Source organism: Xiphias gladius, chromosome 23, assembly GCF_016859285.1.
Source record: "Xiphias gladius isolate SHS-SW01 ecotype Sanya breed wild chromosome 23, ASM1685928v1, whole genome shotgun sequence".
Taxonomy (NCBI): Eukaryota; Metazoa; Chordata; class Actinopteri; order Istiophoriformes; family Xiphiidae; genus Xiphias; species Xiphias gladius.
In genome coordinates, this window is record NC_053422.1 from 11,881,766 (window position 1) to 12,024,671 (window position 142,906).

The following is a 142,906-nucleotide window of genomic DNA, read 5'->3' on the forward strand; positions in this document are numbered from 1 at the left end:
TATTTTTTTTAAAATACTGTATACAGAAAGAACATTGGCAGCAGGTGTGGAGGAGGAACAGCAGACAGTCTCCACGTCTCCGGGAGGCAGGCATGGATTCAGCCGCCATTCAGGCTTGAAACCATAATCCCTTTTCCTCCCTTGTGTCAGGCATAATCAGGCTGATCTGAGGCTCTTATTGGGAAGGGGGTTAGGGGGTGGGTGGGGGCACAATACACTGTGTACTGTGTTCTCATGTGTACACAGGAATGAAGGAGGAGGGTGATAAAAATAATAAGAATTGTCTCCATTGTTTGTGTACTTTCATGTGGGTCTTATGAAAAACAATAAAGTAACAGTTTGCTTTGTTATTAAAGCACCATACTGGTGTTCTTGCACACTTAAGACCATTTACTACAACTTACATGTACTCTATATTATACTGTAATACTATATATTGTTTTATATGATGTTTTGTTTCATTTCATTTTTTCTTATTTATTATATCCAAACATTCTTCTAACAATAATGTTTTTGATGTGGTTGTTGTTGTATTTTTTTTAAAATGTTATTATTGTATTTGCTTGCTGTATGTTTTGTCCCATGGATTTTCTTTAATTGTAAAGGGAACTGGAAACATGCTTCATGGTGATTCTGCACTTTAAATAAAATTGATTGATTGATTGATTGATTGATTGGTTGATTGATTGATTGATCGATCGATTGATGCATCCATTGGTGTCCATTTCTTCACACTGATTTGATACTAACTTGAGAAAGGTCAACCATTGCTGTCAACATCATTTCTACTTTTGCCGTTGTCAGAGTGATGTTGTCATTTCATGGCCATGCAGCTGAGAGTGCCCACGTCTTCTCCGCATCAATATGCAACAATAACTGAACTTTGTCCACTCAAACTTCGATTTTCCCCACGGATCACCGGTCTTAAATGGGTTTCAAGTGCATATAGGTTGCAGAAATGAATGGGAACTAGCGGCTGGCTGTGAGGACAATTTGGAAAACAGCTAATGTCATTTAAATAGGATAAAACACAGAAACACCGGTTGGTTTACTGTATGGGAGGCTGTGCGGAGAAGACAACGCCGAACCGGTGCGAAACTTTCTTTTTCGGTGACTTGCTTTGTGCTCAGTTGAACCAGCCGTATGAGGCTACGCGCAGCAGCAGCCTGGCACAGTAAACGGCAAATGCACATGAAATGCACGGTGTAGCGGAATCGTGGAACCAAAATTTGTATTTCCGAAGCGGAACGCCGGGAGCAGTTCTCTCCAGTGGGACTTCGTTTTGGACAGTCACTTGATCGGGGCCTATATCTGCCACGAATAAATCCGAAAACCCAACGGAAGTCGGCGTAACTATGCGAATATGATTCACGTCTGAAAATAAGCCCAGCGCAGGGCTTTGCATTCGCAGCTGGGAAGCAATGAATTGGTGGATTTATTCTATTTACGCAGGCCATTGTGATCAAAAGGACTCATTATAATAACTGAAAAGATCCTAAGAAAGAAGAGAAGTGCGTGTTTGCGCGTGGCAGAGAGAAGGATGGCGGGGGGGGGGGTGTTTGCATTTATTAGGCTTTAAGGGTGCAGGTATAAAGCAGAGCACAGGGCACACTCAACTCTCATGACACTCTAGTAACTGGGTTACATCGGCCCTCGCAGCGTGTGGAGCTGCTGTGCTGGGGCTGCGCAGGACTCCGTGCTTCCCGCCGCGTGCGTCCGGCTCCTCTCCAGCCCCCTCCGCTCTCCTCTCACTGCTATGGTCGTCCACGTACGCGGTTGCAATTTCAGCACCACAGACAGCTCCCTGCCCGGCTCCGGCCTCAGCACCGACGCCACCCTGCGGGACTCCCCGGCGTCCCAAAACCCCGGCGGGCTGAGCCGGACCGGCCACACGCTGGTGGCAGTATGCCTCGGCTTCATCTTGGTGGCGGGGATCCTCAACAACTTCCTCGCGTTGCTCGTCTTCGCAAAGTTTCGCTCGCTCTGGACGCCCATCAACCTGATCCTGTTGAACATCAGTCTGAGCGACATCCTCGTCTGCGCTTTCGGGACACCCTTCAGTTTTGCTGCGAGTCTGCACGGGAGGTGGCTCATCGGAGAGCACGGCTGCAAGTGGTACGGGTTCGCCAATTCCCTCTTCGGTAAGTGACATATTTGCACATGTGAGAGCAAATGTCGAACTTTTTACTTACTGTTTTGCACCAACTCGTGTCGAAAGAAGGAAGTTTTATGGTACATTCAGAATGCATTCAAAATTTGACTGAAGTAAAAGTGCAACTCTATTATCAGCTAAATATTAGAAGCAAATAATAAAAGTACATAGGCCCCTTTAGAGTGTTATTGTTGGGTCATTATTGTTCTTTACATGTAGACCGCTTGAATAATTCATCATTATTTAAATCTGGTTAATACTTAAAATCTGAATGTGCAATGTAACTAGTAGCCTGATTATACTTGTAAAGTCGATGTACTGGAGTCAAACTTACAATGTTCCTCTCTGAAATGTAGTGCAGTAAAAGTATAAAGTAGCATAATATGAAAATGCTATGACAAGTCTCTCAAAAATTGAACTTAGGTACAGTACTCGAGTAAATGTACTTCACGTAGTAACTTTGCACCACTGGTTAAATAAACCAAAAACAACCATGCTTGACTCAGTTTAAGTGTCACAGATTGTTGGGGGGGGGGCATCAGAGAAGACAGATTCTTCCATTTATTTGAAATGAATATGTATCATCAATACAGTAGATTGGCCATTGAAAAAAAAAAAATTAAATACCATTACGAGGCTACACAGGAAGCCAATGACAGTGACATATAGTACTGTTGCAGTCTGCTCATCTTGTGTCAAAGTGAGGTTGATTCAGGTCCAACATGTCATTTGATGGACTGAATTTGGTTTTGCTCCCTTGTCCTCTTTTTCTGTTGAATCCTGAACACCACCCCCACTATACTCTGCAGCACACACACACACACACACACACACACACACACACACACACGCACATACCGTAGGCCTATAGAGGGCACATACAAACTTTCACCAAGCTTTCAGTTGAAGGCCTTTTGCAGCTAAGTTAGACATGTGCATCCTGTTCTTGTACTTGTCGGACAAAAGAAAAACTTGCATAGTCTAGTCATCCTACTGATGAGTCACACTTAACACACGCATTCATACACTGTTCAATATGACAAGGCACAATGCATTTCAAAGTGCTTTACAGAAGGCATAGAAATACTTTAAAAATAAGACATTAAGCAGACAATAAAGATGTATTTAAAAGACAATAAAAACAGAAACACACTAACACATATATAGACACTCTATTACACAAAAACTCACAAACACACACACACACATACAAATTCACAGACATTATTAAAGGACTTAATGTCTGACTTTTGATTGAATATCTGTAGGAAATGTCATGGCAATCCATCAAATGGTTGTTCAGATATTTCAGCCAGAACAAAGCGTTGGACCGCCTGACACACCGACGTTGCCATCCTTAGAGCCACAGCGGTAGTGAAAAGGGAACAGAAATTACAGTAGTTGATCATCATGAGAGGGTGGATTTTTCTTTGAAGGTCTTGTGGTCTCTAAGATTTCTCTCACAATGAAAGAAGAAAGAAAACCCTTTTCCACACCCACGTCCAGGTGACCCAGGGTCAACTCAGTTGTCTACAGAGCTGGTCTTCAGTGAGGTCCCATCAGTCAGTCATGTATACGCTATAATTACTCGGTACATTTAGTACCTCCCTGTCTAAGATCTGTTCATGATCAACAGCAGAAAGAAGGCACGTGCTTAGATAATATTGTATGATGCTCACACACAGTAGTTTTACAGTGGGTTTTTAGTTTACTTGTAGTAAAAGAAATGACATGACAAGGTCTTTGTTTGTTTTTAAGAAAAAGTATCTACTTTCAGGTTTTTTCGATTTAAAGAATAAAGACCATTAACTTACCAATTAACGATTTTCTTCATTTAATTAATTTATATTTCAGGTTGATGAAAACAAGGGCTCCATAAATTCATTGTTGCTTTCTTTACAGTAATCATTTTGTTAGAATTGGTTTCACACGTTTGAAAAAGTTATAGGCCTAATCGCCATTTAACAGTGAACTTAGTCTTCCCAGTAAGCAGGTTGGGTTAAACGAACTGTCCTGCCACCAGTGGAACCAGTTTGGAGTTGTGGGTGGGAAAATGAGAAGCATTGCTCCAAAGATTAACTAAAAATTGCTCTCCGATTATTATATCTAACCCATTCTATCTGTTTTCTCCTGTCTTGCCTCAAAAGGGATTGTGTCCCTGGTGTCCCTGTCTGTTCTCTCCTATGAGCGCTGCACCACCGTGCTGCGTTGCTCCCAGGTTGACATCTCTGACTACAGGAAGGCCTGGCTCTTTGTCGGAGGCTCCTGGCTCTACTCTCTCCTCTGGACACTGCCTCCCTTCCTGGGTTGGAGCAGCTATGGGCCCGAGGGACCTGGTACCACATGCTCTGTCCAGTGGCACCTCCGCTCACCCACCAGCGTGTCATATGTGTTGTGTCTCTTCATCTTCTGTCTGCTGCTGCCCCTTCTACTAATGGTCTACTCTTATGGCCGAATACTGGTTGCAATCAGGAGGGTGAGTGCCTACTAATCTCTGACACTGCCATTTTCAACACATCAGCTGGTCTAGTGTGTCTGACAAGAGACACATCTACTGAAATCTGTTTTGATTCACAGATTTACTGACAAAGTAAAAAACATACATTTTAGTTTTAGTTTTACAATTTACTTTTTTGCTTAAAGCGTATTTGATTAATTGTTTTTTCTACAGTGTGTTTTATAGGATACACAAAAAAAACAGGGTGAGTAAAACACATATATAGCAAAGTTTAGGTCAAGGGCCATTGCTCTCTTTGGGTTTTTGTATATGAGTATTCATATATATATAAAAAATCTCTGATGCTCACCAGTCCTAGGCCTCCCCCGTTCCGCTTAGTGTACAGTCTCAGGGTGCTGGACTTGTGATGTAACCCTCCATGCATTGTGAGGAGCTTTCTTGTCTTGATATCAGTGGTCTCTATCTCCTTCTTTGGCCAGCTTATTATACCAGCGGGATATCTGATGACTGGCAGGGCGTACGTGTTGATGGCCCGTATCTTGTCCCATTCAGCCGACTTTTGAGGACCTGCCTTACTTTGTGTTGGTATTTGGCTGTGGCTGACTTCCTTGCGGCTTCCTCAAGGTTCCCATTTGCCTGCGGGATCCCAAGGTATTTGTAGCTGTCCTGAACATCTACAATGCTGCCTTCTGGTAGTTCAATCCCCTCCGTTCTGATCATCTTCCCACTCTTCGCTACCATCCGACCACACTTATCTAGTCCGAATGACATTCCGATGTCGTTGCTGTAGATGGCAGATGCTGTCGTTGCCAGTAACTGGTGCTTAGCACCCCTGGCATTACTACCAATTCCTTTCTGGGCCCTGCTCATGTATTGGGCCATGTGCCTATTCATCTTAGCCGCTATGATGCTTGACAGGAGCTTCCATGTTGTACAGAAGCAGGTTATTGGCTGGTAGTTGGATGGGATAGTGCCCTTCTGGGGGTCCTTCATGATCAGGACTGTCCGCCTTTGGGTTAACCACTCTGGGTGCGTCCCATCCATCAGCAGCTGGTTCATTTGTGCTGCCAGGCGTTCATGGAGTGCAGTCAGTTTCTTTAGCCAGTAGGTGCGGATCATGTCTGGGCCTGGTGCTGTCCAGCACCGTGCCCAGCACACAAGAAAATCACTGAAAACAGATGGCAGCTCAGAGCTTGAATCTAAATTCAGATACCTGTGTGTGCTTTTTCACTGAAAATCCACCCTGAAGGGCACCGAGATGCTTTACTTTCTGCTTGAAAGAGATGTTTCCTTTGGAATCCATTGCCTCCCCTGAGGTTCACTTGTCATTCCTTGTCTGCAGCTGGACACATTGTACAGTCACTCACATTACCTTTGACAATGTTTCAGTAACAATTGTCTGACAGTAAACAATACATACATTTACAAAGGTTCAGTATAAAACACATATGGCAAAGATTGCATGCATAGAGCTGTAATTTTCTCAGGATAATGTGCTCAGAGTGCTGCCTTTCACCCTGTCCATCTTTCATCCATCTCAGCTATGAAGCCTTAATAGCTCTGCTAAAGCGGGCTCTGTTGTGACTCTTGAGCTGTCAAGGTGTTCTTGGGGCACAACATCGTAGTTTAGAGGCTGAGTAATGGCTGCTACACTCCCACTAACACTTGGTCATGTATTTTCAAGGTAATTTCAAGGAGCATCAAGCCAGATAATCCTAGAGGCCAGAGCTCTGTGTTTACAATCTTTCAATCAATTTATCCAGCAGGAGAAGGAATGAGGGGTAATGTCTTCAGGGGAGCATGTTGGGTTTCAGAGCCTGGCTGCGTTCTTGAGGGCAATGAACTCCTCTCAGTTTCCAGTGACTCATCCCCACCCAGGTGGGGCTTACATAAACCTGCCAGTCACACAAATAAGTGATAATAAAGGGCTCCCAATTGGTGTTGGGTCCCTCCATGCACTTTGCTCCTACTACTCCCATTAATGAATCACCTAGAAGGTATTTTTAGATTGTGGAAGCAACCCGTTACTAATGGATACCTGACATTATATAAGCACCTATTTTTTTAAACTCTGTGCACCCGAGGGGGAGTCATAGAAGAGCATAGGAGGGCTTTGCAGACTTGATTACTGTACCGTTGAATGGTGTCTCAGCCACACACTAGTCACCCTCAAAAGAGAGCCCTGCCCTAGGCTTTTCTTAGAAACTGAGCAATCAGTGTGTGGATTTGCAAAGGTGACTGAAACTGACACGTCAGAAGGAGAGATGACATTTATATCAAAAGCATCAGTGTGAATCAAGCTTGGATCTTTTTTTTTTTCCTCCGCATGTAAGCATTGCATTTAGATTTTATCCACGATGCTTTCCAAAAAGCTTCTTCTCTGAACTCACACACACTTTTGAGATTTATTCTTACATAATCGTGTCCTGTTGAATTGACAATGGACAGATTTCCTAACAAAAAAATATATATATATTATATAATATATATATATAAAACAAAAGACTCAGTTTGAAAACAAAAACATTTGTTTCCATTTACTTTGTGGAGCACAATTCTGCAGCACTCTTGAGTTAATCTGTCATATTTTATTCTCTGCGTCGAATTAAGATGTTAAGTTCTGCTATCAAAATCAGTTGCTAGTGTTATTTAACTGAGATGCTTCTCATCGTTTCTCTGTGGGTTAACACTCAAAACAGAACTAAAGTTCAGCCATGCAGAAATCAGCGCTGATTGAACATTGTCAGAGGAGTTATTACATGGTAGGACACAGAGCAACAAAGGTTATAACCTAATGCCAGAGAAGGTGAAGTGCAAATGAGTGCGTGAAATATGTGCAGTAATTTGACAGAAAGGGCAGGGCTTTCACTTCTGGAGGGCTTCCTTCACCAGGCAGATGTTGTCATTCATTCTTGAAGCACCGTGATGAGCATCACAGTGGTAATTACACAAGGCAGTAAACACAGGGGTATGAAATCAATACGGAGGAAGTGACAGTCACAGCAGATGAGGCATTGCTTTAACCACTTGGCCTGTTATATATCTGAGCTAATTTTAGCCCACAGCTACAGCACATCAGGAGAAAGCAGCAGGACGGCTCTAATGAAACACGCCAGAGCATGTGTAGCAGCTACACTGCAGCTGGCCAAACTTTAACCGTGTAGCATTTTTTAATGAGTGTTTCTATGGTTACAGTAACATGACCATTACTGAGTCTTACATGATGGACCTGTTCCACTGATCTACTAGATCCAGCAGTCATTCACCAGTCACATTGCAAGTCTTTCCAGTGTTGCAGCTAATTGTTTTCTAATTCAATTTGCAGTGCCTCTTAACCGTAATACTAATTGCACAACAATTGTCAACCATTATTTTGTCTCCGAAACAGTTGTTTCAACAGTACAACAGTACAAAATGAAAAAAAAACTATGTTTTTTTTTACCTTCTCATTAAACAAAATAATTCTGTCTCAAAGAATGTGAAGCCCAAATAGATATTAAAGGTGTACTCCACTGCTTTTACACATAAAGTTCCTCTGCTGGGAAAGATGCCCCATATCTTTCAAACATAATGCCAGACAGGGAAGGTTGCCACTGAGCATTATGGAAAAGAAAGGATCCAGTGTTTTTGGCGCTTGACACAAACAAGGGACAAAAAAATTACAATACATCTTCTTCTGTTGCTTTGATTCTGACCACTTTTTTTTTTTTTTTTTTTAAATCCGTGTCTTCTGAGACCCCAAAAAAGAAAAGCGACACTAAATTGCTGGAGTGCCCCTTTAAATCCACTATGTCTTCAGTTACAAAATAATCTCAACTCAAAGTTCACTTAGTAGCTTTTTCAGAGCATCTCAAATCTCACAGCCTTCATCAGACAAGGCATCTTGCTCAAGTGAGCCATGTGTAAAACTGAGTTGAATGTCTGTTGCCTTTTTTGTGATTATAACCGCTTTCACGTTGTTCTGATGGGTTTTTGTTGGTAGGAAAATTAAACAATCTTAGTGTAGATCAGTGCTCTCAGTGTGTCGCTTTCAGACCATTCATTCAACTCTCTACCGGTGGGGACCCTTGAGGGGCGAGGGAGGAGTGTATCAGCGTGGACTGCTGTGTGCCACGGTGTCTTTTTTGATTGTACCACTGGAAGGAACCCAAGAAAGAAAAAATTTCAGTTTCTACACGTAATGTGGACCTAATGTAATCAGTCACAGGACAAACTAAGATAATGAATGCAACAAAACATGGCAAAGAAAATAAAAAAACAATCAAAAAACAGAAATGCATGTGGTAGAGGCATGAAAGACTTGGTATTTAAATCAGTACGTGGTAAAATTATTGTCAAGACAGGTTTAACCTCTGTACCTCCTCCTCTCCTCCTTTTTCATGTCTCCAGGTGGGTAAGATCAATCTGCTGGCAGCTCAGCGCAGAGAGCAGCACATTTTGGTGATGGTGTTGTCCATGGTGTCCTGCTACATTCTGTGCTGGATGCCCTACGGCATCATGGCCCTGATAGCGACCTTCGGTAGGCTGGGACTGGTCACTCCCATGGCTAGTGTGGTGCCCTCGGTCCTGGCCAAGTTCAGCACTGTCATCAACCCCGTCATCTACATGTTCTGCAACAAACAGGTGAGAAACCTGGGCAAGGGCGGTGGCAACCGATGATGATCGCCACCGCATCTGTCACTAGATAGGAGTACGTTGCGAAAGATCCGTTGGTCGAAGGACAAATGACTGCTCAGCTGTGTCTGACTGTAAAGTGGAGAGGAAGATAGGGTGACATCCACAGAGGACAACTCAGTCATTTTACTCTCAATGTGTCTTAATCACCACTTATCAGGTGCTACATTCAGCGCACTAGATGGCATGCTTCTGTCCGTGGTAGCCACAAGCCGTTTATGGGCCATGACATCCGTTTCTACTGAGCGAAATACATGAGATGATTGTCTTGAGTAACCCGCCGGCTAATTTTTTTTAATGTCTAGGTTGCATACAGCCATTGTTTCAACAGCATTTCTGTGACTGTATTTTAATGTTTAGTTAGGACCTACTTGACATCACTATTATTTATTTATACTCTGTTGAAATAATGTTGAAATAAATGTATCCTAGATATGAAAAATGTTCACTTTTCAACCGAATTAATCGCTGTTTTAACTTAGATGTCTGGATGTATTTTGACCTGCAAATGACTCAAACCACCAAATCAGTGCGTACTCGGGATGATCGTCCTCTATTTTGTGCTTTTACACAGTTTTATAGATGCTTTGTTGCATTGATGAAGTGCAGCGGGGAACCGCAGTCTGTTCAAAGAGAGGAGCAGCCAGCCCCACGGACACAGCTTTCAGGCTTCTTCCCTGGTCATAGACGAGCATCTCTCACCTCTGCACAACCTCCTTTGCAAATCTGCGGCGTGTCCAGAGACGCCGCCCTCTACGGCCGGCACAGTGAATGCCACACACTTGTTGTCCACTACACTCCATGAAAGTTTTTTCGTCTTGTTCGTCTGACAGACTGTGAAAGTTAAAACAAATGTTTTTCAACTAAAAGACACAAATCTGCCTTCTATCTCTCAACACCCTGCCAGTGACTTTACATACGAAGATGAATGTCACTGACAACTCTTCAACATTTGAATGTAAACTCAGCGCCATGCAGTTCAGCCTCTGCTTAAACGCATATTTAATTTGCTCATGTGCTGACCTTCCATATATGCAAATGCCAGTGTACAGTGTATGTTTTGAATGAATGCTCTGGAAATACATAATGGCTGTGTTTGCTGCAGGTTTGACCAAGGTAAGGCTGTCCTCAGTTCTCTTCGAGACTCCGAGCATTTACATGCAGATGCATATGAAAAATTACAGATCAATGAATGTCTTTCATGGTTTACATAAAAATAAAATACACATCTATCAGTTTCTATCCTGTTTCTTTGTCTCTCAATCTTGTTCTTTTTCCAGAATAGACAACAACCACAGCAAACACAAGAACAAATTATTGCAAAATAAAATTGTTTAATACACCACTTAATAGAGAAAAAGAGGTAAATTAACGTACAGAGATCCTGGTTCCCGAATTACATGAATATAACTTCATACTATTAACGAAATGATCACATATTGTCTGGTACCAAGTTCAGATGACAGAGCAGAAAACCTTGAGGGTTTATCAACACTTAATATATTCATTGTATTTATTTATGTACGTATACATACTCTGTATGCATATGCTGTATTCACAGTTGTGAATATTTTGAACCACTAGGGGAAGCTATGAGCCGCTTCAAAAGATGTCTACATGAAACATGCTATCATATGAACTTCTGCAGTCCTCTCCTAGCGGGTGGATTACCACTACCATACGTATGCAGCGAAAATAATTTACATTGTTTTGACAGACTGTATGTGTGCCAGTCGTTTTGCAGTATCAATTTTTTATATTAAAAATTAATATTTTTTACAGGAAAAATTCTACTTAGAGAAATCAATAAACTTTTGTAGGTGAGAGATGCTGTTTTTATATAAATTCATGAATGTATTGTATTGTATAGCCTATCTAATACTTTTACAGTAGGCACTGTACAGCATACATATTGTGTATGTATATATATTATACATAATTAAGAGGTTTAAAGCACAGAAGAATGTGGTTCAAAAGAACCACCGGTACTGTTTTAACTTTAAGTACCAGCGGATTGTTTTGACCAAGTGTTGGTATTTTTTTTTTTTTTTTAATCACTCTTACGATATTTACTCACGCTATTTTTGACCGTGTGTTAAACACAAGAAGCTCATGTTTTACCCTAAAAATATCACAAATTTATTGTTAGTTGTACAAAATATTAGCTATTCAACATTCAAAACTAAAAACTAACAATCAGTAACAAATAGTGGCATGTCATTTTAAAAAAGAGCTGACGCAGATTGTAAGAGTTCATACAATAATTGAATTTGGGTAATAACACTGAGTCAAACAACCCGTTGTCTTGGGTGGTTTTCTAGTCACTGGGTAAAGGTAATTCAGTACTGTGGTGATTTCATCGGCAATGTGGTATTTAAAAATCTCTCTCTCAAGCTACCCAGCTAACTGTCACTTAGGGAGGTAAATCTGGGTTTACATGTGAAAGAATTCTCGCGCAGATGAAAAGCTGCACTGACCTGCTACTTTTCAGAAATGACGATAAAACAGATAATTCTGCAACCTCATAGAAGCTAAACCAACATACAATAACAATGTAGTTGCATCTGCTAAGTTGCCTTATTCCTTATGCTTTTGCAGCACTCTGTTTCACTAATTGAATGAATATGCCACATAAGAAATGTTTCACATTAGCCTAATAAGGCTGTGTGGTATTAGTGGGTCACATTCCAGGCGATTGTGCCACCACAACCAAGCAGAGTCTACATATTCTGCGGTTGTTATCACAGACTGACAACTTTGTCATGTATCTGAATAAACGTCTTTCAGGTTGAACTGAACTGAATTGAATTCAGCAAGCTTTTAGCAGGCTGTACTGATCTGGTATTGGGCCATTGCATACTTTTTTTTAAAGGTGCCCCTTCTGAATTCCTTGTGAAGTAAGTGATTGAATAAGCCAGAGAAATGAGAAATGACTCCTTGGCTACTGTTGGACTGCATGGTCCTGCAGTCAGATTTTCTTTAATCACCGAGCCATCACATTAATGTTTTATTAAGAGAAATGTCTAGTAAATGTGTTATTTCCCGCTTCTAGTATAACTCTTTAAAATAATTTCTATTTGCTGTTGCTGAGGTCATTTGTGTTGGCCAGGTCCTTGTTTCAGAAAATACTCTCAGCATCAAAACTATGTGAAAATACCATTGACCACTCAATACATAGGTCCTTGGGTATGCTCTGTGTAATGTCAACTCCTTTAAATACTTTTTAAAGGAGGTGACGTGGTATTATATGTCATACTACATTATAACACACTATATATGAATTTGTTTTTTCTTTGCTACAAACAGAAGTATTGCCGCAGTGCCATAGAAATTCGGAATAAAACAAGGTCACATGACATTGCGTGGAATTTAGGGGCACATGTCTGACAGAAAGGAAGGGAAAAAAATGAGGTATTTCACATGCATGCAAACAGACACACATGTACTCACCAAAGGTCACATCTCTTTTAGATTTGCACACTGAAGACTTCAGAGCTTCCAGGAAGTAGCAAGAGTAAAACTCAGAAGCTTGAGAGAGCAGTACTTCAGAAGCGCATGGGATGTCACGGACGCCAGGCAGCTCTAGATTTCACCACTCCTCTCTACCATGATCAACACTTACCAGACCAGCCTGGCTCCCCCGCCGGTGCCTCCGCGCCTCAACAGGTCCCAACCAGTCTTCATCCCGGCTCCACTTCCATCACCGGGCCACAGCAAGCCTCTCATCCAATTCTTGGCTGGTGTAGTGGTGCTGCATTTATTGCTGTCTGTCGGAGGATTCATCTATCTGTTCCACATTGAAAAAATGGTAAAAAAAAATTTCTCTTATGGATGAGGATGGTAACTAAGAACAGTTAAGATGTCCTAGTAGTTGGTGGCACTGCTGCATGTAAGCGTCCAGGCCATTACAAGTTAAAATATTTTACTTTGCAACTTCTGTAGAAAGCTATATTGTTCTTAAAAAAAAAAATCTTCAACTACATTTAACCTTCAAAATTAAGTTTTAATTTTCAGTGAAAAACAAACAAACAACCAAAACGTTTAAACAAATCTTTCAGTTTCACTTGCAAATGAACTCAGTTTTATTCTAAAACATGAATCAACTGTATACAATATTGCAGATGGGTTTTTATCACACTAGGGTACTGAAATACATCTTTATAAATTCACACATTTGGAGCACAGGAAATGCTCTTGAGCTAGCAGGTGAGGTGTGATATTAACAGCACAGTGTCTTGTTACAAGAAGAGCTCTTTGTGAACAAACATAGAGATGTTTCATTATGAATATTATACTTATTTAATATGTATCATATGAAAATCTGCATTCAGCTTATTGTACTACCTGTTCCTGATCTGTTTTATTCTATTCTAATCCTACAGGAAAAACCTCCTACAGCTGAAGGTACATTCATCTCATTTATTTCTTCTTAAAAGACATTTTAACATTTAATTATTAATCATTCAATTATTTATTTTATTATGAAGTTGCATGCAAAAATTCAGTCTCAAAATGTCTCTGACCAGATGTTTGTTCTCTTCTCCAGCTGCTTTTATCTCATCAGGAAAACAGGAAACTTTCTACAGAGCCTTGGCAGGAATGGTGGTTGACAGACGAACAGCAAAAAAATCTACATGTAAGAAACTATTAAAATGACAGATTTTGAACTTTGAAAAAATGCAACAATAAGTAGCCAAAAATCTATTTAGAAGTCAAGAGTGAAATTATTTTCAATAATATTGCTTAAAGTTCTCCCTCTGTCCCTCCAGCCGGTTATCTCCAGTGGGACATGAACCACTCGGTTCGTAGGAACATCAATTACTACCACGAGAGTTGGTTGACGATCCTGGAGTCTGGTGACTACTATGTCTACTCCTCAGTGACCTTCTCCAAGGGCGACTCCGCGCGCCCACTGGCCAGCAGAGTCAAGCTGAGGAAGGACGAGAAAGAAGAGGAGAAGGTTGTGATGCAAGCCTACTGCAGCCTGCACAGCTGCCCCGGGAACGCATCTATCCCTCGCATGTGCACAGCTACACAGGGAGAGGTGATCAGTCTGGAGAAAGGAAACCAGCTCAGTGTCTGGGTACAAAACCTTTCACTGGTGGACTACGACGAAGGAGCCACAACCTTTGGGATGTACAAACTGTAGGACTTCTATATGAGCATGTGCATGGACCTAAGCTGAAGAGTGGGAACTCATTAAGTGGAAGGAATTGGATATAAATCTACTGAGAACACTGTTAAATACTCTGGATCCATAATCTTTTTTCGTGGATTTCAGAGACAAAGACCACAATCCTAAACTATAATTTATTACATCACATATAATTGTGTGTTATTTTGTGTTTCTGTGGTATTTTTGTGAATTGATGTTCTGTATTTATTGATGTAAATGAGGTTGTATGGCTGTGAAATGAATTTTTAATATTTAATCTAAAATATTTCTGCTCTTCTCATCAGTTTGTCTTGCATCTGCCCATTGCGGGAGTTAGTTAGAAGCAAAGGAGACACAGACATTAGACCGAGACATCTAGACCAAAGCACCACGTTAGATGTTCTCAGTGTTGGATCGGCTATACCGTGTGTACGTCCAAGTATGGAGCACATCCGCATGAAAATGCAGAATATTTTAAAGGAAAGCTGCACCACCATCTTTTGTAAACCAAAAAAAGTTTTAGTCCTGAAGAGAATCAGTGTTGAGATGCTTAATGAGTCAGAATTACTAACAGCTGATTAGGTGGACTTGTTAAAAATATCCAGGTCATCATTATTAACACAGCCAAGTTTGTTGCAGACCACCAATACTTCTCTGACATACCCAAAATGGTCCTCCATTGGCTACTCAGAAATCAAACTTTTTTCCCTATTTACTAAAGTGCCCAACCCACAGCATTGTTGTGCACTCTATCTTAATCTGTCCCACTATGGTTTTAAATCTCTATTGCACAAGAAACCACACAGCAAAAAAAATTCTCATGATGCTAAGCCACAACAAAACAGGGCCTCTCAAGATATAGGTTGCCACTTGGGAGAGATAACTGCCCTCAGTAATGTCAATCTTTTTTTTAAAAGTGTATAGAGGCATCAAACTGCAGTTTCAGTGTCAACATCTGATTATTTTAAGGACGCCAGTGTTTTTACAAGTCTGACTTCCCTAATTACAAATCACAAACATGGTATTTTACTGCTGACAATTTTTCAAAACAAGCTGCAGACACCCCACTTTTGTAATATATTTTTCATTCTTTCCAGGCAGCCATTAGTCTCTATTCATTTCCATATGGTGTATGAATCATTATTTTTTAATCAAACTTTTGAAACTTGTTTGAGTTTTGTAATCCATCACAATGGACTGAAAGTTTTCAACTCTGTTCTTTATTGTCATGTGCTAGAACAGTTTGATTTGAAATATAGGCAGTACGTCAAAATGATAATATAACTTTGACACAGATGATTACAGACTTAAGATTCAGTGTGATATATTACACAACTCAAGCAAGAATTGAGAGTCTGCCATTTGATTTTTATACTGTATAAAATTGAATTTAGACCAATGGCTGCCTAAAAGGCAGGAAAAATTAATCAAAAACCTGACGCACAACAGCATGGTTCGAAATATTGTTCCCAGTAATGCCATGTATTCCAGATTCATAGTAAATGAAAAACCACCTGTTAAAATGCACATGTACAGTACACTTTATCCCACAGGTGCGAGTTAGAAGAAAGATCAATCTGCTTGGTGACCGATACAAGGTTTTAAAAATCCTGGGTGAGTAATGTTAAAAAACCTCAATCCCCTTCCCAACCCATCAAAAGTAAAATGCAGTGCAGTGCAAGATTAAAGTTAGAAACTCAGACACTACAAAACCTAACAGTGTTTCACATGAGTAGAAGAGCATGGAAAATGTGACTATCTATGGAGGTGTGTAAAGATGCAGGGGCGATGCACTCTCACAGGATGTCATCTATCATAGTCACTCATTCCACCCTGCAAAGGGTTTCTTGCTACTGATTCTGAAAAACCTACAAATTCCTGAACCGCACTTGTGCTGAATGCTGCATGGAAAAGCCTAAAGTGGTGGATTTTCCAGTATGAATGCGGGAACACACCGTTTATGCTCTGTGTCGAAAACACGTTCGAAATCTTTGGAGTTTTCCATTTTGTCCCTTTGTGAAATGGATGTCAAAAGCTAAACTCTACTTTTTATATTAAATTTTTAATAAAAGAATGACCATACCAAACATAAAGTACAGAGTGTCTAGAAAAAAAGCAATACAATACTTGCAAACAACAATAATTGCATAGAACAACCTTTCAAAAACAATACACACAGTGGTCTGGAGACACAATTTCAAATAAACAAGATGAAACCGGAGTTCAGCCCCCTCCCACCAGTAAGTGCTCACTGAGGCTCTTGGGAATTGAAATCTACAGTATGTTGTAATTAATGAAAACAATTTAAAATACAGAAACGGCAACAACGTTAATCTCAACAGCAAAGATATGGTGAGACAGTCGCACATCTGCACAGGCAGCAGAGTCTCTGTAACGCTGCTCGCTAACTGTACTTCCCAATGTGAAAAACGGCTGAAGATCATTCCCAGAACTGTTGCAAGAATTCCCCTTGCTTTAGCGACCTTATGCAAGACAGTGACCTTGCTGCAGATGTACCATTGCTGCCTTGTACCCTAGACAGTGCTCTGACCTTGCTGTAAAGAGGTGCACGAAAAAAAAACAGCACTTCCCAACAGGGATTGTACAGTATTACAACATTATTACAATATGTATCATTTGTAATGAAAAATTGGGACCTGGTTAGCATCTTTAAACAATCATCAATACCTTACAGACTTGACTAAATAAAGGCAAACGGAACATAATGAACAGCTTAACTGCGTGGCCTTTAAACCGCATGGCCTGGCCCTTTCTGGTTGATAAACTGGGTTCATTCATTTGTTATTGCAATTTCTACAAATGTGGACGACTATGCTGGGACTTATTGCATATCGATAGCGTCCACTGGTGCTCTGCAACACAGCAAAAGTAGATAACAGTGTTGACAGTGCACACACTCAACCTCTTGAGGAAATGCACCGCTGTGGGTCCTTGCAAAGAGGCTGCATCTTAAATAGCACACAGAGCCCCGTTTTTTTTTTTTTTTTTTTTTTTCCCTTCCCCCCAGACCCGATATACATCCATTAAGCTTGAGCCATTCTCATAAGAATATTACAACAATCCATCTCTGACACTTTCAATATAAATCCCAGTCTGTCTTTAGTCCCAGTCTGGTCTTAAACTCTCTTAAGTTTGTTGACTCTTTGGGAGGCACTTAAACAATCAAGCTCTATTCTACACCACCAAATAAATCTCTCTCCGTTTATTTCCTCAGTCTGACTCTATCAGCTCTGCAGGAGCCTGCTAGGAGGCTGCAAACAAAAACCTCTGAATTGTCAAGTCGGCCTCACTATTAAAGTCATTTTCCCCTCTTATGTGGTGAAAAATGTCTATTTTCCCTATACGAGGATATTTTTTCTGCCTTTACACATCGGTGTAGTTTAATAAAATTCCAGACCAATGTAAAGGCAGCAAAACTATATCTATAAGGCTAACTCCACAATTAAATGCTTGGGTGAACAATAAATAAGGAATACTTTTTAAAAATCCAAAATAAAGCTGGGCTAAGTAATTAATATGGTAAAATGATAACTGAATATATTTTAGTAAGAAGAGTAGGGTTGACATCACGGTCATTATTTGCATACTCTTGTTTAATAAATGATACATAGATAAGCTTTTTATATTTTATTATGCAGCTGTATCCCTGATAGCTTTGGACTATATATCTGGATATCTTGATTATCAAATTTCTGATGCAGAATTCGTCCTGTAGAAACACTGTACATTCATGCAGTTTTAAATAAACAGTCGTGGGCTGCATTTGGAAACAACTGCATGTAAGACAATGAAGCTAACCTGCTTTGACTTGCTTAAACGCCTACAAAAAAAAACAGCCTTGAAACTTGCGAAGTGAATGTTCAGAATGTTACAAAAATGCCAATCACACATTCTCAGGAAAGCTCAATAAATCTATTTCCCCACCGGCGGTCCTCGGGACAAATAAAATATGAATGACAAAAAACGTCATGATGCGAAGAGAAGAAAATCCGTCCCCTTTGTAACAGAAGTGCATGCGAGAGAACACCTATTGGACTTGATTGCTTCGTACTCCTTTTCTACCGCCAACTGACGCAAAAGGAGCAGCGAAGAACTTGTTGTGTCCTTGTCCAAAATTGTTCTGTTTGCTGGGGAGTGTTCACAGTGCTAGCAGCCGAGAGGAAGTATGTTTGAAGCATCCCATTTGTAATCAGTCTCGATTTAGCTGAGCTGCTTCAGGACGAAGCATATTTGTAGTCTCACCTAATGAGGCTGGATCCGGAAGACAGATAAGATTTCATCATAATTTCAAATCAAGCTCCAACACTTGAAGCGAGGAAACTCCTAGTATCATCGTCAGTGAGGGAGTCCAACGGTGCTGTGTGTGTCTGAAATATAGGGACGCAACGTACTGTAGACAGATACACAAATACACGTGCACACCCGACCCTTCCTGTCCATCTGTAAGCATGCTTACATAAATGCACCCATACACGCACAGCCACACTAGGACGCAGATGATTGCAGGGATGTGCTCAGTGGCCGCCGTCATCCCAAGCGCAATCATTCTTCTGCTTGGCCAGTTTTCGGACCACTCTCTCCAGCTCTTTGCGAGACTTCTGCTCCTCCTCCAGAAACTGCTTCATCCACTTATTCTCCTGTAAAAACATTCGGACAGTGATAGTATTTACCAGACTGCGTGACTGCTCCTTCTTGCAAAAATCTCAAATGTCCAGGCCCTATTTAGCATTTATAAGCAGCAGATAAACATTTTCCACATCTAAAAATAGATAGAGTAACAATATAGTAAAACAACGTTGTAATAATGTAAAATCTGTCTTCATAGGAGAAGTTAAAATTGTTGACCAATACTGTACATAAATAAACACTTAAAATGTCCTTATACTGGGTTACAACTACATTATGGCGTGTTATAGAGTACTGATTAAATGTCAACACAGTGCTTATAAATGCTTAACAGGCGAAAAGAAATTGCAGACCAAGAAATAATGCAGTAATAAATATTTTATTGGTGGCAGTTTAATGTATGTTTGACTTAAAGTTTCCTCAATTTTAGTTAATATAGTTTTGAGGTCTTTTATATTATAGTTTTCAAATAATATACATTTCAATTTTTAGTTTTCCCTTGAAAATCTACCATTGTCGTGGATTTACTGTTATTGTTATTTTTGATGGAGTTTATTGTAAATTATCTTTACTAAGACAAAGCTTGATCAAAAAAGGTTTTTTGTAGTATATGTTTAAAAAAAAAAAAAAAAAGAATATCATGAGATATATTGTTATCAGATTTTATTCCACTTTCATGTATTGATATCTGCCCCCCCCCAAAAAATCCACTATCAGCTGGGCTGTGGTACATTCAACCACGTCCTTAACCCACCAAAACTGTAAACAAGCCCAGTGGGACCCTTAAGAAGTAGGACACAGAACTGTGTTGCTGCCACGACGAAACCTTGTCCACACACTGTGTTATTGAAACGTCTGAGCCCATTTGGTACATCGGTCAAACAAACTCACACCTTTTTCAGTTCATGAACCTCATCCTTTAAAGCATACACCGCATCAACCAGGCTCCTGAAAGAAAAGAACAGAAAATGCAGGTTTGCAACACAACATCAATATTTATTTTTTACTGGCTCATTAAATAAGCTGGTAAAAACATCATTTGGTAACACATTTGTATACGAAGGTTATACTGGCTTCCAAGCCGAGGTCATTATGTGTGAAGATTCATGCTTCAATGGCCTAAATAGGATCAATATCATATTTCTGAATCTAATTGCAGAGAAAAGCAGGATCCAGATACAAATAATGACAAATCCTTTTTTGTCACTATCAGTACAACATGAAAATGAAAGCCGATTTTTCAAAAATAATAATATGCTTACTTTTCCTCAATAACTGTCTGCCCGTTGCTCTTCATCTCCTCCACAATGATCTTCTCTTCCTCTGGCAGGAGCACCTGAGGGATGCACTCTTTCCGCACCGCTGCATATACACGCACAAATGAATGGGAAAGCTTGATTCATGGCTGCATCAGTTGTTGAAGATACGCAATCGGAGAAGGCATTAAGGCAACAATTTGTCCGAAAAACACACACCTGCGGTGGTCTGGTGCAGGCTGGCTCCTGTGCAGTACGCCTCAATCACCCTCAGTATCTGAGCGTCCTCCTCCAGAGCGGCCGTGCCTGACAGAGCCAGAGCTTATCAATGTCACAAGTACACACTTGGGAGGTTCATTCAGCAACAACAGTTGAATAGGTTTTTGTTACAGCGATCAAGCTAATTCCACAGTAGCTGTATACCTGACTTTTACTTCTGCTCAAAGTCCATATTTCAATTTTACTTTCAATATCAAAAACAACAGCAATCTGCCAATGCCATATATTCCCTTACACCTTCATATAACAGTAAGATAAAACTCCTACTTTTCCTCATTTGAACCTCATCATCAGAGGGCTTGCGCTCTTTCTTCCTGTTGCCCGGCAGGAACTTCTTCATGGGCCGCGGGCTCTTGCTGGAGTCCTGGAGGAGTGCGACATTAAATTTAGTCCATCTCTCTTCGGACACTGTCACACACACACACGTGTGAAGCCAAGACTCCAAACCAAACAGAATGCAAGCTCACAGGGACACGCGTCCCTTATAAAACGAACAACATCAAAGAACAAAATACCATCAACAAACAAGGCAGCAAGCACGTGGTGATGACTGTGACCAAACCCCCCCCCCCATGTAAATCCATCTGTGCTAATATGAATCCTGCCAAACAGGGTTATACGAAAAGGCATAAAGAAAAACCAAAGATTTGATGAACATTATTACCAGATTTCTTCAAAGTACTTATCAAAAACCACCACCACTGACTTCAGTGAGGGCTGAAATATTCAAGCTTTACCTGTGGGATCGGTGTTAACAAAGCTAGGAAAGGAAGTCAAGATGTTATACATTATTTTTACACTATCAAACCGCAACAATGTGGTTTTATGAATGAGAGATTTTCTTTTTCTCTGCTGGGTTGATTAAAGGGTCTGAAAACAGGCTCAATGACTGTTTCCTCTCGTTAAAAGCTAAGGTGTGATGAATAATTAACGTACCAAAAATAAATGCTGATGTGCTTATACCAGTGTCAGTGGGTGGTGCTAACTTGTGACGTATTCTCACAATACTTTACATGATGTCATTTGTACCATGCCCTTGGCTGGAACGGAGAAGCTTAGGCAAACACGCAATGGGAAAGCGGGTAGTAAACCCATTCACGGGGCATCCTGAAACTCTGCCGCAGACTCACTCATAAGAATCAGGAGGAATAACTGACTGAATCGTGTCTCTTTAGAACCTGAGGAGGCTCAGGGTTTCATGGTAATGCAGCCGCACAGCGCAGGACGTTCTTTCCTCATTGGGTTGGTGTTCTGGGGACTCACGTTTGTGCCACAGTGGGGGGTGGTGTGGCAACTCAGTGGCACGCTGCAATTTTGGTGCCGAGACTGGCCACGTTTCACACCATCCACCTGCTTGGAATACACCGCTAGTGGATTATGTACAGAGCACACATGTTCTGTGATATTTACAGAACACTTTAAAGCTAAATTCTTGATTTTTATGGCCCCCGGGCAGAAGAAGAAATTCACAAGGTTCTGACAGACGCAAGGAGTTTGGAGTTTTGTTTAAATCCACCCGGCGAACGATGGATGTATGTCATTATGATGTCTGATAAACCAGTACACAATTATGCACGGAAAACATACTGAAGTTCCCGCCAGATTTCCCAGACACATGAAACCAACTGAAAAAAGTGACACTGTCTAACCTATGACAGCATATTTTGGCTGCTGATTATTCAAATGTGACAGATTGTGCAAATACATTCAGGGCTGGATGACAGTAGACTGGAGGGCACTTTGCACTCTGTGCCTCGATTTCCAAAAATAGCACACGTAGTAGAAAATGCTACTTTTTAGCATCAGAAAGGTTTTTTGGTCGAGTGCCACTTTGACTTGCTTCAGGGAATGAGAGACCAAAAAAAAAAAAAAAAAGCAGACACGCAGAGCCACAGGAAACAGGAAACCAACCGATGACAATGAGGGAGGAGAGAAGCAAACAGAGCAATGGCATGCCAGCTCAAAACTCAGGCAAACACACACACACACACACACACACACACACAACCCCCCCCCCCCACCCACATCCTTACCCACACACACACAGATAGAAACAGAGTGTGATCTAACCTTACCTTCATGATATAAGACATCCTCTACAGAAGGCAAGATGGAAAAAGAGAGAAAAACGGGAAATGTGCATGAAAAATACGATGAGAGAAGGATGTGATAGAGAGTTAATGGTGAACATTTTTACACCCCTTACGCCATTCACCTATTTTTTTTTTTTTGCTATGCAGCATAGGGCCATTATTTAATGTTGAAAATAAACATAAAAAATAAATACAGATATGTGGAAAAATGGGGAAATTGGCAGCAAGAAGGTTTTGCATTCAGAGGACTATGCATGCAATCTCTGCAGGGCAGAGAAAAAGATCCAATTGGCTGCAAGCCAGTTTTATTCTCATAGTGGACAAGAGGGAGTTTATGTAGAAGTATATATGTGTATTTGGTGTTAAAGCTAAACTGGATATTCAACACATCACTGTGGGAGTCCATGACAACCGAAAGTTTTAAAGCGCTGACTGAAAACTATGTGAAAGTGTCCCCCTCCCACGTGGACACCACAGTAAGCAGGTCACGCTCGTCGAGCACAAGTGGCTCATAACCAGTGGTTCTCTCGTCGTTCTCCATCGTGCGTCGGACTTGGTGCTCGTGCTGCTGTTTACTACAATAAACGTCCTCGGTCTAGCATGCCATGTCAAGGATCAACCCGCAGCCGTTTCTAATCTATTCTATCAATAATTATATAATAATATTCGCTGCTTCCTTTCACAGTCGCCGTGTACTTTATGTAGCTGGCCCACGCACTATTGAAAGTACTAATACGTGGAAAGGGTTTTCCTGTTGTCATCAAATCAAAATACAAGTTTTTGAGAGCCTTTGTGACCACATTAGAGTTTAAGTTATTGTAAACAAGTCATACGTCGCTAAGGAGTTGTTAATTAAGGTTTGGTTGCCTTGATGAAAAGTAGTCAATATTACTTGAGTTACTTGGGTGTTCGTGTCCAACAGAACAATGGCGGTCTGAATAAAGTAGAGATAGAAAAAGGGACTTCTTCTGGTTTCTGAGTAACAATTTACTGCATGACTGCTTACCGGAGATGCACATCAAGCTTGTGTAGGTTTGTTTGTGCAGTTCTAAATCCTCCTACCTCTTTGTAGCCCAGTGCAGCGGAGGGTTTGAGGGGAGGTGCGGGGCGAAGGCAGCTGAGAGACCAGGGCTTGCTGATCTTTGGTGGTTCCAGGGGGCCACGACTGATGGCGCTGAGGCTGCCCAGGTGGGACAGGTGAGTAGGGGTCCCGACCATGCTCAGTGGCTTTCCTTCTACAGTCTACATGGGACAGTCAAAGGAGAGAAGACCAGCAAGCATGTCACAATTATATTGTATGTCTAGTGAAAGATAAGCGCAATGTTTGTCACCACAGGGTGAGAATTTGCTCAAAAGGTTTTTGATATTTCAGCATGGTGCAACTTTCACTTTTGAAAAAGTTTTGACTTTGCACCATATGTGTGTGTGTGTGTGTGTGTGTGTTTGCCGCGGGGGCAGAGTGTGTGTGTATGTGTCCTAACCTTTGAGATGGTGCCTGCAGGACTGCCTCCTTTGGTATATGGCTGAAGGTGCTCCAGCCACTCCTGCAACTCCTGCGAACTACTGCAGAAGACTGTAATACGATCAATCATGCTTCCTGCAACACACACACACACACACACACACACACACACACACACACACACACTTCCCTCAGTGAAAGATACATACCGCTGATACGGGTCAAAACATACCAAAACCACAAGTAGAACAACCAATGTAGGGACTGCAGGTGTCATTTAGAGTTCTAATGATCATGTCAAGTTCCAGTTTACAAAATCTGCCCAAATTGGTATTTCCTGCTGTGTGACAGTAATACTGACATACCTGAATAAAAACAAACTTTACACTTTTTGGAGATATGTTGTGGTGCAGACTTCAACTTCTTCTAATTTAAAGCTTCGCATTCACTGGATTATCTGAATTAAATGCTTGTGTGTGTAGCAGACTGTTTCTTTGAAAAAAAAAAAAAAAAATAGGGCAATTTTATTGACTGTGTACAGACACTGGCAGGACTATTTTACAGGGAGAAGGGCTAACTTGTCAGCAAGTTGAAATTAAAAATGTTCAGAGCACTGTCATACGAATTAGTCAGCTGAGAGCCACAAATCTAGGAATTTACGAGTTCTCAAGACACAGTCCCACAGCTGTTCACAGCCGATGCGTGATCCAAGATTCAATTCATTATGCCGTGTAACTGCTGTACCCTCAACTAAACTAAGGAAGACCAGTCATATGTTTTCTCCAGAGCTTCAGATGCAAACCTGTGATGTCAAAGGCATAGTGGGCACTGTCTGCATCCTCCGCATGTCTTGTTACTGTGGTGCCTGTCAGCGGGAGTCTTCCCTGAGTGGGACAAACAAAGGGAGAAGAAATCACCCGTACTTAATCAAATGATTTGGAATTACAGTCTGTGGATGGATATAGGGGACATACGTTTGAGCTCACCTGATAAATAAAGCCACTCATCCGGGGACTGGCGGAAAGCATTACCAACACATTAGGGAAAAGCATTAAATAGCGCTCCTCTTTTTCCTGCAAGAGAGGAACAAAAAGAATTAGGTTACAATGTGACCTAGTAGTTTATGCAGACGTGTACTATAACAGTTTAGCTGGTTAAAAAAAAAATGTTTTCTTTGACAGCCATTATTTTCTTTTTGCCAATTGTGGAAAAAAACCCACTGTGCCAGTTTATTTTGCACCCAGTGATGTGAAACCATCATTATAGTTGACACTAGTATATTTTAGCTCAAATTTGCAACTACTGTAGATACCAGTTTGGCAAAACTGTTGCTCTTTATATAGCGCAAATATAAGATCAACTGACAAGAGGTACGAGTTTTGAAACAAATGACTGGTATGGTGGTTGGAAAGTGGTTGAACAGTGATTAAATGATTGCAAATCCAAACGAACATGCTCGGTTTTCTTCCAACCACCAGCTCAAAGTCGTCCCCTACACAGAAACCACACGAAAAAGAGTTGGCTTTTCAGTCTGTGCATGGCCCACGTAGACCTCTGTTTGGATATGTGAGGGGGATATTAAATAAGCAACAAAGGAGGATGGATTTTAGCACACATGGTTCATAGACACAGGGAAGCCTATAGCACATTAATAAGATGATACACACTCCACATTTGCTTTAAATAACGATACACACACTCCTGGGTTAACTCATCGTAGGGAGACTTTGCATTAGTCAAACAAATCTAGAGCACTTCAGCTCAAGGTGCTGTTCATACTTCCTCCGTCTGCTTACCTGCGTCGAACACCACCTGCATTCTCAATGCAGCACAAAATGCAAAATATAATGACCAAATATGAAACACTGCTGGATGTGCAGAGATTAGCTGATGGATGACGAAATTACTTATCTCAATTTTGACTCACGAAAGGGAAAAACGTTAAATTTATTGCATTTTTCTTGAACTAATGAAGATCATTGCAGCGGTCTAAAGCGTGGGCTAAATTTGAAGACAAAATTTCAAAACTTTTTTGACTGTGCAGTTATGACACTTGCATGTCTGTTAGGCTTCACTGAGAAATGCATCTGATCATTTTAATGTTACAAGGAATGACTCCGGTGAAACTATACCAAAGAATTTGGAAAATGAGAAAAAGGAGCACACAGAAATCCCTCTTACAGTCCTCTCTGTGCATACCTAGGCACATTTTGTGCTTAGTAAAGCAGTAAATCCTGTGTCAGGTTTCCTTCAAAGATGACTATCTCTCCTCTTTAAATGAATGGAACCCATGGGACTCTAATCGACACCTTTCATTAAGACAGTCAAATCCTTATAGATAGACGGAAAAAATGATAACTGATGTTAGCTCTGGTCATCCTGGACTGCGTCAAACCTGACACGTCTCTCACCTCACTGGACCCATTTTTCAGGTGGACCTGGGACATGTAGGCTACGTGACCCAGGCTCTTCATGCTGTCTCCCTCCCAGGCCCGCACTGGTTCTGACAAGATCTGGAGCTCCAGGTTCTTGCGCTTCCGCAGTTCCTGGCACTGCGTCTAAAGACGGACACACACACACACACACACACACACACACACACACACACACACACACACACACCAGTCTATTAAGATGACAAAATATTTCATAATTCACCAAAACAGTTAGACACACAGGGCTGCTCAATAGCAAATATATAAATATCTCAATGTCATATCCAATATATGAAGAGTTTCAGTCCAAAGCCCATATTGTAAAAAATGTGACACCTACTCTCACAAAATTGGTGCTTGCTTACTTACAGAAGTAAGTACAATACTTTACTGAAAAATTGTGTTGAAGGACGTGGTTTCTTGCCTTTTAGGAATACTGAGTAATGATTTCTTTCCACTACATGGCTTTGGGAAACTGTACCGTTTACTTCCGCTCTCGACTGTCTACGTCATTTTTTTTTACTTCTTTGTCAGCGGTATAAGGAGTAACCTGCATTATAAAGTAGTATATTCCCAGGTGCTAGGTAGGGGTTCTCCCTCTTCAAGCAGGAAAAATGACAATGCAACATCTGCCACGTTCCATTGCGCATAACGCAGAAAAGGGGCTCTATAGACAGAAAACTGAGGAGAGGTAATCAGGATTGCTTAGCGCCTGCCCACCTGACGACACATTCAAAACACACACACACACACTCAAAATGAGACTGGCAAATTACAATAGTCAGTGTTGTGCTATTTTTTTTTCCCCACTTTCCTGTGCAGCCCTGTAGAAGAAACATGTGAGTCACCTCACTTATTCTTACACAGAACTCTGATCTATACTGGGGAAACTGTGTCTCAGAGTAATGTTCACTCAAGTATAATGCGGTTGCTTGTTTCTAAGCCAACTCTTCTAAAATGGCATTTCAGTTCACGCCTACTGTAGGAACAACTTTATCACCCAACAAGTAGCAGAGAAAAAAAAATCTCAGGCTATCTTGTTAACCTCTCGCCAGAGCTGGGCTTGACTGTGAAGTGCTAATGTTGTGTTACACGGCCACTTGTGATTTGTGAAGGCTCTAATTATCAGTAGAGCTAAAGATAAGACAAAACATCCAGGAGAATATCTTAGAAAAGAAAAGCAGATTTATTTTAGCAACATATCAACCTTTGACACAAAAAAAGGTGTCTGGAATTTTGCGGGGGAAATAAATAAATTAATTAACAAAAACAAGAAATCGAGCTGATACACAATCCAGTAATTAGGAATTGCCATGAGAGGCTTACAGGTGCTTTAACTGAGGCTTGTTCTGCACTGATAGAAAAGAGCAAGCCTAATCCCTGGTAGAGATGAGCAAAGATTAAATACACCGTAGTTTAAGGCTAGGTTGAGCTTGAAGAACCCCCTGGATTCCCAGACTTACCACTAGGCTCCTAAATGCTGCTGTTGCTTTTACAATGTCAGGGTAGTCCGGGTGGGCTTCCTGTGGTGGAAATAAACAACAACTCAAATCAAACACAGCAGTTTAAATCAAGCTGTTGTGCTCTCACTCTTAAAGCAGGAAAAGTGTGCATACTAAATATACTGTGATATAGAGATGAAGGGTTTTTAGCTTTCCATTTATATGCTTTTTAAGATTTTAGTGGTTATTTGGTTATTGGAGGTAAATCAAGTGAACAAAATTTGAATTTGAATTGTTAAAACTTTGTGTACTGCAGTGACAGTATATAGTGTAGTGTGCAGATCGGAATACATTTTCAATTTTATATTTATCCAAGAAAAATATTTTATTATACATGAATTCAGCATATATTTAGACACTTCCTCCTCTACCTCCACATGTCTCTCCAGCTCCTGCAGCAGGGTCGGGTACTTGTCAAGCCTCATGAAGGGCTTACTGAGACTGGAGGTCAGGGTCAGGATCCCTGGAGCACTTGCTCCCTGGCTCTCCATGAACTTGTCTAGTTCATCACTGTTAAATACACACAAACCCACACTTCTTACGCGCAGTTAAGGGTAATGACAGAGTACAAAGCACCCTCACTGTATAGGTCAAGGATCAAGGACACTTTAAAAATGCAGATTTCTGATGACACGACAACTGGATGGTGCCATAAAACCACTGATGCTACCACAAAAAACAATCTGATCATTTCATTGCATTGCCGCTTGGGGTAAATTGAAGATTTATTTCAATATAAAGTTTATCATTTTCAATGCATATGTATTACACATACAGTATGGCTGGGATGTAGTCAATTTTTGGATATGCTATATCCTGCAAGAGAACCATTTATTAAACGTTATCTGAGCAGGTTAAATGGAAAGTGTACCCTAAAACTGAAAAATAATCATTTAAAAAAGGCACACTACAATCATATACTATTATATTCACCATTTATAACACATAGCAGGAAACCTTAACTTGACATGCTGTTTATTCATATATGACCCACCAATGATACACAGAGTTGAGAATAGTAAAAGGATGTAAATGAAAGAAGTTGACTGGACAGAGTATGGACAGAGTTGCAGTTTGGCTTTTACAGCAGATAGGAGGAGTCAAAAAAATTCAATCAGAACCAGTAAAAGCTAAAATACATAACTGCTTCCTGGTATGGCAACATTTTTGCTATATATTGAATTCATTTCCGTGGTACAATATTAACATCATACTTTAGTTGATAGATTTCAGAAAAAAAAAAAAAAAACACTTTCTGAGAAGGTTTGGAAAGTGGGCCTCATATGTAATCAGGGTTTCTATTTATTTGTTGCTGCGGCAAGAAAAACTAATACTGTGACAGCATATGATTCATGTAGTGCATGTGAGCAAAGACCACTGGCAACTGTAATGGTGTTAACAAAGTGTGAAATGCAGCACAAATTAGATCATCAATTTGGTTTCTGCAATTTTGCCCGACAACTGCAACCTGTTCACCTCACTGCATACTTGCCAAAGGGGGTTTGAAAGATCCAGAACTTCAATCATACAGTATCCTGTAGCAGCACTAACTGGTGTCACTGGGTAAATATAAACGTGTCAAAGAAAGGCTCTTTCAACTGAAACGCAAATGTGCTTACTGTGAAAAAGCGCCTTGTTTGCTTCTCAGCGTAACCACAACTCTAAGCATCCTGTCAACAGTCGGCCTCTTCCTGTGTGTAATTCAACTTGATCTGCATCTCCCAATGCATGACCTGACAAGCCACTTCTACATTACTCAAGACTGTATCGTTTAAACTTCACCATGGCCATCTTGCTTATTTCGCAGTGACTGTGATCTATGCAATAAAGATTCACAAGAGCAGGTCCCACTCGATGAGAATGATGGATTTCAATAGTAAGTGGACTGAAGGGAACTTTCTACAAACCGGGACTTGCTGTAGCTACTGCAGACTCAGTTTTGCCTCCTGGTAATTTGCAGATGGAAAGCCTGACATCTAGTGGCTAAAAGCTATACTACAGCTCATCGGCAGAAAACAACATGCAGTAGTCCCAGTAACCACACAGCAATGATCCATGTCAACTTTTCTCAGATATATAAATCCAATTACTGTGAAACGACGGGTAAGTAAGAAAAGTTTGAGGGCATCTGGGTTGTTATACTAATGGTTCGAAACCTTTTTTGCTTTTGACCCCTTAAAGCATTACAGAGTGCATGCCTGAGTTACGAGAAGTTCAGTCAAATAGTGATTTGCTCTTCTCAGACTGTTAATTTGAATAATTTTTAGGTGTCTGAAGAGGTCAAATTAGACAGTATCTCAAAAAAAAAAAGCAAAGATAGGACAAAAGTTGGAGAAATAAAGATAATTTTGCATAGCAGAATGTCTATTCTCATTTCCTACCCAGGAAATCATATCATGACCCATTCAGTTCACCTTGTGACCCCTTGTGGGGATCCCAATCCCCCAGTTGGGAACCACTGGGTCATATTATAGCTTGAAGGACGTTGTTTTCTGCTCTGGAAAAACCTCTTAACTACTACAAAGCTGTAACCTTCGTCAGAGAGTGAGTCTAACACCATGAGGGACATTCAAGTCACTCAAAGCCCATTTTAAAAATGCAGGACTGTGAACTCTGAGAGTTAGGCTAAATTAATCAAAAACTAAAATCTGGCTTAACGCGGTTGTCACGTGACAGAAGGGCTACAGATCTGCAGTGTTCATCCAAGTTTTCCCTTGTGACCTCTGTGATTCAGAAGCAAGACTTCTCTCTCTGCTATGGTATCCTATGGCTGTTTTGTGTGCAGGGGCCTACCTGTGGTCAGTGAGGATGCAGACGGCTGAAGGGTGGCTTGAACAGTAAGCCAGGTACAGAGTCTTGATCTGACACATCAGGTTTAAATAGCAGCCCGCCACTCGCTGCTGGCCCTCCGGGACTCTGCAAAGTCGGAGATACAGAGACAAGGTCAGAGAGGTGGAAGGAGTGTAGAAAGTAAAAAAAACAAAAAGTGATGGAAAAAGAAGGGCGATATGGAAATGACCAATAACTCCAATGACTGAAAAGCTGCCAATATGGAGGATCTCTGTGAGATTTATCCTGCCAAAGACATTTTTACTGACAAGTGGAATACAAGACGTTCTTGCATTTTTGAAACTTTGAAGAATACAGGTCCTTGACACTCGACCGATTTCTCATCAGATCAACAGAACGCCATGAATACAATAATACCATAAGTTTTCTTAAACTGAATTTGAGACAAATTTAAGACATTTCCAGGTCTCAAGCTCAAAGTTATATAGTTTAAGTACTTATTTTAAGGGTTATATTTAGACGGTATAAACTTCATATTCCTACAGGCCATTTTCCAAAGCATACCACACCTTCTTAGATGTACGAACATATTTTCCTTCCCCCAAGACAGACATTTGTTTCCAGTAGTTCTGAATGTCAGAGTTTCCCCATCAGTGAAAGCACCACAAGACATGCAAATTTTTCAAAATCGATGTGAGCACAAATAGTAACTGTGATAAAAATATACTGGTTCGTGCTCCCTGCATAAGACTGCCTATTTGAAACAATGTGTCAATTTTTGCAAGTTGATATTCGTAGCATAAAGAAATGAACAGGAAGAGACGACTAGGAGGAAGGAAGTGATTGCAAAAGTATATTCCAGTATGGTATGCTTTGCACAACACTTGGCAGTAATGTATAGTATGTTTGCAGTGTCGTAAATGAGCTTAAAACATAAATGAAATCTAAAATGGTCTTCTGAAGTCATTCGATTATGTCTTACAGAACAAGCACAGGAGGCTGTACACTGTGGTAAAAAACATGGCTCTTCACTGAGACGGTTGAAACAGAAGATAAACATATGCACAGCGGCTGATCAAACTACATAAAGGTTTGCATGGAGGTCCGTGTCAAGCACCACTTACTTGGTACAGTCCTCCAAAGCCAAACATAGTCCCTGCTGGAAGGTGAGGATCTCCTCCAGGTTTCCACACAAGGTGGCACTGTCACCACTGCTCAGCCTGATATACACATATTAAGCACAATTGGAGACACCAAAGATTCTGCTGCAACACGCACGATGGAAGAAAGTTAAACATGAAAATACAGTGGAAATAGTCAGTGATTACAGTTTCAGTAAATTATTATTGAGAATACTAACGTATTTCTGATCACCTCAATTTCATATATAGTGTAGTAGTAATTAAGAAACTGAAATTCAAGAATTAAGATCGTCCAATTAACCAGCAGTATTTTCCTGGTAATCCACAATGTCCTTTGCCTTAAGTGATGTCTTTTGCCCATTAATGGCTCTGTCACATTTCCGTGTCATTTGCTCTTACTTGTCGCTGGCTTGCAAGGGTCGTAGGTAACAACTCAGCACGGTTTGTAATTCTTTGACAAACTCCCGCTCATGTTCCACAATGTCCTGTACCACCTGCAAAAGCAGCGTAACATTTTCAGGCAAGCCTGGTTAATAATAAGGAAAATCTGGATGATTTTGATCTTTATTAGTCCACAGTACTTCATCGGAGCTTTGGTTATTTTTAGTTCCCTTAAACAACGACAAAACAAAGAGGTAAGGGAATGTGATTCGAAATGGAGCAGTTACTTATTCGTTGAGTTAAAAATGAGAAAGCTGAAGAAAACGTTATTATAGGAAACAGAGACACACTGATCAGAGGGTCATAATGCATTTTTGGTATGCAAAAGTAATAGAAATATAAACTAAAATCCATCACTATCAAGATCTCAGCTCATTTTGCTCTGCTATTTTACAGAGTGACCAAATTACATGATGTCAAATGTACGATTTCCTTGCTACGTTCAACCAAGATAAAAACCACTCATTATTTTTCAATAGCAAGCCAACCTGCATTTAGACCACCGTAGATACTACAACAAATAAAGTTGGAAAGCCTTGTGAATGTCAGCTCTATTTAGATCTGTATGAAAAAACATGTCTCGTTTATTTAAGATAACTGACATGGAGAACAGCACACATTAGAGAAAATCTCAAGAGAATTTTCACTCACCACACTGTAGTAGTTCTTGGTCAGCTGAGTTCCTTTTGGAGACACTGGCTTCTCTGTACAGGATATTAGTAATGATAAGGAAGGATTGGCAAGTTCCTCAGAACTGTTTCATAATAATCAGCAAAATGATAGAAAAACACTTATATTGAATATCCAGGCAATAACAACCATCTTATAGATCAGATCGACATTTTAAATATCCAACTGAATTAAAATATATAATTTTTTCTTATAGGGATCAGAGTTTCAGAAGACTTCTTTGATGACCTACTCAAGTTACACTGCACAGGAGATAAAAATCGTTTTTCAGACTAACAAGACCTCAGCATTTCTCATAATGTCTCATATTCTCTCCTGCACGGGATTTTATTCACAGTTAATTAGAGTTTATAAGAATTGCTGGAACAAGATTAATGTCAAAGATATCATGTAGTCATATAAGTATTTTGCAACAAGACCATTTTTCATCACAGATTTTATGAAAAAAGGGAACAATGTGTCTGCACCATAATACGCTACTACAGCACCACCATTACACTTCTGAAATAAGGTATTAAACGGAAATTACCATGCAAGTTTAGCCAAAGTCATATTTTGTATATTTATTCAAAATGTTTGTTATAAAATCGTTCTGAAACTAATAGCCCCCCCCCCAAAACTCAGGAATTCATGATCCTGACTGAGTGGCCCAACTCACCGCAGGGTTTGACTTCTCGCACGTAGTTACTGGGGAACCAGCCTGTCTTGCCATTGAGCGTGCCCTCCCACCATCCTCCCTCCTCCTGCCGCGTCACGAGAATCACTTCGCCTTTACTGAATGACAGCTCATCCTCGTTGTTCTGTTTGAAGTTGAAGCGGGCCTTCACCATCAGCTGCCCACCTCCACCGTTCTCAGACATCTCCTGTTGGAGCGGTTGTCAGAGACGGTCAGCAACACAAAACACAAGTGTCACAGGGTGTAGTCTCAAAAACATCTGCATTTATGTACATATATAAAGTGCGATGAAAAATATTCCCGAAATCTTGGACTTGCCCATCTGTCTTTTAAATTTGGCTGGGGCTTTGTGTGAAAGGTTTAGTGCCTCTCGATATAATTATATCTTCATTGCATAAGGGAATGAAAAGTGTAGTCATGGGGGGTAAAACATACTAAATGATCTGAGAAATCCAATTTTAAAAAATGTGTAAATTGGGGGGGGGGTCAAATTTGGACGAGCCAATTTCAGGCATGTGAAGTGAGCGTACAACATGTGGATATACATAGAAGAGACCATACCACTGATTTGGATTGTCTGCGCAGAGAGCCTTTGGATTTGGCAGAGGAGAGCGTGTGTGAAGATGTCGACTGACTAGGAGAGGGGGCACCGGACTGCGGACATGACCTCTCAGCAGCACAGTCTATGGACACAAACACAGAGGAAATAGGGACCCTCTGTTATTCCGGTTGCATCGGCGTTTGAACTTCTCCATGAAAACACGCGCGCAAACACACACATCATCAACATCCTCATCACAGTTGACGCAGGTGCACACACTTTGGGGGATGACAGCTTGATGATAATTCATGTGAGTATGGTCTGTTGCTCTGCACAGCCGCAGGACTGTGAGCGTGCACACACACGAGCTACACATTTGCAATGCCAGAGAGAATCATCCAAGTTGACCAAAACTGGCACAGTGCTCCGAAAAAAGATCAAGCGGCTATAAAAAGGAAGGTAACATGCAGTCTATAGGTTATAATTTAAATATATCTCAGTGATCACTCACACAGTCTGTGTTGGTCCAGCAAATACATTCATTCTGACTAATTGACACATATTTAGAAATAATTTCCTCTAACCCTGTTTCTTATCTGAAGTGCTTTCTAGGGGGTGGGTTGTAGAAAAAACAAACAACAAAAATAAACCAAAACAAAATCAAATTTATGTTACAGACACCCAAACCGACTACAGCGTCATCCCTGAACCACTGCAGCAGAGGAGCAGTGATTTATGGACAGTAGCAGCCAGCTGTCCTGCAGTGTGAGTGCAATGCTTGAGATCCACTGATGGAGGTAGCAATTTTGTTGCCAGCACTCACTCGAAGAGTGACACATGGCAGCCGTGCAACCTCTTACAGGCTAACATGCAGAAACACCCTCGCTGAAGACTCCCTCTCAAATGCCGACTGGATGCTAGCCAGGTCTACTGTCGAATCCCAACGCAAATTACAGAATAATACAAAAAATAATGAATGTGCACCATTAGCCTTAGTAACCTCTAATTCAGATTCAATGAGGAGTTCAACTCAGAGGCTACAAAACTGACAAATACTTACAGGGAGTAAAATATGATATGGTAACAGTTCTTATGTGATCTCTTTTTATCGGGACATCATTTGGAATCTATGTAATGTATGTCTAGATGGAAAAATGCTGGAGATTCCATACTGTTTTCCATATGCTAGGAGACATCGGGGTGTATCACACTGAGGCGTAACTGATATGATGAAAATGGCACTGAAGGCAGTGGGATAGTCCACATGCACTGCTGGTGGGACTCATGGATCTCACACACACACACACACACACACACACACACACACACACACACACACACACACACACACACACACACACACACACACACACACACACACACACACACACACACACACACACACACACACACACAATCCTAACAAGCCCTTCTGTCAGCTATGCTCTGGGGTTACCACTGTTATTTCTGTATGCGAGCAGTGTTCAAAGCATTTACCCTAAACAAACATAAAGGCTGAAAACAGACACTCATGGGGCAGAGGGGAAAGCAAGGCATGTAAGACAATCATGAGTAGAAACACAGAGGCCTCTTGTTTGATCTTATCAACTAACTTGTGACTAATCCACTTCAAGTTCACTTCTTAAGATGGCGGAACAGCTGCTAGGCATAGCCAGGCTATAAAAGATTTGCATATCAAGCAGAGCCCGGCATCAGCAGAGTAGTATGGAAACAATTAGTTGAATAAAGGAAAATTAATTTACAACAATTATGATAATTTAATCACTGAAGTAATTTATCAAGCCAAAATGCCAAACGTTTGCTGCTGACAGCTTCTAAATTGAGAGGATTTTGTGCCTTTGTTTGTTTTCCATAATTGTAAATTGAATATCTGGGTTTGTACTGTTAGTCAGACAAAATAAACTATTGTAGGATGTCATCTCTGGTTCTGGCACACTGCAGTGGTCTTTTTTCACAATGCTCTGACAATTACAGATAAATCAATTAATCAGAAACATAATCAGCCGAATAATCAACCATGAAAATAATCATTAGCTGTAGCCCTAATGCTATGCTCCATCTTCACTGTCATTCAGGCACCAGCTAAGACACATATCCCGTTAATCGGTTTACATACAGGAATATCACAAACACATGTTCTCAAACAGCCCAGAACATTATGGATCTATCATAAAGCATGCAGAGTTGGCAGACTGGTCTAAAAACGCTAACCAATAACTGGAGGGAGGGTGGTATCACCTCTTGAGTGTCCCCAAACAAGGACTCTCGAGCAAAGTAATTAGCCCTAAACTGCTGTAGGGATGCTGCACTGCGAAACATTTTATGCAGCATCCTTATTGACAAAATGCACTTGAGAAGGGGGTGTGTGTGTGTGTGTGTGTGTGTGTGTCCGACTTGCATGCACTCACACATATATTCAGTTACATTAGGTATTTTGCATCATACCGGAGCTTAATTTGAATGTACAAAAAGGATATTATTCAGGGTGTATCAGGCTATGGATGCACATGGGTAAATATGGCACCCAGCGTGACACAAACACACACACTGCCATGCCAGCTGCCCTTGGGTAACACACCCAGTCATGAGTTAGAATGGCTGCATGGACAGAGTGAAAAATAAAAACAGGGCACCATCATAGCACATTCATGAGGCAAAACACATCAAGTGGCACTTGAACTGCTAAGACGTAGTTTACATCAAGTGATGGGGGAGTGAAGAACACTTAGGAAGCAATTATTTTTAAATCTACAGACTTTCACTGAATTCAGGTTTTTCTTTTTGAAATTCGATGCATCATTTTCTTTAACGCATCAGGATGCTTTACTGTAAAAACTAATACTACTTCTCTCCACTATTTGAATCTGTACTTTCAGAGAGGACAAAATATTATCAAGCAGTGTCCAGTATAGGGGATTGGACGTACAGAGAAAGACTGCAAAACTCTTACCTTGTGTGGCAAAGTTGACTGCAAGCAAGGTGGTCAGTACTTTGCCAAAATTCTCACCAGTGTACAGCCACTCTGGTTCAAACCCCTGGATGAAAAATGGGACAGAGAAAGTGCTTTAAGATCCACAAAATTAAATACATAAATAAATAAGAAGTACATGTTTAAAAATCACCACCATCTGTTCATACAACCTGGAATCCATCATATGCGGAAGAAGATTAAGTCAAAATTCTAATTTTTTTTCTACTGATTGCACTGATTTGAGCCGTAAAGCTTGCTAAGTGCACACAGACAGACAGACAGACAGAAATACAGACGGCCGGCAGACAGACAATAGAAAACAATAGAAAGTGTCTTTCTATTCTACACACAATGAAACGCACTCATGGATTTGAACTAGCCTATAAGAGGACTGAGATAAAAAAGGGACATGTTGAGCGTGACCCATATTTTGTGACTTAGTGGTCTGTAATAAAACCGACAGTGCCAGACTCATTTGCGATTATGCTCACACACTCACGCTCAGACCGCTTACTTGCTCTGTCTCCGACAGCTATCTTCTTTCCTCCAGAGGATAGGGTTTCACATTTTAAATAAAACATCTTAAATATAGAGTTTGAGTAGAACAGCCTTGGTCATGAGTTGTGTATGACCTCATTAAGAGTTAGAGCAAGTGTGACCATTACATCTTATACGTACGGGTTCAGCTCTGAGGTCTACTTGATAGGGAGAATAGCGAGAATACAATATTAGCTTTATGCATATTGATTTTGCAGCGCTGGTATCAAAAGCAGACAAAATCCATTTGCACTGATAAAACAAAATGGAGGTGTAAATGGGTCTTACATCACGATACTCGATCAGAAATAACTGTTGTCAATACTGAGACCTTGACCGTGGTTAGGGTCAGTAGTTTCAATGAGTCACGTGACGAATATGTGTTCCTCTGAATGACTGCAGTAGCGTATAAAATCAGAGCAAATAGATCATCCCATGCACTTCATAACACAGCAAAAAAAAAAAAAAATCAGAGGCTTGAGCAGTAATTGGCGCTTCCTCTTTCTGCCTCTCAGGGCAGAAGTGAAAGCAGTATGACAGCTCTCTTTGTGCAGTCACAGGACAGGCAGGCACTATTCGCTTTGCCAAAAAAAGAAAGAAAAAGTTCTCTAACCTTGATCACATCACTGACTAAAGGATGGGCAGGGCTCGCCGTGGTGCCACAGACATCCCCCCCTGGCTGATACATTTGACAGTGGCTCGCCAAAAAAACTTCTGCCCAAGAGCTACTGGCTGGCCGCAAAAGGGCTAATTATGGGCCGAGGCAGGGTTCGAGGGATGAAAGCAAAGGGGACCTCCCAGACATAACAAGCCAGCTGGGCAGACCCACAGAACCACTTGACTTTGCAGCCGGCCAGGCTTGCTGACTCAATTAGTTGTTTAAAAAAAACCAAGTGATGTGATGCAAGACCAGAAAAGATTATTTATAAAGCGGGAGGAGAAATTACTGTCCAGTGTGGCAGTCACCAACAGGCGGGTACAGAGACAGAGGAAACTCCCAACATCTGCAAATGATTTGACCCTTTCCGATATTAGGCCATCTTTTTAGCAAGGCAGGCCAGCAGTGTATGGCTAGGGGATTTTTTTTATTTTAATGTGCAGCAAATAACAAACAAACAAAAACAAAACAAAAAATGTCACTGCTTCATGATACAGAAAGCGAATTAGGAAAGGAAGTCAACACTGCTGAAACCCAAGTTGTGCCCATTTGAAAACAGACACACTTGTCATATAGGCCAACAGATCCTCTCCGACCTGGTCAGTGGGAGTGACTGACAGCATGACTGTTAATGTGGCTCCTTCCACATGGACGTGTGAGGAAAACATATGCCAGTCGGGTAAGCAGATCACAACACAAGCAAAGAGTCTGTTTAAGTCTCCTCCGTGCACTGCAGTGGGCTAAGAGGGCTAAGCGAGGAGATAATGATAGGGGGAAAGATCAGCCCACGTCAAAACATCGCAGGTTTGGACATGAAACTTGACAGACACATTGAGGCAACTTACCTCCACTTTCAAGGACGTGCATCCTCGTAAAAACTCCCTGACGTTGGCGATGCAGTCGGCTTCGGTTCTCGGATCCTGGCAATACTGAGCACACACAGGCACGAAATAAATATATGAGCGAAAACCTCGGTTCAGCAGCCGAGATAGACATCTGACACGAGCACGTATCTCACGCTCGGGGCCGACGCCGCCGTCGTTTTCAGGTACACAATAAAAGCGCATGGAGTAGCGCCGCTGCGGCGATCCGACTGTGGTAGCCTACAGTTAACAAAACAACTGTGGATTCTCCCCTTCGTGCACGCATAACCATTAACGCCACAGAAATGTCAAAGCAACCGGATTTAAACAAAACATCCGCTCCGTTTTTCAACTTTCAAAATAAAACCCTGCCGCGCTCCAACGCCCGAAAACGAGCGTGAAGGAGGCGTTTGGCTTTTTTGCGCTGCTTGTAATTAAACCCAAGACTGTTCTTTCAAGAGCAACGAATGACGTTCAAAAGAGACAGAACAAACTAGGAAGAAAAGTAAACCGTACAAGACAGAAGTTCCCACTTCCGGTTTTATTCTAGCTGATCCCAATTACATTGACGCCGCATTTTGAAAGAGGACGTCGCACCGAGAAGAGCCGAGCCTTTCGGAGGGGGAAGTGACGAACTGCCTTTGCAACTGTTATTTATCATTATCAACTTTTGTCACCTGAATAACGAAACATGTGAGATTAAAGTTGGTTACGTTTATCACGTCGAAAGACAAAACAAAACACAAAGTTGCTTAAAAACAGGGACTGCGGTGAAATCCCCGGCTCCAGGCTCCGCAGCACGGCCTGTGATCACTGTCTCGTGCACTCCTGCTGCCGAAATTGTCCTGTTTTGGTGGGTGCTCGCACCGACTCGCTCGTGTCAAGAATGCGGAACATCCCCCCCCCCCCCTCCTCTCGCTTCACGGGAAACCGCGTCCGCGAATCTCTCGCCTGAAAACTCCGCCGAATGCAGCTGCGCTTTTCCGAACGAGGCGAAGACACGAGAACCGAACGGCTCGACTATACTGTGAGCCACGAAGAAAAAAAAAAAAAAAAAATGAAAGGCCCGCTGCAGGGAGAAGTTCCCGTCCGTATCACTTTCGGCAGGCAGACCCCGCTTCCTTCCAACGAGAGCCCGCGATCGTTCGGCGCTTGTTGACTTAACTTAAATCGACAACTCACCTTGGGCGTGAAGCCAGGTACGAGCCGCTCGGCGAGCTTGCACAGGACGACCCCATCCTTCAGCGAGGTTTTCAGAAACTCCTCCGGGTCCGCTATATTCTTCTTAGGCGAGCTGAGCACTCCTAGCGATATTAACCACGTTACAGTCTGCTCCTCTGGATTCATAGCTCCACAAAAATGATCATTGCCTAAGCACACATTGCTAAAGTGGCGGCCTGTTCCGTATCAATATGCAACTCACATCCGCACTTTTGCTACAAGTTTAAAAAAAAAAAAAGAGGCGGTGGGGGAAGGACGACGCCGTTTGCACAGGCAAAAATGTTGATCACCCCTACTGGCAAATAGGGACCTCAACAATAGGCAGGAGTCTTTTTTTCCCCCCCTCTGCGTAGTAGCACATGCTGGCAGAGGGAATTTTCTCTCCTGTTATATTACAAGCTAAAATGCAGCGAGGGTCAGGAAACACCACCAGGGTCAGGATTTCTGATGTGCCTCACCATATCTCTCAAGAGAAAAATACACCACCTACTCTAGGAGTATCTCAGGATGTGTGATCAGTGGGGCTGACACACAGTCTGCAGACATCCGATACAACATTAGTATTGAAATCCATAGAATCTACAGTATGGTTTAAAAATTCTCGTGCAAAATGGGTCATGCTCAAGTTTTCTGAAACAGCTATACAAGCTATATGACTATTGCAATGTCCACTCTTAAGTGATGTATGTTGACCGAATATTTGCAGGAAGAAATCATACCATTGCCTCAACAGATCTAAGAATTCACTAAGCTAAAAGCTGATCGTGGTAAATGCTTATCACCATTAAAAAATTCTCAATAATCACAATGGAGGTTACAAACAAACTCTTACAAAACATCAACCAGGTACCACAGACACCTGAGCCCCATTTAAAAAAAAAAATAACTACGGTAATATCTAAAATACCTTTGTGGAGAATTGCGCTCTTTGCATTATTCTTTCACGACAAGACAAAAGTGAGTGAACAAAGCTATTTTTAAAGTCTTTATTGAAAACGCCATAAACTGTCAATTTGAGCAAATCCTCAGGCTGTGCTCTTCTGAATTTCAACACGTTGTTCCACTTGTTCCAGGACTCAACCAGCAATCTCAGCAGAAGCCTGGGCCAGCATCTACAATACAGCAAACATTAAAAACTGATTACTTATCAAGTTTAATTTTTGCAGGAATAAATATCCATTATACCACAACCACAGCCGTCACTTATAACATTCTGTATGCAAGAAAAACCCATTTATTTTACAAATAACTTATTGTACATATGTGTAACCTTTCATTAATACACTTGTGTTTTTCAAAGTGGACAGATAGTTAGATTATGATTAGTCTGGTTGGCATACCTGCATTGGTGCACTGTGGCTTCATTGGTCCAACAACTTCAGGGCTCAACTCAGGTATGTCGCAAGGGCAGTTGCCTTGGAGGGATGTTCATCCTGCAATGAGAACATAATATTAACATGTTGCACTTGCCTTAATCGTGTATTCATAAAATATCTGAAAATGATATTGTAGTCCTTGGTCCGACTGCGAATTCGTTTCAGTGATCGTTTCCAGTTTGGCAGTTAGGACGATGGTGTTCTTCCAGAGGTCTCCATTGTTGGAATTGGCATGCTTGTGGAAAATGTTTTGATACTGAGAAAATGGCTCTTAATTTAAGAATGGCTTCTAATTTTTACCAAGAAAAACGTACAAATAACTAATAACTCAAAATGCTGCCAATCATTTTACTGAGGTTGGATGATTGATTAGGCAAAAAAAGGGCATTGTTTTGATGGCTCAGTTGGCAAAATGGCTGTTAAAGCTTTCACTGCTGAAAAGGGACGAAATGTCTTGGGATGTTGCTGCACTTTTGACAATTTTAGCCGATGAAAACGGACTACAATGAAAAAGGCTCATTCAGGCGACCTCCTTTTTTCTTTCTTTCCCTGAGGCAAAAGTTGTCTTGAATATCACCCTTTTGAGTGGAGGTTGCAATACAGGACAATGAGAAACTCATTTACAGATGAGAAACAAAGAGGTTTGCTTTGCTTACCAGCTGGTGACTATCGGTCGAGTTGCATTTGGTTGTTGTTGCCTTTGGTTTTGGCGTTGCATGCCATCGAATGGCTCTAGGGTGATGGGTCCATTTCCAAGGAAACTACATTGGAACATTTTGACAGTAACATTGGCCTAACCCTTAAACAGTAGCGTCCAGTTGGAGGTACATGTGTGTCAAGAACTCAACTCAAGTCACTCAGCTATTTATATAGAACGAGCAGTGACTAAACCTAGGCTTTACAGAGAACTTTGTAAAGGAGATCATATGTTGTTACTTCACATTCATGTCACTGTCTCTGATCTTGTTTTGACAATCGATGAGCAGTGGTCAAGGTACAACTAAAAGCTTTATTAGAGTAGGAAAGCCAGACTTATAGGGCATTGCAGATTCCAACAGCACTGAATGTACAAAAACTAACACTCACTTAGTAACTGTACTGTTACATGAGCAAGAGAAATACTTTAAAAAAGAAAAAAACTTTGACACATAAAAAAAACTGGGTAAGTCAAGATACAGTTCAAAGCTAAGCTTCATAGATTCTACAGATTTAGACATGGATAGTTTGTCTTGTTGTCATATTTCTTCCACAACACGTGTTTACCGTGCACGGAGACTAACGTTTGCTTTAATGTGATTTCCAAGTCCAGTTCAGTATCTGCTGCGAGCCATTCCTCTATCGGCTCGATTGCCACCACGGCCACCACGTGGCCCTCCACGACTTGAGCTGCTGTACGAATCACGAGGAGGGTAGCCTCTCTCGACAGGGGGAGCTGGGCCCCTCTCCTGCCTGCCCATTCGCTCACCACGGCTAGGTGGATATGGGTCACTCCGACTGCTGGGGTAACTGTCACGACTGCCATAGCCATCCCGGGAACTGCTGCCATAGTCATCATAACGACTGCTTCCACTGCTCCCACCATAGGATGGTGGGGGGCCCCGTGAAGGAGGGGCGCTGCGAGAGTTACCTGCAGGGTCAATGGGTCAGGTAATTGGCAAGGTTTAATTTATACATTTTCTTGCACTGTCAAGTGCTCATGTTTTGCCAATAGAATTAATTCTTTGACAAATAAATTTAATGGTAGACATGTTTAAATGTCCCATCATGTTATCCATCTTAAATGTAACATGGATATTTAGTTGATATGGGCAGTAATAATCCAAGCAGAGGGAATAAATGGGCAGTGTACCCATTTCAGCATGCCATTGATTTGAGAAGCCATTTTCCTTTTAGAGCTCCAAGAGTTAGAACTGCAGGTTAAGGACGAGGTTTTCAGAGTTGTCTTGATGGTTTTGTGAACGTTACTCCTTGAGGGAGTGCTTTGCTAGGCAACACATACTGAGTGATCAACAGATGTTTCCAAGGAGTTTTTCGGGTTCCTTATGGTTGCAAACCCTCTGGTGCACAATAAATGTTCTGCGTTATTTCTGCATGAAATTGCCACAAACACTGATTCTTTTGATGGTATGAGGGACTGTGATATGAAGACACAGCTTCAGAAGAGAATTGTTTTTAAGTTGAGATGCCAATGGTTATATACTTTTAATAGCATGAAAATATGTAACTTGAATTGCAGGTCAGGAATGCAGCAAAGTGAAAGGAAAAAAGTTTTTCGAGAGGCTGCCTGCAATGCCATTTCCTCTGGGGAGGGGAAAAACTGCAGCGTCTTGTGACTGGAGATTGCGGTAGTCATTGCTATGATTTGGTTGGTTATTTGTGCAGCTCTTCTTTGTGCCGCAATTTTTGTCTTTTGTAATTACACTCATGGAGTCATATCTTACCATAACCATCATACGAATCTCGGTAGGAGCCACCACTTGGACGGTCCATATAGCTTCTTGGTTCCCGGCCTCCCCCATAACCATCACGATCACTACATAATAGGAACAAGTGTTATTTGATGATCAGGTATGATATGATCTAATTTTTTAATCTTTTGTATCAACTCTTACACGTACCTGTATCCTCTTGACATTGACCCATAGTCATCTCGGGAACTGGAATTGGAATATTCTCTGTATGAGTAATCTCTGGGAGGAGGTCCATAGTCCCTTGAATCTCTGGAATTATAATCCCGACTGGAGTAGCTGTGAAAGATAGCACAATTACCTGCAAAGCTGTCACTATGATGTTAAATATTTCACTTGGTAGCTGACAGAGTTAAAATTGTTATCAAAATTATATCAGTTTCAGTAGACTGATATTTTTTTTGTGCCTAACATATTACAGTTAGTGTAGTTTTTTTTTTTTAAATTATACTAAAGTAATTTACAAAACTGAAAAGGGGTTATGCTGTACAGATTTCAAAAACAAACATTTTAAAATGCTTCTGTTTAATCTCAACAAATGCAAAAAAAATTTTTTTATATAGTTTCACCCCACTGTATAATGTAACTAAATAAGAAATGTCTACCTGTCTTTTGAGTTGTAATGGTCATCTCGTGGTGATGGATAATCATCTCTCCTGGACATCATGGAGTCTCTGCGAGGAGGAGGCGGACCATAGGGATCCCTGTCCCTTGACATGGGTGCTAGAACACACAAACCAATTACAAACTCATTAATCACCAAATTACCCTGAGATACAAGCAGCCCGCCTAGGTATTTGCCGGAGAGCTAGATGATTCTCAAGTTTTGAGACAAATCAAATCTTTTCCAATCCACGTCCAAGCAAGGAACCAGTGGGTATCCAGCCAGTACAATTACACAACTCTGGGTTTATATAAGTACCAACAGAAGTTCCTCACACTTACGTCTGCTCATGGGACCAGATGGGGCAGACCTCTTGGGTGGGGGGCCTCCATTGCGTACTGGTGGTCCTCTCTTCATCGGAGGGGGGCCTCTGGATGACATCCCTTTAAAGAAGGGTTCTACAATCCCTGAATTATCATAGTAGTCTTTTCACAGACAAGAAATGCAAATATTAAAACACTAGCCTCAAAAGAAGTATTACAAAAATTACATTCAATGGGATTCGTTTACTATACACACATTCTACAATTCTGTATACTTAAATGACCAAATAAATGAATGAATAGAAAAACTAAAAATGTACCTCTGGATGGTGGGCCCCTCATTCCACCAGGACCTCCCCTGGAACCACGGGGTCCTCTCGGTGGACCACGACTGCGGGAGTGCATGGGTGGAGGTCCTCGCCTGCCACCACTCTCAAACTGAGGCTTTGTAGCTTGCTCCACTTTGATGGGCTTGCCATCAAGAGACTGTGGTAGAAGAATTACAATTTTGACCACAACTTCAAGTAGTTTCTTAGAGATTATTGATGATTAAAAGAAATAGTTACCTTTCCATTCATCTCACGTGCTGCATCCTTTGCATCAGCTGGACTTTCAAAAGTAACAAAAGCAAATCCTCTTGATTTGTTTGTTTCACGGTCCTTCATCAAAAGAACTGAAATAAAGAAATAAGGAGTGAGTAGAGAGCTTGTAGTTTGTAACTAGCCTGATTAAATCATCATCTGACAATAGTACAATAACCTTTTTTTCAACAGTTTAAGTTGTACAAAGGCATGTTCTTAATACTACCCCCATTTCACTAACTGACTATGAGACTCCTTGTTTTCTGTTTTAACCATTGTGTTCGTGCAAAGGTTTTCTTATTTCCTCCTAAAGAATACATTTTATTTTACAGTAAACAATGGCCTTTGCAATATGAGTACTTAAGAATAGGCTTCATGTTAAATAATATGAAAATGGGGACTTGAGTTAAATGAAAAATTATGTGATTATGCACCAGAGTCTGTTGTAGTAACAGACTACATATAGAAAAGTTTAATAGACTGCTAAACTTTTAATCCAACTTTGCACAAATTTGTAAAGTAAATACCAATGAATTCGCAGATTTCTAAAAATTAATGCCGAAAATGGGCCTAAATTAAATTCACAATTACAGCCAAATTAGGCCACAGACATTTGGTGTATATTAACAGCGTGGATCAGCAAAAGCTGAACAATTACAAAAAAAAACTGAAACAGTGTAGCATTTTTAACATTCAATATTTTATCCGGGGTTAACTACGGCTAGTTCGAGACTAAAATGCCCACAGTGGCTCCATTCACACCTTCGACAATCCTGCCATATTTGCTGAAGTACTGCTCCAGGGCCTTCTCGGTGGTCTCCGTGTTCAATCCACCGATGAAGAGCTTCCCTGGTCGGTCTGCCTCTGCCATGCTGCAAAATCCCCTACCTGCAACAAAAAAGGGTCGTATAATTTGAGTGCTGGGCACAAGCATGCAATGTTGTAATTGTCCTCGGCATCCATGCATTTCTCTCGTTATTACCTTGCTGCTGGCGAAAGTCTCGGGCTGTTGAATGCGCAAAATGGCGATAAACGTGCCAGTGGCTGTAGTTAGTTACTAGGCTAACGCTAGCTAGCGAGTATTCCAGCTACTAACGAAAGGGTTGAGCTTTACAAATGCCAACACGCTACTTTTAAAACATAAAAAAAAGACTACTACAATGTAACTTATCTTAACCATAAAGGCAAGCAGCTGGCGGCTACCTAACGCCGACGCTTTGGGTAAGCTAATATGAACTGCACTTTCTCTCCTTCCCCTCTTCTCCTTCTTCCGTCCTGTTTCCGGTAGACCAGACGCTCCACAGCATAACACTGCCACCTACAGTCCAAAACCGCGAATGTAGGTTATTTGATACTCTACAATTTTGAACTGTAGCATGAACAAATTTAAAACGATCCCCTCCAGACGCCTTATGAGACATGTAAAAATACTCAGCTTTAAATGACTATTTATGATTGATGTGTTTTTTTCCACAATAAGTTCAATTACCTGGTAAGATTAGTAAAGTTATGTGTACTCCCCCCTTCACGGAAAACTCCAGAAACCATGAATATGCAAATGTAGGCCGGCTTCCTTTTAAAAGTTTAACTGCTGGACACAAAATGTCTCCTACTTCACTAAAAAGTCCTTTATCGGTGTACGTGCGCTGGAGGTTTCAAGTTTCAGCATCACACTCCAAAACTAATTGTGATGTTGCAAACTCATGCTTGCAAGTGCAAGTCTTGAACAAAAATTTAAGGTGAGCGCCAAGAATATTTTCCCCTTCAGCGAATGAATATGAGCTCAAACTCTGCACATCCTGCACATCATTTTGCACAACAATATCCAAGTGAAGTAACTATAAGCAAAACACGTTTTTGAGCGGAACTTAAACTATATGTTTGTCATGTCAAGTGATTTTTAAAGAAATGAAAATACCCAGTTCTTCAATATTTTTGAAAACTATTGAGCGCACCAACACTCAGCAGTTTGTTGTAGACCAAAAAGAAACAATAACACAAAATCCACAGAAGACTTTATTAGATTTAGTTAATCTGTTATTCAGAACACGGTTCCTTAATCCCATTTAGGTTGGTTCACTGTGGTTTCTCTCAGCCTGACCCATTCAGCCTGGTGTAGGCTATGCGTTGTTTCTTGTTACAGATTCTTAAACCCTCATTCAGCATCATATCCAATGACAGATCATTTGAGCATACCTAAATTTCCCATCTTTTGTGGAAGGCACAGTATCGGGCAATTGTGAGAGTGTACCCAATGGGTGGATAGGCTTTTAATCAGTTTGGTGAATGTAGCATTTTCTATAAGAAAACATGTGGGTAGATACATTTTGCATTATCAATACTGAAGCATTAACATGTAAGTAGCATTTTAAAGTTGCTAGTCAAGGTGGAGTTTATATTAACTACTTTATATACTGTTGGGTGGTTTAACCTGCATTGACAATGCATTATATTTCTGTTCTCAGCATCATGTAGAGGAGTCAAAAGCACGATATTTTCCGCTAAATTGTAATGAAGCCGAATTATATACTGAAGATTTAAATGGAGCCAGGCCGATATTAATTTATTGCAGATATACCCGTGTATGTTGGCAAACAAGCAACACAAGACTGCAGCACAGAAATGCCAAACTGGTTGTAAGGTGTTAAGAAACTGTCTCTCCATCAATAGTTTGTCTACCATAGAGCACATGAGAAGTTCATTTTTAGAATGTATGAAATCTTGCTCAGAATGCATCTTAGTCACAAATCCTTGTATCAACATTGTTATGTTATATGTTTATGTTAAAAAATGGGTATCTGTCACTACATTGTTAGAGGATTTTTTTTCGAATTCCCATATATCGATACCAGGTCATAAAAATAAATAAATAAAAATAAAAATCCAGTATCGGTCTGGAACTGTAAACCACTGCTGAGGAAGTAGTTCCTTCTCCTGCTTTTTGAGATTAGGTGCAATGCTGCTCTCCACAGGGCAGATACCAGCATTACATAAGTATAATAACTTTTTTTTATGTTATTTATTGACGTTTGATGTTTCAATCACCAGTTCTCTGATTCCACCGTTCTTTCTTTTACCCTGCCCTTTTCGAGGAACTGGGCTTGTAATAACATGGTTCACAAACAGGTTATGTAGGTGCTCAAGTAGTTTTCCAAGGACGCACCGGTGCTACTTGTTCTTGAATTTTATGTCCACATTCATAACACAAGGTCTGTTTGCAGCATACAGTTGCCGCAAAAGTTTGGGCAAATTAGCCTACGTATTTTGTTGATTTTTAAAGTGAAAAGAAATAAATACAACCCTTGCAGCAAACAGACATTAAAATGGGGGTATCTTCAGATGATGCAATTACTTTTTATTTCAGTAACTTAATAAATAAATAAAAAACTGTGGCATGTGCAAAAGTTTAAATCAGTGCTTAGCTGGCTGCAAAAAAACGTTTGTGATATCTTTTCTAAGGAGGTTTACTGACTTAGTTGGGATTGTATTTACTCCTTTTCACTTCAGAAAAGGAGTAAAGTCTTTGCGGACAGCTGCAGACGTGCCCGGTCTGGTTTTTCTAGCCTGTTCAGCCGCCTTTTACAACGGTCTCTAATGCTAGCCAGTATTATTTGATAGTAGTTCTTACCCCCCTCATTTATTATTTTGCCTCTTTCATAAACTATAATTTCATTAAGTTTTTTTTTTTTTTAACTCATATGCAACGTAAAGCAAAAGTAATTGTTATTATAAAGAAAACAATGGTGTTTATTGAGGTACTGATAGGCAGCGTCAGTATTACTTCCGTGATGTCAAGAACGTCAGACTAAAACATAACGTCCGGTTTTTTAACTTTCAAAGTAAAACCATTGCCGATGTACATGTTCCTCAGTTTGAAAATGTAATCGTTTATGATCATGTATATGTATTACTTTTTTGAACAAAAATACCCTAAGAAAAGATTTGTGCATTCATAGCATCAGCTATACATGTATAAATCCGATATACTACACTGATTACTTAGTATGCATGTTTATTTCGAAGGTGAAACTTTTACATTCCGGTGCTAGTCTTGTGGTTAAGACAGAGCTGGACGTCACCGATGCTGGCAGGTCAGCTCAGCTCAACTGCTGCGTCCCGAGTATTAAGACTTAGCCAACCGTGAAAAGCTAGCAAACATTCCCGTCCCTTAAAAGAAAGAACAGTCTCCATAAGACATAAGTATACCAGATCTTCGAAGAAGCGTGTCGGCGATAAAATGAAGAGGCGGATACATTTAGGTTTTGTGCTGGTTTATTCGCTGGTGTGGTGTTTCTTTTCGTGCTCGGCGTTTTATCTTCCGGGTTTAGCCCCAGTGAGTTTTTGTGAAGCTGGCAAAGGTGGTGAAGATTGTCAGGTATGGTGAATTCATAAAACTCATAATTCTTATTTTACGTATTGGATTTTGTGCTGACGTTGGATTGATCGGATTATTTTGAATTTGTTATCGTCCTAAGTCTTGCTAGCAAACCAGCGCTCTCCGTAGGCCCCGGCTATTACCTGGAACCGGAGCACTGACATAATATTCTGAAGCACCGTTTTCTTAATTTATTAGCACTGGCTGTCATTGCTAAGGGAACATTTCTGTGTATATGTATGTATGTATGTATGTATGTATGTATGTATGTATATATATATATATATATATAATACAATTAAATGCTTTCTAATGTGTCAGGTTTTTCACCAACCTAGCATGAGACCGTTAGCACATTAATACCCATTCAAATAATGTTAGCTTTTGACCTGTTAACTTCTCAGCACTCATAGCACAGGTTTTGGCTGGTTCTACCCCACCGACTGGGCTTTTGAGACAACTATGGACTGACAGACGAACTGTTTTTTTGCATCTTCACAGACAGTGATTAAGTTGTTTGTCAATCGCTTGGACTCAGTGGAGTCAGTCCTACCTTATGAGTATGACGTGTAAGTATTATTCTGTTTCTATTTGATGCCATCTGTGTAATGTCTTGATATATATTTTCCAGCTCATTATTATCTACTCATTCTGTGTGTCAATCTGTGAATTTTTCAAAGCTTCGACTTTTGCAAAGATGCCAAAGAAATTAGGCCTTCTGAGAATCTTGGACAGGTGCTCTTTGGTGAACGAATTGAGTCTTCACCATACAAGGTGCGTGTTACCAGTAAATCTAAGCCTGCATGGCGGTTATGATGTTGCTTATTTTAAATTCCACATCAGCTCTATTTGTCTCATGTACTCTCTTGATGCAGCACGACTCTCATCTGCCTTTTACAGTTCAACTTTAAAGAAGATGTTAAATGCAAGGCGGTGTGCACAAAAAACTACAAGAAAGGCACCCAGGAGGATGCAACCAAATTGGATTTTCTCAAGATGGGAATGCAGCTGAACTACCAGCATCACTGGTTAGTAAAAGATATATTGCACTGTAGTTCTTTACTTGTGAGTTACAGTATTCGTAGTGTGGACGTTTTGTTTGAAAGATGGATGACAGCAGTAAAGAAAAATTGTCAGTAAACATGAACACAGACAGAACACAGAGGTCAATAAGCTTGTTGAGGTTAACCAATTATTTCTACAGGATCATTGACAACATGCCGGTGACATGGTGCTATGATGTGGAAGATAGTCAGAAGTACTGCAACCCGGGCTTCCCCATTGGCTGCCTCGTTACATTAGAAGGCAGACCTAAAGATGCTTGTGTCATCAATGTGAGTTGTGAATTCTGTCTTTGAATTTGTACTCCACTTAACATGTTAAGTTTTATGTAAGTGGTCATCTGCATGTAAATGGGTTCTGATTCTGATATACCGGGTTACCTAGGATCCTCACATTTGTCAGCATGTAGGAGTCATATGTTGTTTTTTTTTTGTTTTTGTTTTGTTTTGTTTTTTTCAAATAAAAGTAGTCTTTAATTTACAATCAACTGTCATTTAAAGTCGCAAACAGTATTTGATGATCATTTAGCAAAGTTATAAACATGACCATGAATATGACATCATCAGTATTGATCAGATCAGGCCATACATTTACAGAAAAGTAAAATTGACATAAGTATTATAAGGGTTAAGTCAGAAATCATTTTAAAAAGTTCTTGTATATCCTATTATAGAAGATATGCAAAAATACACAGATGATTGTTTACAAATCTTACCTTGAGGAATCTGAGTACCTGATATTGAGTAATTTTTTTTTTCCCCAGTCTGAGTTCAACAAGAAGAACACATTTTACGTTTTTAACCATGTGGACATCAAGATCACTTACCACAGTGGAGAATCAGAAGGATGGAGAGGCGCCCGGCTGGTCGCTGCCACTCTGGAGCCAAAGAGGTAAATATTGGTTGGAAGTAGATACAATAGATATGATTTCGCCGTCTTTTGATTTCTGTCTATTCTACCTCAACTGCAACTGCTGCAACTGAACTGACAACTCACCATTCAAAACTAATACCAGTTTCATTAATAATTTGCCCTGAAGAATTTTTTGTGTTTTGTGCACAACAGTATCAAACATGCAGATGAGAAAAACCCAAGCTGTGAAGGAGGCACCCCGATGGAGGTCCATGGGCCATTTGATAATGATGTGTCGATAGTTTACACCTACTCTGTCACATTTGAGGTAGGCCCCTATAAATAATATGACTAATTGTATAATATAAGTAATTATATGTAACTAATAAATAACAGTTTCTGTGGAACAAGGAGAATGAGATCATTCTGTGTGCAATTTTTTTACCAACACATTTACTTGCTATAACAGGAAAACAATTCAATCAAGTGGGCCTCTAGGTGGGACTACATTCTGGTCTCCATGCCTCACACCAACATCCAGTGGTTTAGGTATGAGGACATTTTTTATATGGTGCACCATAGAAACCCCCTCTCCCTAAAACTCTGTGGTTTTTTTTTTATGCATGTGAGCTGATGTTATAGTATGTCTTCTGTGTGTTTTCCAGCATCATGAACTCCTTGGTCATTGTCCTTTTCCTGTCTGGAATGGTTGCCATGATCATGCTGAGAACCCTGCACAAGGACATAGCCAGATACAACCAGGTGGACCAGGTAAAAGTGTTCTTGAGCGCTCTCTCAGTTGGAGCTGAACCAGATGTGTATATGAGGCACAAGCGTGACGACTTCTTGAAGATGCATTTGCTCGGGAAAAAAAAACAAAAACAATTATACTCTTAAGATTATAGATTGAATCTCGTTAGCTCTCGTCTTAGTTGTGTATTGAAGGAAACAATTTTGTTACCACACAAATGACTATTTAAAGTAGCTGGTATCATTTTGGTGATAACCTAATATTCCCAACAAACAGCTTTCCAGGAACTTTGAAGTGCAGCCTTGTCTTTAGTTAGATGACTATTGATCTATCTATCTATCGATCTATAGATCTATCGATCTATCTATCGATCGGATACCACAATGGATAATGAAATTATTCGATTGTAGCTCAAACTTGGAAGTATTTGAGGCTTAGTTTTTCACTTGCCACTAACCAAATGTGTACTGCTCAACTTAATCACATTTATATGGCTATTGCTTTTCTGCAGTGTGCAATATCACTTAGCACACTAGGTGCACAGTATTCTCTCACACACACACACACACACATATACACATATAGATATATATATATATATATATAGATATATATATACATATTGTTACCTTTCACAGGCAGACTTGATAAGGCTTCCATCGACCAAGGAAAAATCCTCGCTGCCCTATGTAAGCTTATCGAAACCCGTTTTGAACAAAACTTTGTGGTTATTTAATCAGGTGTTTGGGTGTGTGATTGTAGCAAACATGCACATCAGAACAAAATGTAAAATGTGGTGTGGATATTCTTAAAACATGCAAGTTTCAAGAAAGAGGCTTATACTTATGAGATGACTGAGGAGTTTTTCACACCAAATTTTACAACTTTTGGTAAACCAAGTTTTCTCAGTCTTCCCCTCATTTTTTGCTTTGCTAGCAGGTGTCAGACTGTGAGGTAGTATTCACTGCTTGGTGGCCGGTTAACCATTAACTTTTAACATTTGCAAATGTTAAGTAATTCTTCCTAACTGTTGCTGTATCAATGTCTGCCTTCCTTCTCAGGAGGATGCACAGGAAGAGTCCGGGTGGAAGCAGGTGCATGGGGATGTGTTCCGTCCCCCCAGGAAAGGCATGTTGTTGTCTGTGTTCCTTGGACAGGGCACCCAGATCTTCATCATGACCTTCATCACACTCTGTAAGGACTATTTTACATCAGGCTGTAGTGTAATACAGGTAGTAGTTATACACATTGAATTAGATATTCATCCTATGAACTGCTGTAATTAGTTTCACTCTTCCTTTGTGGTTATCACGTAGAATATATGAAGGATTGGAAACTGTCACATTTTCTTAGCGCACACAATAGAAGAACAGCAAACACACTTCAGCAATTTGTAAATTGTAGCAGTCAGTATTACAATAACGAGTGGCCTTGTTATTGTAAACAAAAGACTGATATTGAATATATATCAGTCAGTTTTGAATATTGAACATTAAAACAGAGTGTATGTTAAAACTAATTTGAAATAGACCTGAAACTCACAACATAATGGAAGTAAAAGCTCAGCTCAATTCGTAAAACAAACCTTGTTAAAGTCCCTTAACAGAGCTTTATTTTGCCACTGTGGCCTGAGAGGCAGTAGAATAATTAAAGTCAAAATATTTCCACCTTCAGAACGAGGTTGGGGGTCCTTTTGTGTGAACTTTTAAAATATGCCGACTTACATTATCAGCCATGTAAAAAGGCATATGCTTTTTCAAGTCAATTTAATATTTTTGAATATTAGGTTTAACAGTTTGAAATTAGCAGATAGTAGTACTGACGGATTAAAAGGAGTTGCATTAAAAGCTGTCTTTGCATTGATATTTCAGTACTTAACTTACAATACTGCTGGTGTGTCTGAATGAGTCAACTGATGATTGTTTGTCCACTGTAGTCCTGGCCTGTCTGGGTTTCCTGTCACCAGCAAACAGAGGGGCACTAATGACATGTGCTGTGGTTCTCTGGGTTCTGCTGGGAACACCTGCTGGCTATGTGTCAGCACGTCTTTACAAAAGTAAGAGTCCAGTGAAGACCAGTCTGAACAGTTGACATGTGGTCTTTCTTATCATGATATTCTCATCCATATTTGTCTATATTTTCAGCTTTTGGAGGTGAAAAGTGGAAGACAAATGTGTTGCTGACAGCACTCTTGTGCCCAGGGTAAGCTCACTCGCTAAATTTTCTTGGTTTTTGTTCTTCTGTCTCATTTTTGTACGCCAGTTACGCCCATGAGTGCTGGAGTGACATGTTGCGCCGTATATGCCCTCTCATGTGCCTCGGACACTGCTGTTATCCCTATGACATGTATTATCCTTCACTGTGCCATTGTCCTTTGTCCGTCTCTCTGCCGTAGTATTGTGTTTGCAGACTTCTTCCTGATGAACCTGATCCTTTGGGTGGAGGGTTCCTCAGCAGCAATCCCTTTTGGCACTCTGGTGGCCATTTTGGCCCTGTGGTTTGGAATCTCTGTGCCTCTCACCTTCATTGGTGCCTACTTTGGATTCAAGAAACCTGTGAGTTAGGCCACCTAGTTTATTAATTTGTCTATCTTGAAATTATTGACTGCAGATAAAAAGTAACCGAGATTGACTGAGATTAAATGTAATACCTTCATCTATTTTTCTGTGCCTGTGCAGGCAATTGAGCAACCAGTGCGAACAAACCAGATCCCCCGTCAAATTCCTGAGCAGTCTTTCTTTACAAAACCTATTCCTGGTATAGTAATGGGTGGAATCCTGCCTTTTGGTTGCATCTTCATCCAGCTATTCTTCATCCTCAATAGCATTTGGTAAGAAGACAGGAATGCTGTTCTTCCTGATTGTCAGGAAGTCCTAATTAGAGTGACTGACACTATTTTCAGTTGGGTTTTACTCTTTGCCAAGTCATGGATCAGTTAAATTAATATGGGTTGTTTTTGGTTTTAGGTCTCATCAGATGTACTACATGTTTGGGTTCCTTTTCCTGGTTTTCATTATTCTACTCATTACCTGCTCTGAGGCCACAATTCTGCTCTGCTACTTCCATCTATGTGCTGAGGTACCTGAATATTCAGAGAATTTTGTCTTCTTTTTATCAAAGTAGTTTATATCAATGAATTACATCAATGGAAAAAAAAATGACTGTTAATAGCACATACTGTGTTGTTATAATACAAACACATTGCTGTAAACAAAGAGCAATGGGTAATGTGAGATAATCATATAACATAAAACCCAAATAATTTCAAAAGCATTTTCATCTTGATCATGGTCCTAAATATCTTATCTTCATACCCATATTTTCCAGTCACAGGATAGTGGAACTGTATACAGCAAAATACATTTAAAGCTATCAATACTTTTGCATAGGGTAAAACTGTATCATCATCAGTGAGACTTATAAATGTCTGTTCCCACCTGGTCCAAACTTTATTAGAAATATCCTTAACATGTCATATTTTGTCCTTTGTCCAGGACTACCACTGGTGGTGGCGTTCCTTCCTGACCAGCGGCTTCACAGCAGTCTATCTGTTCATCTATGCTGTGCATTACTTTTTCTCAAAGCTGCAAATAATTGGAGCAGCCAGCACCTTCCTCTACTTTGGATACACTATGATTATGGTCCTTATCTTCTTCCTCTTCACAGGTGAGGTTTTGAGTTAAAGCAGAGATTTCACCGAGACATATCTTGACACATTGCAGTGATACCTGGATTTCATATTGTTATTGGTTGCTTTTATTGGTGAGCTCAGTTTGTATAAGAATCACAAACGATATATGTACATCTATATATGTAATATCCATTTGTTGAACAAATGGTTTTACTGCAATGTTATTTTGTTTTATGAAACTGAAGAAATTCCAATAGCTTCCTGTAAGTCAGAGGCAGAAAGGGGTGTGTAGTTTGTAGGTGTGAATGGTATTGTTTGCTCAGTGTTTGTCACATCAACTGTACTATAAAGATTCAGGATCTCTGTCAGGATCTCCTGTTCATATGGCATAAAACACCAGGAAGAAGTCCACACTATTGTGCAACATTTGTTTGCTTGTCATATAGTCACAGCCAAGCCTTGGCCTTCTTATTTCTATACTGGTACTACAAAAGCACAGTGTCACATGAAGCTAAAGGGCATTTATTTGCAAGGGTCCTATTTGAACTGTCATTTTTAAGTCTGTTTGAAGTTAAATGAAAATCAGAGAGACATTAGGAAACAGACTAGAATGTTCACAGTCCTCATTGGTTGGATCTAGTTTTACAGACTTATTTGGGTCAGGTCTGCTGTCTGCTGTTTAACAAGCAAAGCCAGTATTATCAGGGAGTTCCTTTTTTTTCTTTTTCTTTTTTTTTTTTCTTTTCTCTCTGTGTAGATCAAAAGATACAGGCACCACATTGCCTCATTGCCATGGATGATAATAAGTCTATATGCACTCAGGATTCCTGACCATCGCTGTTCAATTTTTCTGTGCTTGCGCTTAAAATCCAGCTGTAAGACTAAGGTTGTGCAGATATGCGTACCACACACGTTATCACAAAGCTAGGATGAAGAGAACGTTGTTGCGGCTTTCGTCTCCATGTTAAAAGAGACAAAGATTGACATATGTTGACATAGTAACAGGACTCTATGGCCCCGTCCAGCTCTCTTGCACACCCGCTTAGATGAGACTAGGGATGTGTGTGGAAAGAGGATAATACACAGGACTAGATAATTCGGCAAATGCATGCCTAGTCTTTATGTCGCCCAGAAATATAAGGCTCACCATGATGTCAGAAGATGACATACTTTCTGGTGTTATACTGTCATTAGGCCAGATAAAAGTTAGCCTGTAGCCCTGCTTCACTGTTTGACACTATCTTAAAACAGAGCTGTAAGTAGCAAGAGGACGAGATGTCAAAAGATTATCACCAAGAAATAATCCAAGGATTCAAGGAAAAGATTATCAGTTTCCATCCTTGCTTCCAATTTTGATCTAAATAATCCTAATCTCTCTCAACCCCCCTTTTTTTTTTTTTTTTAAAAAAGTTTTTATTTTGTTGTCTGTCTTTTTTACCTCATCCCAACTTTGATCAAAACTTAATTTGGGATTGGGCTGCGTCGCTCCCATTGAGCAGTCAGATAGGACTTTTATACCCAGATGAATTGATCCAGGATTTTGAACAATCTGGCTTCTGAGCATTGGTGGAGCTCAGAAAATATGCTCTATCCCTGACAAAATGAAGTGCTGGTGCTGGGTTTTTGCAGTCTTATGGAGACTGCAGTCCCAACCCTGTCAAAAGTTATTTTTCAAGCTTTTAGTGGATGGAATGTGGTTTTGCTGTGACAGCAAGCTGGCTGTACAGTTTAACACTTCGTTTTTTTGTGTGTGTGTGCGCTGCTCCTGAAGTACATTCAGGACCTTGTGGCCTTTTCATTAATTTTTTGCTTTACTCATAAATGTCCCAGACAGATTCCCAAAGGCAGCTAGTCCTACATGTGGTTGCTTGATTTTTGTGTTGTTTTTTTAATCTTTGCTAATAACATTTATCAAATCATTCCTCTAACCTGTCTTTTTTTCCTCAGGTACAATTGGCTTCTTCGCTTGCTTCTGGTTTGTAAATAAGATCTACAGTGTGGTCAAAGTGGACTAGAGGGCTGAGGGAAAGACTGACTCCTTGCTGTGGCAGCACTGGCCTCCTCAGTGCTGGCTGTGTGATAAAGTGGTCTTAATGGACCTGAACTGAAACCATCACCTATAGAAACGACCTGAAGAGCAGAGCCCGTCCTCTTTTGTGCTTTAAACCTATGTTGCTATTGTTTTCTTTTTTTTTTAAATATATATAATTTTGTGTTCACTGTTGACCAGTAATATTTTGAGTGGCGCCTGGAAAATCAGTGTGGCTTCCAATGATCTAGTTGTCATAGTGAGCAATTTGTGTTGGTGGGTTTAACAAGAAAAGCTGAAATGGTTTTAAGTTTCTAAAGAAAGTAAAAAGTTCTGTAATTTTGCTTTTATATTATGTCTAAATGTTTTGTTTTTCATTCATTACTTATATTGTAATGATGAAAAAATGTGTGTACATATTCTGTACAGAGCGAGCGAGTGAGAGAATGCTACTTATGATTGTCACCATTATGAAACCTTTATGTTCTTTTCTTTGAGGTAAAGATGGGGCTATAAATCCTTAAAATATCAGCTTGTATTGTAGTTCAGAAATTATATAAAACACTCACATTGCTTTGATACATGTCCATTCTCGTATATTTGAAGGTTAAACTTAAGTTTGCATAGCAACAAAGGTTACACTTGGTTAAGAAGCACATCTGTATCATAGAAGAATATGCTACAGCTACAGTATGTTGCACATTAAGGATGATCTCTCAGCGACATGCCTAATTTGTTTGGCCACAGGAGAGATTCTCACCTAGTTAGTAATAACGCAGTCCATGAATTTACTGATTAAGTACACATGCACCGTTGAGATGCACCCTTTTAGATTTTAATGAGCAGTTTGCTGAACTGTAACTACATAAAACACTGCTGCCTTTTGCTTCTAGCAGTGTGGAGTCATCACCCAAGGTGATATCATTTTTACAAATAAATGCAGTTAATTCAAAATGAAGGCCATGTTCTTTTCTTTGAGCCACTAGAATGCACACATGGACATTTTATGCAGTCTTAACCACGTTCCTTACTCTCTATGTCTGGACATAAAGCCATAAGATGTAGTGTTCAGCTGCTACCTATAGTTTAGTTGGCTGAAACCAAAACACAGCAAAATGAGCATACTTGGAGAAGACGGTGTCGTAAGAAGAATGAATATATAATAATTGTACGAATTCTCTGACAGTTAATGATTTAATGCGGACAAATGCAGTTTAGTCTGCTATTCTTGGCCCCATCTTACTCTCCCTCTTCAGTTGCAATTATCCACATATTGTATAGAATGGTCTTTGCATTTGTATGGGGCTGACCCATAGTTACAGTATAAGGACAGGAGCAAGCATTAGCACCTTTTAAAAATTTCCATCTAAATGTTCTTGAATTTTGTAGAACCTAACAAACTTCTTTATTGTGCTGACTCTTAAAGATGTTGAACGTTACCACACATACACAACAATGTCTAATTAAGACCCTTCAGCTTTTGTTTACATCTAATTTCCTTCTTTCTGGCAGGCATTTTAAAAGTGCTGTGATATTTTTTTTAAAACTGAGAATTCAAAAACTTAAATTCTTCTGACACCATTAGATTTAGATATCATTTGTGCATTTATTTAGTCTCACTTTGATTTCCATAATTTCCTTACTCTGGATGTCCGTAGGTTATACAGAATATTGTTTTGCCTGGTGTCAAATGCAAAGACCTGACTCCACAGACTCCATGTAAGTATGTTTTTTTAAAAATCCCACTCGTGTCTAAAGCCAGGCATTGGTTGATGGAGACAAGGAAGAACCCTGAAACATTCACATGCTCACCTATGGTAAACGAAGTCTCTAGCATCGGCTTGGTATGAAGATGCAGAACTTGTTAAACTGAATATAACACTTTTACACATATTACATACAGTATAATTCACTTTTATTAAACAGCAGACAACTTTTGATGCCTAATAATGAAACCAGAAATAATAATGGATTTAATGATCAATTGTGTTACACACTGTACTGTGCCCCTTTGTCCTTTACAGAGAAACAGTCTGACAAATTATTGTACATGTTTGGTTGTCAGTCACTACAATACTGTAGTATGGATTTCTCCAGTAACCTTTTCAATAAACCAAGGCTCAGATCCACGCCGGTCCAGTCAACTAATAATGATGATGATGATAATAATACAGCAATGACCCTGGGTCATTCTGCCCACTTGTTTCTTTTTCTCTTTCCCTAAAGCTCATAACGCTTGACTAAATGACTACACAGGCTTTTCAAATAATGCACATAGGGTTGTGATGCACCTATGACATCCTTGGGCAACACATAATCTACCCAATCGATGAACTGCCTTTCCGTGAGATGAACCGTGGCAGTCATTTAGCACTTACATAAGTACTCATCCTTTTCGTGACTTTAAGCAGACAAGTTTTTACATTAAAAAGACTGTATCAGGAGGTATCTTTACAAATCCACGTGTGCTCAGTGGAACACTTGAAATCTGTTGTGCATCAATCTGTTATATATAATGCAGCCTATGTTAAATTACTGGTGCAAGGAGTCTACTGGAGTTATCTTTTTAGCATACCCTAGTCTCTGCGCACTGTACTTTAAAAAAAAAAAAAAAAATACGGTACTTCCTCAAAGAAAGACTGACATTACAAAGGAAGCAAATACTGAGTCCAAATACACAGTGGCACTCTGAATTAAGAGGCTGAATGTCCACCTCACTTGAACTAAAGGAAGGAAACAAAGAGGCTAAGACAAACCTGTATGTGTGGCCATCCCCTCAGGGAGTCACCAACCCATGTGTTTTGTAACTAACAGGCACAACGAATCACTAAACTATTCATGTACTCAAAAGGTGCTCTGAGATTAAGAAGAGTTACTGCGACAAGGACGTAAACATACATACGTTCATTTGGTCAACGAGATTCGAAAAACAGGGACGGGCACTACAACTTTTTCCACAAGCATACCCTGAGTTCATTAGTTACGGACAAAGCTTGCTGGCGCTTACACAAGGACAGTACATCCCTCTGCACTCCGGGAGGATCACAGAGAATATAACACACAGAAAGTTTAAAGGAGATAGAGTAGTTGCACAGATACTGCAGGTCGATACCTTATCAGAGACATCTATGGCCCATAATTACAGCAAAGTGTTCAGAACACCAACCACTTTGATCCAATGAAACAATTGCTATCTCTACACAGCAAGTCTAGGTTAAAAAAACAAAACAATAGACTTGCAGGCAAAGATGTGAAATACAAACTAAATGTCGTTTCTGGTTTCACTTTAAGTTTAGTCTTTTTTAAAGTTGAAACTTCCCGTTTTATTTAACAGTAGCTAGTACAATAATTGCATACATCTAAAACAGCAATGACAGTTTGTAGAGACAAAACATAATAAGAGCTGCACAAAGTCTGATTTATGTGGCCCATGTGGTAACTCTTAAACCTGCATTTACATATAAAACCCTCAAAAAACAATATGTTTCTCAAGATTTGACCTAGTGAAAATAAATACTCATTATTTAAGATTTCTATCACATATTCATAATGCAACAATGAACGGACCCAGTTTTTTTTCCAGAGAGATGTATCTGACCTCAAGTTAGGTGTTTATTCAGTCTGATGAAAAAATAGTAAAAGATCGTTATGTCGGTGATCAAGTATACCAATATTCCTAATGCCAGCAACTACAGAATGAATAACCCTGTCGTAAAGAAGGCATATAAGCGTATGTGTGAACACACCGTATGAAAGGCTCTTAAGAGCAAGTAGGATCTTGTCTCTTATGTGCTTTGTTTGCTGTGGACTGTGAGCTCCCTCTCAGAGGTGACGCTGGTGGAAGTGGTCTCTTTACGGCTGTCCCTTGACTTCCTCTCAAAGGTGGAAGTGGAGGATGTTGTGCATTCTTCCCAAGTCCGCAGAGGGAGGACTCGACCAGCCAGGCTGGGCAGGTGGGGGTGGGCACCTGAGCGTCCCTCTGTAGTAGTGAAGCAGCTCTCTGCGGCAGAGCTCTGGCTGGGACGGCCCTGTTTGCAGAACAGGCCACAGAGCAGAGCAAGGAATTCCTTCCTCACACTACGGTGCATGTAACCATAAATGTAGGGGTGTAGGCAGCACTGTAAAAAAAAGAGCACAAGGGCAAGGGAGGACAACCAGGGGGGTACAACTGCTGTGGTGCTCATAGATATAGTATTCAGTATGCTGTAAGGCCCCATGCTGACAATGTATGAGGCCATGATCACAAAAACCACACGAGCTGCCTTGCAGTGGTATTGGAAGCGTCTGTGCCTAACTCGAACAGGGTATCCTCTGGCTGAGTAGGGGCCATCAGGTGAACTTGCCGACTGGGCCTGGGGCTGCCGCGGTGGACTGCTAGGTCCCTGAAAGTCCTGTGGGCAGGGCTGGGAGTAGGATTGTGTCTGTATGGGGTGCACGAGAGCGTTCTGCCTCCGAGCTGCTCTGAACACCATCCAGTAGCATCCAAGCATGATGAGCACAGGCAGCCAGAAAGAAAAGGTGGACACCACAGCAGAGTAGGACAGGCTGAAGGACCATACCACTGAGCACACATTGTGGTAGCGGTCAAAGCCAATGACCCCCCAGCCATACAGAGGAGGGGTGCTCTGCAGGAAGCTGAGCACCCAGGTGCAGATGATCAGGTTGGTGCCCAGGTGAGGGGTCATGCGGGTGGGATAGGACAGAGGGTGGATGATGGCCAGGTATCGATCCACAGAGACAACTATAATGGTGTTGACCCCAGCAAATGCAAAAAGGTGCATGAGCACCACCAGGGCCTGGCACAGTCGGGCATCAAGGGGCCACACACCTGGCACGGTGGCTGCAATGGCAAAGGGCATGACCAATATGGTCTGGAATAGGTCTGCCAAGAGGAGGTTGAGGACAAAGCGGTTGGCCACGTGAAGTAGCTGAGGCTTCCTCTGGAACACCAGTAGAACCACCACGTTCCCGAACAAGGACACACACACAATGAGAGATATGAGCACCATCTTCACCACGCAGTTGGCAGTGGAGGACCAGACTGGGTCCTGACTGGAGTCGGCGAAACCAGGCCCCCAGGGAACGCCAGTGAAATTCGTGCCCATACCGGGGGCCTGAGAGCTTTGCATTGTTCGTCCAACACCAAGGACAGGGAGTGCATGTGTGCCTCACATCCAGCGGCGCGCTGACATAGAGTCAGGTCAGTCTAATCTTGATCGGCAGAATGGCAGGAGAGAAGACCAGCTCAGGTTTTGTTTGCTTTTACAGGGTGTCACAACACAAAGCTGCTGCAGCTGATGCTCCTCATTCCGTGGATCCCAGGTGCACAATTCAACGTGCACCTCGCCTAACACGGCATAATCATCCATAACATGTGGACACAGTACAGTGGACTCCTCCAGGAGTGGACGGCAAAGCTGGAGGTGATCAATACCGACTCGCCGCTCGTCGTGATCGGTGATCGATCACACAGAATAGGCCTTATTCTTTTTTTCTGCAGGGGGAGAAGCAGAATTCGTCTGGCGACGGCAAATGCCAGCGCACCGGCCGCCAGCGTCGACCGCCGAGGTCCAGACGGGGGCTACTATCGCCGATCACTGCTCTTAAAAAGATGCACAATGCCGCGAAACGACGGGTGACGTGATCCCCCGCTTGAGGATGCTCTCTCCCCCGTTTCGCTCCCAGCTCAGCCTCCACTCCAGTCAATGGCAGGCGAGCTTTCACGGCTCAGCTAACACGTTCGCTGCGTGTCTTCACCCAGCGGGGGTCTCTCATCCAGACGAGCGTATCTTTCCTGCGCTGCTCTTTTTTCGGATTTCACGGCAGATCAAACATTTATTATGTTTTATCAGCTTTGATTCCTCCTCGGCGGTCTTAGGCTACTTACGGTCGGGTCCTGTCTGCGAGCTGTCAAGAGAAACCCAAGGACACCTGCGCTGAAACCTCCCCAGGAGCTCGTCACCGACACCCCCCCACCCCCACCCCCTCCCATCCGTTTTCGCCTTTTGTTGTAAATGTGCAAGTGCGTTTCACGATCCTGTCTCACACTTTTTGTACATGGTGGAACCATAAGGTAAAAAACCTTGTCCCCGTGTTTCATTGTCTGAAATCTTTCCGTCTTTACTGGAAATTAGAGGAAAGGGGAACAGTAGAGACCATTGATGTGAGGGTTGCACACATACATCATTATAAATCATTCCTTTCAGCAAACCTGTAACCAGAGTCCTATCTATATGGATCAAATTTAGAAATCAGTTCACAAGAATTGTCTTTCATTCAATCTTTTTCTCCCCATAATGAAAAGGCCGATTCTCCATTCAGCCATGGCCTATAGGATCTCAGTCAGGTTCACAAATCTCCTTAGTAACAACAAGTGATTCAGTCCGGGGGCTGTTTATGTGATTCCCACATAATAGGGAGGCTGTGGGCAGAGAACAACATAGGTCTAAGAGCAAGCTCCACTGCAGGCATCTCCGCAGAGCAGCAACCACTAGGTTTGGGATTATGAGGTGTGTCAGTGTTCCAATATCCCCGGCCTGTACAGCGTTTCTGTGGGGAAAGATCTGACTTGTGGCTCAACACCTTGTGGTACCATGAAAGCAAAAACATCAAAATTGGAATACAAACTGGATTGTTTCTAAGCTTTTTCCCCCACGCCGCCCATTCCTCAAACACACCATAAATCACGTATTTTAAACGTTTTCCTGGAAATATCACAGCAGTAACATAGTTGCTTGACAGCACAGTCTCACCGCGAGCTCCAATTAGCAGTTGTTCTGGAACTTTCTATCATACCACATGATCTTCAGCAGCTTGCCAAGATGCCACTGACTTGTGGATGTTCTAATTTCCATTTTTTCCCCCCCAGAGCACTTGAGTGACCTCTCGTCCATGATGGCTTAAAATGAAGAGCTTCAAAATTTGTTCTTGACTTTGGAAACAGCATTTGAGGACACAATCTCACTTAAAGGTCCTTTTAGTGGTTGTGCTGGTGCTTCCAGTCATATCGCTTCGCCTTTGTCGGCAGGTCGTTATTTTCGTTCCGATTTCTTCTTTCGTTCTGCAACGCTTCAGAGCAGGTGTCCCACCTGTTCTTCCTAGGTTTCATACAGACAGAAGAATAAGGACAGAGTCACACTACATACTTCAGTTTTTTACTTCTTTACCTGACCCATAGTGTTTCAGTACAAATCCCAAAGTACCGTAGAATAAAATCTGCACATATTTGATCTGAAACTCCATATTTGCTGTTATACTTGGCTGCAACCCTGTTTGACCTTTACCAGACTTGACATCGTCACAAGAGAGGTATGCAGATTTTTTGGTTATATTCACTTGTAGATTAACAGAAAAAGACCCCAAAAACTTTTAAGAAGCACTCGACATAAAGCAAATAACGTATTCGCCTTTCAAGCAGTTACTTTGAACTTAAAATCTTCATTTCCAGATGAAAAAGGGAAATGAACTGCATGTGTTCCATTATAACAACTCTTTCAGGTCTCATTATTCAACCTCTGACAGGATGAAACTGAAAACAGAGACTGAATCGATAAATAGAACCCCACTGTACCCATCTGAAATTAATTTAAATGCAACTTCTGATGGTTGCACTGACACAAAAGAGCTTGTACATTTAGTGTTTAGGAATATGTGGATAGCTCAGTTTCGATCAAATCATCGCAACCCTGGAGCTGAAGGTTCTTCTGCGAATGATTGTATAATATACACATTTATATAAGGCACCATTTTAATCCTGTAAACAGAAAAAAGTATGTGTCAACATCTCAGCCTCTCTAGAAAAAAAGACTTCATTAAGATGCACAGAAAACAAAAGCAGTACTACATTGCGCAATCCAATTAGTCTGTAGCTTACACGGCCTACTAATCAACGCTTGTAATTAGCCATTTTATTTCAAGTCTTTGCTCTATCTGAGCTATCAAAAAGCCCTTTGATGTGACTCTCCAGCACCCTGTGTTTTAGATTTAGATTGCAAATGAAATGCTAGTGACCGCAAAGGGATGGGGAGATGTTTCTGTGTTCTTATGTTGAATGGACTGTGGTTCAAAGGGAGACCTCCAGGCCTGCTACCCCATGGGATTATTAGACTGGTATTACAGTATGAATGTTCACCGTGGCCTCAGGTGCCCATTTCTCTGCCTCTATAGCGCTGCCATTCAGTTTGTCCCCCATCCAATGTCACTCGCTGACACCTATGGGTCGACAAAAACAAACACACAATGGGCAGGAAGGGCTAGCTCTGCAGGCTCACAAAAAAAAAAGCTATTCTCTCTTTCTCTCCCCATCTATCACTGTTTCTCTCTGTTTTCAATTTAGTTTATCTTTCAGTCAATAGGGGCTTTATTGGCATGGCTGTATATGTACAGTTATGCCAAATTACAGAGGTATGAATAACTCTTTAAGAATCTTGTATTATTACTGTTTTTAATGTGATGAAGAGAAAAAGACAAACAATACAAGTCCCTAATTCATTTAAACAAGAACCTGGCAGCACTGACATAGTTTCCTTTCTCTAACTTGAAAAAAAAAAAATTTGAATTTGTATATTTTGAATTTGTTAAAATGCATCTCCCTGGCTTTTTATAAAGCGGCATCTTTACCTGTGTGTCTGCTCCCTTGATGACCAGAACATATCTTCTCCTTTTTTGATTTTAAAAGAAAATTTTGAAGTCAAAATTGATCACTAGTTATATTTTTTAAAGATCTATTTTAGATCTCTGACGTGATAGAGTCTCATAATGTTTCAGTTCAAGAGACTGACGGATTGAAACAATTTTGATTGAAGCAGAAAGGCTAGCAAACAAGCTGACTGGTACACCTCCCTCACATATTGCCTTATAAAGGTGTTATGGCTGATGAAAAACAACTGCCTATTGTCCACTGCCTAAAACTTGCCTGCTCCTGAGAAAAACATCTTAATCTTTGGCACGCCAGCCGCTCTTCCTCGCTTCACTGACACTTGTCAGTCTCCTGTGAGCTAGCTACCTGCCCAGCACCAAATGCCACTAGGTAGCAAAAGAACTACAAAATAAGCTGACAGATTCACACCCTGACATATTGCCTTAGGAAGGTGTTATCGCTGGTATATTAGCAAACAAATACCTATTGCAAACTGCCCAAAATTGGAAAAGTATCCTTCTCTTCCTCCCTCCACTGACACTCAGACTTCTGTTTGGGAGATGTGTCGTCTGTCAGCTTGTTTGGATGGTTCCTGCCCTCTGCTGGCCGAAATTAGACTCAAGCAGCTTAGAGGGTTTTGTTTAGGACAAGTTGAGCTTGAGGGAAGGAACAGAGAGGAGAGGATTCTTAGTCCCCACCACAACCACTAACTGTCTTCCTTCCTCTGCTTATGTATGCCAGCAATGCAGCTGTTGGGATAAACAGTCAGGAAAACCACTACCATGTATCCAGACAACACCCAGCATTACTGTCGCTTAGTTAACTTTTGGTATTTCATAATTGCACATTTCGTGCAGAGGAGCAAAAACACTTTCATCCTCTATGTGTTTTAACAACTCGGTGTTTACATATTTTTCCTGTGGCAGCCAATCATTTTATCCAAACCATGTTTTACAATCAACTTTACAAACTGGGCCCAAATTTCCAAATTTGTCTATATATATTGACAATCCTTGTATTAAATCAGGTGCGCTCCGAAAGGGAAACAATCAAAAGTCAAAAAAGGGGGGCTTTTTCACTCAAAAGGTTTCTTCTTTTTTTAATTTTTTTTATTTATTAACTTGCATGTCGTAGCACAGATCTCTATATCTCACACACATGCAGACATAAAAGATGTGAATATAATGTAACGTTTGGAGCGAACAAGTGCTTGATATTTGATATTTAGGAGATTACAAGGAAAATGAAGGCCTCGTGACATTAGAGCCATTCCTTGTCGTCAAAGCAATTAAGATTACGACTTAGTTTCTCAGTCAAACTAATTTCAGCAATTATCCCCTCTGATGCAATGAACAGATGCTTGATTAGCAGTAAATCGAATCACTTTGTCGATGGCGCAATCTTGAATGAGGCCTACAGAAAAGGTCAACAAGTTCTATTGAAGTCAATACTGACATAGGGTTCTTTTAACTGATAATGTCACAAAAGATCAGTGTTCACCGCAAGAAACTCTAAAAAAAATATGGTATCAGCAAAGACACAATATCATGTCAGTGCCTACACATAATTATATAATTATGTGTACACATAGTTATATAATTATGTTTAGCCATAAATATATAATTATGTAAATATACTTATTTATAATTAGAATTTGCAATTCCTAATATTTTGTATTGTGGGTTTAGTATGTATACTTTGAATTTTTGTTTACAGAGTATGGCATTTTCAGCAAACCTAAACCTTTAGGGTAAAGTCCCTGTAATACATGCACTTTAATCCAATAATGCTGAGGTAATTTTCAGTGTTGGCAATACTGTCGGGCCAGTTTATCTAAACTGGTTTGCTAATGCACCAGACCATACCATACTACTAAGATTAGTATTTCACTGTAGCTCTCGTGGAAAGAAAATGAGCAGTATTCCTGGATATGATGCAATACAACAACATGCTTAACAGGGACAGTTTAAAGTTAGCACGAAGGTGATCAGAGCCATTACACTGGCGATAGTTTCCCAACAGTGTTACTGAAAATCTTATTTTCAAAAAAGTATCATATACTCTTTTAAAGGTATTTCTAGAAAATATAATATTTTGATTATTTAGGCAAAATGATAAACATCTATTCCGGAGCAAAATTAGTGTTGAAATTTGTCATTCTGAAGCCTGTTTAAGAGGTCATCATATTTTTTAAAATTGTTTTGTCTTTATTTTCTATCTTGCTCCCAACCATAAAAAACAAAAACAAAAACAAAAAACTATACTGGATCAACAAAAACTAGATTATCTCATCAGTGCAGCTCAGGAAATAGTCATTCCTCTGATGCTCTTATTAAGAGCCCAATAGAGGATGAATACAGGTCTGGTTGAATGCAGGAATGTGCTTAATTAACACACTCTTTTCGTACAGAGGGAACATTACACGTTTAATTGTGACTCCTCTAAACATTTGGCTCATACAATGCAAAGTGTCTTTTTGTGTGCACGATGAATGTCAATATGTCCTTTCTCTTGTCAGGAATACAGGAATGGAGGAGCCTCGGCATGAGACACACACAAACTAAAAGATATGCGTACACATGCACACACATATGATAAAACATGGTTGCAGTGGGCAGCTGCAAAGAGAAATCTCTGTAAACAAACAGAGGAGAAACGGATTGAGAGCAACCATCCCGGCACTGCCGTCTCTCTTATTGCACAATAGCAGTTGTCTCCGAGGCCCAAACAGTTTAGAAGTAATTACTAGTGTTTTCCCCAGAAGGTGATTACTTTGCCACACTTGGCAGCCATTGTCACCGGCCGCGCACCACACTCATCAGCCCTACAAAGGGGAGAAGTGCTCGATTGATGATGAGCCCTCTGTGGCTTGGGGGGAATTTAAAAGTACTTGTATGAGGCTCTTTCAGGAGATTAACTTGCAATAAGGGCTACCTGCCATGGACACATTCCCTGTATTCATGGTGCTAGCACAAAGACTTTTTTTAAGAGGGGCACAGCTGCATGAAAGCAAATGGTGAATGGGGATAATAGTCACAAAAGACAACAAACCTCAAGTGTAAAGAAATAAAGTGTTTTTAAGATGGGAGGCTTCCATTCAAGACCAGACTATTCCGTCTTTTGACCATTGAGGATGTGGCCACTCCACCACCCAAGGCCTCACTCTAATTATTTTAGGACAAGACATGTTATGGTGCAAAGTGGCAAAGAGAGAGCACTCCGGACCAAAGTGCACTTTAATTCAATCATTCTATTTGACAGATTCCCCCTTCAAATGAACGTCACACATCAGTAGACCGGCACAGTCGGGAGGCTCCTGGCAAGGCCTTTGGGCCCTTTTGGCTGAGGTAAATAACACAGGAATCACATGCACTTGTAGATGTGAGTAAACGTATAAGGAGATATGAGTAGATGTCTTATTTAATGGTGTATTTTGCAAAAGAATGCAACTGTGTAAGGAGGTTCGGGTTTATTTTTTTATCTGGAAAATGCAGAAATCTTCAAAGGCAGATTAGACCACAGCCACAGGGGCCCAGATCCGATTCCATTCATTAAGCAGAGAGAGAGAGGGAGAGACAGAGAGCGAGACTGCATGTGTCCTAGCTTGCCTAAATGTGAAAATTGCTCATGCCATTATTTCAGATGAGAAAGTGGGAACCGAATGGATTTGCTTTAATATAACAGACATGGGATACCACATACGGAGAGACGAGGGGGGGGGGGCAGACTTCTTTGCTTTTGCTCACACAGTGGAAAGGCCCTGACAGGTGTGCTTTTGTATGCGTATGTCTATGTGAGGGCGAGGCAGATTGTGTGTGTGTGTGTGTGTGTGTGTGTGTGTGTGTGTGTGTGTGTCTGTGTATGTGTGTGTGTGTGTGTGTGTGTGTGTGTGTGTGTGTGTGTGTGTGTGTGTGTGTGTGTGTGTGTGCGGGCACGTGCGTTTGCGAACGTGAAAAAACACAGACACGAGGTGTGTATGTGTGTGTGCATTCTCATGTGTGTATGCGTGTGTGTGTGTGTGTGTGTGTGTGTGTGTGTGTGTGTGTGTGTGTGTGTGTGTGTGTGTGTGTGTGTGTGTGTTAAGCCTCTCCACGTTGTGCTGCCACTCCCTGGTGTCGAGAGAGGTCTTCTCACTTCTTCTTGGTCTGGTCTTCTAGCAGGCCAGGATTCAGTACTGATCTTCACAACACTCAGAGTAACTGATCCTGGGATGCCTGAGATGGAGAGAGAGAGAGAGAAAGTGTGAGCTTGTGCATAGTGAAAAGCCAGAGGTAGCTGATGAAGAAAATAGCATAATTATAGTAAGTTACTCGACCATTTTGGTGGTCTCGCTTGTCTGGATTAGTTCCAAACTATTTGAGAAAGCCGTCAACCCCAGCCTGCATCTCGCATCTCTGGTAAGAAAATTTAAATTGTCTGCTTTTATGTTAGAAATGACTCTGCATTTTATTCAGTTTCACAAACTATAGTATAAAATCAAGTAAGCTATATCTAAAAATGTTTGTCTGATGCCTGCCAGGTCTTGCAGTTAAAAAAATGCCAATATTGCCAAGCGTGCCCGTACGCCAGCTCCTGCCTCCTCCGAAACTTGGGTTTGAGGAAGTATCACTTCTTTAATTTTGACATCAGTGCCATGGTCAATGAGGTGAATGGCATTTAAAGGTCAGAGGTCACCTCACCTAATTTAGTGATCAGGGATCAGAGATCAGGGAGTAATCCCAAAGATGATTCTGGATAACCTCTTTGTTGTAGGCCTTTTGTTAGAAATGTTAGGCATAAGTTAAATGTATACGTTTTTTTCTGTAATTTTTAGGGTACATTGCTCAAGATAAACCACAAAAAAAAAAAAAAGTTTTCTGGATAAAAGTTTTCTGCTTTTATTTTGGCAGCTGTAGACTGACGTAGTTTTACATTTGACCGCTAGATGTCAGGGTTTGACTTGTAACAGTGCACTAACCCCCGCCCCCCACCCTTCACCAGCACCTGAGGGGGAAACTTGTGAGTAGCCTACACATGGTGTGACAGCTTCCCCAGGAAGCTCGGGTGACATTTGCCTCACTTAATGACACAAGCTAATTAATCATTAGCTGTCCCAGAGGTATTGCTGCTAGAGAGGCTTTGTCGTGCCTCTCCCCAGTAGGGGGTCCCAGCCTCAGCATGTTATGTATGCATAACTGCCTCATCCCACGCTACAACGTCTTAATTCTCACCCGTTCAGCTAGTTTGACTGAACTGCACTCGTTCTATTTCAGCCCTTCATCTCGGATAAAGTATAATCTGCAGAGAGATTGAATACCCCAATTTTTCTCAGCCTCTCGCATGTAACATAGTGGACCGTGGAGTCTCTTTCCCTATGTAAGGTAGGGCTCAGTCAGTGTTGTAATTGCCTGCACTACTGAAGAGGAGAGATTTTTATTGATAGTTGATTGGGCTGACAAAATGATGGTGGTTTAGATTTGCTCCACCAATGGTTTTAACTACATCGCTTCATCGGGGCCCAATAGACACTTTTTTCTGAGCTGGTGGCGGTGAAAGTTTGGCTTATCCTTTTCTAAACCCTCTACCGTCAAAAGTTGGAAATGTAAGGGAAGATCACTCTCTAACGCCACGCAAACTGAAATGTTTTATCGTGGCTCCGCTCGAGTGAACTCTAAGGTGGTAGAACATTTTGAATTTGAGTGGATGTGTATTTGATGCAAAGAGGGCCATGTGGGTTATGAGTAATTATCTCTCATGGGGAGAAACCCTCTCTTGCTAGGCTTTGAGTTCAACAAGAATGTGCGAAAAGCCTTTGCGAAATATGAAGGAGATGAAATCTGCCCCCTGTATGTGTTTGTGCCCCTGCAGCATCATTATTGCCCCCCCCTACCGGGTGTCAGGCTGGTTTTGGACAGATCGAGCCTGTTCGTCACGTACTTCGGGCTCCAGGTGATGCACTCAGGCTTCCCCTTCACCCAACAGAGAAGAGTGTGGGGTCGTGCATATGTGCACGGGGCCATTGGGGGCACTCGCTGATGAGGGCTTGGGCTGCAGGGGGGCTTTGAAAAATGTTAGAGGTTTTGGGATGAGACTCAAGGTACCCTTGGGATGCCGTGACCCCTGACACCTGCTTGCTGGCCCTTGTGCTTTGTTCTCTGACCTGAGAATGATGTGTGCATGTGGAGTGATACGCGCCGGTTTGTAGCTAATTCAAAAGTTTCATTTGGACACAGGTTGCAGTGATGAGTCACCAAATGACCGCTGCACACTTCAGCACCGACGCATGCCCACTTTATAGTTGCAATATCACTGTGCCTATGGCGCATGTTGATCAAATATGTTACTCTGTATTAGCGTGTAATGTTTACCTTAATCCACTGCAATCCTTGATAATGACTGCCGTTATAATATGAGGAGAGGTAACATGTTTGCTCCCTTTTATTTGTAATTCATTTTCTCTTTTGATGATTTTTCTGTACATTTCATCTGTGCTGGATTTGCATGCAAACTGTGGCTCCTACATCAGAAACAATTCTTGTAGTCCAATATACCTTGGTTAAAATTATTCCATTTCACGCAAGTACCTACTTATTGATATGCAAAGGAGCACTGGGTGAGGCTTTATCGCCCCTGCTCTGCCAGGTGCCATTTAATATCACTTGGATATACACAAGATCCTTCATTTCAACTCTAATCACAGGCAAGATTTCATTCTGCCAGGAGCAGCCACTGTAATTCTGCAAGTATAGTACAAACACTGGCACTTTTACTGCAGTGAAGATATAAAGTAAACTTGAATTCTGATCCATAGTGGCAAGAAAGAAGTCTATAAAACAAACAGGGGTCCTGGAGTGAGCCAATCCTGCAAAGATGAGAGCCACTGAGGTGCATTTATATGCTCTTATTGTACTCACAGTATGTCACCTTGATGAAACTTTACATGATTCTTTTTCTCTGTGCCATTTGAAATGAAGCCAGCTAAGGATAATCTTGTGCAAGACATTTACAGCCTCTCGTGGATACAGACGCTGTAGTTTGTACATCCCTAGCAGGAAGCCTTTGGAAATGACGCAGGAACAGACAGGAAGAAGTTACTGTTCTCTGGCTATAGAAGTATCTGCTGAACCTTTAAGATGCAAAGCTGGATCTGCTGCCATGTTTGCCTTCCTCTCTGTCTTGGAAAACACCGGGGCGTTTCCCTCCCGTGGGAACCCCATCTGCAGGCCTAAAGTGATGGCACCACCCTTTCCTCCACACCCACCACCGTTCCCTGTCAGTGAACCAAACACACACATGCACACACTGAACACGGAGCTGGCTGTGCAAATGCACCTGACAGAGGCAGCAGCGTTTGTGCCCTGGAACATATTTAACAATGCAAACTCAACACCCATCCCGTCTCAGCAGGAGGCCGCAGGAAACAGATGAGGACTTGTCAAGTTGATCAGGAAAACTACAGCCCACCTACACTTGCCATGCAGTGTGCTCACACTGCCAACCTCTGGGCTTATTAACAATGAATCAACATAATTTTCTGTAGAAAGCAGTGATCAGAGCCTATACTGTAAAGCTAGTAGTAACGGAGTGATAAAGGGGAGGGGAATAACTTGTCATTCAGTGCCGTTTCCACCATTCCTGATTTCCAGTGGCGACAGCCAGTCCGCCTGCATCTATCAAGCTCCGCACATGAAACTACCCTTTCCGAGGCAGCAAGTGGTGGATTTGTACCAGGACCTTCAACATAAGTTATTTGCTCACTTGTTTACCGTGCATCAAAGTGAAGCAAACCTTTCTGCTCACCCCCCATTGCAGTTGAAGCTTCTTAGCCACAGTCCTTTCATGATGTCAGGGGCGGAGCCAGACATTGCATGTGATTCTCTATCTCCAGGAACCCCGGAATTACATCTGGCACAACTCTGCATGAAGTAACGCTTAATAAGCCTTTGTGCATCATGGCTTTGAAGACCCACGGCCTTCTATAAGTTTGCTTTTTGTCCCCCCTCTGTTGTACAGCCCCCGCAATCCCCCCATCCCCCAGCCCGGGACAGAAGACAAAATGTGATGTGTCGTCTCCCTCCCCACACAAAGCCCCAGTGCATTGGACACACCTTGGACAGCACAAAGGATGAAAAGCACGACGAGGCTTGGACACGCAGGACCACGCTGCCAAGCCCGATAAAGACGCTTCAAAAGTCGAGCAGCAAACAGTGGCCTTCTTCTCTTCTGCTCTCCTCTTTTCTTCCCAGGGCCTTGCAGAGAGGAAAAAAAAAAAAAAAAAGAAACAGAAAGAGAAGCTGACTGAGTAAAATTATATTTTTGTCTTCTGTGTTTTTACCCACATGTGTCCTATGAATATGTTGTGTCTAGAGCAAAGCAGACAGTGTAAATGTGTGTGTAAACACCTAGATTAACATTTGGATGTCTGCTTTCGGTATGAGTACAGGATTAACCAAAAACATCCCAGCTTTGAAGCAGGCAGCCCCTAAATAAACTCTGCTGCCCCATCTCCAATCCCCTTGTCTCATCAGCTGTCTGCTCACAGTGGCAAGCCACAGCAAGAGCGAAACCTGCCGTTTAGGCTGGAAATGGATGCCATTTTACTTTTTGCCTAAAATAGGTCACATTTGGCCTGTTTGTGTTTTTACACAAAGTTTGTTTACATTCCAATAATTTTCACACTGTTATTAATTTATGTTATGGACTTGTTTTTACATAGGACGGAATGACCAATTTATTTTTTTTATTATGCTTGTGAATTTAAGACAGCACGAGTTTCAAATGTCGCTGTGCATTACTTTTTCCTCCCTCTTAATTTAAGTCCCCTTGTTAGTACACAAAATTGTCCAGACATCATAAAACATGACTTTTCACCCGTAGCTCCCCTCTCCTTCCTCCTGCCTCTCTCTCTCTTTCTCCCTCTCTCTCTCTCTCTCTCTCTCCCTCATTCCCTCATTGAAACAGATGGCGTTTTATGCTGGGCACAATCAGGGCTATTCAGCGTCAGGCTGGGCAGGCCCTCCCAACCTGCGCTCAGCCCAATCACAACCTAATGAACACATTGGGAGCAGTCTGTTCCAAATTACTCCTAGTTGGAGCCCGGGCCACAGGTAACCCCCCACCCCTTGCCATCACACTCTGCCCCTTCCCCTCCACCTCACCTCCGTTGCAACAGTCTCCTTACCCACCCGCCCGAACAGATATTGGCCCCAGTGCTTAGATCCTTGACTGTGACTCTTAATCAAATCAAGATTCATATCTCTGTGCTGTCAGCATTCCAACGCAGCTCAGAGAGGCTGTGTATGCAGGGACAAGCATATAAGTTACATGTGGGGGGATATGGATTGACAGTTAACGTGTTTCTGTGTTGGAGCTGAATTGGTTGTATTTAACGTATCTCTGGGAACTGTTTTTCTATATGTGTATAGAGATCTATTATTTTACTATTAATCACCCCCCCCCCCTCATGTGTGCACACAGGCACACACACACATGCACATACACACAAATACTGTATGAAGGAACATTCAAGGCCCCTGTAAATGCTGTAGTGTTAACCACATCAGACCTATCTGTGTGCCTTATCAGCACGTTTCCCCTGCTTCAAAGGGCACCATTTATGCATTTGTGTTCAGGTTGTTTGTGCTCTTAGCTTCATGCAAGCTGTGTTCGCGGCGTATAGGTTCTGTACATTCATGTTTTATTCATGTATTGAGGTTGAACAAAAAAAAAAGAGAGAAAATTACCTGTTTCTTTCTTTTCTGAGGCGCAGTATACTTGTACGCTGCCACTAACTGAATATCGCTTTTCCTGTTGGTGTATATGTGGGCAGGGGACAGTTGTATATTGTAAGCAGTTGACACGAGAAGTGTGCTGTAGCCAAGAACCTCTGACATTCTGATACACCCTCCAACATCCCCAGGGACAAAAGAATGAAACCAGGGCGCCTGCCTCATCATGTCCCATCAATTGGTATAGGACCTCAGAAACCGCAGGCCAGCTACCAGCCCCCACGTGGGCGTCCATCACTGGATTTGACAGGAGCGCTGCCCTGCTGGCTGCCCTTCTTCACTGTCCCCCTGGTCAATCTGCACCTCAATTGGCCCTACATTGGTGGCTGATGCCTGCTCCTTCTGCTGCATGTCAAAAAGAGCCAGGAGCCACAGAGGAAGTGCAAATATCCTCTAATGGCCTTGATCCAGATGGATGCGCCCATGACAATAGGCCCCCATGCCTGTGGTTGGGGTTTTTTTGTCAGTGAGAAACACAGAGGCCACCACAATAACACAGCAAAATTATGCATGCAGGCCAAGTACCATTGACATGTTAAAGAGCACCGCCAGTTGCTATGATAATTAAGTTAGCTCATTCCAAGGCAGAAAGCTCTTTTCTCTTAACATGTCTTTAAAGACACTTTGGGCACATAAGGCAGCCTTTAAGACAATGGACATATGAGGAGAAATAATGGATTCAGTGGGTCACCATTTCTCTGCCCATTTACTTAACATAGGGCTATACACCTCTGAGTGAATGCTGCTTGATGGGATTGCCTTTAGGGGGTGTTTTGTGGGTTTTATATTTGTCACTCAAGAGATTGACACATTCTATGAAGTCCATATAGAAGTCTTCAGGATAACATAGATTAAAGGAGAGAGTATGAAATATTCAGATGACTGCTCCACATCATGATAGTGGAAAACTTTGTAGAGGCCTCTGGGCTTGAACAATTGCTCACAAGTGTGATATTACAGAAAGTAATATCACACTTGCCATGAGTGAACACTGACCTGTATAAACAAGCAATAACATCAGTGGCATCCCCTATGCTCACTTTGATTTTAACTGGGATGTTTGGTTACGTCAAGGGGTGTCTGATCTCCCCCCTGCCTCCATAGGGTCTCATCGAGAGTGGCCACTTTGTGTACAGCTGGGGTGTGTTTGGCCAGTAACGTAAAACCAGGAAGCCTTTGAAACTTAACCAAAGCCTCTTCAGGAAGAGGTTGGAAGTTCACTCTTATTTTGAGACACCAAAGCTTTCTCCTTGGACACACTGTGGCAGGTCAGGGACACCAGAAGCCACCCCTCTTCCTGCATCCATGCAGCTGTAGGATGAACTCAAAGGAAGTGAAAGTACCTGTGTCCCAGTTTTTTTTAAATCTTTGGACATGTCTGTGTTTAGATGATATTTGACTAACTTGCATTTCTGCCATTACGTTTCAACCAGTACATCAAGAGTAGGTCATCAGAATTACCTTCAGTGGTCACTATCCTGTTCATTCAAAACAGATACTCATGCTAGAGGTGTGCATGCACTGCCACGTTAATTTTTACATTTACACTAAATGGTGCCAATCTGCCACAGCAGACAGGCGCTGAGTGAAAAGATTTTAAAATGCGACTCTAGCACTTTCAAAGCAGGTCCTTTGTGTTAACAAGATGGTAGTTAATGGTTCTGCTTTTATGGCGGTGGTCACATGTATAATTAAGCTGCTGTTGTATTTGTCATAAAAATCACAGGGGGTGCAGGAAATGTTGCAGCAGCCATTTTTACTTTGAGCAGTGGAAAATTAAAACCGTCAAACCTCACAATGTTGTTTTGACATCATTCCAATGTTTATGGATTTTCCTGTGTGCGGTTGAGGTTTTGGTATTAAAAAACACTTAAGTGCCTCACCTTGTGTTTGTTGCTGGAACAAAGGTTGCAATGTTTGCACAATGCAGATTGTCCCTTCTGGGAGGTCTTGCCTGCGGTGCTACTTGTTGAGAAACATGTTGCATGTCTGCCATTAATGGATGTCTAGCTGTTACCTGCATTGTTCCTTAATCATACATTTGCTGTAACACAGTGTAATATTTGATCCATTTATGGTACAGCCATTCATAACTCCAACATAGTCGGGGATTTGCTTCACTAGCACGTCAGGGGAATAACACCAGGCCGACACTTTGACATAGGAGGGCAATCCCATTGAAACAGGTTTTGCAAAGCCATACTGATAACCTCTTACTCCAGATGTCCCCGCATCTCGAGCAGATGTGTATCCATGCACGCAAGACGCAAGGACATCAGTGAACTCTTAATAGCCTCCCCAGCATTATCAATGTTATGCAGTTTGTGCAAGCAGCCATCATGCAGACTGCACGACCATTTTAAAAATTCACTCTGACAGCGCAGAATTTTTAAGTTATATTTAATTTATTCATTTTGGGACAACCAAAGCAGCATTAGGGATGAATGACTTACAAGGATTACTGAAACTTAAGGTGGTTGCTTGTTGGCAGGATGTCATGCACTACAGACGTAGCTTAGATAAGCCGGATGTATGATTTATCTGCATGGCCCCAGTGATATCTATGGAGATGAGTTGGGGTGTCATGATCCCTGCCATGCTGATGACTCTGTATCTATGCTAATATGGGGATCAGTAGGGTAGAAAGCTCATCTGGCTTGTTCTTTTGCTTTATCTTATCACTCTACTTGCCCTACTCCTTTCTGCACTGCATCACCACATACCTGGCATGCTGCGCACATAAAAGGAGCGCAGCCTCTTCTCACCCTTCCTCCATCTCTCACCTTTACACTTTCTCCTCTATTCCAAATTTCTACATTTCATCTTTTGCTTTCACTGCATCAACTTCTGTGATGCTTTATCAAATTATCACCCACTGCTACCTAATACTATGTGCTAGATCTGGCATTGATATTACAAGAAGAGCTCAATCAGATGTGTCTAGTTTATTTCAGATCTGGTTATCCTGACAAAGTAGAAAAGCTTTAGTTCGCTCCTCTATGAGAGTATCATTAGTACGACTTATCAAACCACAATCAAGTCAAAAGAACATTCAAAAAAGTTGTCATGACTTCTATATTATTTTTTCGTGAAGAATGGGTCCGTCCAGACAGTAAATCCTGTCTGATTTACCTAACCCCCCCCCCCCGCCTCATCCCTCTTAGCCTCTTTGTCTCCATCACGCCCTCCCTCCCTGGCATGATTATTTCTTATCATGTATTTATTTGTTTAATCCACCCCTCCCCCCACAACACTTGGCGGCCCTCTCCCTATGCACGAGCTGCCTGTCTGGCAGCGAAGCCCCCACATCCCCCCACCTCCTCCTACTTGTCCATATCCAGTCCCCATCCCATCCCCACCCAGCTCCAGCCCTGCCACAATGGGCGGATGTTGCTTCCAGAGCCTCGACGCATCAATGGGGGGGGGGGGGGCCCTCCTCACCTCATCCTTACATCTCTCCCACTTGCATGTGACCAGCACTAGCCAGCCTCTATGCACACTATAAATAATGGATGCATTAGCATGCATGAATATCTTTTTAGAAGGGGGGGCGGGAGTGCCGTAATTCATTATTAATCCCCTTCAAGGCAAAATGGGCTGTGGCTCTGGTAGAGCTGGGCCCCTGCTAAACCCTACTTTTGGGACTTCACTTGTCTATGCTGTACTCCTCTTTCTCCCAAAATTGGTGACCATCTCCGCCCACCCAACTAAAGCCAGCCCCCTCTTTATCCGAGCTCCTCCTCCTGCCCCCTCAATCACTGCCAAAACACATCTGGAGGGGTAGGGTAATCTGTAAATTTTTCAGTGGGTTGGGGGGCAAATTTGGATCCGCGGGTGAACATCTCCGAAAACAGCCCAGGAAAACATCAGTTGTTTGATTGGAAAAAAGGTGAACACCATTGGTCTGTCAGCTGGTCTAGTTATACTGCTCTAATATTGCATAGCAGAGGCAAAGGGATGTTCCTTTTTTAAGGTTGGGTAGTCACAGAGCTCCTGACTTTGAAGTTGCAATCAGTGCCATTTGGTTCAAGAGCAGGGCTTGGCTGTAGGATGACGGAAGTTGGGGGGGGGGGGACTAGGAGGGTGGACTGACATTACAAATGCATACAAACCTGGTTTGAGAGCCTTAAGTCTTGTATGTGGGTGGTTTGTAGGGAATTATGTGTTATTTTTAAACCTGGAACACTATGTTGGGTATTGAAGACATTGGATCAAATACACGGGTTAGAGGTTAAGAGCATGTGTTTCAAGGAGATAAATTACCATACAGCAAATAAGCATGTGGGTTTGATTGTGAGTGTGTTTACGCATCGGTGTGTGTCTATGAGCAAGATAGAGAGTGTGTATTTGTGAATGCATCTATGCGATCCGTAGCGCACTCCCCTCTGCACCACACACCCCTCTTCCACCACTAGGTTGCACTGCCTGCCTCGGAGCCTCTCCTCCTGCCTGCCACAGCCCTCTGACTGATCCAACCAATCGTAGGCCTTTACAACAGTGCCACATGAGAGCGTCATCCTATCAAAAAATACTACACCACACACATGCATGTATACTCGTGCGCAGGCTGTGTGCACTCACACAGTCCTACACATACTGGATGTCTGCCTGCCTTACTCACATTTATACAATGTACATAATCCTGTTTGTCTCAATCACCGTGGCATATAAATATAACTAATGTACATAACAAAGTCAAACACAGCTTCATTATCTTTGTGTTTGTACTACAGCATATGTACATTTTTCTTTCATAATATTATTACAGTATATGAAAAAAAGCATTACATTTAAAAAAGTGAATGCCATCCCTAGAAAAAAAAATGGAACAGTTATAGTTCTCCTCTAAGTGTTTGTAAGGATTTTATAGTACAGCTGGTGTTTGCCATGGTTTGTTGAGAAATCTCAGCTGAAAAAAAAAAAACGTCAAATGGAAAAAAAAGCCCCGAAAGCAGGCAGTAAGAGGACCCTGGAGCAAAGATTTTTTTTTGTAAAACATTTTTTTTATGAGGTCAAGAAGGAACTTTCAAGCTAAACAAATACAGATACTTATCCGCTGTTACAATAAGTCATCTGTGACAATATTTCTAATATGAATCAAACAGGGTAATTCACAACCAAAGATTTTTTACTAAAAGCAAAAAATCTTTGAAGGTTAAATAGTAGGAGGTGGGAATTTGAGGGCCCAAACAATTTTTTTAATGACTGAGATTATTAATAGGCAACATGTTTTAAAATACTGTTTTAAAATTTTTGGTTAAAATGTTTTGTAGCTTGAATTTCACCATTTTCGGAAGAAAAGCCCCATTCATTCAGAATTGTATCCTTATCCGTAGAGAGGCCTTTGAAACATGTCACATAACATAGCAAAAAAGGCCAAAACCGGGAAAACATCAGCCTAACCCTACAGGGAGAAAATGTATTTTTGAATAAAAGAAGTCCTTTATCTTTGTAATGTTGTACTGACAGAGGCTGCTGTGTCTCCTGTCAGTGTCCTCTGCATTGCTGTCTATCAGGCAGGACGATGTTGGTGGGACGTGCTTTGTTGACACAGAGAGGACCTGGTTTCTGGAATGTTCTCAGTTGAATGTTTGGATCTTGGGTCTTCGGCTCAAGGCTGGGGGCTACTTGTGAGCTGGAGGCACCACACTGTGCCTCTGAACTTCACTCAACCCCTTAAATTCCTCTTCCTGGGCAGGAAATTGAAATATTGTGCAGTATTGGCACGCTGATGGTCATCTATCACGGGGGCCTGTGAGGGGATGGGGGGTAAGAGGAGACCCTCCGTAGATCAGAGATGGGCTGCTGGGCCTGGGTTCAAAGGTAAAGAGGAGGAACCTGGGTGAGGAAAGAGGATAGCGCTCTCGGCGGGAGTGGAGTCTCAGACCGACTTCCATCTCGCAGATCACCTCAGTGTGCCTACACTGAGGTGAACTCCTCATCGGACAAGAGCAGTCAGTCTACTCCAGTCATCCAGTGGCAGAATATGTGCCCTCATTACGACTCCTCCGAGTAATCTTGAATGTGTGTCAAAGGACAGACAGACGTCTTGAAGCAATGAGGGGCCTGGAGCCTAAACGCAACAATGAGTAGCGAAGTCCAAATAGGCCAGGAGCTCCTTTTAAACAGAATAAGACCCGGGAACCCGGATTTAGCCAAATGAATCTTTCATTTGTCAACAACAACAATTGTCCCAGAACTTTGGCAGAAGCTATAGCCGACAGAGTGCCTCTCACCGGTTGTGGTGCTTAGTGTTTCTCAAAAACCGCCAAAGCGACGATGCCGCCTTCATGGTTGCATAATCGTGGCCGTAAATACGCACGGCGTACCAGGAAATGAAACTAGCCGGCGCATCACAGGGGGGGGGGGGGTAGGATGATGTGGATGTGACTGGTTACATAAAAGTATGCTGCACAACCGGAATGAACGGTTGTCGTTTTTAAGACTAACGTGCTTCCTTGTCTGCATCTGGAAATCGCGCTGCTGCGTGACCTTGTGAACTTGCCTGCCGCGTGACCTCGAGAATCCCCTCCAACGGCTCCCCGAACACCCCTCCGCATCCCTGGGCTCGTTTGCACGGGCTATTACCCAGGCAGGAAGTGACATCAAACGGGTCCAAAACTAAAAATCTGTCGCAGGACGGACTGTCTGGGATGTCCAGGACCGGTGTTTGTAAAGGAGGATGCCTCGCAAAGTGGTGCTCATTGAAGGATGCGGGAGAGCGCCACGCAGGCGAGACAGACAGACGCACTGGAGGCTGAGTGAGTCGCCCTGCCGACTGAGTGCTGTAATGCCGTCACTTTCATTCACGCAAGTTCAGATGTGGTGCCACACTTTGCCCCTGCTCTGAAGCCGGCGACGCAGCGCGAATCGCAGAGGCGACAAGACCCTGTTGTGTAAATCGGCCGGGTGGTGCCGGTGTCGCTCCTATGGGACGGGGGCGAGGAGTGCGGTGCGATGGAAAAGAAAACACCTCTCTATTGACTTGAATGGCAAGTGCAGGAAGGGGGGGGGGGGGGGGGGGATCCGCGCGGGGTTTGTCAGTGCGCTTTTGCGTATCGTGACAATAGGCTGTTCGAAGACTGCTTTGTAACGATACCACCAATAAAAGCAAGCGGATGTGATGAAGTTGACCAAGTTGGATGCGTAAGCTGTTGATCTGTAAGCCTCCTCTCCACGTATGAATGGCGTCTATTTTTATCCGCCCAGTGCCCGTGCGTGCGTGTGTGTGTGTGTGTGTGTGTGTCTGGATGGTGCGCGTGTGCTGTCCTCACCGGCGAGGCTCTGACAAACCCTGCCGTGAGTCCAGACGGAGAGTGCTGCAGTCACGTGGTGTCTACTATTATTCTCCCTCACGCCAGGTACAGCCTACTGCCGGTGTGTGAGGGAGGGTCTTGTTCCTCAGATAAAGATGAGAAATGTGAAGTGCTAGTATAGAAAACTGCGAGTCGAGTGAGTTTGTAAACGCGAACTAAGACGGAATAAAAATACAAAAAACAGGCTATAATAACAGGCCATAGATGCTTTGGTATTTATTTAAGTCTAGTGTTAAAAAAATGAAACATTTTTGTATTTGTCTCATAATATCCCCCTCTGAAAATCCAACTACACTGCAAAAAATAAATGGGTTTTGTTGATGCAACGTACAACAGTCAACTTGCACTACACCGCACTGCACAACCCAAAGCGTGTTACACTGCCTTTAAAGTCTCGATAAAAATAATTCAAGCTCAGATGTGTCATCACAGAAAAGAAGGATGGACAGATGGACATCTTTTGGAAGACGGTGAACACGCAGTCTGCCCGCACCACCTCACCACCTGCCGTCCTGACTGCCAGCACTTAGCCTGACATGACGTCGAGAGGTCATAGTTTTGCCTTACAAGTAATAATTATTTATGATATTACGCAGACAAAGCTTCAGCTATACTTAGTAATCCCTTCCTGTCACATTAATATCACCGCTGCTCCCAGCCAACAGAAAGCTGGCAGATGTTACCCCTTTCTCCTTTGCCTCCACATGTTCAAATAACCAGCTTAAATTTCAATTGCGCTGCTGCCACACTTCACTGACTGCATGTCAGTGCCTACTCCCGTGTGAACGGATAGTGGCAACTAAATATCTGTTTGTGTAGGCTGTGAGTTCACAGCACACTGTTGCTTGAAGTAGTTTCCAAAGGCACTTGTGAAAAAAATTGTGTGTAGCGGGGCCACATACCACTTCTTTGCGCCTGGGCCTCTCGGCTTTTCACACCGGTGGATTGTCCTATTGTAAATGAATCGTAAAGCTAAGTTTGAGGATCTCAGACTGAAAGTCTGGTCAGCTGAGTGAGCGGGTCCTCTGCGTTGTGAAATAATGTATGAGCTATACAGTGGTCCTGCTACTGTATACGTTTGGCCATGTGTGTGCAGCAGCCTATGGGATTACTGGTGTCCATAACTCACACTGCTGTTGCCTGCCTGTCTGGAGTGATAGCTTCATTATTCATGGTTGCGTGTAGACAGCAATGCTTAATCTCTGGGTTGAATGGGGCAGCCTGTGACTCTGGAAGTAAATGATTGTGCTCGGTGAGCCTTACGTGGCCCTTGTTGAGGAATGGAGGGGCATCACAGAGAGGGAGGACTGCTGAGCTGGGCCTCAGGGTGGCAACAGCAGCTAAAGGCCACATCCCGTCGTGGCATTTGAGGCCAGATTGAGGCCAGGAGTAATTAGCTAGACTGAACCAGGGAGCAGGGTCATATATTCCATGTGGTGAAAGAGTCTAGGCAGGGGGTCTAGTGGCGTTCGACAGGTGCAGCGGGAGGAAGGCGTCAGGAGTTTGGGGAATCGAAACCAGAGATGAGGCCAAACGACAGCATCTCTGGCTTCCGGGGTCAGATGCTCTCTTTCACCCCTGGAGGCTCCAAAGCACAGTGAGAGACTCTTCCCGCCCCGACACTGTAGCCTGTGAATGTATGTGCTCATTAGTGCACGTGTGCGTGGCTATCGTTGTGCGTGCTCAGGCATGTGTGGGCGACTGAGCGTGAGTATGAGGCGGTTATTGGTGTGTGACACTGGAGTGAGAAGATCAGAGGGGCATGTTTTGAGTTGTGTTAATGTCCTGTCTTACTTTATCTAGCTCACACTTGCACAAAGAACACTGGGAACACTTTTTGGTTAAACACCCATGTGTCCACTAGTATTACACAACACTCCATGAGGAGCTTTGATCACTCAGCTGTAACAGCAGCAGTAAAATAAAAAAAAAAAAAAAAAAAAAAAAGTCCTGCCATCATGTCTTTTGACATGTTTTTGATGCCAATAGCACTGATTGTGCTGTGTAATTAAGTTGAGTAAAAATCTGAAATATCCTCCACTGTAAAGGGGACGCACACTAGTCGTTGTACTGGCCGTTAGAGAGAGGAAAAGCACTGTTGCCGACCATGTCGAGTTTTTTTTTTCTTGCTTCCTGGCTGTTCTGCTTGAACTCAATAATCCTGGTTACAGCCATTACAAATCCTGCTGTCTTGACTTGAGACCCCAGACAGGAGACAGGCTCTGCAACTTGGTTTCATTTAGCATTCCTCTGGGCTTTACGGGCAGGTGTTTAACATTACTGGCAGGATATTTATTGGCAACTTTAAAGGCAACTTTTTTGCTTACCTCTCAATTAGGCACATACACATACAATGTGTGTACTGTAGATGCAAGCGCACACTCGTACACGCACACAGACCTGCATAAAAACACATACAAGGATGCTCCATGCATGCGTCAATCTAAGATTGACAGTATGGATGCTTGGTGGAGCATATTCTCGCTTCTTTCTCCAATTCTGTCACACACTTCATGCCTTTTGAGGCACAGATCCACATCCCGAGAATCCACCCCTGACCCGTGACCATCTCTAGCTCTCTGTATGCACACCCTTCCCCTCCACCCATTATGCTGGGTCAGTGTATGATGTGGGGGAGAAATAGGGTTGGAGGCACGGTGGGATGTGTGGCCTGTAATTACCGAAGCTTAGCGGGGCTAGTGGCTGTGATGTGCAATTCTCAAATCAAGGTGCAGCCTGAAGACTCAGTCGGCCCTGCCGCTGCCCTCTGCAACTTGATTGCTGGCAGCTGGGTGAGCCATGTCAAGTGGCAGGCTGGGAAATGTGAAATCCCAGATAAAGCACAGAGCCCTAAAAAGCCATGAAGCTCCAGTAATGAGGAAAGTGATAGGGTTTGGGTTTTGGGCATGCTTAGCAGGCAGCAGCAACCAACGGTAACTCTTTCTACCTCTCCCTCTTCTTGGTGTGTCTGTATGTGAGAAAGAGAGGAGAGGTGAAGGTGTTTGTATATTTGACTTTTCTAATCCTGGATTTATAAGGATCCACCAAACTCCAACAATGCAGAACTGGTGGGTAGGTCGGCACAGCTCTGGATATACCCGGCCTAAATCCTCACCCTCAGACATAAATCATAACCCTACAGTACTGCCTATGATGCCTATGATTCTCATGTTTTCCCAGGAACAGTTCCTTTAAAAAATCATGTTGAAACCACTGTAACGTTCCCTGCTCGAGAGCAGCTGAATTATTCCTGATATTAACGGCGGCAGTCCGATTTAGAACGATTCTGGAGCCGTTGTAGCAGTTAAACGCATTCCTAGTTTTGTGGAGGCCATTATTCCTGCTTCTTAATCACCCCCTCAGCTTTTATAACCTTCCCAAGCCTTAGTGTGTTGCCGGGGGGGCGGGGGTTGGGGTGGACCACATGTGGGCAGAGACCAGCAAAAATGGCACTGCCAGGCCCTCCCCTTATCTAAACTAACCACCACTAACAATGCACAGGACATCAGTGCTTACATAATGTGTTCTTAAGTATTTTAAAGGAATAACATTGTTCGGTAATGTTCAATATACATTTTCAAGGATGTTCTTTGTATTCCATTGTCATATGAGTATATATGATTTTATTAAATCCAATGGCTCAGTAATTGCCTCAAACAGACGGGCAGGTCTGCATATGTTGGGGACTATTTTCGGCCTGGATTAATACACATTTAGTGCAGTAACGAGTACTGACAGCAGAAGAATGGTGTATGTGGGACTGAACATTAACTACAGTGCACGTATTCGGCGTAATGAAAAAACATGTTACCCAGCGCAACAGTGTGGCTCACTGATGTGTCTTAAATCATTTTTGCACGACAGTGGAGGTCTATGGGAGCAGAGAAATGGGGATAATAAGCTATACTGTATCCGGACAATATTTGCTATTAGAGTCAAGAGTTGGTTTTAGTCTTTTTATGAGATATGCTGATAATAAAAGAAACAGAATATCATGAGACTTCTCCTTTAAGATTTTTTGATTTTTGTGCCCGAGCAGTGTTATTTTAGCTTGAACTGAACTGTTAAATTTGCCGCAGCGGGCTCCTGTTTTACCGAACAGCTCCCATAGTCGGCCCCTACTGATAAGACCGTAACATATTGGTATGTGAAAGTGAAACAGGAGCTTGGGAATCCCAGACCCAGAGTGGAAGATGGAGACAAGTAGAGCTCACTGTTTCCCTGCTTCCATCCATCATTCTCTTCTTACCTGCTCCCAGGTTTATAGAGCTACAGAGGAGATGGAGAGGTGTGGCTGCACAGATGTATGGATCTGTGTGGATCCTCTGCTTAGCTCTCAGCTCACTGTCCTTTTAACGCAGTTAGCCTTTAACCTCGAGCTTGTTGTTGACAGTATGTGTGAAGTGGCTTGTCTGGCTGATGGTTTAGTTACAGTTAACTGAAACACCTGGGTGCTAAGACGCCAAACAGACCCACTACACTATTATGGGTGACACGCTGTCACGCCAGACTTGATGGCGTAATTTACCCAGGTCACAGCCATGCATACTGTTTAGCTGGGTGGGAATGGGCGGTGCATAGAGAGTCATTGCTTGTTTACCCTGCGCCTGATGGCCCCCTGCCAGCAGCTACAGCAATTATCACCTTGGAGGAATGTGGGACCCACGTGTTAAATTCCCTTTGACCCCCCCTGTTGGCGCAGGCCGGGAGGTGGGCGCTCTCCCCGGGGGGGAGCAGGCAGTCAGTGGGTACAGGGTTGAGTACTGTGTGTTTTTATGTGTGTGTGGTGGTCCGGGGAGATTCTCTAGATCTCCATCTTCAGTCCTGCAACCAACCACTGTGCCTGCAGACCCCCAACACAGTAAACAAGATTTGCATGGTGTGTTTACAATGTAAATTGGTTTCTTAAGGTCTTAATTTCACTTAGAGAAGCACCAAAGGTGGTCTGGGATCATACATGACACACATGTTTTATGTGTGATAGAGGGCTCCTCTGTATCTAACTCCTCAGATTAACTTCACAATGTGAAAAAAAGTGTTTTTTGGTGCACAAGCTTTTAACAACTAGTTTTTGTCTCACTCTTTCATTTAGGATGTCTCAATAAATTAGCCCAACTGCTGGCACACTCAGCGCTTTGAAGACCTCAGCATTTGTGATTTCAATTTATTTGTCTCTCTCAATCTCTTTTTTTAGTGCACAAGTATAAATCACAACTTTACAAGTCAGTGGCTGTAGATGTGCATGTGCCACAGCACATCATAGCCTTTTCCTCAAAGAATCCCTTGTGTGTTTGGGAGAGAGAATATGCAAAAAGAGTGAGAGATTTAGACGTGAGAGATGTATTATGTCTGATGCTCTTCACTTTAGGAAGGAATTAGATGTGATCTTACGACGTTTGGGTGCAGGCATGTACACAGACACACATCTTTTTTTTCCCTCCTTCATCTTCCTGTGCCCCATTTCAAATATCTTCATGAGTGTGAAGAAAGTAGTCGGGAAAAATAGTATCATATGTGCTGTAGGGAGTGAAGATACTATGGAAATCGATTGTATATGGCATCACTATTTCCTGACCATGATTGATGCTCCGAGCTTATGCATTTTTATCTTCTCTTTTACAGGCTCTCCATCCTGGCCGTCTGCAGAATGTGGTGCCGCGTGTTATCCAATGACAGAGGTGAGATACCAAAATCATAAGCTTGTCTGATGCTCTGTCTCCTTTAGATGACAAAGTTGAAGTCATATATTGGCACAGTTTCTAGTGTGATGTATTGCAGAAGGTACGGTGTCTGTGTTGTAATAGCTTCAAAGTCAGTGGGGGAAGAGACAGTCTTCCTAAAATGTCTCGCTGATCTTAACCTCAGTTACCCTGGGACCAGCAACTGTGCTCTGTCCTGAGCAGTTGGCATTAAGCTGCGCGTTGATTAACTCCTACTTGAGGGCAGCCACCCTTGAAATGCGAGGGCCTTTACACGTTGTGACAAACCAAAGTATCCCTGCAGTGTCATCAGATCACCTCGCCACTTCCAATTAGCGGTCATCTCGGACACTATTTCACCTTGCTGGCAGGACAGAGGGGCTGCGGCGGGCCAGATTAGCAGCCTAGCCCTTTCCCAAAGGTCCGCCACTCTCATCATTTATTTATCCACACGCAGGCAGACAAAACAACACACACCCATCCTGTACCAGGGCCAACAGCTGCCAGCAAGAAGAGGGTATAGCAGGGTTAGGGTGGGGTACGGTGGAAAAGGGAGGGACCATCTCAGCCAAAACAAACTCTCACACACAAGGTGCAATCAGCACATCATCTGCACCTTCTTGTCATTGTCAGGAGTTGAACTTCCTCAGTGTTGTCATGGCGACGTAATTTACTCCTGGGTAGTGGCTGCTCTTCTCTGTTTTCAAATTTTTTGTTGTTTGGGGGGGGCGCACTTGACTGTACTCTGATAAGGGATTCTTTGAGGAAAAGGCTATGATGTGCTGAACTTGAGAAAGCCTTCTGATCTCAGTTTGTATGCTAATTATTCCCGCATTGTGAAGCAAGTCTTTGCCTTTGTTTATTTAGAAGGTTTTATGTGGAGCCTTTATCCCTCAGACATTATTGTGTCATTTTTGCGTCATTGCATTACCCTCATTCCGAAGATAATTGCAGTGATTGCGAGGTTGCTTTTTATTTTCCTGTGTTGTGTGTGCTGGGGCAAACATAGCTGAACCTCCTTAACTGTGGCTTCTTTTCTGTTTGATAGCCTGACTGTAAGTAAGCCCACTTCGCTTTGCGGACTTCTCTCTCCCTCAGCACACTCTCTGCTGCAGCACTCATCCACGAGCAACACACTCAGTCGCACGCGCTTTCGCATGACTACACAAATGCACAAACAGGACCTCAGCCTTGACTGGCTCACGCACACAAAACACACTTGCTTACTCACCCAGGAATTATCGCTGTGGTAAAACTAGAGAGGAAGAGTGAGGGAGACGACAAGAGAGAAAGAGGGACTGAGACACAGGAAGCAGAAGGAGGGAAGAGGAGAGCAACTGCCCCGACAGAAGTATTTTATTCCCAAGCGGTTTTTAAGCACTGCCATGTCTGTGACCCATTCATGATGACAAGCCATTGTTGTCTGTAGCTGCTGTAGCAAGGCCAATGTAAGAAAGTCAAGTTGCAGGACTTGCTAAAGTGAAAACATTTGACTTTTTTACATGTAAAGTCTCTTATTAATTGTATTGCAGGTATGCAATGTCACTGTTTTCTACTTTTAGTGGCCGGTTAAAGGCTCTACAACTCAGCATCATGTCCTTTGAAGGATATGAAAATCGTTTTCTGGGGTGTGTTTTTCTGCTGCTCTCGCTTGTTTCTCTCTCTGTCTGTAATTCTGTTCTTCTACTGCTGTGTGTGTGTGTGTGTGTGTGTGTGTGTGTGTGTGTGTGTGTGCGTGCGTGTGTGTGTATTTGTGTGTGTGTGTGTGTGTGTGCGTGTGCTCTCTCTGGTCCGCTGCTTTGGCACAAAAAGGAAGACCAGGCCGCCCCATTCTTTGTTTTGCTTCTTGTCGGAAACTAGCAGCAAATTGTGGCTCAATGAGGCGTTGCTGTTTTGTATGGTCTGATAAAGTGCAAACGAAACCGTCTGGGCTGCACTGGCCTGCTGCAGTGTTTTCCATTGTAGCTCGGCCTATGAATGTAGGTCTGTGTGATGCTTGGTTAGTGTTGAACATTAGGTGATTGGGGGGGGGGGGGTATCTGGGGGTAGGGACCATTCATACAGTTTTAAGATGTCACCCGGTGTTTGGAGCTGCTGTCCGGTGTGTTTAATTGTGATGAGGGATGATTACAGCTCTGCTTAAGCTGGGAGGAGAGCTTTCTGTCATGCTTGCTCTCAAGGGTTTCAAAATCCCAATATTGGAGAGTTCTCAGATAGCGCCGACATGACACACTTGTCAAAGTGATCAGAGCAGGGCATATGCGTGTGGGTGTAATGATGTGCGTGCAGGAAATATCCCAGTTTTTACTTCAGTGCATTCATCCAACACCTGAAGTGTTGAACTACTTATGTTGGAAATGAAAGGAGTGGCTCACAGAATATGCAGTAATTTGATTAAGATTTTGTACTCCAAGAATTTGAGCAAGCCAGGCTGGAAGCAAACAAGCTACACGAACACGATCTTAAGAGTTTAGTTATTTATTTATGATCAATGATTGAAACATTTCCAAGCAGTGAAGTATGGAAATATTTTTAAATAATGTGGACCTTTCAAGCAAAATGTTGTGGATTGGATTACGCAGTAATGCACACTCATACTTAACTATTCTGTTATGATATTTATTTGGTAAAATGTGAATTTCAGCTCTTTTAGAAAAAAAAAGGTACATCATTTTCCTGGAACTGACAACACAGGTGGGTTGCCATATCACAAATATAGAAAATCATGTCAGTTTTAAGGGGGCTGGCGTTTACATACAACATATATTTCAACACCACTGGGATGCACACCGAACAAAATGCTGTGAAGATCCACAGATCAATTCATTGAGTCAAGCAAAACAAACACTTGGCTTGGTAGACAGACAAAGAAGGAGGGTCTTGAGTGTGCCATGGTCCTTGTCTAAAGCGGTTATGGGGCCCACATGGGCATTCTGCTCTCCAGAGGCTGTTGGGGTAATTATCTGTCTGGTTGCACGTGTGGGAGTGTGTGTCAGAGTGAGCGTGTTTCTGTGCTCATGTCTGCTAGTTTCACATGGGATTGTAGCGCTGGATGCTTCCGAGCATCCTGTACTGCGTCCTGGCACTGTGGCCCCCAACAGGATGAAATGCATGTCCACTCAACCCTATATACTTCTTCACGCTTGTTTGATCTATATGTGCCCTCCTGAACACACACAGACATACACACACACACGTCCATCTTTTCCTTACACCCCAGAGTTGAGAGAGGGGATCTGTAGGTCTCAGAGGAGTAGTGTGGCTGGGGGAAGAGGCTGAGGAGCCATCTTTGACATGGAGCATGGGGCCTGACGGCACAAAGCCCCATTCCCTGCTCTTCCATGTGGAAAATGGCAGGAGAGCAAGAGGAGGGGGGGGGGCAAAAAAGTGGAGGAAAGCGTAGGAGGGAGTGACAATTAGTGAGATCTGCTAATCACCAGGGCAACACTCATTTAATTGACATGTGAAATTTGAATTTATCTAACAAGTCGATAGGCGGTACGACAATGGACCAGTCATCTGAGGTCTGCTGGTGGAAGCCAAGGAAGGGAAGCGACAGCTGAGGGCTGAGGCCAAGGTCTTTGTTAGAAGTAGCAGTGTTGTTGGGTGGGAAGGTTGTGCACGAGGAGATTAAAACCCATTATGCCTTTGACCCTTTTGGATAAGTAACTCCACAACTGCCCGTAGACACACACAACGCATGCATAACATAGCGAGGGTTGTTTATGTCTGTTCTCGTGTGCGTTCTTGTTTTTCTTTTCAGCAGAAGGCAGAGTGAGTAAACAACTGCTTTTTATATCACTTGATCATTTGAATGGCCTGGAAGAGAAAAAAAACACAAAAGGAGATGGGAAGGGGAAAAAACTGCAGTCTGTCCATTTCTGCTTCTACAGAAATCAGTAGGCTATTTAAGGTCATCGGAAAGCAGCATCACTGTCATCCAGCTGCTACCGGAAGTAAAAGCACACTCACTCTCACTGCCACCTCAAGAAGGGACTTGGAAAAGATATAAACATTTCGTCACAGCCCATTTATTCAGGACATTATAAAAAAAAACATTGAAGGGGGGCTTCTATGTACTTTAACGGTGAAATTGGGATTGGTTTGCAGAAAAGTGCATACAGCCTGTGACCAGCATATACCAACAAATGACCAAAATACCCATAAAACTATCGATATTCAGATCATCCTCAACTGCACTTTGTGTTTAGCGCTAATATGCATGATAAAATGCTAGAAGAAAAAAAATCTACATGTTAAAATTGTCATTGCGAGTATGTTGCCACGCTGACATGTAAACAAAAGCACTACAGATCAAGGAAAGGTACAGGCCATTAAAAATTTTGTCAGACAGAACTACAGGAAGAATATAATAGTTTTAAGAAAAGAATAGTGCATGTTTGATCAAAATCAGTTTTTGAAAACTACAAAAAAAAAAAAAAAATTGTACTGTCCCTTTAAGCTAGGACCATCCTTCTATTTCAGGATATACTAATTAATAAATCAGTTAGCACATCATTAAAGTGATGTATCTGTCTCTCAATAGATAAATATGATAAGTTAATTGTCTCCAAATCACATTTAACATGTTCAAAAAGTGTAATCAGAGCAATAACTTCTCAAAAAGTAGCATTTTCTCAAAATACATCAACCCCCCCCCATCTTATCACATGTGGTACAGTCCCCCAGGAACACCTCCATAAAAGGTATCCAAATAGGCTGGTGCAGGTTTGGCTCTTCCTGGGTCTAGCACCGCATGGTTAAATGTAGCCTCGAGCACAGGTAAGAAAATAGTACCTCAAATCTGTGTGATAACACACTACAATTATTATATGCAACAAAATTGACTATCACTATTGTCAAAAGGCCTCAAACAGTAGCCATTACCAAACAAAACAGCCACTTTATTGCACGGAAATTGTATTTCATACAACTTCCGTTTTATTTTTTGTTGTTTTGGCCATTATTCCTATCAGTAAATATAACATTGTACCCACCTAGGGTATTGCTGAGATCTTGGAATATGGTGACATTGAAAAAAAGAAGTCAAACGGGGCAAGAAACACAAGCAGATAATCAGACAGGCTTTAAACAACCCTCCAGGTTAGCTAAACTGACGAGGAGAAAATATAGGTGTAGCTGTCCAAATTGTGTAGTGTGTTTACTCTACATGGACACCCATAGTTTTCCTATGCATTTACTGCCATTTTGGGAACTTCAGTTTTACCTCAAAATAAAGTGGTTTAGATAATCTGGATAAATGGTTGGCTTACTTACAACCTGTCTGATCATCTGACCACTTTGCTGGGTTTAAAAATTCCAACCATTATTTTGGTGAGTACAATGTTATAATAACTGATAAATATGGTGACCAAAATTCCAAATATTAGACCAAAGTTGTAGGAAAAAAAATTCCTTTTAGCTGAAACTAATGCCATTTTCTTTTGTCCTAAACCCTGACAGACGCTGATTCTCTTACCTGTGGCCTCCCTGGTTTGGTTGGGCCTTACTGACACCTGCAGTCCTGGATGGCATCAAACCAGCTGCCCATACAACTAGTGAGTCCAATTCACTTCAGAACACTGTAAACAGAGCCCAACATCACGGAGCAATGATCTGAGTTTCCCCCTTTCCCTGTGGATTCCTGTTTAGTAAACCCACCCCGCACTGCTTGTCTGCGCATTCTTTAAAATACCTTTTTGGCTTGGGACATTTGAATGACCTCCACATTACTCAAGCCTACTTTCCAGGTGTTACTTGTTTGTTTTTTTTGATCTATCACTCTGCTAACAGATAGTTCCATTGTCAGGGCTGACTTTGTAGAAGTGGCAGAGAGTCAGAGGGGGCTCAGGATACTTCCAAGTCTTTCAGCCAGAGTGTAATCCTCTTCCTTTATCTCTCTGGCTGATCTGGGCCAAAGCGCTGTGTGTGAGAATGATTCAACGATAGCCTGCTTTTCTGTAGCTCTGTCACGTTTTCTCTTCTTCGCTCACCGCCTCTCTTGTTCTCCAATTCGCACCTGTGTGTCTCTTGCTCTGTCACTCTCTTGCAGAGTGACCTGCGCTCTTTCAGCGTTCACCTACTCTGTTTTGTGTGCGGGCAACAGCGATGGCCGATATGATGCTGCTTCTTTTTATATTAGAAGATCGTCTCTTTCACACACTCAAACACACACACACACACACTCACAGAGAAGCCACCTTGCACTACACACCAGACAGGCAACGTGGGTTATTTCCAAGAATCACAGCTGGATTGGTGTGTGGGAGCCATCATTTGCATGGGAGCCAGGCAAGATGCCAGGCAAGATGCTGATTGGATATATGTATGGAGACTAGCGTGCAGGTTTCTGTGGTTGCCATGTAGCTCTGCCTCCCAGAGCGCCGGCCAATAGCTCCACATATTGGATGCATTACAGATTAGAGCCAGTGCAACTGTGTGCGTCTGTGTGCGAGTTTGTGTGTCTACTCAGCTCATCTGTGCAAGAGCACTTTTATCCACTATGAACAAATCTCCACTGTCTCCATTCACCGATGTGATCACGAAATGCATTTGCCTCTCCCAGACTAATCATTAATTATTAACGGCAGATTTGAGTTGGCATCCCAAATCGATGCAGTAGCTACCGACCATTAGACGGTTAAGACTGCTCTTAAATATGTTTTCATATATTTCATTTAAATTTATTGAAAATTCTGTATAAGGGTAGGCAATTACTACATGATTTATTGCAGAGGTTGTGAGCTCATCTACCTCAAAGCGAGACACCCAAGCACAAATTTTTCCGTGCACTGATGCCTTGAAATCTATCCAAATACTGTCTCTGGTCAATCCGGTCTGAGTGTCCCAAACTCAGAAAATGATAAGAGCTAACCCATGCTTACAGTTCATGTCTTTTTTGTTTTTGACTGCAAGAGTTGTTATGAAGTACTCATTTGATTGACCTATATATCAAGGGAATATTCATACTTTTACCTAAAGTCTCTTCATCACCACTGAATTCTACATCCGTGTGAAACATAAAGCGATTAAAATGGGTCCAGATGATTCCAGTTTGGGGCTTTAAAGGAAAAAGTTTGGTTCTACGCTTGACACTGTGACAAAAAGAAGTCCAAAGGTACAAACAGAAAAATAAAGATGTGGAAATAACTTTGAGCAGCTCAACAAAAATCTGGACAGGAGCAAGTCGGAATTGTTACTAAAAGAATCAAGTTGTGTAGTTTAGTGCAGTCAGCTGTTACCGCTTCTCTCCTGTTCTCACTGCCCATGACCTTTTTAACCTGACAACAGAAGAGGAGAAGCGAGGAACTGAAAGGTGCGAGTGGAAAAGACGAGACGGAAAAGTGAGAATAGTGCACAGAAAGAAAAGGAGACGTGAAGAGTGCTGAAAACAGTAGCTTATACTCCGCTCTGTGACAAAGTCTGGCCTATGAGAGGCCCTGACTCTGTCATTACACTTGTCAACGCCATCCCCTGTAATGGATGCAAGTACAGGGCTAAACCACCAAGCCTTATCATACATGAGACACTCGCATGCAAACAATATGTGACCATACACATAATGCCCATGTGGACACGGGAAAAGAATAACAGACACACATACATATTCACACACATAAGCCATCGCCCCATCAGCACGGCAGCACTTGCCACACAGTAGGAACACGCACACATGCGCAGCGCTGCCTATTGAAAACATGGCAGCACTGTCAACCCCAGACGGCACTACTCTGCCCACCTGTCAAAAAAGATCGGGAGCAAAATTCACCTGGCTGGTATCTCAATCTTCTTCGGCGCTTAGCGTAGCTTAGACCAACCATCTGGCTCAGCAGCTCTGATTCCCTCCCTCTTTACTAACTCTCCCTCTCCCTTAGTCTTTTTAAAGCGTGTCAGCAGTTACCTGGCACAGCAGTCTTAGTAAGGCTGCTAACGTGGCTAAGTGTCCCTGGGCCTCTTAGTTAGTGGGTGCCATATCTCCTTACGTGTGTGTGTGTGTGTGTGTGTGTGTGTGTGTGTGTGTGTGTGTGTGTGTGTGTGTGTGTGTGCTTCACAGATGGCAACAGGAGGGGAGGGAGAGTTGGAGGGGGTGATGGAGAGAGCTGTCTGAGGCTCCAGCAGCTCTCGTGTCTCTCAGGCAAGGCGGTCTGTCCGTGGGCATCTGCACTGGCAGCAGCCTACCCCCCCCCCAATGCTCCCCCGCCTTTTCTGTCCAGCGTCGACACGGCTTGGCAACAGTCCGCCGTGCAGAGCAGTCCCGCAAAGATGGTTCCCCCTGACCTCAGATGTGTCACCAGTGCCAGCGGACTATTAACTTGATAAATGATATTGGTGAATTATACATTATGGTTACACTGGGTGAGGAACAGGCTGTGGGGAGAGTGTGGCTAAAAGTTGCTCAGGGAGGACTGTCTGTGTGCACATCTGCATATGTGTGTGTGTGTGTGTGTACATGGACTTGCTTTTTCTTTGCGTTGTGTCTGGCTGGTTGTCAGAGGATGACAGTCTTTGATTTGGAACAGGTCTCTGGGTTTGTGTTGGCCTGAGAAACTTTGAAGATGATTAGATGAGTTGTTTGTTGTGTGTCCTGGAAGATTTCTTCGTTCTCTCTGCTGCTGGCTTACTGATCACAGCACAGCGAGTGGCAACGTTATATTTAACGACATGGCCCCTCACTATAGGCAGATAGGTCAAGATACTTTTTTCTTCTTACATTTTCTTTGAACTTGTAGTTTTAAGTATCTCTCACATTTTCTTATCCGTTTGCTCTTCTAGTCAGACACAAAAGAACCTGCTTGATGTGGGATTTTCTACAGGAATCTAATGAAATATTTAGTTTCTTTCTTTTTTTTTTTTTTGTAGTTTGAATTCATCAGTTACACAAGAGCACACAGTGCAGTTCTTTGAAATTTTGTGCAAGTTTGACCTCTTTGTCCCCAGGTGGCATCTGCACAAAGAAAAGAAAAGACTTGTCTTGAATCCAGTGCAGAGTTGACCTGCTTCACTCCTTACAAAAAAACAGGAGTTCTCCTTTTTTTTTTTTTTTTGTTTCAGGCGAGAGAGGAGGAGAGGAACTTTTAGTGCTGACGGGATTTTTGCATAGAATAAAATGTGCCATACACCACCTAGCACACACACACACAATAGTTTATGCAGACATTCCCTTTGAGTAATACTGTTCTGATTGGCTTAGACATTGCAGCGGCACAGCATGTATGGGCCGGCACACTTGACACATCTGTTCCTGAAATTCATGGAGGTTTGGGCGCTGGAGGTGTTGGTATGCAATGATTAGCACGAGGCTGTCTTTATCCAAACTGCCGGCTTTCCTACTGGGCTTCCATAGACTGTTTACTAAGGAGTCTGTTGCCATGGTTTTCAGCCATGTTCCAATCGGTCTTTTTTTTTTTTTTTTTTTTTGACCACTTAGCTTTATTTATTCCTTTTAAAAAAAGCCCATGCCTTCTGCATCAACCAACTGTTGTACCCCTCAGAACAATCGTTCTGGATCATGTATACATTGAATTTCATTCATCTGCAGGATAAGGGGCTTAGATGATGATAGAGGCCTGATTGGATGAGCTCTGGAGAAAGAGTCTTCACAAGCTTACACCTTTGGCTCATGGGTGGCCTTGATGAAAGAGATGACTATCATGATAACCTAATAAGTCTATGTTCTATGTGTGTGCAGGGGTTTTAGTTAGAAACACATGCCAGCCATAGTTTTTGATCTCCCTTGAAAATGACATATTCCAAAAAACCTACCTTAGTGACTTAATGACGCCCCTGGGCAAGATACGATAAAAGTGAGATAAGATAAGGCAGGTTTTTTTTGGGTTTTTTTTTTTTAATGACCGAAATTATCTCTACTCTGATCCTGCATGTCCTTTTTCTTCCATTCTTTCATCCTTTCAGTCCCCCCCCCCCTTCTGTGTCTCTCTTCCCATTTTCTCTGCCTTAATAACAAGAAAAAACTCGTAGATCTGCCAGAGCTGAAGCAGCACAGACATGAAGCAGCTCCCGGAGGTCAGTTCACACCTTGAGGGTAGACTGACGCTCACTGTGTTAGTAAGGTCAGGGGCTTGTCTTCCTATAGGCTGTAGGCTGCATCTTTACTGTTTAATAGTCTTGTAAGCTGTTTATTTCGACCCTTTGCACCTCTCTTAACAGGAAGCCGTATCCCTCAATTGGATTACAGCTAATTCAATACTGCACACGTGTAGAGTCAACAGAGGTGTCATACACCCCCGTCTCCTTCCTTTGTCTTGCCACTCCTCCTTCTACTTTGAGTTTTTCTTTTGACTTAAACATCCTGCTTTAGTATTATGAATTTTTAAACATTTAACCCGCTTTCACTTGAATTCTCTCTCCCAAGGAGGCTATATATTCCTCTCTACTTTTTCCTTTCTTTCTGCGAAGACTGAACAATTTGATTTTGGTCTAGTTAAGTGATAAAATGTAAAATGTTGGTGATGGATTGTGGGTTTCAAATGGTAAATGACGTTATGAGAAATTACATAATGTTTCCTGATCTCAACGTGTGGTAGGGGTTTCATGTTAAAGGAATAGCCCAACATTTTCGGAAATATGCTTATTTGCTTGTATTGCTGAGTTAGATGAGAAGATCCTAGCAACCTCACGATGTTCATCGAGAGATATGACAACCTGCAGCACGCACCTTCCAGTAAATCTGTAACTTGTTGTTTTTATTGCTTTAAACAAATGAGATACAAATGTATATTAGTGAGGCTTACAGCAGTTGGTGAGATACTGTGTTGGACTCCATAGCTGATGTACAAATGTGAGAGTGGTATTGATGTTCTCATGTCGCTCTCGACAAGACAGCGCGAAAGCATATTTCCCAAAATGTTGAACTATACCTTCGATCTAATTTTATATGATAGGAATTGTGCCTTTCACAACAGTGGATTTATATTTACACGACAGCCATTCTACACATTTACCTCCCTCTCATATGTGAAAGGATCTATTTTCAATCTTTGGGTCTATCGATTTATTTTATCGACCAAGTTAATCCAGGTATTTATTTATTTTTTATTAACCTCCTCCTGCTCTTCCCGGCCCCTACCTTCCAACCCAGCCTTTCAATGGCCATTTTGAGGTGACACAAGGTGACGTGTGACTGTTTGCGGAGCGTAAAAATAATCACTGGGCAAGTAATGGACACCAAAAGGGAACCATTAGCGACGTGTAAACTCGCGATACCTGCTTGGCGTGTGATGGGGTCTTTGAGGAGGAGAACTCAGAAGAAAAACAAACTTGGAATTTAAATTGCACCATGCAAATGCAATGAATTGAGACATAAAGTTCATTGGTCCCTGAGGCGTGTTTATTTTGGTGACTGTATTCACCTGCTGGATGACAGCAGCTGAAGAAGTTTTTCTTGTGTAAACTGTGGTGCCAGCTGTTGCATTGCACTAACCTACTATTTGACCTGCATTTGGGTCTTTAAAATTTGATAAGTCAAATGCATTATACTTAAATTCAGTTTGTGCCAACAAAGCGTTTTTAATATAGAAGCATCGCCTCTCCACCAACGTTCCTGCAGCTCACTTTCTCTCTTTTGCTTTCCTGTCTCATTATGCAGTCAGTCAGTCAGCCAACTCATTTGTTTACTGTTTTTACTCCTACTTCTGCCATGTTGGAAAAGGAGAAGAGAAAAAAACTGACAGGAGAGAGGTGAAGTGATGGCCTTCAACAATCTGTTTTCCCTGGCAACTGGCAGCTGCCACTCCTCTTTTGCCCTCCTGTGTGATAACACAGTTATTGTGGTTGTTGTTGTTATTGTGGTTTGAATGTTCTAGAAAAAATAACACATTTTTTCCTCAATGGATGGATGGAGGTGAGTGACAGTGGGACCCAGTGATCTCTGAGGGAAACCACAGGAACATCAAGGATGCTGGAAGCTTAGTGTCTAATCATCCTCCCAAACCCCTCCATTGGATTGCCTGAAAACCCTATATACACACACACACACACAGGCACGCGCGCGCATACACGCAGATACACACACACGTGCGCGCATACACGTAGATACACACTCACAGACAAAACCTCTTCAAGACTCAAGAGAGCTGTTTTCTTTAAGTCTCTAAATCTTTTTATTTCCAGTTTTTGGTTCTCTCTGTGTGTGTGTGTGTGTGTGTGTGTGTGTGTGTGTGTGTGTGTGTGTGTGCTTTTTGTGCTTGCATGTGTATTCTTCTATAATCAAAGGCATCTATTTTATGTCACTACTGCCCTACATATCGGTGCTGAGGTAGACCCATCAAGGGGAGCGTCCTAATTAACAATGCTGCAATTCTTGCTGAAACCTCTCTCTCTGGCAATATCTCTTCTACTTCCAGCATCCTCACCTCAAAAGCCTCCATTCAACAGGAAATGTGCAAAACACACACAGGGTTATGTATATTCTTTGCTGCGAGGAAAATATTAAACACTGATCTAGACCAGGAGTCATTTTGCTACAAATAGGACAGTAGGAGGAAGAGAGAAATACAGGCAGGCAGGTTGCCACGAAGGGGAAATACACACAGATGGCCTTGACAGACTGACAGACAGAGGATGAGAAAAAAGTACACTTGCAAAGAGGCAGACACAAAGACACGTACGTAGGAGATGTATGTGCATCCAGATACCTGCACAACAGTGTGAGCACAGCTGTGTGTTGTGATGCATCCAGGATTTTGCCTGTATACGCTGGAGGATTCGACCTGTATGATTGACCACTGTTGGCTTCTTTATTAGAGCTCTGCCAATCACCGTCATCCACTTCTGATATGATACCCTGGTCATGATCTGAATAGTCTGCAATATGTTCTTTGGTTTTCTGTGACTTTTTAAATCATAGCTCTCTGAGTCATTTAGTCAGTTATAGTGAATAAATCCCAAATATTTGCTGGTTCCGGCTTCTCGAATGTGAGAATTTGCTACTTTTCTTTTATGACATTGTAAATTGATTATTTTTTGTGTTTTGGATCAGTTGGTGAGACAAAACCAAGAAATTTGAAGAAGCCACCCCCGGGCTCTGAGAATCTATAATGGGAGTTTTTCCATTATTTATTTATTTATTTTTTTGAAATTTTATCAACTAATCCATTAATCAGTTAATCATACTAATTATCGGTAGATCAATTGATAAAATAGAAAATAGCCCTAATTCCTCATTTAAAATCTATCTAGAACTGTCTCCTAGAAATGTATGCATTACTAATTTGTAACAGCAAATACATTTTGAAAGAAATGTAATGCTGCCCAAATACTTTTTTTTTTTTTTCCCTAATGGACATAGTGAGGAGACATGAACGTGTATGCCAAGTTGCAAAAGGTTCACATTAAATGCATCTACAAAATGTTTAGTGTCGATGTAATGTGTTCTTTTTGCTTGTGAAAAGTAAAGCATGGTTAATATTTTTATTGCTATGTTTAGGAAGTCAATGCACTTGTCTCAGGTTAGTTGATTTAATGCAAAAAAAGTCAACAGTGACTTGAAGTACGGGACAGGACTTGTTTATGTCAATGTAACTTGAGACTGAAACTACAGTTTTTCCCTAACCTTAGCCAAAGTGCTTTTGTTGCTTGAACGTAACTACACACTGGACTGTGTATGTGAATGCTTGTCTCCAGGGACAAGAACGTCAAATGCATTTATTTCACTGAAAAAAAACAAACATTTCCCCACGATAATGTGGGGAAAGCTCTGGAAAATTTCCAGTTTGTGGATCTATACATTTTGTTGAATTCCATACTATTCAATTATAGACTGTCATCTTGCTGTAAAAGCTGCGAAGCCTAAGATTCATTTGTCAGGATTTAAAGTCTTTTTTTTTGCCATAATGATCTAAATGCTGTTCAGGGAGTTCACAAGACCATTAATGAAGGAACCATCTTTAGATTGTTTGCACAAAACATCAACTTCCAGTAGCTTCGGTAGAAAAGCACTGGTTTTAGTTTCATCTGTTTTAACTAACAACACAGACGCAGGTTGGTGGCAGCAGGCGGATCCTGCTTGTGGCGGCTGATGTTCTGTCAGTGTTGGGGGGGGGGGGATGCTGGGCCGGATCCTGCTGGGTCTTTTGTCACCCCTGCTAATTGAGTGATCCTGGTGACCCTGTTGTCGCTGCCTGGTAACGCGTCGACAGGAGCTGGTGCCGCTGCCCTCCACTTAAAGTCATAACTAGACATCTAGCTCTATGATGGGGAGTGGTTGTGGGATGCATTGGTACATTGATGGATGAAATGATGGAAGGATAGATCCTAAACGAAGGCTGGATGTACTGGTTATAGCAAGGTTAAATGCAGTTCAGTGGCTCGGCATTGATGCTGTTACCATTTCTGCTTTGTTTCCTTGCAGGGCTACCAGAGCTAGAATTGATTGAAATCACAGGCGCTTTAAAGCGCATTGAATAAAAGCATCCAGCTACTGGCCTGTGGCTTTATGAAAGTGTGGGCGGAAATAAACAGTTTATTGTTCTTTGAAGAATTTTCCTTTTCTGCAGGTACGCAGGCAAAAGGACTAGGATGAAGGGAAGGAGGCACTGTTAGACAATTTTTAAATTAGTATGCTACGAACACATGAGAGTAACACTTGACAGATGCTCACAGGGTGATATCATGCCCCATCTTATGATTTTTCATTAAGTATGCTTTAACAGCTGCACTCGTACATCTTAGTCAGTGGCGACATTCGTAGCATGCCAAGTCTTCACAATAAATAAATAAATAAATAAATAAAATCACTCATATTTCAATGCATGCCTTTGGAATCTTTTAGTGAACACGTGACACTTTTCAGATAAGTGTTTTTGTGTTAACAAAATGGAAATCTTACTTTCGCTAAGCTAATTATAGCTTGTAGCCCGTTGCTAAGCAACCTAATGACAGGAGACAGCAGGGAGTCAAGAATCTAACCTTTGGCTGGATAGAGCCAAGAGGTGACATTTGGATTTCCTTCATATCACCCTCTATTGATGCACTGCGTCCTGACTGTGGCTGTATAGCTCTTTACAGTTCAAACGGTGTAAAGTGTGCTTTAAAGTAACCGTGTTTTTGTATATAGAAAGGAATAAAAACAGTGTAAAATCCAGTGAGAAAATGGGAGGCTTTCGATCAATGTTGGGGAACTTTAACACAGTGCTGTTACGAAAATGACAGTCCTTATATATGTATCGACGTGCATGAGTCATTCTGCATTCTAGAAATGCGTATTTAGTTATGTAATCACTGGCTTTACATTTCTACTTGTAGGGCATAAAACTTGGTTTGTCAGATGTATACATCACGCTTATTTCTATAATGCCAAATGGAAGAGGACTACTGGGCTGACTTATGGGGCTGACGATCTTTTGTTGTTGTCTTCTGTCACGGTCATATTATTGGATGAAATTCTGGAGCCCTTCCATGCAGTAGTAACCACAGGGCAGGATTCTTTACCCGGATTCTGTGTTACATTAATGCCACAATATTTAGAAACTAACAAGCATCAGTGCACAATATATGTAAATTTATACTCATGAGTGGATTGCTCTCTGGTTTTGGCTTAATAGTATTTTTGATGTCACTATAATATAACACAGATCAGCCAAAGACAAGGTCTGTATGCTCTGAAAATTTCTTTTCGGGTGTCTGATTTTTTTCCTCCTGTCAAGGGGGAGTATTTGGAGGGGGGATCCATGGCTCAGTGCCAAAATAGTTTTGAAGTATCTGTGAAAAGACTCCTCTTAATCCGTTTTATTTGCTCTGCTACCTCCGAACCATTTGTCCACGCACAGCTCCCAAACCCTCCACTCCACCCAGCCATCTCAGGGATTTAGTATGGTAGAGCAGAGGTGCAAGAGCCCACAGACAGTTTAAAAAAAAAAAAAAAAAAAAAAAGCCATCTGGCTGGGGTGGGGTGCAGTGAGGTGGGGGTGTTGGGAGGTTTGGGGCGGAGGAGTCGTGCTGGGCAATCAAAATGACGGACAGCAGTGAGAAGTGTTTTGCGGGCTCCCGCGTACATGCAAAGTAGCCCGACTTGTGAGCTTTCACAGCTCCCTCTGGTCTTCAGGTAAACACTGACCAGCAGAGGTATGCATGGCTTTTCCCCACCTCAGTGTGTGTGTGTGTGTGTGTGTGTTTTTGTTTGTGTATGGTAATAATGTGTTTGTTGGCCTGCTTGTGAGAGGAAAGATTGGACTTTCTTGTCTTTACGTCAATGTCAGTGGCGCATGTATTTGTGTGTTCTACGAGAGCATCTGCCAAGTTTATTTCGGTAGTTTTTCTTCTTTCTTGCCATCGATGGCGTTTGCCAGTAGAAAATGTTTGACCAAAGAAGTCAGGGTTAGCAGGTGAAATAAACAGCATCCATATTTCATGAACCATCAAAAAAAAAAAACCTTCTTGGATTCGACACAGGCTCAGTTCTAAGGACACTGTGAAATGGGTGCACAATTGTTCCTCTTCGCTCTGAGCAAATATTATAATCCTATTCTCTTATGCTTTCCATCTTGCCCTCTCTCCCTAATGTTCACCCCAGTGGCGGCCCCTTTCCCTGAGTGAAAACCCCTCCAAATGTGTGGAGGCTTCATTTTTCACTCTCCCTTTGGGGCTCTGTTGTCAGAGAGCAGCCCTTAGGAAGTCTTTATTTCTGCCAGGCAGGGCCTCTTGCGTTCCTCCACCCTCTCCCTCCATTCTCATGGCTGTCCCCCCCACCTGCTGGGATCCTGATCCCAGCCGGGGCAGGGCTTCAGCGGGGGACAATTACTGCTGCTCCCCAGCTTTGATCATCTGACCACATGGAAGCATAACAGCTGACCACATGTTTCAACAGACAAGAAGAAGAGGTAAAGGGAGAAAAGAGGAAGAGTTAGAATAGGGTGAGAAGAAAAGAAATCCCTTTTTCATTTAAGTTGAGCCCAAAGTTCCATTCCACTTTGGAAGCATTACGGGGAGTTAGCCAGAATGGTCAGATCCATGTTTCAAACAGTTTCCTTTGATGGTGATTATTTATTTGGATCAGGGCAACCATACTTATTACGGACTATGTCTGGCTACAGCCTCCAATAAAGTTCGGTTTCAATTTGCCACTCTGTCCTTTTGTGAGAGAAAAAGAGAGAAGCAATTTGAGGCAGCCCTTGTTTAAAAAAAAAAAAAAAAAAAAAAAAAAGTGAGTGGTAAGTCTGCTGGTGTTGTCGGCCAAATTGTCAGGAGGCCAACTGGGCTCTGCTGTCGTGTTCTGGGCACTGCCTGGCTTTTTCTCAACCTAGGCCTCTGTTTCATTCAGACAGCTTTCTCTACAAAGTCAGAAGCTTTTCATGTGGGCCGACAGGGGTTACCGTGGTAAACTGGCTCAGTCAAAAAAGTCACCATCAAATCCACACCACTGATAATAATAGCATAGGTGAAATAGCTATTTCTATGATATTGAGGGCAACTGTAGCCATAAAGGTGAGAGAACCTACGTTGTTAATCAGCCAAAAATGGATTCAGCTGCATTTAGGATATCAGTTACTGTCCAAAATTAGATCGAATGACTTGTTATTCTGAAAGAATGCAGTTATGCTGAAAGTGTTGTACGTAAATAGGGACATAAACAGAAGGGGAGATATTAGATGGACACAGATTAAGAGCAGTGCTGAACTATTATTTTATTTGAATAAAAGTATTCTTATTTTTTTCCTCTATGGATGTACAAGTCCCCCATGTTGGCGGATCTCTACTCACAGGATCTGGGCCCAAGGGGGTTAGATGGAAAGTGACAAGGCTGAAGGGAGAGGGGAGGGAGCTTGCTTTGCTCTGGTTGTCAGGGATGGCCTCTTGGAGTGTCCCAATTGTGGAGGAGATCACTTTACCACATTAAGGGTGCCTCAAAAGAACCTCTTCAACAGCACTTTGGCCCAGCCTGGAAGAACAGGGCTTGTTTTGACTGGTCTGCCACCTTTTATTGTCACCGCTCTGCCGACCGACAGCTTGCTCCTGCCTCAGCTGTACTGCCACTGTGGCTCTCGAAGAAACGCTCACGCAACATATGTGCGCGCACTTGTGCACAAACACCTGCATGCCCTGAAACTTTTCCCTGTTCCTACCAATGCAAAACATCTGATATAGTATCCCTCAGCAGTGAGAGATCTGTCAGCAACAGTAGATATCTGAGATACTGTGAGTGTACACAAATTGGTAGCTTTTAAGAGTCCGTTAGCGAGCAGTGGTTATGACAAATTGTAGCTGTTAACGAATATCTGCATTTTTAATGAATTGAAAATGGTCGGGGTTAAGTTTTTGATTTGGGATGACTATTTGTAAAAATTTCTTTTCATCAGTTGGTTTATGGAGGGGAAAAAAAAATCCGTAGTATTAAAACTGTTCTGGCAGAGGCTGGAACACACACACACACACACACACACACACACACACACACACACACACACACACACAAAATCAGATATTTCTCAGAAGCGCTCTGTGTATGTCTGAAAGAGAGATTCACTTAATTAAATGACTCTGTATTAAATTGAAAGGACAGTTGGGATGAATGATTTCACTCAATGCTCTGATTAATATAGCATGTCAGAATAAATTGAAGGAAGGGTAGCGACTGCATTTTTTTATTGCCCATCAGTATACCACCATGGATTTGAAGTAGATCCATTTTTCTTTCATGTGAGTTTTCTTGTAATGATAATCTGTTGATGACAGAAACAAGCTTGAAAGATCAGGTATGCATGCTTGAAGACAAATTTGTTTTACGTCTTTCTAATCAAACAGGATATCATGTCTCATTAGCAAATGTTAGCGTGTAATGTTGTTTAATTTCATTAATTAGATGAAATAAAGTGCATTTTATAAGTGGACATGATAGTGTGGTGTTCTGCTTGGTGTATGTTCACATTTCCCCTGTGAAACTAGTGTTAGTTTTTCTCCAAAGACAGGGGGTCACTTTATGATGTGGCCTTGGCCATTTGTGTATCCTGCCTTACTTCATAATCATTTTTATCCGGCAGTTAAAAATAATTAACAAGTCATGCTCTTTTGTCGTCCACCATTTTAGGTCCTCGCTCCAGCAATGAAAGGCCTCTCCATCAACATGGTCACGTAATAGTGTCAGGATGCATTTTAAAGTGCAGTAATTCAGTGGTTTACACGGCCCCATAAAATACCGACATGCCCCGATAATGAGAAGCATGAATGGAAACTTGGAGTTCCCTGTGGCCCCCGTGTGTGTGTTTTTGTGTGTGTGTGTGTGTTTTTGTGTGTGTGTGTGTGTGTAAGTGGAGAGTTGCAGATAGAAGTGAGAAAGGAAACAAGCAAGAAAGAGAGAACAAGAGGAAGAAAGAAATAAAAGCCATGAGAAAAAGTGATTTTTCAAACCACACAGCTGCTCTGTAGTATCTTGCTTCATAGAGGAAAAAGACAGAAGGTGACTCAAGAGCTATACTCCTTAGATAGAGGCATGGGCTCCTAAAATGCACAGTCTGAGGACTGGTATGCAGGTTTCATAGAGGCAGGATTGAGACCGAGGCGTCCCACGGTTTCCTGCTCTCTGAGTGATATCATATGGACAAACAGCAAAGGTCACAGACAGCTCAAGCACATAACTCTTAATCTTTCAGCCTGCTCTGACACTCTTTATGGTGTCTTGACCTACTGACAGGCAGGCTGTGTGTGTGTGTGTGTGTGTGTGTGTGTGTGTGTGTGTGTGTGTGTGTGTGCACTGGTGGGCGCATATATGTACTGTACACGATTAGATGTAACCAAACCTGAATATGCGCAGGCAATGGTTGCAGACGCTGCGTGTGTTCTTAAACACTTGTCTACATGTTTTTCATCACCAGGTGATCAGTGTCAGGCATCTCGCAGGACGCCTCTTAATCTCACAGTCCCAAGGTCTTGCTGTCATGGAATAAATCATGATACAGCGTGGAGGTGGTGGCAGGCAGCGTGAGTCAGAGAAGCAGTCTGCTTGACTTCACACTCGCTGGGGATCTGGTAACTCAGCAGGTAGTCTGAGTACAGATTGAAACTAACTTGCCTTTCTGCGCGCAACACATCCTGAGAGCCCTATTCAAGAGTTTGACTGTTCCTTTATTGTGGAATAAATTGCATGAGTTCTTTTTTTTTATTGAGTACAGATAGGATAGGTTCAGGGTTTCTCAGCTCCCAGTCATTTTCTTACAAGGTGCATGGGTCTCAAAGAGTTGATGTAATTCAGATTTAAACAATTTTAACAATAACATGAGACTGTAACTTAATGATTTAAAAAAAAAAAAAAAGTGATACCTGTTTAAAGGAACCAAGGAGGAGAACTGGGGTCATGGTCATGCCAGTGATTTGTTAGTCTCAGATGGTCACTGGGCATTAATGAGTTAAATCCTGGAATCGGCCTGCGACCTTTCAGTGAGGTTACCACCACAAGGGCTGTTTTTCATCTCCCTTGTGTTTTTGTTAGCACTAACAAGATTGACTTATAGCAGATTTGCACTACTGTGCGCGTCGAAGCCACTAACTAACTAGCAGTTATTCATCTGCCAAGCTAGTACTGGCAGAAATCAGGATGTCTGATTTATATTAACAGCTCAGCAGTCACACCTGTTTGTACAGCTCTGAACGTACGCGATTCAGCCAATCAAAACTATCCGTTCTCTAATATCTTCTATTGCTGAGGTAGTGTGTAAATCAGTATTTCTGTACTGCAGGCAGTTGCTGGGGCCGGTGCCAATGAGTGTGTGAATTACACCCATGCATAAAGCTGTCCTTGTGTCCCGCTGGCCAAGAGCTACAGGGAAGCTGGAAATGATCGTAAATTAAGCAGCACTTGACTGGGGAAATCGGACAAAATCTGGGATTGAAAGGAACATTTGGATTGATTACCACAGGCCATAAGAGAAGTTCCCATAAAGCGAGGAGAGCTGACAGAGGTGGGGCATGGGATGTACGGTATCAGAGTGCTAGACCACATAACAGACTGGTGGAATAGACTGAGGAAAGGTCAGGTTTGGGGATACGTCTGTCATAGTAACAGTAGTCGTCGTAAACGTTTGTCCCAGCTGATGCCTGCCACAGGAGATGAATTATTCACTCACTTGTCAAATCAATAATGACCCGGTCTTTAGTGGCCTACTCTGCCCATGCCCTACTTATTGGTTTTGGGGGGAGAGGATACATCGTTTTGACAAAAGCTCATGTGTAGAAAACACATTTCAGCGCTTTGCATTCATTGTAGTGGACATGTGGCCCCTCGCTGAGGTAAATTGGCTGCTGTTTGTCGTAATTTTAAGGATTGTTTCTGGAAAATTGGAACTTTGAACAGAGTGTTACCCAAAAAAAACAAAAACTAATTGAAGCTGCATTGAAGTGAGCACACATGATTAATATGGCAGTTTTGTTGAAATGGAATGTGTGCAAATGGAGGTGGGGAGGCATTGGGGGGGGGTTGAATTGGATTGGGGGGCTGGCAGGATGGGGGGATGTTGCCATGGCTTTACGGGCATGGGCATGTTTGGATGGCACGGCCCACCCCCTGCCCCTCTGCCTCTGTTCATTTGTCACTCACTGTCTTCCAGCCTGTAATTTTCCATCTACCATAACAGTCTGGGCACATCGCCACCCAGGGAACTTTTAAAATAAATAAAGAATTCATTAAATAATTAGTATCTCCACAACAATCTCTTTTGTTCTGTCAATCTCAGAGTGCTCAAAAGTCACCCTGAGAGACGGCAAGAGAAAGAGGGTGAGCCAGTGAGAGAGGAAGAGAAAAATAGCGGAAAAATCAATTTTAAAAAAATTAAAAGCATTGAAATCTCTGAAATGCTTTTTACTTATCTGCCATTGATTACATCTAATTGTACCTAATTTCTTGAAAAAAGAGTGTGTGTTTACATGCACATATATGTACTTGCATGCATGTATCTGTGTGTGTGTGTGTGTGTGTGTGTGTGTGTGTGTGTGTGTGTGTGTGTGTGTGTGACATTTTCCTAATGGCTGGGTGCATAGATGACAACCACTTGGCGTGGAGACAGACAGATATGAAAGGCTGTCACTCTGAGCAGAGACAGCTATAATGGCCCCATGGGTGTCTGTCTGTGTGTGTATGTATGTGTGTGTGTTTTCATGAAAGGGTGATGATAGGGGCCCATACTTGGGGCCCGGCCATGCTTCCTAATCAAAACCTATCCACACTCTGGGTGCTCATACATCAGTGTGCTTGTGGTGTGGTGTTAACATTGGGAGAGATGGCGCAGAGTCACCTCTCTGTCCCCTCAGAGATTTGAAATTGCTGTACCCCCCCTCTCCTCACCCAACCCTGCTGTATGTGAGGTTAGCAGCCTGAAACATCCTCGTATTTATGAACAGTTTGCACAAGGTCTACACAGAATAATATAAACCTGTTTTAAAAGGGACTTAAGCTCCTGCAGCAACTTAATCACAATGGCTCCTTGAAAGTGGGAGATAACAGGTTGATTCTCATATTATTTGCCACATTAGCAACATGCCATCTGCGAAATAAGAGGTCTGGTCATTTCCACTTTAATATTGGAGACTTCAAAGCAATATGAGAACTTACAGATCTTTGGGTCATCTGTGCCTGTACTGCAGGTGAACTGGTTACAGAATCTGCAATATTACTTAAATTGTCAAGGGGGAGCAGTCACCAAAATCACATGACAAACCCAGACAAACTGCACTAACAAAGACACAAGCTGAGGGTGACCAACAGGTTAGTTTCAACAAACACATCAGATACCGGAGCTTCGATGGTAAATACTGGCTATCTGCAAGCAGATAAATGTGGTCCACCTTTGTGTTTGCAGTTGTTTATCCAAATCCAAAGTTAATCCAAAGATAAATACCCTTTTCGTTAAGCGTTTACATTATTTTCTCTACCCTCTGAAATGTTGGTTGTTTTTTTTGGGTGTACATTTGAATATAAATGTGTGTATCAAACCGAGTGTAATCGTGTACCTTTTTCCGACCTTAAAAATTGCTGCATTTGTCAGACTGTGCATAATGGCCTCTGGTGTGTCAACCCCACACAGACATTACACCTCAAGTGCTTCAGTGCCAAGAACCGTTTAAATGTATTTTTCCAAAATAAATGAAGGAATAAATACAATTTTAGAAAAATCTATTTGAAGATCATTGTTACAAAACTGAAAAATAAAAATACCCTAAAACACCAGAAAATAGTAGCTTTTATGAAATTGTTGGAATGAAAGATTCTGTCCCTGTGCATCCATGAAAGAGACTTTTACAGACTGCATTTTCTGTGTTCTATTTATAATAAATGCTAAACTTCACATCAGTTTGTTTTCTTCTCCCCCAAACAGATATTTAGAGTTTTGGAATTTCGCCCTTCAACACTTTTCGGGCACTTGTCGCTCCTGTCTGTCACTCCTGTCTTTCTATTTGGTCTACGCCACTACGTTGAGTACACATTTCGTTTTTTCTTCTGAAATTAATGGGGAATTAATGATTCCGTTATTCCCCCGCTGTGCTAGTAAAGGGGGGTTTGGGATTCTTTTTTTAATCGCCCAACCTCTAGAAACTGATTGGAGCAGAAAAAATACGCCCAGTCCCCTTCTGCCAGGCCTCACAATGGAGGCGCTGATTTTTTTGATAGGGTTCTATGCTGTCAGGGGGCCAGCTGGAATTAGAAGTGGATTAATAATTTTAAACAAGGCTAAACCGCTTGGACTGTCTGTCTGTCTGCTCTTTCCAATGCTTAGCCAATGGTCCGTCTGCTCCCCAACCACATCAAAACAATCTAAAAACACTATATCTTCCTAATGAAGAGGGTTGGGTTTAGTTTATGGGCTTGAGCGTACATGAAAACATGCTTATTTAGACAGATTTCATGAAGTTCCGAGTCTGAGAATAAGCCAGGATTATCATGAACATTTTGACATCATCAGAACAACATCCTTAAATGAAGCATTGCTTTGCCTTTAATGTAAGTGTGTGTTTAAGAGTAGGTGCTGTGTTTACCCATTAGTTGATCCACTTTTTATTCATTTTCCACTGTTTTTCTTCTTTCATGCCTTTTGATTACGCAAACCTTGGACCGGCTTTTAGCATTTATTGTTCTTTTGCTTTTAGTTAGCAGGTAGCTCCGTGGTACATCCTAACAATAATCTACCTGATCGTTGCATGTCCAGCACCTACTGACGCTGCTCCAACCTGCCTCGTTATTACCTGTATGAAAAAAAAAAATTAGCATTCTCCTCGTGTCAGCAGTGTGTGCTGATGTGGGACAGGCTGTGGACTGTGTTGGTCCAGTGGCTGAAAAGCTAAGACCACCAGAATGGTGACCCCAGTCAGAGGAAAGATTAGGTTTAGCACCAGAGGGAGTGGTAAATGGTGAGTCGCAGGGATTTGGGGGGCTATTTGGAATGATCTAAAAGCAGATGTGTTACCAACCGAATTTGGGTATAGTAAAGCCTGACAAATCAGGCCCTGCCGGTGACATCTCTCACTGAACAGAACCATGTCTCAGTAATCCCCATGTAATTTATGTGTGTGTTGGAGTACAAGTGTGTGTGTGTGTGTGTGTCTGAATGTGTTACAAGGAGAGACAGAGAAGGAAGAGGTTTGAGAGAGTGTGAAAGTGCATGTGGTGCCCTCTCTGTGGTCATGTATGTGGGACTGAGTGTCTTCGGAGGGATGATGGGGCGGAAAGAGCACTCAGTAAATGTAATTTTTCCAACTGGTCCTCCTCTGACGAAGCAGGCTGATGGAGGAGGGTCCTAAAGGGCTCAAATGAGAGCCCGGAGAGACCAGACTGCACCGCACTGCACAATTTGTCTAAATTCATTTACAGTGCTTTATCCAAATGGGACAAATGCACCTACAAAAAACTGAAGCACAGATCAAGACAGGAATAAAGTGGGGGGAAAAAAAAGAAAAATGACTATAACGTACATCTATACTTTTCCCCTTTTAATTCAGTCATTATAAAAATGTTCTCTGAATGTAGCAGGGACATTAGCCCCCTTCTGAGCTATTATCCTGGCTGTCTGGTGTTGTAATTTCACACTCCACTGACTCCGACAAGCAGTAGAGAGTCTGCATGCCCCAGATTTCACCTTATTTAGGTAATACAGAAAAATCATTACCAAGACAAGGTAAATTAAACTGGGTACTGGACTGGCACACTGTTCAGCAGAATATCAAAAGACAACACAGTGAGGGGAGAGCTGGCTATTTTTATTTTATTTTTATTTTTTTTGTCACCACATAAAGTTGACTGTAAAACGCTGGAAATGAAACTGAGTTCTACACAGATTTTATTCCACTTCATAAACCTGTACGTTTTGAGTTATTTCACTACTGAAACGCTGCACTGTCCTCTTCTAAAAATCAGCTCTCTCAAAAAAAACTGCCAAGTAAGTTTTTTTTCACTTATTTATTCATATTCTGTTTTTTTTTTTTTTTTTTTTTTTTTTAAGGTCAAGTTCTTTATCTCGTCTCAAGGTGTGAACTTGGTCGTTGAAGGTTGAGCCAGTTTCCTAATGTCACTTCTTATAATATCACCTTTTACAACAGCTTCCACCACCTTCATATCTAATGCATGAATGACGGCGTATTAAATGTAACTGACAGACAGGAGAGGTTATACATTATTTATACTCCGCAAGAATGAAAACAAACTGCCTGCGTGGTAGCGTTTTTCTCGGTATTAAACTGTATCCTGACCCGCACACAGCTTGGGTTACGGCCCCCCCACCCTTTTGTTTTATTTAGAGGAGAAATCTACCTAAATCACGTTATCTGTATTTGATTCCTTTTGCAGAAGAGAATAAAAGCATCGCGTTTAAAAGGACTGATTGCAGAGGGGGGAAACACTGGAAAAAGAGCACTGCTACGTTATAAGTTTAATGGTGGCTGCATTTTGAAACGCTGACGTTTTTTTCTTTTCTTTTTTGGTCCCGGAAAAAGTCAAGTTAATTTCGTCTTTGCCGACGCAACACGGTAATAATTTCAGCTTCATGAACTTTTATCCAAAAGGTTTTTCTTTTTTTTTTTTCCCCCCACTGTTGCACCGGCACTTCAAGAGATATCCCCATCCATAGAAACTGGCCCTGTTTTTGACTGAACTCGGTCCTTTGACTTTACTGCGCCGTTCAAGGACAAGACAAGTCTGTCGTTGACAATTAGAAGTGCGCACGTTTTTCTTTTACCTGTTACAGTTTATGCAAAGCGGTAAGAGGAAGGTTATTGCTGCTGGGGAGAAAAAAAAACAACAACACAGGCCTTGTAGGTTTCTTTAACCTTTTAAATGTGCTACATCGAACCATTCAATTAACAAGCGTGGAAAATAATAAAAATCAGCAAAAACGTATAAACCCTCTGATGTGATAATAACAATAATAATAATTAATATGCCAATTCTGTCAACTTAAGTTTTAATAGTGGCAAAGCTGTATTTCTAGACTAATCAGTGTGCGTGCGTGTGTATGTGTATGTGTATCTACAAATGTCTGTATGTATAAAGTCTATGTGTTTGTATGTGTATGTATAAATGTCTGTGTGTGTGTATGTATATATAAATATAATAGTGTTTTAATTAACAAATACAGGATAGGCACTGAAAAAAAGGGGGAAATAGCTTATTTAGGAAAATAGAAAAGTTTTTGAAATGACTATTATTGTTGTTAGAGCAACAAGTCAAACCTTCCATTGACTTGGGGCTTTTGCGAGAACTGTGGGGAGAGGTTTTAGGTTTCACCGGCCCGCTGAGCTTCACTCCCTGCATCAGGAGAGAAATATGTCATCGGTCATCATAGCAGAGATTGGATAGGGAGTCTCTGAGATGCAAATGAAAATATTTGGCTCTGTTACTTTTTAACAATCAGGAGATTAGTTACAACCTCAAGAGGGCTCCCGAAGGGAAATGTGCAATATATTAAGGAGAGATCTGCCAATCACATGTACAAACTCTGAAAGCACGTGTTCATCAGTCACGCTGGATGTGTCTTTGCAATATTATTTTAAGTCAAAATTTAAACCCACTGTTTGGTGTCTTTACATAACATACTCGTATAAATTGTAGTCCTATTTAGAACTATATGACGACTAAGAATGGCTCCAAATACAATGCACCATGCAGTTTTGCGATGGTTGTGAGAAACAAAGTCCCTTCTCTTTTGTTACTGGACCTCAGACCAGAATTGAAACAGGAAAAGCAATTATTGGAGAGATTGTCCCACAGGCATTGAAAAGCTATCAGCATGAGGGTTGGGATTGGCTTGGGGGACACCTATGGCCCCATGCATTATCCTGGCATGAGGTCGCTTTGGCAATCGCCTGCCAATTTCCACCAGCACCTGGCTTTCCCACCCCCCCCCCCTCCCTCCCTCCCCCTTCACCAGGCCCTCCTACCTGGTTCCTTTTTCTCCTCCTACACCACCACCTCCTCCCTCTCCAAATTCTGTTCGCCTGCTATTGTCCCAGGATGGTGACCATTGATACAAAGAAAAAGGGAATAAAAAAAATCTCTACTGTCCATTGAGTATGGCAGAAGTTGAAGGTGTGCAATCACACTTTATTGTTTCTCAACATGACAGGACTGATTGTTGATTCTTCTAGGGGAGATAATGCCAGACTCAGGTCTGTTGATGTGGTTGAAGTCAGAACTGTGAAAATGCCCAAAGACCAAAAACCACAGAATAATAGTATGTCTAATGCTGTGAAAATACGAGCCGGTGGTGCATGATTTGGACCAAGGGCACAGTGGGAGAGTCGAATCTAGATTAGTGGAAAAGTGGGAGGAAAATAACTGGTGCTATGTCTAACACTTTTTATTGTGGCTGTTGAAAACCTGTATAACACAGCTGTTGAATATCACTCTCCTTTAGCAGCAGAATCCCTGCCACCCATCCACAAACCTGGTCCTTTTTCTGCAAGGCCCAGTTACCCAAACGCATCTCATTACAGTAAAATCACCCCTGAGCATGGGCTTACAAGAGCACAACAAAGGCCTGGGCATTACGTATGGAAAATTCAGGCTTTATTGTTGTGATGGATTCAGACTCATGTTTTCTGTTATGTGCCATAACTTCCTCCCTTTTCTCCCAGTCATCCTTACAACTGTGCCCGTGGTTATATTGTGCAGATGTTAACAGACGCACAAATATTTCTAAAGTGTGTTCCAAGCCTTGGTTATCCCCTCGAAAGATGCTGCAAATGCACAAAGAGACGCTTCTCGTTTGTTTAAAAAGAAATCCGTCTTTAAAATATTTTTACAATTCTTCAAATGATAGAGGGAATTTAAAAATAAAGGAAATGTAGTCGAGGAACTAGGAAATGTCCCTGGGGGGAAAAAAAATTTAAGATACCTTTTCATGTTTCTTTTCAGTATTAAATTTCGCTCACGTTTGACATTTATTTTCAAGGTCAACGTGACATAGCAGCTTCAGAAGTTAAGTGAGGAACCAGCACTGATGTCCTCTGTAAAGCAAACCTGACATTGTCACATCTATTTATTAAATTTTTTATTTTTTTTTTAAATTTACAATCTGAGGAGTAACTGTTTTGCCAGAGGCATGTCTGCGGCAGTGTTTTGCGCAAGGCAGCACTTGGGAAAGTTTATGATGCGTGGTGAAGAATACTTAGTCTCACAGAAGGTGCCAAAACAACACCATGTTAGTCCGGATGATAACAGGTCCGACCGTCTTTCAGAACTGTTAATCATTTAAGAGAGGTAATGGCTGCAGTGTTCTCGGAGAAGGGTGGATATCGGCAGCCGGTAATGTTGAAGCTGTCTACTTGATTGCATTTGAAATGAGTGTTTAATAATAAGGGAATGGAGGCAGTGGTGTAGAGGTAAATCAAAAGGTGGGCAAAGAATGACAGGAAATATTCACAAAAGGAGCCGGTCTAAAAGTATCTATAGCTGCAATAAAATATTGATTTGTCTTCTGGTCGAGAGACACACTGTTATCATCAGGGTGGCACTTTTTACCATGATGTGCTCCCTAAATTTACATCACAAAGATTTATGTCATTCTACAAAGGTGATTTGAACTCTACCACTAAAAAAAATAAAAAAATAAAAGAGCGGGACAGCCCCCGCACCACCGGCCTGGACGGGGGAGCAAGAGAAACAAACAATGAAGGATAATTACTCCTTAAGTTTCTATTTATTTTTTTTTTCTATGCTTGTGTGATGCCAGCAATCGCGCACGCACGTGCTGCGGCCTGTGGCAGGATCAAGCGGATTGTTATTCATGGTGCTATCCCTGCCTCATGCATATCCATAACGGATTAAAGATTGCGCAAACATTATGCAACCAAGAGCTCGCCTTTTTTTTTTTTTCGCGTTGAGTGGCATTTCTGGGACACAAATCGGAAATGTGCAAGAGATATAGGCCACTTTTCTGTCTCGTTGTGTTTCTGTCTCCTGGTAGTGAAACGTCTTTTAGTTTTGTGAAGGAACAAATACTATAGACGGTGTATTTATTTATTGATGTTCATTCATGCAGTTTATCTACCTATTTCTTTATCTCTCTATCTCCCCATCTCTACCTTTTCTTTATCTATTTTCATCTGTCTCACGGGACATGTCTTTGTGCGCCTGTGCAACGTGGGTATTGATAATAAAACAGCTGTGTGTCCCACGCATTCCCCGATGTTGCAGTAGTAAGTTTGAGCGTCGCTGAAACTCAGCTCAGAGAATTGCGCAAGCGCAAAAAAAAGAAAAAAAAAAGAAAAGATACCATGAATGACGTCTTTAAATAATGGACAGGCACTCCCCAATTCTACTTCATTGTCTCGAGGAAACAGGGGACATTAACGAGCATTGTCCTCTTCATTTTTTTGAAAGGGTGATGAATATGTGAGCGCTGCCGTCCGTCCCCTCGGGGGGGGGGGGGGGCCCGTCCTGTGAGCTGGAGGCTGTCCCGCGACGAAATGGCTCTCAGGTGAAAAGTTTCTTCAAAGTGCTGAGTTACGCCATTCGCGCCATCTGAAACCAATGCAGCTTTTTGTTGACTTTGCTGCTGCTGCTGCTGCTGCTGCTGCTGCTGCTATGGAAGCCAAAGCACACAGTGTGCTGTGGCTTCAATTAAAGGTTTAATTGTAGACGGTGATAATTTAGCGCACGCATTGTTTAACAGTTTAAACCTCAGCATTCCATCCTCTCCAGTGACCTGAAGTTCAGTGATTCATAAAACCAGTCCTCAGTCCTCTGAGGAGGAGGAGGGGGGGGGGCGGCTTCTTGTTGTTTGCACCGGTTTTGAGGGAGGCATCACTACCGCAGCGCTCAGGGCAGGGCAACGGGCCATTAGAGGGATGTCAAATGCTCACTTACCACCTCTCAAACGTGTTGAAAATATATCTGTCAAAAGACAAACGCAAAAGCTCAATTGCCGAACATCTGCTTTGCTGAACGAGCGTTTGCCGGAGCCCTCACTCCGGGGACCTATTAGCGTTGATTCCGGTGCCTGCTCTGATAAGGAATTCATCAAGTTTCTGACACCCCGCCAGATGTTGGTTGAATTAGCGCCGTCTCCTGTTGGACATGCCACTAATGGTTTGTCTTCTAGCCCGTAGCATAGAAGAAATATTATTTGAGAGGTGGCTGTTTTTGTGTGTGTCTTCGGGGCTCTAAAAGATGGCGCGAGGAGGACACCATCAACTATAAATCTAATGGTGAAGACCTCTTGGTTTTTTTGTGTTCAACCTTGGCATTTGGCGGCTCACCGTGGTAACAGAGTGGGGACCAATGCATTTGACTGACTTGGTAATCTGTCTAGACTTTTTTTTTTTAATTCATTTTTTAATCAGGCTTACTTCTGTCCAAGTGCGACCCGCCTGAGCGGAAGTCCTCGGATGACTTCACGTCATTTTTTGCAACGTCTCGGCACTGGCAGGCCGGCCACTTTCACTCATTTCCTCATCGGCAGTATAAATGCCCCGCGGGCCACAGTGCGCGGCGTAATTTGGTATGTAAATGTCTGTTAGGAGTCAATTGAAGAATAATTGAACTCAAAGACAAAAGCCATTGTGTTAATCAGTTTGCATCACAAGAGCCATGAAACACACCGTGGATTAAGGTACTTGGTGAATGCATATTCAACACCCCGCTGGAGGTGAAATAAGCATCGATAATTGGCAGAGCGCATCAACTTCCTCGCAAGTGGAAGCCCCTCGCCAAGCAATTATCAGGTGTATGTTAGCTCTTGTGCAGTTATTTGTTTATCAAGCCGTATTTACCCGTATGATGTTACCAATCCATCTCACTTCAGTCTAATTGTCCCGGTGCGTGCGGCGACGAAGTGTTCCGGCTGCCCGCGCAGGCTTAATGTCTCGATTAAAGGAACGACTGCCCCGCAGGTCTACAGTAACCCAGCTGTGTGTTGGCTTGCTCCGTTGCTATATGTGGCAAGAGGACCGGATTCATTCACGGGGATTCATATTTGGCGGCGTCTTGGCCACTGAAAGCGGTGATTGGGGGGGATCTGAATAACCCTGGTGTGTTTGCAGACGCAAGTTTTGGTCTTGTACCCCCCCCTTTTTTTTTTTTTTTAAATCCAGAACGTCTCAGATTCAGATCAAGGGCCGAGTGCCCATCTGAAGTGCCCTCGAGCAAGACTCTGCACGCTGCAGAGCCCCACTCGCTGTACGGCGTTAACAGTGCTCAAGAAAACCCTCGAATGTAAATAGGCAGTCTTTGCATGTGCAGTTACAACCTTTGCACACTGGGGTACTTTCTTAATTCAGAGATAAAGTCTCCGTACAGGTTGCCGCTATTAATTACTAAATCATTCATGAGTGGTGAATTAGCCACTGTGTTTTTTTTTTTTTTTTGGGAGGGGGGTTGTTTTGGTTTTTTTTTTTTAAGATCCCAGCCTCCGTTGCGTGACAAAGGGCGTTGGGGACCTGCCTGCGTCTGTTTATCCTCTTAGAGCGCGCTCCCCCCGCTTAGCAAGCAAACGCTCTGACGGGGGCGGTGGGAAGGTAAAGGGGCTGGCGGTGACCAAATGCATCCGCTATCAAACTTCAGCGGCAGGCACGAGCTAGGAGAAGCCCCCCCCCCCCCGACACCGGTGCGAACAGACACCCGTAGGAACACACACACACACACACAGAGAGAGAGAGAGAGATGATAGGCTGCTGCACGCCGCCAACAGTCAGCTGACGTCCTCCGGGTCCGCGCACCGCTGCTCGGTATAGCGGTCCATATGATAACTGGGGATGAATGAGCGCCAGCGTCGGCTAACTCAGAGCCAGCTGTAGTCAGCTGCAGAGGGGCATTGTTGGGATGCAGCCGCTAGTCTTCACACAACTGCTTCCACGTGACCATCACTGCTTTCTAATCCATTGAGAATCCACAAAAAAAGGAGCCTTTCATGTTTTCTTTTTTTTTTTTTGCTTGCTTCTGGATTAAATCTCCTGCTCTGGTTTTCTCATATACACGATGACTTGTATTGGGCGTCAGCAATGAAGCACATGCCAGGGGGCAATAACACGGGCTACTCCCGGTGGAGGGTAAAATTCAGGCCCACGTAAAAGTAAGAGAACCTATTTGCAGAATCGCAGTCGACCCGACCGGTTTAAAGCGACCATAATGACCCAAATCCACATCAATCTGATGTAGTGGCGAGGGAGCACAGACGTGATCCGTGTTTAACATGTAAATACGTTTAAAGTTTTTAATTATTTCACGATCATATTGAGCCTCTTCCCTCTCGATGAAGCACCCAGTCGCCGGTCAGAGAGCAGCCCACACTCTCTGTTCGCCACATCCCGGGTGCCTGCGTAAAAATGCAGCCTCCGCTTGTGCCCGCCGTGTTTTTCGGAGGGAGCCGGGTCTCGGTTATTTGACGTCACGGTGTCTGAGAGGAGGAAGTTGAAATGTGCGCCTAGACGGGCGGGGGGGGGGGGTAGGTAGGAGGAGGGTGGGGGGTGGGGACTGGGGGGGTGAAATTAAACGGAATGCAAGGGGTGCGCTTGCGCAAAAGTAAAAAAAAAAAAAAAATAGAATCTGAATCAATATTCCTAAATCTGTTTATAGCTGAAAGATATAGGGGGGGTTGTGGGGGATTTCAAGCACCTTGTGGGGGGTGGATGTAAAAATACTCCTGGTTTATTTCATAGCAGTCTCTCATTTTTAAAATTTCCCTGCATTTGTTTTCTAAAACACCGGATTAATGACGCTGTATGATATTCGAGATTTCAGGCCTCTGCATGAGCTGTTGTTGTGAATCAGGCTGATTTATTTATTTATTTATTTTTTTTCGCCGTTTAAATGCTTATTATGGCGTCCATTGATGTGTGGTAACTCCTTTGGTTGTTTTTATGAAGCGGTTCCTTGTTAACCGGCTAGTGGGAGACGCTGAGGCAGCGCCACTTTTGGCAACGTACCCCCACTCCACTTTCACGGTCACACAGTGTCCTCAGTTGCCCGTCTTCCAGTCTGGACGTTAGGATTATGATTGGTAAGCGCTCGAATAAAAAAAAAAAAAAAAAAAATTAATTAATTTAAAAAACAAAACAAAACTTTGCATATGCTTCTTTTTTAGCCGTGGACCAATGACCCACCTCCCCAGATAAACCGCCTCGGCAACTTTCTGCCAAGAAGCGATTCTCTAAGTTGCTCCCTCCAGTATTCCCCATTCACTTACACACACACACACACACACACACACACACACACACACACACACACACACACACACAGCAAAGATACTAAGATGGCGCCTTAATCAGTGTCAAGTTCAAGTGACTCCTACCAGTCTGACACAAACAGCATGTCAAACACTGTCGGCTGTGTGCATGAAGATGCAGGGAGCAGGACAACATGGTAATAATAATCAACGTCGCAGTCTGAAAGTAGCTTTTCATAATGTCTTTTTTAATTTCAGTCAAAATTTCCGTTCACATATCTTCATAAATAGTTGGTAAAACAAATCAACCAACATACAGTAGCCTAAAAAGTACAAGGGACCTTTGCTGCTGGCAGCTAGATAGGCTAACGCATAGGCCTGCTGTTGTAACATGGTTTGCCTCAATGTGGCACAGTGACACAGTTCATCAGTAAAACATTTTTGCTCTTCAGGAATAACTTGGAGTGTGACCCATTTCTCCCAGAAAGTGTTACATCACATTCTAGCTGTTTATACATCAGATTTTTTTTTTTCCTCTCTCCTCTGACCTCTGGACATGGGGCAGAAAGGTGGTGGGAATAAGAAAAAGTACTTCTTTTAAATTAAGGTATAGAAAATAGCATATAAAACATATATTCCTTAAATTATTTAAATAAACTTATTTCATATATCACTGTCACGAGGTACCGTTTTTTACATTTTATTTTAAAAGTAGTGCTGGTGGTCTGAAATTGTTCTCATATGAGTACAATATACTTTGTGTATGCATAATATTTAATTCTTGAGAATAGGTTACAATGCAATGCTGTAACTCTTTTTTTTTTTTTTTCCTTTTTTTTTTTTTTTAAACCACTGAACATATTCTCCCCCAACCCAAGTAGATCTAGAATTCCTTCCACTAAATTTTGTCAAACACAAAAAATGTCATCTTGACAAGTAATTCACACAAAACAAGCAAATGTGTAATCAAACTGCTCTATATGCAACACCACAACAAATAACACGCTTAGTTTCACAGAAGAATTACATTTAAAACAATGCAAGCTGACAGACAAAAAACTTTTTTTATTTTTGAAGATACTGTGTTGTGACAGTTCCATTGTTGCCGATGCACACATTTAAACATACTTGCACAAAGACGCTGCTGGAACTATAAAGATTGCCATACTGGCGCATATATTTGGGTGCTTGACCCGAATTTGAAATACTCAAAAAATACTGTCACCTTGATTTGGAAATCATGAATTTCGCACACTCCCCTAAGACCTGTGTAGGAGTGCAATAGGCTGATGGGTTTCTTCTTCTTCTTTTTTTTCTTTTTTTTTTTTTTTTTTCTCCGATACCGAGTTTATGCTACGAATTGACGTCTATTTCTGATTCTATAAAAGTAAAACACACAAAAAGAAGTTTAAATTTAACCAAAAATAAAGATATCAACAGAACCCCTTTTATATCTTCTCAGCTCAACTGAACTCAGTTCTACGAAGTCAATGTTTTACATGTCAATGGTCTCATAAACAAAATAAAAGTGACGGAAAAAAATCTGCATTATATATAGACAAATCCATAATATTCATATAGATGATTTCTTCGATCCAAATAAGACACATGTAGGCTTATTGGTTAAAAAGGAAAAAAAAAACAGAAGAATACAATCGCAATGTTGGAGCTTTAGGGTTTATCATTTGTTCAATGTTAAGCTGGTTATGACCAAAACTGTACAGTTCTTGTTAGAAAACATTTCCATAAATATCATTTAAGTTTCAGAACTTATACCCATAATTAAATTACAAATTGATAAATATGGCATCATGGATATGTATTTACAACGGTATTAACAAAAGGCAACGTTATATTCAACGGTAACAATCGTAACCTAATACCACATTTCTCCACCTGAAAACGGACGTTGACAACAGATTCGACCCCATCAAACAAGGAAATACATTCACGAGTATAATATTTATTTATGATTTTTTTTTTTTCTGTGTTCAAGTTCATGACAAAGACTTTGGCACGTTTCTTAAGACTGTTTGAAGTTCCAACAATCAATTGAAGAGGCGACAATAAGCCTGTCACCGTCATAAAAAACAGCATGAAATAATCTTCCTTTTTTATTCTTTTTTTTAAATAAAAATTTGAGAAAATACATAAAATGAAAAATAAAACATTTTTTTCTGAAATCTGTAAACTAAAAGATAAAAAAAACATTTATACTGAGAAAGTATTAAGTTTATTTATTCGTGATTTATTTGATTTACTCAAAACTGCGGAATAAAAGTCAAATTTCGTGATCCTGAGAACGGTCGTGGCCTGCTTGGTGCTGGCTTTTGCTCTCATCTCCTGTTGTTGTTGTTGTTGTTGTTGTCCCAATCCCATTTGTGTGTGTGTGTGTGTGTGTGTGTGCGCGCGTGTGTGTATGTGTTAAGTGAACAGGAATAGTTTTTTTAAGGTTTTTAGCCTCATTTATCCTCAACCCCGTGGTCCACATTGAGGGCGAGCTTGTTCCTCTGACTTCAAACGTACCATTCATTAAAGTTGGGTGCCAGTCCTTCGCTGTGGCCAGACGTGTTTTGTACGGCTGACGGCGGTGTTTTTGTCGGGTCTTCGCTGCTGGCTGAGACCAGCACTGGCGGCGTGGACGACTCGTATCCAGAGCTTGCTGCTGGAGACGATTCAGATCCTTGAGACTCGTGTACCTGCAAAAAAAAAAGTGACTTAATGAGACTTGCGTACAATATTCACTCACTCTAAGAGCGCATTTAAAGTAGCTTGATAGAAGGGTGTTGATCTCAAATGCGGATTAACTCTGGATTTTATGGTGCAACTATAACAGCAAACTTGAAAGAGGCACGGCAACTTCCACACCGACGTGAAAATAACGTCTCTTAAAATGTTTTTTTTCCTCAAAGTGATTTTTAAATCATATCGGTAGACAGACAATTGCAACGCTGGTCTTTTTAGAGCAGGTTACCTCTGTCAAACAAAGATGTAAATCTAGTATCAAATAATGACGGACAAGTGAAATATTCACAACTCGGTCACTACAATATTTCAATTGTTTGATGCACCAAGACTTTAAGTGTCACTCGTGGACTAAATGACATCTTAAATGTTGTTTTTTTTGTAGCATGATAGTACCATTACAGTGCTATAAAGAAATACATGAAGTTGTGATAGTCCCTATCTATGGAAGAGGAGGAAGGGGTGGGGGGTGGAGTGTGTGTGTGTGTGTGTGTGTGTTAATGTGTTTAAGGAGTAATGAAGACGTTAATTACCTTCATGTGTTTCCTGAGAGAGCTGGGGTGTGTGTATGACTTGTCGCACACTTTGCAGATGTATGGCTTGTCTGATGTGTGCACATGCATGTGCTTTTTCCTGTCGCTGCTGTTGGCGAAGCGTCTGTCACAGCCATCAAATTCACACTTAAACGGCTTCTCACCTGCAGGATTGAATACACACCGTGAATTACCCCAGTAGACCCGCACAAACAAACCCCTATTGTAACGCCACACGTAAACCAACTCCCCCCCCACCCTCCTCCCAAGCTCGGAGATGTAAATTGTCTCCAGCTTTATTATATAACAGTGTAACCTACATTTTCGGGGCGACATGGATACAGCTCCACTACTACACGCTGCTCTGTCAGGCTTTATTTATTCAGGAGGCCTGCTCCTCCATGCTACTAGCCTACTGGCCCGCGTCTGCTCTTATATAGTAAACACTGAATCAACAGGGCATCTCTGCACTATGCAATAGTTGGATGAGGAGGGGGGGCGGCTATAATCTCGAGCAGAGATGGAATCGTTGTAATTGTATACGACGTTCAGAAAGCACGGGGGTCCCAAGTCTGCCGAAATATCCCAATGCTGCTACTGCTCTGCAACTCTTGACAAGTGGGCGAAGTATCTGTCCTTTTTATGTATCACAACAGGACGCCTGGGCTCCCAGAATTAACGAGGGTCGGCAGCACAGCAAAGTTGCTCAACAGAAGCACGTTATATATATATATATATATGTTTTTTTTTTTCTGCATTACTGAGCCGCCACTAATTTGCCACTGTCGCGCAAACGACAGTTTGGGAACATGGCTGAGAACCGCTCGGCGTGATCAGTGTGGGCCCGAGTTCTCAAATTGCCCCTGTAAACAACAAAAAACCCTCCAAAACAGCAGCAACAACTCTGAAGCGATGTCCAAGAAAGACCATGCCTATTCAGAAGAGCCCCACTTTTTCAAATAGCTATTTTACGCACGCCATACCGTGATGTTTATTTTTTTCGTTTGTCTGTTTGTTTGTTTATTTATTTTTTTTGGTGCCTACCTGTATGTGTTCTTTTGTGGATTTTCAAATTCTCCGACCTGGCGAATATTTTCCCACATCCGGGGAACGGGCATGGGAACGGTTTCTCGCCCGTGTGCACGCGGATGTGGTTGACGAGTTTGTACTTGGCCTTAAAAGACTTCCCTTCTCTCGGGCAGTCCTCCCAGTAGCAGACGTGGTTGCTCTGCTCGGGGCCGCCGACATGCTCCATGGACACATGAGTGACCATCTCGTGCATGGTGCTGAAAGTCCTGTCGCAAGTCTTTTTGGGTCTGTTCATCTGGTTCTCGTCTATCCATTTGCAGGATAATTCTTGTTTAATCGGCTGCCTCATGTATCTAAAGAAGGCCCCGGGACCGTGGTGTGTCGGCACATTCATCCCCATGTTCATATTGATAGGATGGTTGTAGTTGTGGAGCTGAGCCCCGTAGGGGTCCGTCCGAGGGCTTGCGACTGAACGGTACGGATCGGGTCTTCCGAAAATGTCCCCGCGTAAGCCAAGGTGCATTTGGCTGTTAACTACATGTCCACTCGGTGAAGTGTGGCTCACCCCCTGGTCGTGAAGTCCTGGAAACAACAGATGTCCGGGGTTGTCGGGGATCCCGGGCGGTCCGTGGAGGCTCCCCGCCGACGCTGCAAAGATCCCATGCTGGGCGCTCGGCGCCGCGGACTCTCCGACACTCCGGTTCCGGAAGAGAAAGTCCCGTGTTGAATTGAACGCTCCCCCGCCGTACGAGCCCACCTGCCCGCCGTGAGTGTGTCCCAGGGCTGCAGCATATCCAGTGGCTTGCGGGGTGAAAGCTGATGTCTGGCTGGAGGCGATGTCGTGAGCAACGGGGCTGATTTTGAAAGCTGCGGAGTGAGAGGAATCGGTGAAGGGATTCAGTCCCAGACTCGGGTCTCTGTTCCCGATTTCGTGGTGCCGTGGTGTCCCGAAACCCCCCACTCCTAACGATGCGAACTGCGGACCGCTATCAAGCAGCATAGTCGTGAGCTTGAAGCAAACTTAGGAGACGGGAAGAAAACAGAAAAGCAAATTAAAATCCAGTTTAGCGGAGCGCGCAAGCTGCAGACACCGTGTCGAGAATTACCACGTTTTTGCGAAAAATCCTAAAATAAAAAAACCACCCAAGCCAAACGGGGAAAAATCCTATGCGTAAAGAGTTGGGAGAAGAAACTCCCGTTGACTGCGATCCGTGAGAAAGAGGATCAAACTTCCCCCCCTTTCCAGGCGGATGATGTCCTTGGACTGATAAAGTCAATCACTCACTCCCAGAACATAAATGAACTCGGGAGGCAGTGCCACGGCGGCCAATCGGCGCGCGGCTACCCCTCCGACACGTGACCGCGGAGGAGGGTGTTAATTGGCTAGATTTCTGGTGATTGGCACCGTTCGGGATTGAAGATGGCAGGTCGTCTCAATTGGCTTCGTTTGATTGGCTCGCGCGGGCATTATTTTTGCAGGTATAACGGCGCACTAAAGCGCAGATCCTATGCGTGCATGTGTGGCGCGTGTCTTTTGCAGCCGTACCTGATTAATGCACCTCAAGAAACTCCCCAACAGTTTTAGAAATCAAAAAAATCAAAAAAATAAATATGATCTGAGCAGGCTATAATACCTACTGCAGTTTTTTTTTTTTTTTTTTTTTAAAACAAGGCTCCGTTCAGACTGTTAGTGGACCACTTGTGTTGTTTTACAGAAACCGTTTGTATCAGTGAAGACATGCTTCAACATAACATGCATTTGGTTTGTCATGTTTAGTGGATATATATATAAAAAAAAAAAAAAAATCTTCAATACAGTTTGAGGGCAAGTTTTACTTTTGTTAGAGGCCCTGCATATTTGAAAAAAAAAAAATCACAAACTGCAGTCTCGCTATCTCTCTCTCTAGATATCTATCTATCGTACTTTATATATCGTTGACTTATCTGCGTTATTTGTCTCTTTTGTGAGCAGTTTGGCTCTTATTAACTAAAAACTTGAATGTACTTGGCGCAGTTCCAAAATGTGGCTTTCTTGAAGCCGCTTGAAAGGGGAGGGGGGTATTTTTTTTTTTTTTTTTTTTTGCAAAAGCTCTATAGGGTGTAAGACGGAGGAATAAAAGACAGAAAGAGAGATGGCAGTAATTGTAATATCCTGAGATTTTTTTTTTTTTTTTTTCCGCTCAGCCAAAAATTCGTGCCATTGAGCAAGTTTCACAGGGGCTGCCGCTGACTCGCTGCAGGACACATAAAATCTGATCAAGTTCAGAGACGCGCTGAGTGCTTCAAGCGGCGCTTTTTAACTCCAAGCCTTTCACATCCTTTCCCCCCCTCAATCTGTCCCAGGAAGGAGGCTCACATTCTTTATTTTAGGGGGATCTGGACACCAAAAAAAAAAAAAAAAAAAAGAGAGAGGAAAAAAAAAAAAGAAAAAAATTCTTCAAATCAGTCCCTCATTCTGCTTTCGCCCTCATCCCACCGCATTCACTCCCAGAACATTTCCTCGAGAAAGAGTTGTAGATTGAAAAAGGTGAGTTTTCTGACTTATCCGTCGTCTTTCTGTGCTGGTAAGAGGGGGGCACGAGGTAGGCCTGTGTGAACTGCATGCCGTGGAAGTGTGTTCATCTACGATTTATTATATTTAGCCTTTGGGAGGCTGCATGGGATTTAGTTTTCTTGAAGTTAACATAGCCTGCTCAGTGCTTAGGCCTGTTACTCATATGGTAATTTAATTGTTGCAAGGACCTGCATACCTCTGTTTTTTTTTTTTTTTTTTTTTTTTTTTATGGCCGTCATGCACATTAGTACAACACTTGCGCTTTTTGTACATAACCTCAACAACTTATCTTGCAGCAAAACGACGAATGAGACTCACATCATCTTTTTCCTCCGTAAGCCGCCCCCCCCCCTTCAAGTTTCTCTGCCTCTTTCTCCCTCCCTCTCTCTCTCCCCCTCTCTCCCTCTCTCTCCCTCTCTCTCTCTCTCTCACCACGAATGCATAGCCTCTCACAGTTTACTCGCCCCTTCACTCTCACACACATGCATGCGCGTGCACAAACTCACTCACACACTGTACCACGAGCACACACCCAACCACCGACCCACCCACACACACACACAGAGTTACCAGAGTTTGCCTTTGCAGTTTTGCAGTATGAGATTTATGGCGACCTTTGTGAACTTTCACAAGTGACAAGCAGCCTGTTAAGTTTCCTATATTCCCTCCATATTTTATTGGCTTGTTGAAACGTGAAGCCTCCATACGCCATTTAAGGTTATGTGCCATGCATTTGCAGCCATATTATCACTACAAAATAATTAAGTAACATGGTTCAGATGAGTCAGAAATGTTTGTGAGCAACAGAGCTGCAGCGTAGGCACTGAGCTCTTGCTGAGAAAAAGGGGAGCTGTCATCAACTAGGCCTAATGTAAAGCAACTGTTGCTTGAGAGTAAAATTTAAAACTACTGCAGATCTCTCTGGTGTAGTGGTATTTATTAAATGTTTTATTCAATTTATTTTACAAATGTGGAACTCGACCATTGCTGGCTTCAAACACTTATTTTTCTAATTTGGTCTTTCCCCAGCATCAAAACAAATCTAGAGTCAGGATTTCAAGAGTAGGACATTCAGTGATATTTTCTGAATTTTAATTTCCTTTTTTCTTTTCTTTTCTTTTCTTTTTCTTTTTCTTTTTTTTTTCTTTTGGTTGATCCACGTCCTCTTGCCTTGGAAGAAGCAGACTGCCTTGGCGCATTAAAAGTATGTTTACTGGACAATAGAAAATGGGGGAAACTTTAAAAGCGGGGAAAAGGCAGCTTTATAGAGCTCTTAAAGAGCTGCACTTTTGTTAAACGTTTGTCTGACTCACACCAGCCATTTTTTACCCAAATATTTCACACCGCTTCTCGAGCCTGCCGCCCTCCGCTCATTGACACTTTCACCTCTTATTTTTGACATGTCAATTTAATTTAATTCTGGTAAATTTTGGACATTTATACTGTCTAGTTTTGCACTTACAGGATTTTGTATATTTATTGGAACTCTGAGATGTTCATTTTAATTGCATAAAGCGATTAGATGGCTATGCATGTGTGACTGCTCTAGGCCTGTATTTTCTTTAGTTCCAATATCCGACACAGTTTAAAGTCTTTGATGTTAATTTACACTCAGTTGTGATGCAACGTGCTGAATTATGCCAGGTTATTCTGCAGGATTGTGGTATGTATAATTTGATTACTTAGCTATCTCTGCTGGGATAACCACGTTGGGCGTTGAGATACTCCGTTAGTTGTAATATAACCTTCCTCTAACCGAGCATGCGCCTTACCTTTAAAATATCACAATATTGTAGTGTGCATGCCTCTGTGACAGTAAGCCCATGGCGATGGAAAAGAGCAGAACACAACCCTCAGCCTAAAGTGGTAAACAACTCACACTGATACATCTATTCTGACTAGATGTGTTAGAGTCAGCAGGTATAAAAGTTTTTTTCAGGACATAATTTGATAAATGACCTACATGCATGACAAGTATTTCCTTATATAAACAAATTGGCCCATGGCAGCCCAGTCATCTGAATTTTTCCTTTATAGTAAAGTTGGGTAATTTTTTTTTTTTTTTCTTCTTCCCCTTGGTGTCTGGCCTTTAGCCTACACTATGCTTGACTGGCTCAGGTCGCTGCTATGGACAAGTTCGTGGACTGGAAGTTAACTCAATAGTTACCAGACACAAAAAGTGACAGCTTCGCCTCCCTAAACAAATGGTAAAACCAGAGCCCAAAATTACCTCCATTTTACAAACACCGCTGAACATGAATGTGTTTTCTGCATTTACATTTTAACCAGAAAATGGTCAGTGTATCCCAGTGGCCACAGTTAAAGGAATGATCCAGTGATTCACTGTTTTGCTTGAAAGGACATTGTGCTGAATGAACTTTGGGGTTTTTGCTGTGGTTTAATGTGGCATATCCCTACTCTCAGACTATGTCTTAGGATTGACTTAATAAGAAAATGAATAGTTGTTTTCTGTGTGCTGCATGGGAAGCATTCTCCATGACATGTTTCTGCGGAGCCCACAACAGTATAAAGGCTCAGGTGCTGGTCCACGTTTGTGCCATGAACCAGTGGATTTTATACAAATGAAATAATAATTTAAAAATAACCCCATTTTGGATCACTTTTTTTTTTTTTTTTTTTTTTTCCCCAACGAGAATACTGTTTATGCATCCAACATTTGCATCTGCTTATTTCCCGATGCTTTGTGTTTTCACAGGACAAATATTTACATTACGCGTTATATTTTCAAATACATGTAGCCTCTATCAGATGTTGTTTTTCATTTCTGTGCAAGTGGAGCAGCTGATGATGACTAGGATTTTGTCACCATAGACACTGGAGCTTTACACGACGAATGACAGTTTAACTGTCTCTTAATTTGGAAATTCACAATGTCATGCTTGACTGTATATTGCATCGCTATCGGGGCATATTTTTTTGTGCTGGGTTTGTTTTTGGTTTTTGTTTGTCTTGGGAGAAAAACGGTCTCAGCAATGTTTTCTCATTCCTTAGGCTATTTGCTTCATGTTATTCAACTCAGGTTTATACTTTTATACAGTACAATGATAACTGTGCAGATTATCTGTGTTTCATAAATTATATGGCCAGTTGGGTCTTGAGTGACTGCTACATTTCTTGAAGTTTGCCTTCATATGGCTGATGGAGAGGGCTAATTGACTTCTTGCTGCGATTTACTGGAGCATCTGTCTGCAAATGGACTTGTCCCAAACCTGTTAATTCATCTAAATTTCATAGACTCATGGCAAGACTGTGCTCTGCCATCCCTCATCAATTATAATATCTTAGCACACTCCAAACCAGTGCATGCAGTTGGTTTAAACGTACACATACATGCATAAAGTCCCACACAGGCATTCCTGTTTGTACCACTTGTATGAACACACAGTAACTTTGTATCTGTCACGAGTACACACAGAGATTTAGAGGCTTGATGAAATAATTTTGTGCTCTCTATCCTTCTCTCTTTGTTATTTTTTTTGCTGTATCTTGGTGATTTAATGTGGATGTAACACAAGTTTAACGTCTGGTGATTTCTTATCAAGACTGGTTCTAGTTTATAATGGATAAACAAAATATATTTACACGTGTATTTATCTTTATATATATATATATATACGTGTGTGTGTGTGTGTGTGTGTCTGTCTGTAAACATTTATTGCCTTTGTCCGAATAGTTTTCCCAAAAAAGGTTATTTTAAAAGAATTCTTCTCATCGCAGTCCCGGGTTAAAGTAATAAGATTTGCTGAATTTTTCAGTCCAGTCCAGAACATGACATTACACTTTTAACTCTGGTCTTCTAACTGGCATTTGAGTTCTGTTTCATTTCACCTCTGCATAGCGGCCTCTGTTAGTCATTTGGTCCACGTCTGCTGCACAGGGAGTAAACTGGACCTTATGGATGTAAAGTGTATTCCCTGACATGAATGTTTTGATTGTTGGGGGTGATATTTTGAATGTAACAGTCACTAGGATTTTGTCTGGCCTGTCAAGCAACAAACATAAATGACCGGACTCATAAAGCTGGAGGCTTGGAAGGGATTGCAGATGTCAAAACGCTAAAATTTGTTACAATGCAGATATTGAAACTGAAGTTGTAAAAGCACTCCTGTGGGTTCCAAGTTTAAAATGCTACAGAGTCATGTATTTTGCAAATTTGATCAAATCTAACAAATACTGGAAAGTCATTAAACAAACATGACAAAGTCAACTCACTAAAAACGCTTGCAGTACATATTATCGTGTCTTTGCACTTGCTTTTAGAATTTTACTGTTTTTCGCTGAAGCTAAACTCACCACTACATTACGACATTACTCATTACTCCTATGAAATTACAATTTTGTTCAACTTATTTATTTATTTTTTAAACAACCAAACAACACAAACATTTATTTATGAAATACTTAAACTCATTTAACTGGTTATATTGTTATTACTTGACTTAGATAAGGTATTGCAGAGAAATGAATAGAATTATAATTTATGGAAAACTGCTAAGTCTAATGAAGTTATTAAGGTCCATTTGAACATAATAGCAAATTTAGTTATGGGAAATTAAAAAATCTATGTCCTTTAGCAGTATATTAGAAAATATTACAGTATAAACTGTAGTTATCCAATAGGCCTATAGCGGAAATCCCACTTGCTGTGACTCTGTTACTGAAAATGTGAGCCTAAACAGCCTCGAAGAATCAGCGTATCACAGGAAATCACAAGTGTGCAGTTATTCTAGATAGCTCTCTTTCTTGTTTTACCTTTCTTTTTTTTTTGCCGCACATGAGAACCTGGAATAGCTTGGGGCGCAGGTCTGTCAGTCCTTCGTGCTCTCTGAATGACAGATTGGAAACTTTCGCTTTATTGGCCTTCAGCCCTCGGTCATTTTCGGAAATGCACCGGGTTAAAGGTTGACAAACATGAGCGTCCGTTACAATCATGACAGAATTAGGCAGGTTCTGGGCCTGTCTACTACTTTGCGGCACTTAATGTCAAGTGGGCCCCCATGCTTTGTCTCTGCATAGGATCCACTGCCGGTGACGTCAGCATAACAATGTGGAAAACGACCCCCCCACCCCCCCACACACACACACACACACACACACCCCACCCTCTTCCTTTTTTTTGTTTTGTTGTTTTTTTGTTTTTTGTTTTTGGGAAAAGTTGAAATTTCCGCCAGCTACAGTCTTTGGGAAATAAAGGGGGGGGGGGGGGTTCACCTTAAACCTATAAGCTGCAGTTCGAGGCCCATGCCACGTTTTGTAGATTGAAATAAAAGCAACAGATAAAAGAATTTGGCTGAAGTGGTCTTGGTGGAGGAGAGTGCGTTGATGGAATCAGAACCGCGTCTTCAGAGATACCCTGTGTGTGTGCTGCACTACGGGAGCGCGGAGACCTTGACGCTGCTGTCCTCGCAGCACCTCAAAGTGAGAAAGTTTATCTGAGTTTCCTAGGAACAGGAAACTGCTGTTTGTCACGTTTCGCAATTTCCATTTTACGTAACCAGATTTACATCTGTGCCGTCCTGCAGGACGCATGCCGCACTTTTGATGATTATTACATTATTTAAGCTTAATGAGAGCGGGGGGGTTATATATGGAGATGTTTCACATTGGCGTGAAAGGTAAAATAGTGCATCCTGCTCTGTAGTACTCCCCCCAGTCACACTGCTGGGAGATGTCTGTCTGCAGTAACTTCGTCCAATAAAAGGATTGTGAAACGTTCGTGGTCCGGTGCGTGTGGTAGAACAACTTGTTGCTTTATAAAAGTTTATTTTTTTCCTCGGAGCAACTGGTCCAGCCAGCGATTTTGTGCCTTTAGGAAAACACATGTACTACAAATTAAGTGCAACGCAATACTTTCACGAGGGCTCAGTAACCTACAATATATATTTATATATATATATATAAACGCTGTGATTGTGCAGGTGAATGATGCACGAATGTATTTAAAATCATTTCAAACTGCTGATTTATGCCTTAGAATTGACTCTGGCTGGTTTCAAATGTGGCTCTCCACTCAAAATCCAAGTCCTGACAATAATTGGCCTGGACACGCAATGGCCGGTCTCTCTCTCATTCTTTCGGGGCAGGAGTGGGAGATTTGCTTTGGCAAGGTTTCCAGTGAAATAAAAGACGGTAGATGGGCTGTGATTGTCTCGTGTTTTGCTCATGTCCGCATTTAAACACTTGCTGTTCAGCAGATGATTGTTATTACGCATTAACTTGAGCGTTTTTCACATGCACAGATTAAGATAACGGGGGATTTAGAAGAAGGCGCCCGAAGTTAAAGAGGCAGTCATATTTGGGAATATCGCGGCACATTTCAAAGCATTTTCTGTGCGACATTTGAAAACGGAGTCGTGCCGTGAACGCCTGCGTGTCCCTTTTAAAACAAGCCCAGCGCCTGTCAATCACAGCGCATTCCAACCAATCCCAAAGCTCCCTTTTTAAAAGCAGGTTTGCCTGCTGTGCTTTTATATTGCACCATGGCCTGTTTCGAAGCATTTTTACTACCACGGTTATTGCCACAAATCAAGAGGGCAAAGTGAACGGCATGGGACTCACACCAACTCTAACGAAACCGAGTCTGGTTCCTACTTCTGCGAAGTTCACGGCCAAGAATTTCACATGCAGATGATATACATCAAGGGAGAATGGAAACAGAATTTCTAGCTGCATCCTGAGTGCTGAATTGGTTGACTTTGCAAACTCATAGCCACACTCACAACAAAACATGACAAGCCTTTCGAGGTTTAGTGGCTGCCCTCTCTCTTGCGTCAACCCCGGGGAGAGCAATACTGAACTCAGCGTGGTGCTGCCACCTTTGGCAGGAGAGCACATGGGACACCCCACTGGCAGTTCCTTAAAACTCTGCCCCTCGCACAGTTTGCGAGACTACCCCGAGACGAGGTCCAGTGCATATGTTGACCATTCGGTTCCCAATTTTTCAGACTCTGGATACCCCAGCCACCGGTTAGAGCACAGCCCTAGGGGCATTATCATTGGAGCCAATCTTTCTGGAGCCGGCATGCCACCCGTCACTGATCAACTGGCGTCAAGAGCTAACCAACATGGCGGGATTGGAAGGTACCGTGACTTTACTGGCTGCAGAGACAACAGAAGCCATGCCTTTTTCACAAGTTACCAGGAGCAGGCCCATGCCTCCGCCGACGCATCCCGAGAGCTCGGCGGCCAGATGATGCTGGGTTTACCTGGCGACCTCCTCACCCGGACTCACCCTTATGGCCAGTCCATCAGCCCCAAGGGAAACAGCCAGCAACTTGTCACACAGTTCCTGGGTCTGTACAAACCCCTGAACATGGCGATTCAGCGTGGAGGAGGCGACGCTTTCCTCAGGTGCTCTAAACAAACAGTCAAGCATGAGCTGGTGTGCAAGTGGAGCGACGGCCAAGAGGGGGCTGTGAAGCTGCCTTGCTCCAGAGCCTTCGGGACCATGTATGAACTTGTCACCCATGTGACAGTGGAGCATGTCGGAGGACCCGAGCACTCCGAATATGTGTGCCACTGGGAGAACTGTGCGAGGGAGAGGAAGCCTTTCAAAGCCAAATACAAACTGGTGAACCACGTCAGAGTGCACACAGGGGAAAAGCCCTTTCCGTGCCCCTTTCACGGCTGCGAGAAAGTTTTTGCAAGATCAGAAAATCTAAAGATCCACAAGAGGACTCACACAGGTCAGTTAATAATCACAACACAATACAGAATTCAATAACTACAATACTACTACTAATGATGATCATAATAATACATTCTAGTAGGTGAAATCTGTAATGAGAATTTGGTCAGTATTGTCAACTTCACAAACTCTTTCATCAATGTGACCTTTGCAGTGTCTCTGTGTGAACATATTTTTTTTATTTTTCATTATTTCAATATGGAATTCTGCAAATTCAGTCACATTATTATTATTATTTTCATTGTTTTTATATGGTGCAGGTTTTTATTTAGGCCTACATTGTCATAATGCCAGACGTTGTCATGCAGCGCTTCTCGTGCCCGTTTCTTTTGCAGGAGAAAAACCCGTCTGTAGGCGCTCTCTCGTGCGCAGGCACCACAGATGAGTAGCGAGTAGTAAGCCAGTTACGAACGAGCACGGTCTGCAGGCCCGGTGGACTGGGTGCCTCTCCCACCTCATTCAGGGAAATTATTAAATAAGTGCCGGGACACCGGGGAGTTGTGACGTAGCCGTTACGCGGTCTCCTGCCTCCCAGGGACTCACCCGCTGCGGCTCGGGGACGCTAGCGGAGAGCACAGCCCACAATGATGTGGTAGGAAATATTATATAAAAAAAAAAAAAAAAAAAAAAAAGGTGAGTAAGCGGTTGACCTTAGTCAGCAAAAGGGGGGAAGACTTCCCAGCATAAACAGGACGAGTCACATTTCATAAAGCGAATTCATTTATGGCCTTATCCTCACACTCGATAGGCCTGTTACTCGTCACGATGCGCGGTGAAATGACGTCATGTGTCAAAATGTGTCATGAAACGGTGACTTTCTCTGGATCCCCCCCCCCCCCGTGAGCCCCTGATCCGAGCACGGAGTAACGTCTATCATGACAGGAATTCACTCTGCAGCCCTTTTTTTTTTTTTTTAATTTATTTTTATTTTTTTAACTCCTGTTTTCGCACACGTCAGGGATGGTGGGCAGAAACGTGATCTCACAAAAGGCGTAATTATAACCGAAATGTAGGAATTTAAATTGAAAATATAATTATCAAATGAAGTGAAGGGGGCCATCAGAGAGAAGGGAGCTGCGGAATAAAATTCTATTTACGAGGCGCCCCCTTCTACTTTTGGTGTAAATTGTTTTACTAATGAAAGCAGAGAGAGAGGAGACAGAAAGGGGACGCTTAATGACATTTTATTTCACAGCTGTGCCCATGCGTGGTGTGAATTAGACATAACTTAAGTCAGAAAAATATATTACCTTTTTTTTTTTTTTCTTCTTTTTTGAAATTCCGAGAGACTGGCACCCATTAACATGCAGGCCTGTAAATGATAATTTAGCAGAAACGATTAAAGTTTATTTATGAGTCCAGCACTTACTGGTCTGATTGTGTGTGTGTGTGTGTGTGTGTGTGCAGGAGCGACAGAAGCGCGCAGCTGTAGGCAATTTAGTGCCAGAACATCACTTAGCATCATGATAACCATAATTCAATCAGCGCACGAGAAGTCCATTTAAACAAATCTTTGCGTTCGCTGTCGCGGGGTTCATCATCATCATCAGCTAATGCACGTTTAACTGCAGCCTTGTTGATTTAGCCCGCAGATAAAGTGCCTCACTTGTTGCGATCGGGACCAAAAAGTTTAAGCAACTAATTTGAACTCTGTGTTTGAATGACTCACACGTTTTTGCGGATTAGTAACATTTTACTGTAAAAGCGCGGCCTTTTTTTAAAAACAAAAAAAACAGAAACCATCTATAGTCAAGGCTGATAGGGCCTGAAAAGCGGCTGTGTGTGTGTGTGTGTGTACAGAGTCACCGAATGGAAGCTGGAGATCAGATGGTCAGTTTACAGTGTGGATTGAAGCCTGGATGTGCGTTTTTTGGGGGGGGGTTAAGGTCACTTTTCATACACCATTGTTCCATGGAGTGCACCCAGTTGACTTAGGCTCCTTTAGTAGCACACATGGCCTGGGGAGAGCATGCACCGGGCCCGTGAGCACATTCGTAACTCGCCGTCATCTCTCTCTTTGCACGTTTAGGTGAAAAACCTTTTAAATGCGAGTTCGAGGGCTGCAACCGGAGGTTTGCGAACAGCAGCGACCGCAAGAAGCATTCTCACGTGCACTCCAGTGACAAACCCTACATGTGCAAGGTCAGGGGCTGCGACAAGTGCTACACCCACCCAAGCTCCCTGCGGAAGCACATGAAGCTCCACTGCAACAAGGCCCACGTCGCCAAAAGCGGCGACGCGCGTCCTGCTGACGGGGGGCACGTCGCTGAGGCCAGGTCAGCCCGAGTCCCGGACGGAGCCCAGATCAGCCCCTCCCACCCCCCCACCTCGAGTCAAGATGTCCCCCTGTCCCCAGAGAGTCGAGACCAGTCGACCCCGAGGTCACGTTTCCATCACACGTTTGACAGCAGTTTGGACTACTCCGCACACAGGTCACAGCCCCTCCTGGACCCTTTGTTGCTACAGAGAGGCAGCTACAGGTCCCAGTCTTCCCAGTACCCCGGCGGCCAGACAGGTCACACTTTTGCCCAGAGCTCAAGGACTTTCCCCTCCACCTCTCCCTTTCAGAAAAGCATTGTCAATGGATGGTACACATGCCACAGCGGCGTGGACTCTTTCCCACCAAAGCAATGTAATAACATCCCGTCTCTCTGAGTTCCTGTTGGGACACATGTGGGCGACGTACAATTTTTTTTTTTTTTTCTTTTTGGGGGGGGGGGGCTATTTTTCCATGTCTTAACCTAAACGTTAAAACCGTATCTCTATTACTCTCTGTATTTTTGTGAATGTTGTATCAAATATTTTGGTGACACGTCCTGAGTCACCCTATTGAAATCTCTTATTGCGAAATGTGGCGAGCTTCATTCTGTTGTTGTTGAGGCCTGTTTGGTTGGGTTTGGCTTGTAGCCTATAGCTACATCTCCCCACCGTGGCTTATGGGAGCTTTTTACAAAGTGTGTATGCATAATCGTTTGCTGTGTTGCATAAGTATTAAAGATATCTATCTGAAGTGAGACGAAAAATGATAAGGGATTTTATGGTTAATCTGCCTCGTGACTCTTACAGGCTATTACTGGAAAGGACAAGTCTCGCTGAATGTAACCCTAAGTGTGTTAGGGGTCTTTGTTGAATGTAAAGTAGGTGTAATGTGGGGCTATGTCGGGAACTATCTGAAAACATTATTCATGTTTTTGCGTATGTGGAGAGATGAAATAAATATCTGAAAGATCTCCCCTCACGTTAAATTTTGAGACCTAATAAGCCTGCGTGATGGGCCTGAAGCGTGATTTGTCTGTATTTAAAAATACTGCGAGGCTCAGAAGGTTTTTTTTTTTAAATTTTTTTCTTCTCCCCTTGATTAAGTTCCACTTTTTGCCCCCTTTCATTACACATTCGCATTCTTGTTTGTATTATATGTATATTTCACATTTCTGTGCAAAGTAAGACCAGTGTGAGCATAAACCACAGTGTTCGTGATACTATTAAAAACGTTTAATTAGCATACAGTTCTACTGTACATACGCTTACTGTATAATTAATTATGTATTCTATATTTTATTAAAGTGTCTATATTCTCTTTGATCAGGCGTGTGTGGTTAAAACCAATCAATGCATTCTCATCGTGAAGGCGAACTTTTTTTTTTTTTTTTTAATAATTTCTAGTAGCCCAAACCCATGTTTGCAGATTTGCAATCTTGCGCAAATTTAATGTACGTTCTGTAAACGTACCCTTTTATAGGGTTTATAGGCTACAGCTCTGTAAATCTCCTTAATCTCCTAAAAATGTGATGGACACACCAAATAGCAAACGGTCTTCCCAGATTTTAGTTTTCTTAACTGCGCCATGAACGCGCGTGTTTTTTGGGATACAGGTGTATTTGCCACAAGGTCACGCGCATACTCTTTTTCAATGAGGCACGTCCTCATATTTATTTTTGCTTTGTTTTCCAGTCAATTTATCTGATCTTATATCCTATTCATTTTTATATTTTTACTCGATTTCTCTCTCTCTCGCTCTCTCTCTCTCCCTCTCTCTTCCTCTCTCTCTCCCTAACACACACACACACACACACACACAGCCTAAAAGGCCTTACCATGAAGGTAAGCAGGCTGCAAACACAAATATGACCAAATTCTCCTCAAAATACTTTGTCTGTATACTAATAACTAAACAGCCAATTATTATTCATATAAGTATTTTACCCATACTACAAACTTAACCCTTTTATTTGCCCTATAAAGGGTTTAGGTACAAATCATTTTGAGCATCTCACTTTGAGTCTGAATCAATTAGCTTTGCTGGATTTTACTTTAAAAAAAACAAAAACAAAAAAAAAAACACAAAACTCCTTGGAGGTGCCAGATATGTGTCGTTCTGTTTCATCTTGGCCATTGATAAATGTTGAAAAAGTTTTTTGGTGGAAAAAAGCTTTAGTTTTCCTTTTTTGGATGCAAACGCTGCTGACAGTCAAATGCTTGATTCACTTACCCAAGGTACAGTTTTGCTGACATATTTGTTCGTTTGTTTGGTTTTTGCATTCTGGAATGTAAATTTCAACAGACACCTCATTATGTTAGAGAAATGAACTGAGGAAATTTCTTTTCCAA

General features: G+C 42.1%; 8 protein-coding genes across 19 annotated transcripts in view; 4 read left to right on the forward strand and 4 right to left on the reverse strand.

The window, feature by feature from the left end:
- Positions 1 to 1,756: 1,756 nt before the first annotated feature.
- On the forward strand, positions 1,757 to 10,089 carry tmtops3a (teleost multiple tissue opsin 3a). Its single transcript, XM_040120218.1, has 4 exons — positions 1,757 to 2,141; positions 4,300 to 4,628; positions 9,000 to 9,233; positions 9,859 to 10,089. Exons 1-4 carry the CDS (start codon positions 1,757 to 1,759, stop codon positions 10,087 to 10,089), a joined length of 1,179 nt encoding a protein of 392 aa, XP_039976152.1.
- A 2,756-nt stretch (positions 10,090 to 12,845) lies between these two features.
- cd40lg (CD40 ligand) lies at positions 12,846 to 14,719 on the forward strand. The gene is made up of 4 exons (XM_040120204.1): positions 12,846 to 13,092; positions 13,667 to 13,688; positions 13,831 to 13,920; positions 14,054 to 14,719. The coding sequence occupies exons 1-4, from the start codon at positions 12,892 to 12,894 to the stop codon at positions 14,431 to 14,433; spliced, it is 693 nt and encodes a 230-aa protein (XP_039976138.1). The 5' UTR covers positions 12,846 to 12,891; the 3' UTR covers positions 14,434 to 14,719.
- A 1,763-nt stretch (positions 14,720 to 16,482) lies between these two features.
- On the reverse strand, positions 16,483 to 40,873 carry arhgef6 (Rac/Cdc42 guanine nucleotide exchange factor (GEF) 6). Of its 2 annotated transcripts, XM_040119426.1 has the most exons (22): positions 40,626 to 40,873; positions 39,426 to 39,509; positions 37,365 to 37,449; positions 34,414 to 34,535; positions 33,835 to 34,039; positions 33,138 to 33,190; positions 32,445 to 32,539; positions 32,028 to 32,123; positions 30,907 to 31,029; positions 28,485 to 28,623; positions 28,075 to 28,134; positions 26,588 to 26,734; positions 25,163 to 25,249; positions 24,979 to 25,060; positions 24,196 to 24,311; positions 23,777 to 23,956; positions 22,697 to 22,717; positions 20,889 to 20,985; positions 20,562 to 20,648; positions 20,349 to 20,448; positions 19,980 to 20,034; positions 16,483 to 19,097 (listed from the first exon to the last, which is right to left on the reverse strand). In XM_040119426.1, exons 1-22 carry the CDS (start codon positions 40,788 to 40,790, stop codon positions 18,975 to 18,977), a joined length of 2,322 nt encoding a protein of 773 aa, XP_039975360.1. In that variant the 5' UTR covers positions 40,791 to 40,873; the 3' UTR covers positions 16,483 to 18,974. The 2 variants fall into 2 exon arrangements, with proteins under 2 accessions (XP_039975360.1, XP_039975361.1); XM_040119427.1 differs by lacking the exon at positions 22,697 to 22,717.
- Positions 40,874 to 41,649: 776 nt separating this feature from the next.
- rbmx (RNA binding motif protein X-linked) lies at positions 41,650 to 47,297 on the reverse strand. 3 transcript variants are annotated; one of them, XR_005706640.1, is made up of 10 exons: positions 46,999 to 47,295; positions 46,779 to 46,904; positions 46,002 to 46,108; positions 45,756 to 45,921; positions 45,454 to 45,597; positions 45,114 to 45,231; positions 44,659 to 44,787; positions 44,482 to 44,573; positions 42,005 to 42,097; positions 41,650 to 41,776 (listed from the first exon to the last, which is right to left on the reverse strand). XR_005706640.1 is itself a non-coding variant. In XM_040120618.1 (9 exons), the coding sequence occupies exons 2-9, from the start codon at positions 46,885 to 46,887 to the stop codon at positions 43,351 to 43,353; spliced, it is 1,155 nt and encodes a 384-aa protein (XP_039976552.1). In that variant the 5' UTR covers positions 46,888 to 46,904; positions 46,999 to 47,297; the 3' UTR covers positions 43,030 to 43,350. The 3 variants fall into 3 exon arrangements, 2 of the variants coding, with proteins under 2 accessions (XP_039976552.1, XP_039976551.1); XM_040120618.1 differs by lacking the exons at positions 41,650 to 41,776; positions 42,005 to 42,097 and adding an exon at positions 43,030 to 43,667 and having other exon boundaries at positions 45,454 to 45,570; positions 46,999 to 47,297; XM_040120617.1 differs by lacking the exons at positions 41,650 to 41,776; positions 42,005 to 42,097 and adding an exon at positions 43,030 to 43,667 and having other exon boundaries at positions 46,999 to 47,296.
- A 2,762-nt stretch (positions 47,298 to 50,059) lies between these two features.
- LOC120785427 (transmembrane 9 superfamily member 2) lies at positions 50,060 to 59,293 on the forward strand. Its single transcript, XM_040120143.1, has 17 exons — positions 50,060 to 50,391; positions 50,893 to 50,960; positions 51,072 to 51,165; positions 51,292 to 51,419; positions 51,596 to 51,725; positions 52,217 to 52,344; positions 52,519 to 52,633; positions 52,775 to 52,854; positions 52,971 to 53,076; positions 54,118 to 54,250; positions 54,993 to 55,112; positions 55,201 to 55,258; positions 55,452 to 55,611; positions 55,735 to 55,886; positions 56,023 to 56,134; positions 56,551 to 56,722; positions 58,635 to 59,293. The coding sequence occupies exons 1-17, from the start codon at positions 50,254 to 50,256 to the stop codon at positions 58,700 to 58,702; spliced, it is 1,962 nt and encodes a 653-aa protein (XP_039976077.1). The 5' UTR covers positions 50,060 to 50,253; the 3' UTR covers positions 58,703 to 59,293.
- Positions 59,294 to 62,501: 3,208 nt separating this feature from the next.
- gpr101 (G protein-coupled receptor 101) lies at positions 62,502 to 63,845 on the reverse strand. The gene has a single exon (XM_040120765.1). The coding sequence runs from the start codon at positions 63,843 to 63,845 to the stop codon at positions 62,502 to 62,504; it is 1,344 nt and encodes a 447-aa protein (XP_039976699.1).
- A 30,985-nt stretch (positions 63,846 to 94,830) lies between these two features.
- The window catches only part of zic6 (zic family member 6), a 69,574-nt gene continuing 21,498 nt past the window's right edge, over positions 94,831 to 142,906 (forward strand). For 6 of the 8 annotated variants that reach the window (XR_005706625.1, XR_005706626.1, XR_005706627.1 and 3 more), the window contains exons 1-2: positions 94,831 to 94,918; positions 95,600 to 95,694. Coding sequence is in view for 2 of the 8 variants with exons in the window: in XM_040120447.1 (XP_039976381.1) it covers positions 137,339 to 138,296; positions 140,328 to 140,953 (1,584 nt within the window). In the remaining 6 variants the exon portion in view is untranslated. Of the gene's footprint in view, positions 94,919 to 95,599; positions 95,695 to 137,338; positions 138,297 to 140,327; positions 141,002 to 142,906 lie in introns of those variants that run through there. The other 2 variants (XM_040120448.1, XM_040120447.1) reach the window with 2 other exon arrangements.
- On the reverse strand, positions 125,340 to 129,289 carry zic3 (zic family member 3 heterotaxy 1 (odd-paired homolog, Drosophila)). Of its 2 annotated transcripts, XM_040120450.1 has the most exons (4): positions 129,143 to 129,289; positions 128,052 to 129,056; positions 127,008 to 127,171; positions 125,340 to 126,428 (listed from the first exon to the last, which is right to left on the reverse strand). In XM_040120450.1, the coding sequence occupies exons 2-4, from the start codon at positions 129,034 to 129,036 to the stop codon at positions 126,246 to 126,248; spliced, it is 1,332 nt and encodes a 443-aa protein (XP_039976384.1). In that variant the 5' UTR covers positions 129,037 to 129,056; positions 129,143 to 129,289; the 3' UTR covers positions 125,340 to 126,245. The 2 variants fall into 2 exon arrangements, with proteins under 2 accessions (XP_039976384.1, XP_039976383.1); XM_040120449.1 differs by having other exon boundaries at positions 128,052 to 129,289.

What these genes read in the sequence shown, in the direction of transcription:
- tmtops3a (XM_040120218.1), top strand. Translation starts at nt 1,757, where the DNA reads ATGGTCGTCCACGTACGCGGTTGCAATTTCAGCACCACAGACAGCTCC. An exon ending in GTTCGCCAATTCCCTCTTCG is followed by an intron (nt 2,142 to 4,299) that starts GTAAGTGACATA and finishes TTGCCTCAAAAG; the next exon opens with GGATTGTGTCCCTGGTGTCC. An exon ending in TACTGGTTGCAATCAGGAGG is followed by an intron (nt 4,629 to 8,999) that starts GTGAGTGCCTAC and finishes TCATGTCTCCAG; the next exon opens with GTGGGTAAGATCAATCTGCT.
- cd40lg (XM_040120204.1), top strand. Translation starts at nt 12,892, where the DNA reads ATGATCAACACTTACCAGACCAGCCTGGCTCCCCCGCCGGTGCCTCCG. An exon ending in AAAACCTCCTACAGCTGAAG is followed by an intron (nt 13,689 to 13,830) that starts GTACATTCATCT and finishes TCTCTTCTCCAG; the next exon opens with CTGCTTTTATCTCATCAGGA. An exon ending in AACAGCAAAAAAATCTACAT is followed by an intron (nt 13,921 to 14,053) that starts GTAAGAAACTAT and finishes CTGTCCCTCCAG; the next exon opens with CCGGTTATCTCCAGTGGGAC.
- arhgef6 (XM_040119426.1), bottom strand. Translation starts at nt 40,790, where the DNA reads ATGAATCCAGAGGAGCAGACTGTAACGTGGTTAATATCGCTAGGAGTG. An exon ending in GCAGACAATCCAAATCAGTG is followed by an intron (nt 34,040 to 34,413) that starts GTATGGTCTCTT and finishes CCGCTCCAACAG; the next exon opens with GAGATGTCTGAGAACGGTGG. An exon ending in CTGCAGGCACCATCTCAAAG is followed by an intron (nt 23,957 to 24,195) that starts GTTAGGACACAT and finishes TGTCCCATGTAG; the next exon opens with ACTGTAGAAGGAAAGCCACT.
- rbmx (XM_040120617.1), bottom strand. Translation starts at nt 46,887, where the DNA reads ATGGCAGAGGCAGACCGACCAGGGAAGCTCTTCATCGGTGGATTGAAC. An exon ending in ATATGGCAGGATTGTCGAAG is followed by an intron (nt 46,109 to 46,778) that starts GTGTGAATGGAG and finishes TCTTTATTTCAG; the next exon opens with TTCTTTTGATGAAGGACCGT. An exon ending in CATTACAACTCAAAAGACAG is followed by an intron (nt 44,788 to 45,113) that starts GTAGACATTTCT and finishes TATCTTTCACAG; the next exon opens with CTACTCCAGTCGGGATTATA.
- LOC120785427 (XM_040120143.1), top strand. Translation starts at nt 50,254, where the DNA reads ATGAAGAGGCGGATACATTTAGGTTTTGTGCTGGTTTATTCGCTGGTG. An exon ending in AAGGTGGTGAAGATTGTCAG is followed by an intron (nt 50,392 to 50,892) that starts GTATGGTGAATT and finishes GCATCTTCACAG; the next exon opens with ACAGTGATTAAGTTGTTTGT. An exon ending in AAGATGCTTGTGTCATCAAT is followed by an intron (nt 51,726 to 52,216) that starts GTGAGTTGTGAA and finishes TTTTTTCCCCAG; the next exon opens with TCTGAGTTCAACAAGAAGAA.
- gpr101 (XM_040120765.1), bottom strand. Translation starts at nt 63,845, where the DNA reads ATGCAAAGCTCTCAGGCCCCCGGTATGGGCACGAATTTCACTGGCGTT.
- zic3 (XM_040120450.1), bottom strand. Translation starts at nt 129,036, where the DNA reads ATGCTGCTTGATAGCGGTCCGCAGTTCGCATCGTTAGGAGTGGGGGGT. An exon ending in CCACAAAAGAACACATACAG is followed by an intron (nt 127,172 to 128,051) that starts GTAGGCACCAAA and finishes TCAATCCTGCAG; the next exon opens with GTGAGAAGCCGTTTAAGTGT. An exon ending in CTCTCAGGAAACACATGAAG is followed by an intron (nt 126,429 to 127,007) that starts GTAATTAACGTC and finishes TTTTTTTTGCAG; the next exon opens with GTACACGAGTCTCAAGGATC.